Below are 144179 nucleotides of genomic sequence, written 5' to 3'. Positions count from 1 at the left end.
GAAGAAACAACCTGAGGATTAAAGGCTTAACAGAAAAAGTCCCTGACGCCGAACTGACTACAGTCGTTTCTCAGATCTTTTGTGAACTTCTAGGAAAAGAAGGCTCCTTTGATTTGGGTTTCCAGAGGATCCATAGAGTATACAGACCAAGAAACTCTGACAATGATACTCCAAGAGATATACTCTGCTGCCTTCTGGACTTCAAAATAAAGGAAGAGATTTTACAGAAAGCTAGAGCAAAAAAAATCGAATATGAAGATAAAGAGATTCGCATTTTCCAGGACATTTCTAGACAAACGTTAGAACTAAGATGTAATCTCCAACCTCTTACTATGGCACTAAGGGAAAGAGGGCTAAAATACAAGTGGCTTTTCCCAGTTTGGGCTCCTAATTACCCATAATGGAAAACCTTTGGTCATCAGAGAACCCAAAGACATACCCTTTGTCACCCAAAAACTAAACCTCCAGGAACTGTCTATCAAGGACTGGATTATAGGTGACACACAGGATACTGAACCACCTGTCCAAGAGATTCCCCAATGGACATTGGTAACAACACCAAAGACGAAGAAAACTAAAACCTCGGAGGGATTACCTGCGCCTAAAGCCCCTCAGAAGATGCAACGAACGCCAGCTGTGGACTGAAAGAAGTGACGACACTCCGTGGTAAAATGTACTCACACCACACTTCAACACATAGTCGTCATATGTGTATGGTCTTACTCATGTTAATCACATAAGTAACTTGCACACTACCAGAGTCGATAAAACCGAATTATTATTGATCTACTTGTTAACAACTTTTTCCTTTTTAGGTTGTTTTTTATGTTACACAAATTAAATGTTTTCATTGAGACTGAGGAGCGGTACAATTTCACCTGTGCTGCCCTCAAAACAAGGTGCCCTTCTGTTGAGGCCTGAATAGACCTTAACTGAAGAGTCACCTTCTTCACTAATCCCCCCCCCCACTTCCGCCCGCATTACCATCTACGGAGGAAGTCAATCCTAATAGATAGAACCCTGGGCACCATACTGACGTGGGTGCCATAACAGACAGGACTAATTGTTTTCTTTAGTACTCATATTCACGCTGGAATATGTACTACTTTTGTATTAGTAATGTATTATGTTTTATAGTTTCCCTAACCCACCCTCTGCTTCAATACCAGGGACTCAATATTAAGATAAGTCACAAATCTATTCTAAAATGTCATGGTCATGGCTGATTTAATCTGCGCATCATATAATGTGAATGGCCTAAACATTCCCAAGAAACGATCCAAAATTCTGATGTACTTAAAAAAAGAGAAAGTGAGCGTAGCATTTTTTCAGAAAACGCATTTTAAAAAAACATTCACACCCTTCTCTAAAACTTTCCATTACAATCAATGGCATAACTCTACCACTCCAACCCGCAAAAGAAAAGGTGTCTCCATAGTTTTTAGTAGAACTCTAGGTTTTCAGCATAAGAATACGCTGTCCGACCCCGAAGGTAGATACTTATTTGTTAAGGGATCTATATACGGTAAAATGTATACATTTGCCAACTTTTACGCTCCTAATGTACTACAACATAGATTTATGGAGACAATTATCACCAGGTTAGAGGGATTTGTGGAAGGGATGCTGATCCTAGGAGGAGACCTAAATACCCCTCTAGAACCTACTGTAGACACCACAAAAGGAAAGGCGAAATTAACTTACAACAACCTTAAAACCTTAAAAAAACTTCTACGCCAAAATAATCTAATAGACGCATGGAGAGTTTTAAACCCCACCTGCAGAGACTATTCTTTTTTTTCTTCTGCCCATGCAACATACTCCAGACTAGATTATTTCTTCGTACACCACAAAGATATCCAACTCTTGAAAAAAGCGGACTACAAATCCTTCCATCTTTCAGACCATGCCCCTTTATTGATGCATCTTTCCCTCAGAGACGACACAATTAAAAAATGTAAATGGTACGCTAAATGAAAGCTTATTGAAACACCCTGGCGATGTCACAGCTCTTGCAACTGATATAGATTCTTTTTTTTGAGAACATACAGGCAAGTAATTGTAATTCCTTGATTTGGGAAACGCATAAAGCCGTTATTAGAGGCAGACTGATCAGACTAGGAGCTTACAAAAAAACAAAGTGAAAAGCAGATATCAGATCTCCTGTCTGAAATTCACATCCTTGAGTCGGCCTATAAACTTTCACTAGAGAAAAAGATAATGAATGATCTTACCTCTTTGAGATCTAAACTACTTTGACCTGTTGGACCAGAAAAATCTGAAATATTTATACCTAGCGAAATTCAGCAAATACTTAGAAGATTATAGATGCAGTAAGAGAATGGCTAGACTCCTCAGAAAACAGAAAAATAAGTCATATATCACCAAAATTAGAGATCAAAAGAACTCCTTGAAACTTTCAACTCCGGATATTATGAAGGTATTTAGACAATACTATGAAGAACTATATAATCTCAGAAAAAGTTTACCTGCCCCAACAGACCTAAAACCCAAAATAAGAGATTTCTTAGGTTCACTTCCCCTCCCTAAAATATCAGTAGCCCAGCAGTCTAAACTAACCAGACCTTTCTCGCAGGAAGAAATAGGGTCCGTGATAAAATCTTTGCCAAACGGAAAGAGCCCAGGCCCAGATGGACTGACGGCTACATATTATAAAAAATTTCTGAAAAACCTTTTCCCACACTTAGCCACTTATTTTAATGGTATAGTGATTGGTGACTCATTTCGCGCAGAGTCCCTACTAGCTCATATCACAGTAATACCAAAAGAAGGTAAAGATAACTCCATTTGCTCCAATTATAGACCTATATCATTATTAAATGTCGACATAAAAATTTACGCAAAGCTTATAGCCATGAGACTTCAGCACATCCTCCCTGGTATACTACATCCGGATCAAGTTGGATTCACAGAAGGCAGAGAATCCAAAGACAATATCTATAGGGTTCTTCATGCCATACAATTTGCACAATCTAAAAATTTCCCTTTATCATTTGTCACAACTGATGCTGAAAAGGCATTTGACAGGATAAGCTGGAGTTACTTGGAGGAGGTGCTGAACAATTTTGGTTTCCCACAACCATTCATATCAAAAATACTTGCTATGTATACTATTCTGTCAGCTGCAGTAAGAGTAAATGATTCTGTCTCAGACACATTTTTAATTACTAATGGTACGAGACAAGGTTGTCCCCTTTCTCCCATCCTTTTTGTTTTGTCCCTAGAGCCCCTTCTAACTAAAATTAGGATCAACCCCTCAATACAAGGTATTTATACATCAAATACACATCAGAAAATTGCCGCTTACGCGGATGACACCCTTTTTATGATCACTAACCCAAGAAATGGAGTCCCTGCACTAATACGGGAATTAGAAGATTTTAGTGCTATATCTAACTTCAAAATAAATTGGCAAAAATCTGAAATATATAATGTATCCGTTCCTCAAAATATCTGGCAGGAGGTGATCTCGTCCTCCCCTTTAAAACCTGCTCCTATCTCCTTTAAGTATTTAGGCATTAACATTAGTAGAAGCATCACTGAACTATATCAACTGAATTTCCTACCCCTTTTATCTAAACTAGATGCAGACTTAAAGATTGGGAGAATCTTTTCATATCCTGGTTTGGGAGAATAAACGCAATAAAGATGATATCACTGCCTAAAAGTTTATACATCCTCCAAGCATTACCAATTGACATCCCTAAACAATTCTACACCACCCTCAAGAGAAAAATTATGAGCTTTATCTGGAGATCAAAACGCAGTAGAGTATCTTATGACACAATAATTAGGCCCAGGTCTAGAGGAGGCTTGGCAGTCCCAGACTTCCATAAATACCACGTCGGTACATATTACCAAACTATTAGAATGGACGGTTAAACCAAGCAGGAAATTATGGCATGAACTAGAGAAGGAAGCCCTTCATCCTAATCCACAAATACTTTTGTGGAAAACCAAAGAAACTGCCAGGCTCCCTCAACCCAAAACTAAAGATTTTCTAACCACAACATCCTTGAAAGTCTGGCATAGGTTAAATAAACAAATTTGCTTTCTACCTACATACTGCGCAACCACCCCAATAGGCACATTAATCCCGGCTAAATTGAAAATAGTTAAAGAAAAAGTCCTAAACACCTCAGAGCTATATAACGCCTCAATTATGAACCTTTTTAGTGGACATATATTTATCTCAAAGACGACCTAAACCTATACTTTCAGGACCTAAAGTTCACAAGTAAGGAATATACGCATTTAAAAAATGCATTTTAAGCTCTGAGGTCTATAACTCCCTCTCTCTACCTATGACGACCATCCAAAAGAGCATAAACATCGGCTCTCCAATCAAGAGACCAGTTTCAACCATATATAACATAATAAATAACTCTGACCTACCTCCTTCCTACCTCCCCAAATGGGCTTCTGAGTTAGGGATCACTTTCAATGAAACAGAAATGAGAGATATCATCGTGAATGCCAGATCAAAGTCAGCATCACCTAAAATACAAGAGATGCATTTTAAACTGGTATCAAGATGGTACAGAACTCCGGTTTTATTACAACGTATGTTCCCAAGTGCGTCCCCCTTGTGTTGGAGATGTGAGGAAGAACGCGGTACATTATCACATATATGGTTGACCTGTAAATGCATGAAGGTGTTTTGGAAAAATATTACTGCTATTCTGGGTCACATCTTCAATACATACACTGAAATTCCACCTAGGCTACTTTTCTTTAGCGTTTTTGATTACCGCTCCTCCAACATTAAACATCCTCTCACGTTACATATCCTCAATGCTGCTAAACTCCTAATTCCTAGATTATGGAAAGAGAAATCACCCCCCTCAATTCCAGAATGGCTGAATGAAATGCACTTACTGCACAATCTTGTGAAATCAAGACTACTGAGAGAAGACAAGTTACATCATTATCATACAACATGGGATATTTGGAACTCATTTATTAAAAATGACTTTATCTTAAAGTTTCTTAAAGTAAATCATTTCTTGACTTTAAACATAGGTTCAGATGAGTCAAGCTCACATACTGAGCCCTGATACCCCCCCCCCCTTGCCCTAAGTTTATTTCCTACCCTCCCCCCAGTTATCTTGGTTAGATAGAGTAAAAAGGCATACAACATATACATGTTTACTGCACTTATAAGGAATCCTATTTCACATACACCATGCATGAATATTAATGCTTTATATCCTGTGATTTAATCTCCAGACTATAAGTTTATTAATAAGGACTACGGTCCTTTCTAGATTGGAAACAAGACGAATCCTGAGGTTATATAATTATCATTGTTTGGATTATCCAATTTTGAATCCTGGGACTATCAATAAAGACTTCGGTCCTTAGAGATCCAGGAATAAAGAGTTTCTCAAGACAAAATATTCTTGTACACATTAACAGGAAAATTTGTATACATTGTCTTGTGCATGATTATGAATAATATGTACTCAATATTATGTTGATCATTGTATGTACTGTATACTTTGGAAATGAAGAATATATTGACATAAGCACTTATTATGCCTGATATATAAAAATTTTCAATAAAAACAAAATGTTACACATTTCCTTTAATATAATATCTCTGTTTAACCCCTTTCCGAACAGCACCATACATTTACAGTGCTGGCCAGGACTTTAAAGATGGTGCCAGCTTGTGAGCGGAGGCCGAGTGCCTGCCTTTCTTCCCTCCAAGTACAGAAAGATCATGGAATTACATAGTGTTGTTGACAGATCTTTACATCTAGAGATGTGGCAAAATATGATAGGTAAGAAAACAATAGGATTCTGTGTGGTGCGCAGAATATTATGCGGATGTAGCAGCCCTGGGTTGAATAACTGATGCTTTGCGGCAATAAAGTTTGTGTCTAGTCTCTATATTCCCGTGTCTGTGGGTTGGAGTGGGTGAGGCTAATACATTGTAGTCAAACTACACTTTTCAGTCTAGGCTTTAACATCTGTCTATCTTTGTGTTAAACAAGAATGTAATGTCTGTAGCAAATATAAATTTAAGAGGCTGAACTCACGCAGTCCCGGCTACCCCTCCTATAAAATATATTGTACAATAGCGGACGAGTACAGTTTACCATAGAAATGTTGATGTATTCCGTCAGAATAAAGGGAATTGAATTGGGTTTAAAACGATGATATTACATCAATCCAACATAAGCGGTTTGAAAAAAGAAACATAATTCCCTTTATGAGAGTGTCACTGTTAGGGAAATATGCTGAAATTCAGTTGTAAATCAGGACATGTCATGTACTGTAAATGGATTTGAACACAGAAAGCTCCAAGGAAATAATTCTCTGCATTTCAACTACCAACCTGGCTCTTGTGTTACTGAAGGCTGTTTGTTCACTGTATTATTTGTGACAATAGGGCAAAATACTGTATCCAAGCTCCGCCAAAGCCAGACATCAAGTAAGCTTCTTAGTACTCGACAAATCCAGATACTCAGTAACTGTCCAAATGTTTTCCTGTGAGGATTAGTGTAACACAGAAATTGCACTTCACATCGTTATTATTGCTTTGGTTCCCTCCAAGTACAGAAAGATCATGGAATTACATAGTGTTGTTGACAGAGCTTTACATCTAGAGGGTCTGATACATAAGAGTTGCAAAATATGATAGGTAAGAAAACAATAGGATTCTGTGTGGTGCGCAGAGTATTATGCGGATGTAGCAGTGCTGGGTTGAACAACTGATGCTTTGCGGCAATAAAGTTTGTGTCTAGTCTCTATATTCCCATTTCAGTGTAAAAGGTTATTCGTTACATGCTTTAAAGCTCTGTAATTTTCTCAATTTCATATCATTTTTAAGACCTCTGCTTACAGCCATTGAATGGAAAACTCGTTTTCAGAAAATGAAGTCGGACAGGTGCATGGCCGACATTTTCAATACCTGGGCCCTAAACAATCCAATATCTAAGGCTCTGTGAATTCTGTCCCACATCTCATATTCTCCATCTTGTCCCCATAGTATACATTTGATAAGCATCTGCAAGAGAGTGAATGCACAATATTAGCAGTCACATTAAGCCTATTTAGTAACTGCCGTGACTCTTACTGTAGGTGGAAGAAGCTAGTTAGAGCCCATTTCTGGACTTATTAGAGTGGTCCTGACTCCCAGGTCCAATGTACTGCCAAATAATTCTTATTACTGTAGTGAGCTAAGCACCTGTGTGTCCGCCACATGATCAGGACAGATCTCTGAAATCAAACAATGAAGATTCAATTTAATGACAACAAGCAGAAATCCTAAAAAGTTTGGAGTTAATACAGAAGTTATGGAAAATTTGATTTGGCAACTTCGCTGAAGTTAGTTAGGAAATTTGATTCATTCTGAATTAATTAATCTTGGATCACTTTAAATTAGGTATACCCAGGCCACTATGTCTTAGGGAACATCCACATGGAGCCGCAGTGCTGCAGGCAGGTTGCGGCCATACTGCCGTGAAGAAACCGCGCAGCCAAGTAGCCCACAGCTGCCTTTCATTTAATAATGAAGCCGCACTGTATAGTCCTTCATTGTTAATTGCTGTGTGGCACCTTTAAACAGGGGTTGTTGCTGGTAAGGGGTTTGGCTGGTTAGGTTGGGGGCACAATATGCATATTATTGCTGTGCTGTAGTGTTGAGCGAATATTCGAATATCAATTATTTTTTGCGAATATCGGCACTTCGCTAATTCGCAAATATTTAGAATATAGTGCCATAAATTCTATATTTCGAATATTCGTTTTTTTTGTTTTTTTTTATTGTTATATTTTTTTTCTTTCCCACTTCCCTAAAGTTGTTCTTACCTGTCCTTTGGATTCCTGGCTTCCTGGCTGCTCCAGTCAGTGCCCGTTGCCGCTTCTGCCGACTTCCATGCTCATGGAGCGTCCCCATCACCCTGGGAACGTCTCCATATACTAGAATGTACTGTTGGATTTGAGAATTACGTTGAAATCGCAATTCAATTATTTCAAGTTATAATAATCGAATTGCGATTTCAACTTAACACTGCTATATTCCATATTTGTTAATTCCAGCCTAATATGGAATATAGCAGTGCTAAGCTGAAAATCGCAATTCGATTAATTCAAGTTATAATAATCGAATTGCGATTTCAACTTGGACCTGGTTTACTATAGTTGGCTTCAATGGCTTGGTAGAATTAGCGGATATGACGAATGTATTCGACATATTCCACAAAACGAATATAACGAAGTATTTGTCATATTCCACAAAACGAAGATAACGAATGTATTCGTCATATTCCACAAAACGAAGATAACGAAGTATTCTGCATCTTCGTTTTAGCTACCTATTCACCAACTTCGCTAATTCTAGCAATCATATAGGAAAGTTTACTATAGAGACAGCTAAGTTTAATTCGCTACGCGATTATATTACTTTGCTTTTTTTTATAAATAGAATAATTATAATAATTATCAGGTATTATAATTATTCTATTTATTTTAAAAAAAAGCTAAGTAATATAATCGCATAGCGAATTAAACTTAGCTGTCTCTATAGTAAACTTTCCTATATGATTGCTAGAATTAGCGAAGTTGACGAATAGGTAGCTAAAACGAAGATGCAGAATACTTCGTTATCTTCGTTTTGTGGAATATAACGAATATATTCGTCATATTCGCTAATTCTACCAAGCCAACCATAGTAAACCAGGTCCAAGTTGAAATCGCAATGCGATTAATATAACTCGAAGTAATCGCATAGCGAATTAAACTTAGCTGTCTCTATAGTAAACTTTCCTATATGATTGCTAGAATTAGCGAAGTTGACGAATAGGTAGCTAAAACGAAGATGCAGAATACTTCGTTATCTTCGTTTTGTGGAATATGACGAATACATTTGTTATCTTCGTTTTGTGAAATATGACGAATACTTCGTTATATTCGTTTTGTGGAATATGACGAATACATTCGTCATATTCGCTAATTCTACCAAGCCAACCATAGTAAACTAGGTCCAAGTTGAAATCGCAATGCGATATAATATAACTCGAAGTAATCGCATGGCGATTTCAACTTAGCACTGCTATATTCCATATTAGGCTAGAATTAACGAATATGGAATATAGCATTACTAAGTTGAAATCGCCATGCGATTACTTCGAGTTATATTAATCGCATTGCGATTTCAACTTGGACCTGGTTTACTATGGTTGGCTTGGTAGAATTAGCGAATATGACGAATATATTCGTTATATTCCACAAAACGAAGATAACGAAGTATTCTGCATCTTCGTTTTAGCTACCTATTCGTCAACTTCGCTAATTCTAGCAATCATATAAGAAGTTTACTATAGAGACAGCTAAGTTTAATTCGCTATGCGATTATATTACTTAGCTTTTTTTAAAAAATAAATAGAATAATTATAATACCTGATAATTATTATAATTATTCTATTTATTAAAAAAAGCAAAGTAATATAATCGTGTAGCGAATTAAACTTAGCTGTCTCTATAGTAAACTTTCCTATATGATTGCTAGAATTAGCGAAGTTGGTGAATAGGTAGCTAAAACGAAGATGCAGAATACTTCGTTATCTTCGTTTTGTGGAATATGACGAATACATTCATTATCTTCGTTTTGTGGAATATGACGAATACTTAGTTATATTCGTTTTGTGGAATATGACGAATACATTCGTCATATTCGCTAATTCTACCAAGCCAACCATAGTAAACCAGGTCCAAGTTGAAATCGCTATTCGATTATTATAACTTGAATTAATCGAATTGCGATTTCAGCTTGGACCTGCTATATTCCATATTAGGCTGGAATTAACGAATATGGAATATAGCAGTGCTAAGTTGAAATCGAAAGTCGATTATTATAACTTGAATTAATCGCATTGCTATTTCAATAGGAGAGTAGCCTTTAAGTAAAAATCGCAATACGTGATTATTTAAATCGCATATTAATCGCGATAACGAGAATAATAACGAATATTCGATTTCGACGAATATAAAACGAATATTATATTGAATATTCACGAATTTCGTCGAAATCGAATATGGCACCTGCCGCTCATCACTACTGTGCTGCTGTCACGGCCTTTGGTTTGCGCTGTGACAATGTTGCCACGCATGCTGTTTCCAGTGGTAATGTGTGGCTGAGTTTGCTTGTGTGTGCACTTCCCCTTTAAGTGGCTTCCTTCCTCTGTCTGGTGTTGGAAGGGTTAACTCCCTTCCTAGTGTTTTGTGTTTGTGGGTGTGACTGCTTGGGCTATTTAGTCTCTGCTGGAAGCCTGTAGCTCAGGGTTCCTCCAGCCTTGGTGTATGCTGGTGGTTCTCTGTTCCTGGCTTTTACCATCTGTCCAGTGTGGGCCACCCTTGTGGTCATCAGTGTTATCCCGGTGTCTCCTTCCCTGCCTGTCCCTGTTTGTATGGAGTGGGTTATGTTTAGGGCTGCAGCTAACGATTATTTGAATAATCGATTAGTTGGCGATTAATTTCTACGATTAATCGATTAATCGGGAAAAACAACAAAATTACAAAACAAAGCAGTTTATATGATTTTACTTGAAAAATTATGTTCAACGGCCATATTAAAACAAATTGTGGATGGCACTGTTATGGGGGGATCTGTGGACGACACTATTATGGGGAGATCTGTGGATGGCACTGTTATGGGGAGGATCTGTGGGTGGCGCTGTTATGGAGAGGGGGATCTGTGGGTGGCGCTGTTATGGAGAGGGGGATCTGTGGGTGGCGCTGTTATGGAGAGGGGGATCTGTGGGTGGCGCAGTTATGGAGAGGGGGATCTGTGGGGGGCGCTGTTATGGAGAGGGGGATCTGTGGGGGGCGCTGTTATGGAGAGGGGGATCTGTGGGTGGGGCTGTTATGGAGAGGGGGATCTGTGGGTGGCGCTGTTATGGAGAGGGGGATCTGTGGGTGGCGCTGTTATGGAGAGGGGGATCTGTGGGTGGCGCTGTTATGGAGAGGGGGATCTGTGGGTGGCGCTGTTATGGAGAGGGGGATCTGTGGGTGGCGCTGTTATGGTGTTATGGAGAGGGGGATCTTTGGGTGGCGCTGTTATGGAGAGGGGGATCTGTGGGTGGCGCTGTTATGGAGAGGGGGATCTGTGGGTGGCGCTGTTATGGAGAGGGGAATCTGTGGGTGGCGCTGTTATGGAGAGGGGAATCTGTGGGTGGCGCTGTTATGGAGAGGGGAATCTGTGGGTGGCGCTGTTATGGAGAGGGAATCTGTGAGTGGCGCTGTTATGGAGAGGGGAATCTGTGGGTGGCGCAGTTATGGAGAGGGGAATCTGTGGGTGGCGCTGTTATGGAGAGGGGAATCTGTGGGTGGCGCTGTTATGGAGAGGGGGATATGTGCACTGTTATGGAGAAGGGGATATGTGCACTGTTATGGGCATAACGGTGCACAGATCCCTTTCCCCATAACAGTGCACAGATCCCTTTCCCCATAACAGTGCACAGATCCCTTTCCCCATAACAGTGAACAGATCCCTTTCCCCATAACAGTGAACAGATCCCTTTCCCCATAACAGTGAACAGATCCCTTTCCCCATAACAGTGAACAGATCCCTTTCCCCATAACAGTGCACAGTTCCCTTTCCCCATAACAGTGCACAGTTCCCTTTCCCCATAACAGTGCACAGATCCCTTTCGCCCATAACAGTGCACAGATCCCTTTCCCCATAACAGTGCACAGATCCCTTTCCCCATAACAGTGCACAGATCCCTTTCCCCATAACAGTGCACAGATCCCTTTCCCCATAACAGTGCACAGATCCCTTTCCCCATAACAGTGCACAGATCCCTTTCCCCATAACAGTGCACAGATCCCTTTCCCCATAACAGTGCACAGATCCCTTTCCCCATAACAATGCACAGATCCCTTTCCCCCTCCCCATAGAAGTGACATAGACCGATCCCCCTACCCATAACAGCCCCGGCCCTGCTGCTCACAGCAGACTAATCACTCACTGTATCTTTATTTTACCTTACAATCGTGACGCTCCAGTAACAACAGGCAGAGCGGAGGGCGGCGTAACGTCACTTACTCACGTGACACACCTGCTCCGCCCACTTTATGAATGAAGGAAGCGGAGCAGGTGCGTCACATGAGTAAGTGACGAAACGCCGCCCTCCGCTCTGCCTGTTAGTTGTTACTGGAGCGTCACGATTGTAAGGTAAAATAAAGATGCAGTAACTTAAGTAAACCGCCCGCCCGGCGCCCGCCCGCATAGCAACGAATCGGCGATTATTCGATAACTGGATTCGTCGACAACGAATCCAGTTATCGAATATTATCGATTACATCGATTAATCGTTGCAGCCCTAGTTATGTTCAGGGTGTTTGTGTGTCTAGTTTAGTGTTACATGTCTGGTGGTGTTTGGTGCCCAGCATGTTTACTAGACATTCCCCTGTCCCACGTTTATTGCATCTATGGGTGTCCTGGGTCCCTGTGTGGTTTGTGGTGTGTGCTTTTGTCCTCTAATGTTGGTGTGGACACCAGCACTTATGCACGGGTTCCAGTCTGTGTGTCTGTGGCAGGTAAGTGTGTTATGGGTTTTGCTTACCTGCCATCTCAATAGCTGTTTGTGTTCCCCTCTCCTTGCAGCCTGGCCTCAGATAGAGACTCCTGTTCCTTCATGACTTGGATGAACAGGGACGCTGTAGGAGGTGACCTGCTCCCTTATTACTCCTTTTGGCCAGGCTGTTCCCCTTTTACCCTTTGACACCACACGGTGGGGGGTTTCCCCCACTCCCCGCCGTGACACCTGCAATCTCCTGCAGGTTATCTGACAATAAACACAGAAGCTATGACATACTCACTTCTCCAACCCCAGAGCTCTCCTGCCCTACAAGTGGGAGCCCTTCTTCTGCCATCTGCTTTTCCTCCTTTTTCACATCATCTAATATCAATGAGAATATGTCATCAGGAACATCCAGCTCCTATTCGCTCTGCATCTTGCTGACTTCTCTAGGACATGGAGACTTTGAAGGATGATTTAAAAGAAGTAAAGCCAGCAAAAGATGAGGATAGTCATCATTAAGACCTGGCCCCCCCTAAGGGGTGCAGACGGTATTGTATTGGTTGGCACTAGAGATAAGTGAATCGAAATTGACGAAGTGGAATTCGATCCGAAGTTCAGGAAAAATTTGTTTTGCATCGAATCTGAATTTCCTGATGCTTCGTGGTAACGAATAACATTTTTTCCTAAATCGACTGCTGCATGTGTGAGGACATGGAACAAGGAACTCTGTGAAGGTGGGATCAGCCATAATGCCCTGTGATGTCACGGCCCTATAAATAGCCTCAGTTATCTTGGATTCCGCGATTTTCCAGTGTACTTAGTGCAGGGAGAGACGTCAGCAGGCGCTAGAGACAGTGCTAGAAAAAACATAATTGTGCTAAAAAAAAACATTTACAAGTGCAGGGAAAGATTATTCAAGGTGTAGGGTAAGGATAGGGAGGAATCATTCCACAGCATTTATGTAGAAAAAGGTTCAGTAGGGGAGGTTACAGCCTGGGTAATAGGAACAATACTATTACACCTTGCTGCACTGACTGTGGACCCAAATTGCCATTATACAGCTCTGTAATTCCAGCAAACCGTTCTTTTTATTTGGGTGTTACAGCCATTAACAGGGTTTATTACAAGGAAATATTTATATTCTTATTTGCCCTTGTGCGGTGCAGTTATATGTTCTAAATATTTTTTTTGCCTTGTATCAGTGGGAAAAAAGGGTTTATCAGTCGTTGTGTGATGAAGTGATAAAATTACAGCACTTTTTGTCGTGTATTAGTGGCAAAAGAAAAAAATATTTGCCGTTCAGTGGTGCAGTTATATGTTCTAAATCCTTTTGTGGAGTGTATTAGTGGAAAAAGAAAAATATATTTGCCATTCAGCAGTGCAGTTATATGTTCTAAAGCCCCTTTTGCCATGTATTAGTGTGAAAAAAAAGGCTTATTAGCCGTTGTGTGGTGAAGTGAGAAAATTACTGAATTTTTGGGGGTGTTTTAATTTACTTTTTATTTATTTGATCTAAAAGTATGTCAGACAGAGAAGTGCCATATCCTGCACAGGAGAGTGGCAGAGGCATAAATGTTTCTGGTGCAGGAAGAGGTTGCAGCAGAGTAAGGGGTCGTGGCAGCAGGGGTCAATTCAAGAGGCCTGAGCTTCCAGTGTCAGCTAGCGGTCATGTCTTGACCAGCAACCCAGCGGTTCTTGAATGGTTGACTCGATCTTCAACTTTGTCACAAGTGACATCAGATAGCCTCAGCCAAGAGTCAGTGGGTTCGTCAGACACAGCCCTTAGTTGGCATGGCCCGGGAGCAGGCCCTGTGCCCTCACCTGTCCTCAACCTGCCTCTGTCCTTTTCTGTTCCCTCAGCCAGAGAAGTATTATATGCTGTGGGCTCAGCCCCACTATACTCGGAGGACGAGTTACTAGAGGACAGTCAGCAGCTACTGGCCAGCCAAGATGTGGAGGAGACATCTGCTTCTTCCTGTGCTAGGCAGGCAAATAGTGATGAGGAGAGTGGCATGGGAGCTGGTGTTGCGAGTGGTGAGGCTCCTGACCCAGAGACGGTTGAGGAGGACATCAGTGACGTGCAGACAGTACTCGATGATGATGCAGCTGATCTCACTTGGGAGCCGGGTGAATTAGGGGCTTCATCATCATCGGGAGAAGGAGGGTGGCAGCTTGCCCATGAGGCAGCAGCGAAACCAGCAAGCTGCTAGCATGGCAGGGAGTCAGCGGGTGGCAGCAGTGGGAGGTCGGGAGCCAAACGTGCCCGAGGTAGACCAACCGCTTTGCAGGAGCCTATCTGCCCAGGTTCACGGAGGCAGCGGCAGTAGCAGTCAGTCAGTGGGTAGTGTTGGGGATAAAATCACCTACTCAGGGTGTGGCAGTTTTTTGTTAAGCCGCCGGAGGAGGTGAACATGGCCATATGTAGAATCTGTGGGCAGAAGGTGAAGCATTGCCAGGGTGTCAATGTTGGCACCACAGCCCTACGTCAACATATGCAGCGTCACCATAAAGTGACCTGGGAGAACCATGGCTCCGATGTGGTGGTCCAGTCTGCCGCAGCAACCGCTGCATCACCCAGTGACACACAGCCGATTTCAGGCAGGTAAGGCTCCACCACCTCAGCCAAAGGGAGATTTCTGTCCCTCCCATCATCTGCCGGTCCTAATGCTCCTGCTCCTCGCCCTCCTACTCCTCATCAGTCATTCAGTCAGCAATCAATCATCGAAGTGATTGCCAAGAGACAACAGTATGCGTGCACTCATCCAACGGCGCAGAAGCTAAACGTGCTCCTGTCCAAGTTGCTGGTGCTGCAGTCCCTCCCTTTCCAAGTGGTGGACTCTGGACTTTTCAGAGAACTGATGGCTTGTGCTGAGCCGAGGTGGAGAGTCCCAAGCCGTCATTGCTTTGCTAAAATGGCAGTACCAGCCCTGCACACACATGTAGAACAGAAGGTGGGACAGTCCTTGAGCCTGTCGGTGTCGGCACAAGTGCACGGCAGCGCTGACGTGTGGAGCTGTAACTACGGTCAGGGATAATACATGTCCTTTATGGCCCACTGGGTAAATGTGGCTCCTGCACAGCCACACCAGCAACTTGGCCAGGTGACGCCGCTTCCGCCTCCACGTTCTCACACCATTGATCCTGCAACAATGTCCACCTCTGTCTCCTCTTACTCCACCGTGTTCTCAGCCTCCACTGCAGGAACAATTCACAGTGCCCCTCCAGCATACCTCATGTGCAGGGCACGGCAGTGTCATGCTGCTCCGTGTCCTTCATCAAGAAATTGAATTCTGGCTTTCTCCACGACAACTCAAAATTGGAACCATGGTGACCGACAACGGGAAGAATATGGTGTCGGCGCTGCATCAAGGAGGTCTGAGCCATGCGCTCTGCATGGCACACGTGTTCAATCTGGTTAATAATCGGTTCCTGAAGTTTTCCACCCATCTGCAAGACGTCCTAAAAATGGCCTGAAAACTTTGCATGCACTTCAGCCACTCGTACACCACAAAGTACACCCTCCTTAATCTGCAGTGGCAGAACGGCATCCCCCAACATTGGCTGATATGCAACGTTTCCACCTGTTGAAATTCCACCCTCCATATGTTGGACTGACTATACGAACAGAGAAAGGCCATAAACAATTTCTTAATGATCCATGTGGACAGGAGTACTCCCCTGTGTAACTTCGATGTCAGCCAGTGGCAGCTCATGCGTGACACCTGCCGTTTGCTGAGGCCCTTTGAGGAGGCCACATTATTTGTCAGTCGCCAGGATTACAGGATGAACAATGTCATTCCACTTTTTCATGTCCTGGAACAGATGCTGGTAAATCTGGCTGGTCAGGGGACTGGAGACGTGGCGCCTAGATCTCACGGCCACATGAGCCCTGTGGGGGCTGAACTGGAGGAGGAGGAGGACATTGACGCACAAGCAATGTGTAGCGAAATTGGTGTTTTTTGCACACATGTGACAGGAGAGAAGGAGCAGCCAGAGAAGCTACAGGGCGATAAGGAAGAGGAGGCAGAGGACCCAGACACACCGTGGCAGTATGCGGTGGAGATGAAGGCAAGGTATACTGTCCTCATACACGTTAGCACGGTGTGTAATCTGATATGTAGCTAAACTTTCTCTGTCTTGATTAGTGTTGATCACTAGAGTTGAGCGAACACCTGGATGTTCGGGTTCGAGAAGTTCGGCCGAACATCCCGGAAATGTTCGGGTTCGGGATCCGAACCCGATCCGAACTTCGTCCCGAACCCGAACCCCATTGAAGTCAATGGGGACCCGAACTTTTCGGCACTAAAAAGGCTGTAAAACAGCCCAGGAAAGAGCTAGAGGGCTGCAAAAGGCAGCAACATGTAGGTAAATCCCCTGCAAACAAATGTGGATAGGGAAATGAATTAAAATAAAAATTAAATAAATAAAAATTAACCAAAATCAATTGGAGAGAGGTTCCATAGCAGAGAATCTGGCTTCCCGTCACCCACCACTGGAACAATTCTAGTAAGAAGCAGGGCGGCAATACCAGAGGGTTAGACGGATCGTTAGTGATAGGGATATGTGTCAAACAAGATTAGACGATATGACCAATAAATTTAGAGAGCGAGGCTACCCCCCTGATCTATTGAAAATACAGCGTAATAAAGCTGAGATTACACCACCAGATAGAACTAAGAAAGAAACAAGGATCCCCTTAGTGATTAAATACCATCCCTGGTCCCAGCGCCTTAGGACTATTGTTAATCAACATTGGCACATATTATCTAAGTCCTATCCACGGATAGGAGAGTTCCAGAGGCCACCCATGATATGCTATAAACGGGCAGAAAATATTAGGGATAAAATAGTCCGGGCGGATGTGGGAAGTAATAAAATAGAAAGAGGACAGAGTACTTTATCTACACCTAGACGGGGCACTTTTCCTTGTTTAAACTGTGTCAATTGTTCCAGCGTTATAAAGGGTTCATGTTTTCTCCCACCCTCACTCAGGTGAAAATATTCCAATAAGGGGCACGTTCACTTGTGATAGTAGATTTGTGGTTTACATTCTTAAATGTCCATGTGGATTACTATATGTGGGGGAAACCTCAATGAGAATGAAGGACAGACTAAGTAAACACAAATCTACTATCCGTAAACAGAATTTATTACTCCCAATACCCCTTCATTTTTATGATAAAAAACACAACATCTCGCAGTTGAGGTATCAGATTATTGAAGGTGTATCATTACCCCGTCGAGGGGGTGACAGAAATAAATTGTTATTGAAAAGGGAGGCTTACTGGATCCATCGTCTTCAGACAATGGAGCCCAGGGGCCTCAATCGTGAGTACAATGTGTCCTGCTTCCTATAAGGCATTCGGCCTTATGCAATCTGATAAATATATTTCTTTTTTTCTTCAGCGTGATTAATCACTGCAAGAATGGACTATGTGACTGAAAATCTTCGCCAGTATAGAGTGGATATGTTTTTTGCGAATTTTCAATTGCGAATTTTCAGTTGCGAATTTTCAGTTGCGAATTTTCAATTGCGAATTTTCAATTTTCAATTGCGAATTTTCAGTTGCGAATTTTCAATTGCGAATTTTTCAATGCGAATTTTTCATTGCGATTATTTGATATGCGAATTTTATTTAATGAGGGAGGCGGAGCTTCTTTGATGATGTCAGTTCCTTTGTGTTTCATTTATGTATAAATAGCTGGAGTGTAAGATGTTTTATGCAGTCTGATGAAAGCACATCTGTGCTGAAACGCGTCACTATGCCATTTTGAATATGTGACTGAATAAATCTACATTGTGATCTACATCAGCGAAGTGTCGGTCCTTTCCTTTGAAACCACCACTGGAACAGTCCATTCTCAGATATTTAGGCCCCGGCACCCAGGCAGAGGAGAGAGGTCCCGTAACAGAGAATCTGTCTTCATGTCAGCAGAGAATTAGTCTGCATGTCATAGCAGAGAATGAGGCTTCACGTCAGCCACCACTGCAACAGTCCATTGGCATATATTTAGGCCCAGCACCCAGGCAGAGGAGGGAGGTCCCGTAAGAGAGAATCTGTCTTCATGTCAGCAGAGAATTAGTCTGCATGTCATAGCAGAGAATGAGGCTTCACGTCAGCCACCACTGCAACAGTCCATTGGCATATATTTAGGCCCAGCACACACACAGGCAGAGGAGAGAGGTCCCGTAACAGAGAATCTGGCTTCATGTCAGCAGAGAATCAGTCTGCATGTCATAGCAGAGAATGAGGCTTCACGTCAGCCACCACTGCAACAGTCCATTGGCATATATTTAGGCCCAGCACACACACAGGCAGAGGAGAGAGGTCCCGTAACAGAGGATCTGGCTTCATGTCAGCAGAGAATCAGTCTGCATGTCATAGCAGAGAATCAGGCTTCACGTCAGCCACCACTGCAACAGTCCATTGTCATAAATTTAGGCCCAGCACCCAGGCAGAGGAGAGAGGTCCCGTAACAGACAATCTGGCTTCATGTCAGCAGAGAATTAGTCTGCATGTCATAGCAGAGAATGAGGCTTCACGTCAGCCACCACTGCAACAGTCCATTGGCATATATTTAGGCCCAGCACACACACAGGCAGAGGAGAGAGGTCCCGTAACAGAGAATCTGTCTTCATGTCAGCAGAGAATTAGTCTGCATGTCATAGCAGAGAATGAGGCTTCACGTCAGCCACCACTGCAACAGTCCATTGGCATATATTTAGGCCCAGCACCCAGGCAGAGGAGGGAGGTCCCGTAACAGAGAATCTGGCTTCATGTCAGCAGAGAATCAGTCTGCATGTCATAGCAGAGAATGAGGCTTCACGTCAGCCACCACTGCAACAGTCCATTGGCATATATTTAGGCCTAGCACACAGGCAGAGGAGAGAGGTCCCGTAACAGACAATCTGGCTTCATGTCAGCAGAGAATCAGTCTGCATGTCATAGCAGAGAATGAGGCTTCACGTCAGCCACCACTGCAACAGTCCATTGGCATATATTTAGGCCCAGCACACACACAGGCAGAGGAGAGAGGTCCCGTAACAGAGAATCTGGCTTCATGTCAGCAGAGAATCAGTCTGCATGTCATAGCAGAGAATGAGGCTTCACGTCAGCCACCACTGCAACAGTCCATTGGCATATATTTAGGCCTAGCACACAGGCAGAGCAGAGAGGTCCCGTAACAGACAATCTGGCTTCATGACAGCAGAGAATCAGTCTGCATGTCATAGCAGAGAATCAGGCTTCACGTCAGCCACCACTGCAACAGTCCATTGTCATAAATTTAGGCCCAGCACCCAGGCAGAGGAGAGAGGTCCCGTAACAGACAATCTGGCTTCATGTCAGCAGAGAATTAGTCTGCATGTCATAGCAGAGAATCAGGCTTCATGTCAGCCACCACTGCAACAGTCCATTGGCATATATTTAGGCCTAGCACACAGGCAGAGGAGAGGTTCATTCAACTTTGGGTAGCCTCGCAATATAATGGTAAAATGAAAATAAAAATAGGATTGAATGAGGAAGTGCCCTGGAGTCCAATAATATATGGTTATGGGGAGGTAGTTAATGTCTAATCTGGACAAGGGACGGACAGGTCCTGTGGGATCCATGCCTGGTTCATTTTTATGAACGTCAGCTTGTCCACATTGGCTGTAGACAGGCGGCTGCGTTTGTCTGTAATGACGCCCCCTGCCGTGCTGAATACACGTTCAGACAAAACGCTGGCTGCCGGGCAGGCCAGCACCTCCAAGGCATAAAAGGCTAGCTCTGGCCACGTGGACAATTTAGAGACCCAGAAGTTGAATGGGGCCGAACCATCAGTCAGTACGTGGAGGGGTGTGCACACGTACTGTTCCACCATGTTAGTGAAATGTTGCCTCCTGCTAACACGTTGCGTATCAGGTGGTGGTGCAGTTAGCTGTGGCGTGTTGACAAAAGTTTTCCACATCTCTGCCATGCTAACCCTGCCCTCAGAGGAGCTGGCCGTGACACAGCTGCCTTGGCGACCTCTTGCTCCTCCTCTGCCTTGGCCTTGGGCTTCCACTTGTTCCCCTGTGACATTTGGGAATGCTCTCAGTAGCGCGTCTACCAACGTGCGCTTGTACTCGCGCATCTTCCTATCACGCTCCAGTGCAGGAAGTAAGGTGGGCACATTGTCTTTGTAGCGTGGATCCAGCAGGGTGGCAACCCAGTAGTCCGCACAGGTTAAAATGTGGGCAACTCTGCTGTCGTTGCGCAGGCACTGCAGCATGTAGTCGCTCATGTGTGCCAGGCTGCCCAGGGGTAAGGACAAGCTGTCCTCTGTGGGAGGCGTATCGTCATCGTCCTGCCTTTCCCCCCAGCCACGCACCAGTGATGGACCCGAGCTGCGTTGGGTGCCACCCCGCTGTGACCATGCTTCATCCTCATCCTCCTCCACCTCCTCCTCATCCTCGTCCTCCTCGTCCTCCAGTAGTGGGCCCTGGCTGGCCACATTTGTACCTGGCCTCTGCTGTTGCCAAAAACCTCCCTCTGAGTCACTTCGAAGAGACTGGCCTGAAAGTGCTAAAAATGACCCCTCTTCCTCCTCCTCCTCCTCCTGGGCCACCTCCTCTTCCATCATCGCCCTAAGTGTTTTCTCAAGGAGACATAGAAGTGGTATTGTAACGCTGATAACGGTGTCATCGCCACTGGCCATGTTGGTGGAGTACTCGAAACAGCGCAACAGGGCACACAGGTCTCGCATGGAGGCCCAGTCATTGGTGGTGAAGTGGTGCTGTTCTGTAGTGCGACTGACCCGTGCGTGCTGCAGCTGAAACTCCACTATGGCCTGCTGCTGCTCGCACAGTCTGTCCAGCATGTGCAAGGTGGAGTTCCACCTGGTGGGCACGTCGCATATGAGGCGGTGAGCGGGAAGGCCGAAGTTACGCTGTAGCGCAGACAGGCGAGCAGCAGCAGGATGTGAACTCCGGAAGCGCGAACAGACGGCCCGCACTTTATGCAGCAGCTCTGACATGTCGGGGTAGTTGTGAATGAACTTCTGCACCACCAAATTCAGCACATGCGCCAAGCATGGGATGTGCGTCAAATTGGCTAGTCCCAGAGCTGCAACGAGATTTCGCCCATTATCACACACCACCAGGCCGGGCTTGAGGCTCACCGGCAGCAACCACTCGTCGGTCTGTTGTTCAATACCCCGCCACAACTCCTGTGCGGTGTGGGGCCTGTCCCCCAAACATATGAGTTTCAGAATGGCCTGCTGACGTTTACCCCGGGCTGTGCTGAAGTTGGTGGTGAAGGTGTGTGGCTGACTGGATGAGCAGGTGGAAGAAGAGGAGGAGGAAGCCGAGAAGGAGGAGGTGGCAACAGGAGGCAAAGAATGTTGCCCTGCGATCCTTGGCGGCGGAAGGACGTGCGCCAAACAGCTCTCCGCCTGGGGCCCAGCTGCCACTACATTTACCCAGTGTGCAGTTAGGGAGATATAGCGTCCCTGGCCGTGCTTACTGGTCCACGTATCTGTGGTTAGGTGGACCTTGCTACAGATGGCGTTGCGCAGTGCACACTTGATTTTATGGGATACTTGGTTGTGCAGGGAAGGCACGGCTCTCTTGGAGAAGTAGTGCCGGCTGGGAACAACATACTGTGGGACAGCAAGCGACATGAGCTGTTTGAAGCTGTCTGTGTCCACCAGCCTAAATGACAGCATTTCATAGGCCAGTAGTTTAGAAATGCTGGCATTCAGGGCCAGGGATCGAGGGTGGCTAGGTGGGAATTTACGCTTTCTATCAAATGTTTGTGAGATGGAGAGCTGAACGCTGGCGTGTGACATGGTTGAGACGCTTGGTGACGGAGGTGGTGGTGGTGGTGTTGGTGGTACATCCCCTGTTTGCTGGGCGGCAGGTGCCAACGTTCCTCCAGAGGCGGAGGAAGAGGCCGAGGCGGCAGCAGCAGAATAGGCCGAGGCGGCAGCAGCAGAAGAGGTAGCAGGGGGAGCCTGAGTGACTTCCTTGGTTTTAAGGTGTTTACTCCACTGCAGTTCATGCTTTGCATGCAGGTGCCTGGTCATGCAGGTTGTACTAAGGTTCAGAACGTTAATGCCTCGCTTCAGGCTCTGATGGCACAGCGTGCAAACCACTCGGGTCTTGTCGTCAGCACATTGTTTGAAGAAGTGCCATGCCAGGGAACTCCTTGAAGCTGCCTTTGGGGTGCTCGGTCCCAGATGGCGGCGGTCAGTAGCAGGCGGAGTCTCTTGGCGGCGGGTGTTCTGCTTTTGCCCACTGCTCCCTCTTTTGCTACGCTGTTGGCTCGGTCTCACCACTGCCTCTTCCTCCGAACTGTGAAAGTCAGTGGCACGACCTTCATTCCATGTGGGGTCTAGGACCTCATCGTCCCCTGCATCGTCTTCCACCCAGTCTTGATCCCTGACCTCCTGTTCAGTCTGCACACTGCAGAAAGACGCAGCAGTTGGCACCTGTGTTTCGTCATCATCAGAGACATGCTGAGGTGGTATTCCCATGTCCTCATCATCAGGAAACATAAGTGGTTGTGCGTCAGTGCATTCTATGTCTTTCACCGCTGGGGAAGGGCTAGGTGGATGCCCTTGGGAAACCCTGCCAGCGGAGTCTTCAAACAGCATAAGAGACTGCTGCATAACTTGAGGCTGAGACAGTTTCCCTGGTATGCATGGGGGTGATGTGACAGACTGATGGGGTTGGTTTTCAGGCGCCATCTGTGCGCTTTCTGCAGAAGACTGGGTGGGAGATAATGTGAACGTGCTGGATCCACTGTCGGCCACCCAATTGACTAATGCCTGTACCTGCTCAGGCCTTACCATCCTTAGAACGGCATTGGGCCCCACCATATATCGCTGTAAATTCTGGCGGCTACTGGGACCTGAGGTAGTTGGTACACTAGGACGTGTGGATGTGGCAGAACGGCCACGTCCTCTCCCAGCACCAGAGGGTCCACTAACACCACCACGACCATGTCCACGTCCGCGTCCCTTACTAGATGTTTTTCTCATTGTTATGGTTCACCACAACAACAAATATATTATTTGGCCCAATGTATTGTATTCAAATTCAGCGGGATATAAATTTGAGGCCTAGTATTTAGGCGCTGGGTGACCGGTATGGATTTAGTGACAGAATTAGACTTGGAAATGCACAGAAGCGTGTGTGTGTGAAGTTATTCTGAATGACCCAATGTGCACCTTGAATATTATATACCCTTTTAGGGATAGATTTCAAATAGCTCTGATATAGCAGAAACCACTAAATTATGAAATTGCTAAATTGGGAATTGTATTTCAACCCAGAACAAGAAATGTGCTTGAACGGACACTAAATAACTCGCCCAGCTACAGCACTAACGAGAGATTTAGCAGGATATAAATTTGAGGCCTAGTATTTAGGCGCTGGGTGACAGGTATGGGTTTAGTGACAGAATTAGACTTGGAAATACACAGTAGCGGGGGTGTGTGAAGTTATTCTGAATGACCCAATGTGCACCTTGAATATTATATACCCTTTTAGGGATAGATTTCAAATAGCTCTGATATAGCAGAAACCACTAAATTATGAAATTGCTAAATTGGGAATTGTATTTCAACCCAGAACAAGAAATGTGCTTGAACGGACACTAAATAACTCGCCCAGCTACAGCACTAACGAGAGATTTAGCAGGATATAAATTTGAGGCCTAGTATTTAGGCGCTGGGTGACAGGTATGGGTTTAGTGACAGAATTAGACTTGGAAATACACAGTAGCGGGTGTGTGTGAAGTTATTCTGAATGACCCAATGTGCACCTTGAATATTATATACCCTTTTAGGGATAGATTTCAAATAGCTCTGATATAGCAGAAACCACTAAATTATGAAATTGCTAAATTGGGAATTGTATTTCAACCCAGAACAAGAAATGTGCTTGAACGGACACTAAATAACTCGCCCAGCTACAGCACTAACGAGAGATTTAGCAGGATATAAATTTGAGGCCTAGTATTTAGGCGCTGGGTGACAGGTATGGGTTTAGTGACAGAATTAGACTTGGAAATACACAGTAGCGGGTGTGTGTGAAGTTATTCTGAATGACCCAATGTGCACCTTGAATATTATATACCCTTTTAGGGATAGATTTCAAATAGCTCTGATATAGCAGAAACCACTAAATTATGAAATTGCTAAATTGGGAATTGTATTTCAACCCAGAACAAGAAATGTGCTTGAACGGACACTAAATAACTCGCCCAGCTACAGCACTAACGAGAGATTTAGCAGGATATAAATTTGAGGCCTAGTATTTAGGCGCTGGGTGACAGGTATGGGTTTAGTGACAGAATTAGACTTGGAAATGCACAGTAGCGGGTGTGTGTGAAGTTATTCTGAATGTCCCTATGTGCACCTTCAATATGATCTACCCTTTTAGGGATAGATTTCAAATAGCTCTGATATAGCAGAAATCACTAAATTATGAAATTGCTAAATTGGGAATTGTATTTCAACCCAGAACAAGAAATGTGCTTGAACGGACACTAAATAACTCGCCCAGCTACAGCACTAAGGACAGATTTAGCTGGATATAAATTTGAGGCCTAGTATTTAGGCGCTGGGTGACAGGTATGGGTTTAGTGACAGAATTAGACTTGGAAATGCACAGTAGCGGGTGTGTGAAGTTATTCTGAATGACCCTATGTGCACCTTGAATATTATATACCCTTTTAGGGATAGATTTCAAATAGCTCTGATACAGCAGAAACCACTAAATTTTTAAATTGCTAAATTGGGAATTGTATTTCAACCCAGAACAAAAAATGTGCTTTGACGGACACTAAATAACTTTCCCAGCCACAACAGGACAGCGGTAACGAGAGATTTAGCGGGATATAAATTTGAGGCCTAGTATTTAGGCGCTGGGTGACCGGTATGGATTTAGTGACAGAATTAGACTGGGATATGGCCAAAAAATAACCACACTATTGCTGGTTAAATGCACTTGGTGATGGGCGCAGCTTGCCCCTGATGTAGTATATGGCCAAAAAATGAACAGACTATTGCTGGTTAAATGCACTTGGTGTCACAGCTTGACCAACCACACTACTGAGGGTTAAATGCACTTGGTGACGGGCGCAGCTTGCCCCTGATTTAGTATATGGCCAAAAAATGAACAGACTATTGCTGGTTAAATGCACTTGGTGTGATAGCTTGACCAACCACACTACTGAGGGTTAAATGCACTTGGTGTGACAGCTTCACCCTGATGTAGGCTTTAGCCAAAAAACAACCACACCATTGAGGGTTAAATGCACTTGGTCGCAGCTTGTGCTGGCGCACCACAAGACACAAAATGGCCGCCGATCACCCCAGAAAAATGTGACTGACAAACGGTCTGGGCAGCCTAAAAACAGTGAGCAATTGAGGATCAGCAGCTCAATGATCCACAGCTGCAGATCGATCAGTTAATCAAGTCCTTTGGAGGAGTTAATCTGCCTAATCTCGCCCTACTGTCGCAGCCGCAACCTCTCCCTACGCTAATCAGAGCAGAGTGACGGGCGGCGCTATGTGACTCCAGCTTAAATAGAGGCTGGGTCACATGGTGCTCTGGCCAATCACAGCCATGCCAATAGTAGGCATGGCTGTGATGGCCTCTTGGGGCAAGTAGTATGACGCTTGTTGATTGGCTGCTTAGCAGCCTTTCAAAAAGCGCCAAGAAAGCGTCACAAAAGCGCGAAGAAAGCGACGAACACCGAACCCGAACCCGGACTTTTACGAAAATGTCCGGGTTCGGGTCCGTGTCACGGACACCCCAAAATTCGGTACGAACCCGAACTATACAGTTCGAGTTCGCTCATCCCTATTGATCACGAATATTCGAATTTCGAATTTTTATCGCGAATATAGGTACTTTGAAAATTCGCGAATATTTCGAATATAGTTATATATTCGTAATTTCGAATATTCGATTTTCTTCCGTTTTTTTTTTTTTTTTAAATCAGTACACATGATCCCTTCCTGCTACTAGCTTGTGTGCCAATAAGAAGGCTGCAATATACTTGACTTTAGGAGTAGTAGTGTTTGCAAATTTTGCTCTATATTTGTTTTTTCGAATATTCGCTATATTGCTATATATTCTTGTTTTAGAATATTACAAATATTCGAAAAAACAAAGTTATAGCAATATAGCGAATATTCGAAAAAACGAATATAGAGCAATTTAGCTAATATAGTGCTATAATCTTCTTTCTCTAATAGTTGCAATTTTTTTCTCATCGGAAGTTCAGATTGGAAAAAAATTACAACTATAAAAAAAAATAAGCGTATAGCACTATATTAGCTAAATTGCTCTATATTCTTTTTTTTCGAATATTCGCTATATTGCTATATAGTCTTGTTTTAGAATATAACAAATATTCGAAAAAACTAATAGCAAGATAGCGAATATTCGAAAAAAATCGAATATAGAGCAATTTAGCTAATATAGTGCTATAAAAATTCGAATCCGAAAATTCGAATTATGAAAATTTGCATATTATGCAATCATTACCTTGCCGAGAAACAAAAATTTGCGAATTTTCGAATATTCAACGAATATTCTAAAAAATATTTGCGAAATATCGCGAATTCGAATATGACCCCTGCCGCTCATCACTAGTCTTGATAAGAAGAGAAAACTGTACTGCTTTAACTTTCTCTTTATTGATAGTAGATTGACAGGTAAGGTGAAACTACAGAATAAAACAGTAGTATTTTAGAACATAAATATCCATGGTACATGGCATAAGACACAGAATAATCTGCTATACATTCAGTACATGAGATAATACAATGATAGTGAGTTATCAATACAAGAAACATACTGTATTTTGAAGTGGAGTTAATGTCACAAGATAGTGTCCTTACCGACTATGCTAGAAAACAGGCTGAATAACAGATGATGGGGCAGGAAACCAGTGAGAGAGTATGGCTCCTGAGACACAAGATGGTTGCTGCTTTTCATAAAGCACAAGACTACAAAGAACCAGGAACTACCCACAATGCCCTGGGACTCCCATAATGCTTAGGAAAATGCTGTTACCATACAATATAATGCAAATGAATTACACCACAGTTAAATGCAATGTCAAACTGATAAACACACAGAAACAACTGTATCTGCATCTGGGGACAGAACACAAGGAGGCCCATCTACCAGTCGACAAGGTAGCTTCTAATCAGATGGGTCCTACTCTAACATGCCTCTCCTGGGCTTACAGCCTACAATCTGGGCAAAGTAGTACCAAGCTGTATCCTACGCATGCCTCTCCCAGGCTGTGAGCCTGCAGTATGGGCTGAGTAGAATACAACTGTACAAGCTATCTAATTAAAAGCACATGGTAAATGGGCTGGTGGTGCATGGTTCAATCTCACCACCAGGGGGAGCCACCCCCCTAGTGGCAGTGACAATGGGGAAGAAAAATAAACGAACCAGCACCTCAATAATAAGTGAATATGAGAACGCAGGTGCACGCTACCTTGGCTGAAACACAATTGGATTAGTAAAACTACAGGTAACAGCACTCTGCTAGTCAATTGCACAAAGATATAAGCAAACACTGAAAGAATAAATACTTGGTGGTCATACTTACTGCAAATGCAGCTAGAAGCTCTTTGCGAATATAATTGATCAAAAATATTTCGGGCCCATCTACCAGTCGACAAGGTAGCTTCTAATCAGATGGGTCCTACTCTAACATGCCGCTCCTGGGCTTACAGCCTACAATCTGGGCAAAGTAGTGCAGGCTCACAGCCTGGGAGAGGCATGCATAGGATACAGCTTGGTACTACTTTGCCCAGATTGTAGGCTGCAAGCCCAGGAGAGGCATGTTAGAGTAGGACCCATCTGATTAGAAGCTACCTTGTCGACTGGTAGATGGGCCCGAAATATTTTTGATCAATTATATTCGCAAAGAGCTTCTAGCTGCATTTGCAGTAAGTATGACCACCAAGTATTTATTCTTTCAGTGTTTGCTTATATCTTTGTGCAATTGACTAGCAGAATGCTGTTACCTGTAGTTTTACTAATCCAATTGTGTTTCAGCCAAGGTAGCGTGCACCTGCGTTCTCATATTCACTTATTATGGAATTGCTGGTTCATTTATTTTTCTTCCCTATTTGGCATAGAGATGACTTCTGGCTCTCCATCTTTTTGGACCCTCGCTGGCTCTCCTGATGCTGATGCCACCTCCACACTATGGAATTAGTAGAACTACAGGTAACAGCACACTGCTAGTCAATTGCACAAAGATAAAAGCAAATGCTGAATAAAAAATAACTGCTTGGTGGCCATACTTACTGCAAGTGCAGTTAGAAGCTCTTTGCACATATAATTGATCAAACATATGTCGAGCCCATCTATCAGACGTCAAGGTGGCTTCTAATCAGATGGGTCCTACTCTAACATGCCTCTCCTGGGCTACACATGCCTCTCCCAGGCTGTGAGCCTGCAGTATGGGCAAAGTAGAATACAGCTGTACAAGCTATCTAATTAAAAGCACATGGTAAATGGGCGGTGGTGCACGGTTAAAACTCACCACCAGGGGGCGCCCCAGTGGCAGTGACAATAGGGAAGAAAAACAAACAAACCAGCACCTCGATAATAAGTAAATTTGAGAACGCAGGTGAACGCTACCTTGGCTGAAACATAATGGAATAAGTAAAACTACAGGTAACAGCACACTGCTAGTCAATTGCACAAAGATATAAGCAAATACTGAATAAAAAATAACTGCTTGGTGGCCATACTTACTGCAAGGGCAGTTAGAAGCTCTTGCGCATATATTTGATCAAACATATGTCAGGCCCATCTACCAGACGACAAGGTGGCTTCTAATCCGGGGGGGCCTACTCGAACATGCCTCTTCTTCCCTATTGCCACTTCCACACTGTCATTGGGCCACTCTATGGTCTTCTCATGTTGCTTCCACCTCAACACTATGTCATAGGGACACTCTGTGGACTTCTCATGCTGTTCCCACCATCTCCACTTCATGACTGGGCACTATTTTGCCTTTCGGCCTGGCTGACATCATTATTTATTTGACCCTTCTTTTGATCTGTTAGAAGGGAAATAAAATGAGACAGGCAACGGAACCTGTGTATCAGCTGTAAGGCCTGTATGGTCCCATCAGAACTGGCTTTTAATTTGGTAGCCAAAATCAGGAATGGTTACAAAACACAGAAGACATGCAAATATTCCATTCATGTGTCATCTCTGTTTTGGATCCAGTCCTGTTTTTTTGGCATTAGCAATACTGATGGATTACTGACCAAATGCTGACCAAGTGAAGGTGGATGCTCAACAGATAGGATCCGTTTTTTGGGGGTTATTGTTCTGACGGATCAGAGGAAGGGCAAAATAATCTGTGACGTCAACACAAATTTACTGCTGACACCCTCTCCACTCTGTTGGGGGGATCTGCTTGTATAAGCGTTTAATAGAGCAGGTTCTGTAGACATCTATGTGGAATCAGCGGACGATGATGTAAAAGGAGTGCGCTTTTTCTTGGAGCTAACATCGACCTGTAAGGCTGAGTTCATACTTCAGTTATTTGATCAGTTTTGGCCCCGTGACTGCCCAAATAAGTGAAGTGTGCAGTGATTCTAAGAGCGACGCCTGTCATATGGACTCACAGTATTATTTCTCTAACACAGCTGACTCCCTATGCGTGTTACTGCAAGGCACAGTGTTCTACACCACTATAAAGGCTCTCTGCAGCCAGGAAATCGCAATTTGTTCCTCAATTTTTCCGCAAATAAATTCGGATCTAACCAAATTTTTTCTGAAAATTCGGCGAACCGGCCAAATCGTTTTTTTTTTCAAATTCGCTCATCTCTAGTTGGCACACTGTCAGCAGTTGTCACCGGCAGTCCTGTGAGAAGGTCTGGCAGACATTCTTCTCTACCTCTTGTATGATGTTCTTTGTTTTGGTTTCACTTTCTCATCTCCTTTCCTTCTGCCAGGTGCCACTTATTTAGACTAATCCTTTCCCTTTATATTCCCTCCCATACTTTGCGGTTTATACTACTTCCTGGATGAAGTGTTCATTGCTGGAGGCTGCGTCTGCTGTTTGCTAAGATAAGTACTTTTCTTTATTGTGTTTCCTTGCTGGCTTGATTCTAGGTGATCGTGACTCCATCCGTATTAAGTGCAGGGAGCCAGTGGTCGTGTCCCCTCACTATTATACGGTTTTCAGGTGTCACACAGACTTAGGTACGTGGGCATGCAATCGTCTACCATACAGACCCTTGTATGTGTATTGCAGTCAGGGAGAGCTCTTAGGGTTTTATAGGGCTCACCTATATGCTCCTTAGTTTGGGATCAAGCCAGTCGCTCGTTTATTTATAAGTTCCAGCTTTCTGCAGCACCATCCGTGACAGCAGTATAATAAAGTTTTCCATCTTATTGAATTACATATCTTGATTTATGGCTGATGTAGAAATATGTAAATGTAAGAATAAATACATAAATCTGACAGAGTAAGTCTCCCTTCACTCTCCCTTCTCTAATTTTCTTCTTTAAATTGTTTTCCGCAACTCTGTCCCTAGTGCACTGAGCGCTTTTCACATCTCTCCCCATGTTCAGCTCACAGGGCAATGGTGGAGACCATGCAGGATGAGGGTTTTATAGGGTTGTGACATTGCAAGGACTGGCTATCTGTGGATAGGCTGGCTGCACGTCATTATTGGCTATCTCACATTCAAGCGCTTCTTACTTTCACTTTGTAACATGTGCAGCCACCGTTTTAGGAAAAACTGCACAAGGGAAGCGTAAGAAAATTCGAATTGGTTGCGAATCGAAGTTTTTGTAAACTTCAGACCGAATTATTACTCTGCTTTGCCCAACACTACAGGTCCTTCAAAAAAATTAGCATATTGTGATAAAGTTCATTATTTTCTGTAGTGTACTGATAAACATTAGACTTTCATATATTTTAGATTCATTACACACAACTGAATTAGTTCAAGCCTTTTATTGTTTTAATATTGATGATTTTGGCATACAGCTCATGAAAACCCAAAATTCCTATCTAAAAAAATAGCATATCATGAAAAGGTTCTCTAAACGAGCTATTAACCACTTCAACCCCGCTAGCTAAAACCCCCTTAAAGGGACACTGACAGGCAAATTCAGCATATTGTGTTATATATCTGACATTACAGGTCTTATACAGTCTATTAAAAGCATGTAAGTATCCCCCCTGTCCACCTTCTAAATACCGAAATATAAAGTTTTATAACTTGCCTGTCTCCTCACCAATCTGCCCAAGGGGCGGCGTTTCATCTGAAAATGCGCCCAGCCAGCTGCTCCCAACTGCCGTTCTGTAGCCCCGCCCAGCTCATCAATATTCACTTAGCTGGGCGGGGCTACAACTCTCCCCAGTCACGATCCTGCGTATGGTTGATAGAATCCTCTTGGCAGCGTCCGTCTAATCCTCTGCGCCTGCGCCCCGCCGTGGTTAGATCGCGCCTGCTGTACACACCCTGCCTGCGTTCCCAGAGGCAGCTGCAGCCTCTGCCTCATGCGCATGCCCCAGGCACTGTTCAAAGCAGCGCTTCAGAGCGCTGCTCACTCACATCTCCAAAGGGGTTAATGATAGTGCGGAGAGTTGTAGCCCCGCCCAGCGAAGTGAATATTGATGAGCTGGGCGGGGCTACAGAACGGCAGTTGGGAGCAGCTGGCTGGGCGCATTTTCAGATGAAACGCCGCCCCTTTGGTGGGCAAAGGGACCCACACATTCCCCAACTTCTCCTGAGTACGGCGATACCAGATGTGTGACACTTTTTTGCAGCCAAGGTGGGCAAAGGGGCACATATTCCAAAGAGCACCTTTCGGATTTCGCAGGCCATTTTTTACACATTTTGATTGCAAAGTTCTTCTCACACATTTGGGCCCCTAAATTGCCAGGGCAGTATAACTACCCCACAAGTGACCCCATTTTGGAAAGAAGACACCCCAAGGTATTCCGTGAGGGGCATGGCGAGTTCCTAGAATTTTTAATTTTTTGTCACAAGTTAGCGGAAAATGATGATTTTTTTATTTATTTTTTTTCCTTACAAAGTCTCATATTCCACTAACTTGCGACAAAAATAAAAAATTCTAGGAACTCGCCATGCCCCTCACGGAATACCTTGGGGTGTCTTCTTTCCAAAATGGGGTCACTTGTGGCGTAGTTATACTGCCCTGGCAATTTAGGGGCCCATATGTGTGAGAAGTAGTTTGCAATCGAAATCTGTAAAAAATGACCGGTGAAATCCGAAAGGTGCACTTTGGAATGTGGGTCCCTTTGCCCACCTAGGCTGCAAAAAAGTGTCACACATCTGGTATCGCCGTACTCAGGAGAAGTTGTGGAATGTGTTTTGGGGTGTCATTTTACATATACCCATGCTGGGTGAGAGAAATATCTTGGCAAAAGACAACTTTTCCCATTTTTTTATACAAAGTTATTTATCTCACCCAGCATGGGTATATGTAAAATGACACCCCAAAACACATTCCCCAGCTTCTCCTGAGTACGGCGATACCACATGTGTGACACTTTTGCGCATCTAGGCAGCAAAAGTGCCCAAATTCCTTTTAGGAGGGCATTTTTAGACATTTGGATCCCAGACTTCTTCTCACGCTTTAGGGCCCCTAAAAAGCCAGGGCAGTATAAATACCCCACATGTTACCCCACTTTGGAAAGAAGACACCCCAAGGTATTCAATGAGGGGCATGGCGAGTTCATAGAAATGAATTTTTTTGGCATAAGTTAGCGGAAATTGATTTTTTTTGTTTTTTTTCTCACAAAGTCTCACTTTCTGCTAACTTAGGACAAAAATTTAAATCTTTCATGGACTCAATATGCCCCTCAGCGAATACCTTGGGGTGTCTTCTTTCCAAAATGGGGTCATTTGTGGGGTGTTTGTACTGCCCTGGCATTTGAGGGTCTCCACAATTATTACATGTATGGCCAGCCGTTTTAGGAAAAACTGCACAAGGGAAGCGTAAGAAAATTCGAATTGGTTGCGAATCGAAGTTTTTGTAAACTTCAGACCGAATTATTACTCTGCTTTGCCCAACACTACAGGTCCTTCAAAAAAATTAGCATATTGTGATAAAGTTCATTATTTTCTGTAGTGTACTGATAAACATTAGACTTTCATATATTTTAGATTCATTACACACAACTGAATTAGTTCAAGCCTTTTATTGTTTTAATATTGATGATTTTGGCATACAGCTCATGAAAACCCAAAATTCCTATCTAAAAAAAATAGCATATCATGAAAAGGTTCTCTAAACGAGCTATTAACCACTTCAACCCCGCTAGCTAAAACCCCCTTAAAGGGACACTGACAGGCAAATTCAGCATATTGTGTTATATATCTGACATTACAGGTCTTATACAGTCTATTAAAAGCATGTAAGTATCCCCCCTGTCCACCTTCTAAATACCGAAATATAAAGTTTTATAACTTGCCTGTCTCCTCACCAATCTGCCCAAGGGGCGGCGTTTCATCTGAAAATGCGCCCAGCCAGCTGCTCCCAACTGCCGTTCTGTAGCCCCGCCCAGCTCATCAATATTCACTTAGCTGGGCGGGGCTACAACTCTCCCCAGTCACGATCCTGCGTATGGTTGATAGAATCCTCTTGGCAGCGTCCGTCTAATCCTCTGCGCCTGCGCCCCGCCGTGGTTAGATCGCGCCTGCTGTACACACCCTGCCTGCGTTCCCAGAGGCAGCTGCAGCCTCTGCCTCATGCGCATGCCCCAGGCACTGTTCAAAGCAGCGCTTCAGAGCGCTGCTCACTCACATCTCCAAAGGGGTTAATGATAGTGCGGAGAGTTGTAGCCCCGCCCAGCGAAGTGAATATTGATGAGCTGGGCGGGGCTACAGAACGGCAGTTGGGAGCAGCTGGCTGGGCGCATTTTCAGATGAAACGCCGCCCCTTGGGCAGATTGGTGAGGAGACAGGCAAGTTATAAAACTTTATATTTCGGTATTTAGAAGGTGGACAGGGGGGATACTTACATGCTTTTAATAGACTGTATAAGACCTGTAATGTCAGATATATAACACAATATGCTGAATTTGCCTGTCAGTGTCCCTTTAATGACCAGGACACTTTTTACACTTCTGCACTACACTACTTTCACCGTTTATCGCTCGGTCATGCAACTTACCACCCAAATGAATTTTACCTCCTTTTCTTCTCACTAATAGAGCTTTCATTTGGTGGTATTTTATTGCTGCTGACATTTTTACTTTTTTTGTTATTAATCAAAATGTAACGATTTTTTTGCAAAAAAATGAAATTTTTCACTTTCAGCTGTAAAATTTTGCAAAAAAAAACGACATCCATATATATACATTTTTCGCCAAATAATTTGTTCTACATGTCTTTGATAAAAAAAAAATGTTTGGGCAAAAAAAAAATGGTTTGGGTAAAAGTTATAGCGTTTACACACTATGGTACAAAAATTTGAATTTCCGCTTTTTGAAGCAGCTCTGACTTTCTGAGCACCTGTCATGTTTCCTGAGGTTCTACAATGCCCAAACAGTAGAAAAACCCCACAAATGACCCCATTTCGGAAAGTAGACACCCTAAGGTATTCGCTGATGGGCATAGCGGGTTCCTAGAATTTTTAATTTTTTGTCACAAGTTAGCGGAAAATGATGATTTTTTTATTTATTTTTTTTCCTTACTAAGTCTCATATTCCACTAACTTGCGACAAAAAATTTTAAATTCTAGGAACTTGCCATGCCCCTCACGGAATACCTTGGGGTGTCTTCTTCCAAAATGGGGTCACTTGTGGCGTAGTTATACTGCCCTGGCAATTTAGGGGCCCATATGTGTGAGAGGTACTTTGCAATCAAAATCTGTAAAAAATGGCCGGTGAAATCCGAAAGGTGCACTTTGGAATGTGGGTCCCTTTGCCCACCTAGGCTGCAAAAAAGTGTCACACATCTGGTATCGCCGTACTCAGGAGAAGTTGGGAAATGTGTTTTGGGGTGTCATTTTACATATAACCATGCTGGGTGAGAGAAATATCTTGGCAAAAGACAACTTTTCCATTTTTTTTATACAAAGTTGGCAATTGACCAAGATATTTTTCTCACCCAGCATGGGTATATGTAAAATGACACCCCAAAACACATTCCCCAACTTCTCCTGAGTACGGCGATACCAGATGTGTGACACTTTTTTGCAGCCAAGGTGGGCAAAGGGGCACATATTCCAAAGAGCACCTTTCGGATTTCGCAGGCCATTTTTTACACATTTTGATTGCAAAGTTCTTCTCACACATTTGGGCCCCTAAATTGCCAAGGCAGTATAACTACCCCACAAGTGACCCCATTTTGGAAAGAAGACACCCCAAGGTATTCCGTGAGGGGCATGGCGAGTTCCTAGAATTTTTTATTTTTTGTCACAAGTTAGCGGAAAATGATGATTTTTTTATTTATTTTTTTTCCTTACAAAGTCTCTCAGGAGTACTCAGGAGAAGTTGTGGAATGTGTTTTGGGGTGTCATTTTACATATACCCATGCTGGGTGAGAGAAATATCTTGGCAAAAGACAACTTTTCCCATTTTTTTATACAAAGTTATTTATCTCACCCAGCATGGGTATATGTAAAATGACACCCCAAAACACATTCCCCAGCTTCTCCTGAGTACGGCGATACCACATGTGTGACACTTTTGCGCATCTAGGCAGCAAAAGTGCCCAAATTCCTTTTAGGAGGGCATTTTTAGACATTTGGATCCCAGACTTCTTCTCACGCTTTAGGGCCCCTAAAAAGCCAGGGCAGTATAAATACCCCACATGTTACCCCACTTTGGAAAGAAGACACCCCAAGGTATTCAATGAGGGGCATGGCGAGTTCATAGAAATGAATTTTTTTGGCATAAGTTAGCGGAAATTGATTTTTTTTGTTTTTTTTCTCACAAAGTCTCACTTTCTGCTAACTTAGGACAAAAATTTAAATCTTTCATGGACTCAATATGCCCCTCAGCGAATACCTTGGGGTGTCTTCTTTCCAAAATGGGGTCATTTGTGGGGTGTTTGTACTGCCCTGGCATTTGAGGGTCTCCACAATTATTACATGTATGGCCAGCATTAGGAGTTTCTGCTATTCTCCTTATATTGAGCATACAGGTAATGAAATATTTTTTTTCCGTTCAGCCTCTGGGCTGAAAGAAAAAAATGAACGGCACAGATTTCTTCATTCGCATCGATCAATGTGGATGAAAAAATCTCTGCCAAAAAAAAAAAAAGGAGGGGAAAGGCGTCTGCCAGGACATAGGAGCTCCGCCCAACATCCATACCCACTTAGCTCGTATGCCCTGGCAAACCAGATTTATCCATTCACATCAATCGCTGTGGATGAATAAATCATTGCCGGGATTTTTTTATTAATTTTTTTACATACAAAGTGTTTGCCAAAGCATAGGAACGCCGCCTCCTCCTCAGCTCGTATGCCTTGGCAAACGTATCTGTTACTGCAGAGTAGAAATCTCGTCTTGCAGCGCCGCATACACCGACTTGCGTGTAATCTGACAGCAGCGCAATGCTTCTGTCAGAATGCACATCAGTGCTGCAGCTAGTCGATCGGTTGGTCCACCTGGAAGGTAAAAAAAAACAAAATAAAAACAGGCCGCAACGCAATAATTTTATTAACTTTGGAACAGAACATATAAACTTTAACTTTTTGAACTAAACATTAACCTTTTTGCTTACTGGTGTTTTTTTTTTTTTGCCTTTATAGAACAAACCTCTCCTTCCCCATGGGTCAATGTGCAAAGCGCAAATCGCCCAAAGATGTGGCGAAGTGCGTTATGCACTTTGTCCCAGGTGAAAGGAGAGGTTTGCAGCAGCTGTATGTGAATGGGCCCTAATAGCTCTGTGTGCCTGTCCTGGTGAGATGATCCCTATGCTAGGTGTACCTGTGTGTGGTACTTCCGGAAACACTCTCCGAAGCATAGGGCAGGGTGGTCAGGACAGTCAGGACAGAAATAGCGGGTGTCACGCCTTATTCCACTCCTGCTACAGACACGACATTTTTTTCGGGGTGACGGTCGGTTTGAGGTACCAGCAACGACACTGGGGAAATGTCGCTCGTGTAGACGGCTAACTACACTGGTGGATGGGGCCACGGAACCTCCTGGGTACAGGAGGTTCGCGATGATCTCTTCCTGAAATTTGAGGAAGGATCCAGTTCTCCCAGCCTTACTGTAGAGAACAAAACTATTATACAGAGCCAATTGAATTAAATATACAGACACCTTCTTATACCAGCGTCTGGTTCTGCGGGACACTAAATACGGAGCCAACATCTGGTCATTGAAGTCCACCCCTCCCATGTGAAGGTTATAGTCGTGGACTGAGAGGGACTTTTCAATGACACAGGTTGCTGGCTCAATTTGGATTGTCGTGTCTGCGTGAATGGAGGAGAGCATGTAAACGTCACGCTTGTCTCTCCATTTCACCGCGAGCAGTTCTTCGTTACACAGTGCGGCCCTCTGCCCCCTTGCAAGACGGGTGGTAATGAGCCGTTGGGGGAAGCCCGCGCGACTAGTTCGCGCGGTGCCACAGGCGCCAATCCGTTCTAGAAACAAATGCCTAAAGAGGGCCACACTTGTGTAAAAATTGTCCACATAAAGATGGTACCCCTTGCCGAATAAGGGTGACACCAAGTCCCAGACTGTCTTCCCACTGCTCCCCAGGTAGTCAGGGCAACCGACCGGCTCCAGGGTTTGATCTTTTCCCTCATAGATCCGAAATTTGTGGGTATAGCCTGTGGCCCTTTCACAGAGCTTATACAATTTGACCCCATACCGGGCGCGCTTGCTTGGGATGTATTGTTTGAAGCCAAGGCGCCCGGTAAAATGTATCAGGGACTCGTCTACGCAGATGTTTTGCTCAGGGGTATACAAATCTGCAAATTTCAGGTTGAAATGGTCTATGAGGGGCCGAATTTTGTGGAGCCGGTCAAAAGCAGGGTGGCCTCTGGGACGGGAGGTGCTGTTATCACTAAAGTGCAGGAAACGCAGGATGGTCTCAAATCGTGTCCTGGACATAGCAGCAGAGAACATGGGCATGTGATGAATTGGGTTCGTGGACCAATATGACCGCAATTCATGCTTTTTAGTTAGACCCATGTTGAGGAGAAGGCCCAGAAAAGTTTTAATTTCGGAAACTTGGACTGGTTTCCACCGGAAAGACTGGGCATAAGAGCTTCCCGGGTTGGCGGATATAAATTGTGTGGCATACCGATTTGTTTCGGCCACGACTAAGTCCAAGAGCTCCGCAGTCAAGAACAGCTCAAAAAATCCCAGGGCTGAACCGATCTGAGCTGTCTCAACCCGAACTCCAGACTGGGCAGTGAAAGGGAAAACTACAGGTGCGGCTGAAGTTGGGGACTGCCAATCAGGGTTTGCCAGCACCTCAGGGATTCTAGGGGCTCTACGGGCACGTCTTTGCGGTGGCTGCTGGTGTATGCCTCACCACGTAATCCGACAGCACCAGCCCCACTCTGCTGCTCTTGAAGCGGATCTGCGCAACCTGCGGTCTAGCGACACGGGGCCGGGTACGCCTGGTGCTATCAGGGACCTCAGCCTCCTCGTCCGAACTTTGGGTCAGAGAGCCACTGCTTTCTACAGGTTTGTATTCTGACCCGCTAGATTCATCAGATGAGGGTTCCCATTCCTCATCCGACTGGGTCAGAAGCCTGTAGGCCTCTTCAGAAGAATACCCCCTGTTTGACATTTGGGCAACTAAATTTAGGGGTATTCCCTGAGACTACCCAAGAAAAAAAAGCAAGCCTGTCTTACAAATGGGAGGCTAGCGAAGTACCGGAGGCCGCTGCGGTTGATAAAAAATATCAAAACTGATTTTTTTATCGCCGCAGCGCGTGTAAAGTGATTGTGCAGTGATCAAAAAAATAAAAAATTTTGGTCACAGCGGTGGGGCGGGCGTGGGTGAACGCACGTGTGGGCGACCGATCAGGCCTGATCGGGCAAACACTGCGTTTTGGGTGGAGGGCGAACTAAGGTGACACTAATACTATTATAGATCTGACCGTGATCAGTTTTGATCACTTCCAAATACTATAAAAGTACAAATGCGATACGCTAATCAGCGAATAAGGGACTGCGGTGCGGTGGGCTGGGCGCTAACTGATCGCTAAACTACCTAACCAAGGGACCTAAACTATACTAAAACCTAACGGTCAATACCAGTGAAAAAAGAAAAAGTGACAGTTTGCACTGATCACTTTTTTCCTTTTCACTAGTGATTGACAGGGGCAAGAAGGGGTGATCAAAGGGTTAATTGGGGTGCTGGGAGGTGATCTGGGGGCTAAGTGTGGTGTTGGTGGGTACTCACAGTGATGTGTGCTCCTCTGCTCCTCTGCTGGAACCAACCGACCAAAAGAAGGAGCAGAGGAGCACAGCAGCCATATAACCACATCATATTTACTAATATGATGGGTTATCTGGCTGCTGATTCGTTTTTTTGAAAATCAGCAACCTGCCAGCCACGATCATTGGCTGGCAGGTTGAAGACGAAATTGTCTTTTGAATTTTGCCGGCCCGCGATGCGCATGCGCGGGCCGGCTTTCCCCGAAATCTCGCGTCTCGCGAGAGGACGCACCGGCGCGTCCACCCAGAAGAACAGGACCACCGCAAAGACGCAATCCTGCATACGGCGGTCCTGAGCAGGTTAACCTAATCATCTGAATCAACTAATTAACTCTAAACACCTACAAAAGATTCCTGAGGCTTTTAAAAACTCCCAGCCTGGTTCATTACTCAAAACCGCAATCATGGGTAAGACTGCCGACCTGACTGCTGTCCAGAAGGCCATCATTGACACCCTCAAGCAAGAGGCTAAGACACAGAAAGAAATTTCTGAACGAATAGGCTGTTCCCAGAGTGCTGTATCAAGGCACCTCAGTGGGAAGTCTGTGGGAAGGAAAAAGTGTGGCAGAAAACGCTGCACAACGAGAAGAGGTGACCGGACCCTGAGGAAGATTGTAAAGAAGGACCGATTCCAGACCTTGGGGGACCTGCGGAAGCAGTGGACTGAGTCTGCAGTAGAAATATCCAGAGCCACCGTGTACAGGCGTGTGCAGGAAATGGGCTACAGGTGCCGCATTCCCCAGGTCAAGCCACTTTTGAACCAGAAACAGCGGCAGAAGCGCCTGACCTGGGCTACAGAGAAGCAGCACTGGACTGTTGCTCAGTGGTTCAAAGTACTTTTTTCGGATGAAAGCAAATTTTGCATGTCATTCGGAAATCAAGGTGACAGAGTCTGGAGGAAGACTGGGGAGAGGGAAATGCCAAAATGCCTGAAGTCCAGTGTCAAGTACCCACAGTCAGTGATGGTCTGGGGTGCCATGTCAGCTGCTGGTGTTGGTCCACTGTGTTTTATCAAGGGCAGGGTCAATGCAGCTAGCTATCAGGAGATTTTGGAGCACTTCATGCTTCCATCTGCTGAAAAGCTTTATGGAGATGAAGATTTCATTTTTCAGCATGACCTGGCACCTGCTCACAGTGCCAAAACCACTGGTAAATGGTTTACTGACCATGGTATTACTGGGCTCAATTGGCCTGCCAACTCTCCTGACCTGAACCCCATAGAGAATCTGTGGGATATTGGGAAGAGAAGGTTGAGAGACGCAAGACGCAACACTCTGGATGAGCTTAAGGCCGTTATCGAAGCATCCTGGGCCTCCATAACACCTCAGCAGTGCCACGGGCTGATTGCCTCCATGCCACGCCGCATTGAAGCAGTCATTTCTGCAAAAGGATTCCCGACCAAGTATTGAGTGCATAACTGAACATAATTATTTGAAGGTTGACTTTTTTTGTATTAAAAACACTTTTCTTTTATTGGTCGGATGAAATATGCTAATTTTTTTAGATGGGAATTTTGGGTTTTCATGAGCTGTATGCCAAAATCATCAATATTAAAACAATAAAAGGCTTGAACTACTTCAGTTTTTTTGTAATTAGAGTTGAGCGAACACCTGGATGTTCGGGTTCGAGAAGTTCGGCCGAACTTCCCGGAAATGTTCGGGTTCGGGATCCGAACCCGATCCGAACTTCGTCCCGAACCCGAACCCCATTGAAGTCAATGGGGACCGGAACTTTTCGGCACTAAAACGGCTGTAAAACAGCCCAGGAAAGGGCTAGAGGGCTGCAAAAGACAGCAACATGTAGGTAAATCCCCTGCAAACAAATGTGGATAGGGAAATGAATAAAAATAAAAATTTAATAAATAAAAATTAACCAAAATCAATTGGAGAGAGGTCCCATAGCAGAGAATCTGGCTTCCCGTCACCCACCACTGGAACAGTCCATTCTCAGATATTTAGGCCCCGGCACCCAGGCAGAGGAGAGAGGTCCCGTAACAGAGAATCTGGCTTCATGTCAGCAGAGAATCAGTCTTCATATCATAGCAGAGAATCAGGCTTCACGTCAGCCATCAGTGCAACAGTCCATTGGCATATATTTAGGCCCAGCACACAGGCAGAGGAGAGAGGTCCCGTAACAGACAATCTGGCTTCATGTCAGCAGAGAATTAGTCTGCATGTCATAGCAGAGAATGAGGCTTCACGTCAGCCACCACTGCAACAGTCCATTGGCATATATTTAGGCCCAGCACCCAGGCAGAGGAGGGAGGTCTCGTAACAGAGAATCTGGCTTCATGTCAGCAGAGAATCAGTCTGCATGTCATAGCAGAGAATGAGGCTTCACGTCAGCCACCACTGCAACAGTCCATTGGCATATATTTAGGCCCAGCACACAGGCAGAGGAGAGAGGTCCCGTAACAGACAATCTGGCTTCATGTCAGCAGAGAATCATTCTGCATGTCATAGCAGAGAATCAGGCTTCACGTCACCCAACATTGGAACAGTCCATTGGCATATATTTAGGCCCCGGCACCCAGACACAGGAGAGGTTCATTCAACTTTGGGTAGCCTCGCAATATAATGGTAAAATGAAAATAAAAATAGGATTGAATGAGGAAGTGCCCTGGAGTCCAATAATATATGGTTAAGGGGAGGTAGTTAATGTCTAATCTGGACAAGGGACGGACAGGTCCTGTGGGATGTATGCCTGGTTCATTTTTATGAACGTCAGCTTGTCCACATTGGCTGTAGACAGGCGGCTGCGTTTGTCTGTAATGACGCCCCCTGCCGTGCTGAATACACGTTCAGACAAAATGCTGGCCGCCGGGCAGGCCAGCACCTCCAAGGCATAAAAGGCTAGCTCTGGCCACGTGGACAATTTAGAGACCCAGAAGTTGAATGGGGCCGAACCATCAGTCAGTACGTGGAGGGGTGTGCACACGTACTGTTCCACCATGTTAGTGAAATGTTGCCTCCTGCTAACACGTTGCGTATCAGGTGGTGGTGCAGTTAGCTGTGGCGTGTTGACAAAAGTTTTCCACATCTCTGCCATGCTAACCCTGCCCTCAGAGGAGCTGGCCGTGACACAGCTGCCTTGGCGACCTCTTGCTCCTCCTCTGCCTTGGCCTTGGGCTTCCACTTGTTCCCCTGTGACATTTGGGAATGCTCTCAGTAGCGCGTCTACCAACGTGCGCTTGTACTCGCGCATCTTCCTATCACGCTCCAGTGCAGGAAGTAAGGTGGGCACATTGTCTTTGTAGCGTGGATCCAGCAGGGTGGCAACCCAGTAGTCCGCACAGGTTAAAATGTGGGCAACTCTGCTGTCATTGCGCAGGCACTGCAGCATGTAGTCTCTCATGTGTGCCAGGCTGCCCAGGGGTAAGGACAAGCTGTCCTCTGTGGGAGGCGTATCGTCATTGTCCTGCCTTTCCCCCCAGCCACGCACCAGTGATGGACCCGAGCTGCGTTGGGTGCCACCCCGCTGTGACCATGCTTCATCCTCATCCTCCTCCACCTCCTCCTCATCCTCGTCCTCCTCGTCCTCCAGTAGTGGGCCCTGGCTGGCCACATTTGTACCTGGCCTCTGCTGTTGCAAAAAACCTCCCTCTGAGTCACTTCGAAGAGACTGGCCTGAAAGTGCTAAAAATGACCCCTCTTCCTCCTCCTCCTACTCCTGGGCCACCTCCTCTTCCATCATCGCCCTAAGTGTTTTCTCAAGGAGACATAGAAGTGGTATTGTAACGCTGATAACGGCGTCATCGCCACTGGCCATGTTGGTGGAGTACTCGAAACAGCGCAACAGGGCACACAGGTCTCGCATGGAGGCCCAGTCATTGGTGGTGAAGTGGTGCTGTTCTGTAGTGCGACTGACCCGTGCGTGCTGCAGCTGAAACTCCACTATGGCCTGCTGCTGCTCGCACAGTCTGTCCAGCATGTGCAAGGTGGAGTTCCACCTGGTGGGCACGTCGCATATGAGGCAGTGAGCGGGAAGGCCGAAGTTACGCTGTAGCGCAGACAGGCGAGCAGCAGCAGGATGTGAAAGCTGGAAGCGCGAACAGACGGCCCGCACTTTATGCAGCAGCTCTGACATGTCGGGGTAGTTGTGAATGAACTTCTGCACCACCAAATTCAGCACATGCGCCAAGCAAGGGATGTGCGTCAAATTGGCTAGTCCCAGAGCTGCAACGAGATTTCGCCCATTATCACACACCACCAGGCCGGGCTTGAGGCTCACCGGCAGCAACCACTCGTCGGTCTGTTGTTCTATACCCCGCCACAACTCCTGTGCGGTGTGGGTCCTGTCCCCCAAACATATGAGTTTCAGAATGGCCTGCTGACGTTTACCCCGGGCTGTGCTGAAGTTGGTGGTGAAGGTGTGTGGCTGACTGGATGAGCAGGTGGAAGAAGAGGAGGAGGAAGCCGAAAAGGTGGAGGTGGCAACAGGAGGCAAAGAATGTTGCCCTGCGGTCCTTGGCGGCGGAAGGACGTGCGCTAAACAGCTCTCCGCCTGGGGCCCAGCTGCCACTACATTTACCCAGTGTGCAGTTAGGGAGATATAGCGTCCCTGGCCGTGCTTACTGGTCCACGTATCTGTGGTTAGGTGGACCTTGCTACAGATGGCGTTGCGCAGTGCACACTTGATTTTATCGGATACTTGGTTGTGCAGGGAAGGCACGGCTCTCTTGGAGAAGTAGTGGCGGCTGGGAACAACATACTGTGGGACAGCAAGCGACATGAGCTGTTTGAAGCTGTCTGTGTCCACCAGCCTAAATGACAGCATTTCATAGGCCAGTAGTTTAGAAATGCTGGCATTCAGGGCCAGGGATCGAGGGTGGCTAGGTGGGAATTTACGCTTTCTCTCAAATGTTTGTGAGATGGAGAGCTGAACGCTGCCGTGTGACATGGTTGAGACACTTGGTGACAGAGGTGGTGGTGGTGGTACATCCCCTGTTTGCTGGGCGGCAGGTGCCAACGTTCCTCCAGAAGCAGAGGAAGAGGACGAGGCGGCAGCAGCAGAAGAGGTAGCAGGGGGAGCCTGAGTGACTTCCTTGGTTTTAAGGTGTTTACTCCACTGCAGTTCATGCTTTGCATGCAGGTGCCTGGTCATGCAGGTTGTGCTAAGGTTCAGAACGTTAATGCCTCGCTTCAGGCTCTGATGGCACAGCGTGCAAACCACTCGGGTCTTGTCGTCAGCACATTGTTTGAAGAAGTGCCATGCCAGGGAACTCCTTGAAGCTGCCTTTGGGGTGCTCGGTCCCAGATGGCGGCGGTCAGTAGCAGGCGGAGTCTCTTGGCGGCGGGTGTTCTGCTTTTGCCCACTGCTCCCTCTTTTGCTACACTGTTGGCTCGGTCTCACCACTGCCTCTTCCTCCGAACTGTGAAAGTCAGTGGCACGACCTTCATTCCATGTGGGGTCTAGGACCTCATCGTCCCCTGCATCGTCTTCCACCCAGTCTTGATCCCTGACCTCCTGTTCAGTCTGCACACTGCAGAAAGACGCAGCAGTTGGCACTTGTGTTTCGTCATCATCAGAGACATGCTGAGGTGGTATTCCCATGTCCTCATCATCAGGAAACATAAGTGGTTGTGCGTCAGTGCAGTCTATGTCTTCCACCGCTTGGGAAGGGCTAGGTGGATGCCCTTGGGAAACCCTGCCAGCGGAGTCTTTAAACAGCATAAGAGACTGCTGCATAACTTGAGGCTGAGACAGTTTCCCTGGTATGCATGGGGGTGATGTGACAGACTGATGGGGTTGGTTTTCAGGCGCCATCTGTGCGCTTTCTGCAGAAGACTGGGTGGGAGATAATGTGAACGTGCTGGATACACTGTCGGCCACCCAATTGACTAATGCCTGTACCTGCTCAGGCCTTACCATCCTTAGAACGGCATTGGGCCCCACCATATATCGCTGTAAATTCTGGCGGCTACTGGGACCTGAGGTAGTTGGTACACTAGGACGTGTGGATGTGGCAGAACGGCCACGTCCTCTCCCAGCACCAGAGGGTCCACTAACACCACCACGACCATGTCCACGTCCGCGTCCCTTACTAGATGTTTTCCTCATTGTTATGGTTCACCACAACAACAAAAATATTATTTGGCCCAATGTATTGTATTCAAATTCAGCGGGATACAAATTTGAGGCCTAGTATTTAGGCGCTGGGTGACCGGTATGGATATACTAACAGAATTAGACTTGGAAATGCGCAGTAGCGTGTGTGTGAAGTTATTCTGAATGACCCTATGTGCACCTTGAATATTATATACCCTTTTAGGGATAGATTTCAAATAGCTCTGATATAGCAGAAACCACTAAATTATGAAATTGCTAAATTGGGAATTGTATTTCAACCCAGAACAAAAAATGTGCTTTGACGGACACTAAATAACTTTCCCAGCTCAAACAGTACAGCGGTAACGAGAGATTTAGCGGGATATAAATTTGAGGCCTAGTATTTAGGCGCTGGGTGACCGGTATGGATTTAGTGACAGAATTAGACTTGGAAATGCACAGTAGCGTGTGTGTGAAGTTATTCTGAATGACCCTATGTGCACCTTGAATATTATATACCCTTTTAGGGATAGATTTCAAATAGCTCTGATATAGCAGAAACCACTAAATTATGAAATTGCTAAATTGGGAATTGTATTTCAACCCAGAACACAAAATATGCTTTGGCGGACACTAAATAACTTGCCCATCCACAACAGGACAGCGGTAACGACAGATTTAGCGGGATATAAATTTGAGGCCTACTATTTAGGCGCTGGGTGACCGGTATGGATTTAGTGACAGAATTAGACTTGGAAATGCACAGTAGCGTGTGTGTGAAGTTATTCTGAATGACCCTATGTGCACCTTGAATATTATATACCCTTTTAGGGATAGATTTCAAATAGCTCTGATATAGCAGAAACCACTAAATTATGAAATTGCTAAATTGGGAATTGTATTTCAACCCAGAACAAAAAATGTGCTTTGACGGACACTAAATAACTTTCCCAGCCACAACAGTACAGCGGTAACGAGAGATTTAGCGGGATATAAATTTGAGGCCTAGTATTTAGGCGCTGGGTGACCGGTATGGATTTAGTGACAGAATTAGACTTGGAAATGCACAGTAGCGTGTGTGTGAAGTTATTCTGAATGACCCTATGTGCACCTTGAATATTATATACCCTTTTAGGGATAGATTTCAAATAGCTCTGATATAGCAGAAACCACTAAATTATGAAATTGCTAAATTGGGAATTGTATTTCAACCCAGAACAAAAAATGTGCTTTGGCGGACACTAAATAACTTGCCCATCCACAACAGGACAGCGGTAACGACAGATTTAGCGGGATATAAATTTGAGGCCTACTATTTAGGCGCTGGGTGACCGGTATGGATTTAGTGACAGAATTAGACTTGGAAATGCACAGTAGCGTGTGTGTGAAGTTATTCTGAATGACCCTATGTGCACCTTGAATATTATATACCCTTTTAGGGATAGATTTCAAATAGCTCTGATATAGCAGAAACCACTAAATTATGAAATTGCTAAATTGGGAATTGTATTTCAACCCAGAACAAAAAATGTGCTTTGACGGACACTAAATAACTTTCCCAGCCACAACAGTACAGCGGTAACGAGAGATTTAGCGGGATATAAATTTGAGGCCTAGTATTTAGGCGCTGGGTGACCGGTATGGATTTACTAACAGAATTAGACTTGGAAATGCACAGTAGCGTGTGTGTGAAGTTATTCTGAATGACCCTATGTGCACCTTGAATATTATATACCCTTTTAGGGATAGATTTCAAATAGCTCTGATATAGCAGAAACCACTAAATTATGAAATTGCTAAATTGGGAATTGTATTTCAACCCAGAACAAAAAATGTGCTTTGACGGACACTAAATAACTTTTCCAGCCACAACAGTACAGCGGTAACGACAGATTTAGCGGGATATAAATTTGAGGCCTAGTATTTAGGCGCTGGGTGACCGGTATGGATTTAGTGACAGAATTAGACTGGGATATGGCCAAAAAATAACCACACTATTGCTGGTTAAATGCACTTGGTGACGGGCGCAGCTTGCCCCTGATGTAGTATATGGCCAAAAAATGAACAGACTATTGCTGGTTAAATGCACTTGGTGTCACAGCTTGACCAACCACACTACTGAGGGTTAAATGCACTTGGTGACGGGCACAGCTTGCCCCTGATGTAGTATATGGCCAAAAAATGAACAGACTATTGCTGGTTAAATGCACTTGGTGACGGGCGCAGCTTGCCCCTGATTTAGTATATGGCCAAAAAATGAACAGACTATTGCTGGTTAAATGCACTTGGTGTGATAGCTTGACCAACCACACTACTGAGGGTTAAATGCACTTGGTGACGGGCGCAGCTTGCCCCTGATGTAGTATATGGCCAAAAAATGAACAGACTATTGCTGGTTAAATGCACTTGGTGTCACAGCTTGACCAACCACACTACTGAGGGTTAAATGCACTTGGTGACGGGCGCAGCTTGCCCCTGATGTAGTATATGGCCAAAAAATGAACAGACTATTGCTGGTTAAATGCACTTGGTGACGGGCGCAGCTTGCCCCTGATTTAGTATATGGCCAAAAAATGAACAGACTATTGCTGGTTAAATGCACTTGGTGTGACAGCTTCACCCTGATGTAGGCTTTAGCCAAAAAACAACCACACCATTGAGGGTTAAATGCACTTGGTGACAGGCGCAGCTTGCCCCTGATGTAGTATATGGCCAAAAAATAAACAGACTATTGCTGGTTAAATGCACTTGGTGTGACAGCTTCACCCTGATGTAGGCTTTAGCCAAAAAACAACCACACCATTGAGGGTTAAATGCACTTGGTCGCAGCTTGTGCTGGCGCACCATAAGACACAAAATGGCCGCCGATCACCCCAGAAAAATGTGACTGACAAACGGTCTGGGCAGCCTAAAAACAGTGAGCAATTGAGTATCAGCAGCTCAATGACCCACAGCTGCAGATCGATCAATAATCAAGTCCTTTGGAGGAGTTAATCTGCCTAATCTCGCCCTACTGTCGCAGCCGCAACCTCTCCCTACGCTAATCAGAGCAGAGTGACGGGCGGCGCTATGTGACTCCAGCTTAAATAGAGGCTGGGTCACATGGTGCTCTGGCCAATCACAGCCATGCCAATAGTAGGCATGGCTGTGATGGCCTCTTGGGGCAAGTAGTATGACGCTTGTTGATTGGCTGCTTTGCAGCCTTTCAAAAAGCGCCAAGAAAGCGTCACAAAAGCGCCAAGAAAGCGACGAACACCGAACCCGAACCCGGACTTTTACGAAAATGTCCGGGTTCGGGTCCGTGTCACGGACACCCCAAAATTCGGTACGAACCTGAACTATACAGTTCGAGTTCGCTCATCCCTATTTGTAATGAATCTAAAATATATAAAAAGTCTAATGTTTATCAGTACATTACAGAAAATAATGAACTTTATCACAATATGCTAATTTTTTTAGAAGGACCTGTATTTATAACACAATAAATATTCATTATTTTCTGAAACCAGAATCCTAGGTTGGTCCCTTGACTCCCTTCCCTTTTGCTCCTGGTTGCCAAGTACTTGTGCAGGACTTGGCTCTAACAAGGAATTCCTTGGTTAGCAAAAAAAGTGGTGGCAAGTTTGTCCAAGGATTATTGAGGAGGAAATATATACCAAGCAATTATTTTCTGGTCTTATATGTGATGCCCGTTTTTTGCCATATATAACTCAGAAGTCACCACAAAAAGAAAGAACATTTCTGCACGTGGGTGGGCATCCATAAGGCCATTTAACATGTGATCAGGACTGGGACAATTATCAGGGATGAGCAGTTGTATGAACATTTGTTCTTGATAATTGCCCGGTGAAATGGTACATTCACATGACGAGTACACTGTCAGTTTTATCTGGCCATTTTACATCCTTGTGAGCATCTATATTCTAGCAATCTGTGAACTTTTAATGGCCATTTTGCATCCGTTTAAATGCCCGTTGACTGATGATTTATTTTTTACACCCCAACCCCTGTAGTGCCCACAGTATACAAAATTCTGCCAATAGTGCCCCATGGACATCCAATGACTCCCATAGTTTCCTCAGTATCTTTAATGGCCCCCATTGTGTCCCCAGAATAAATATTGTCCCCAATAGTGCCCCACAGTATAAATATTGTTCCCCTTAGTGCCCCCAGTATACATAATGCCCCCATATTGCCCTCAGTATAAATAATAGCCCCTATAGTGTCCCCCTTTTATAATTAATGCCTCCTTTAGTGCCTCTCATTCTGCTGCTGACCTCACCACTTGCACATGCAGGATCCCTCACTCTACACTGGAGGCAGCAGGAAATGATGCTCCCATCATGGTCATGTGATGGCACCATGCAGGGAGTAGCAGGTCCTGCTGCCACCAGTACAGACAAAATGTATGCAAGTGGTGAGGTGAGTATTTTTTTCAAGTCCTGAATGGTCATTTTTTCCATAGTATACCTGTATTTAACAGCTGTTAGATGGAAGTACAGTACATCTGTCTAAACAGCTGTTAAGATTGGGCCCGTTGAATTCAATAAAATCCATCTGGCCGTGAAAATAACCAAAAATAGGACACAACCTTTTTTGTTCCCTGCTATCCACTGGCTGTTAAAATGGCCATGTGAGTATCCCCATAGACTTTAATTGGTTCTAAAAATGACCATGTGACAGCTGCTACAAAAACGGCCATGACGCGACTGTCCGCAAACTTCTGATTGCATATGCTATGCGGCACATACATTTTTTTCTTTGAGGCAGCTTGTGCAAATAGTGATGAGAAGATGATTCCAGCTATTACTAGGGATGAGAGAACCCAAACCCGTTATGCTCCCATAGACTTCTATTGTGACGGAATGTAAAATAAAATGCCTCTAAAGGTGCCCCTTTTGCATTCCATCTTAAGTATTATGTTATTTTCCGATATACCGTAACCATGTTATAACCGAAAATAAAGTGAAGTTCGGGTCTCCATTAACTTCAAAGGGGTTCGGGTTCAAGTTCGGGTCCCAAACCCGAACTTTGACATGAGGTTTGTCCGAACCCGGCAAACCTGAACTTCCACGGTTTGTTCATCACTAGCTATCACCCATCACCTCCATTCATGATCAGGCTATTATTGGGGACATTGATTCCTAATAATTCCCTGTGCATCTGCCCATGTTTAAGGGTCTTTAGACTTTGGATCCCTTAGAAGCTGCCACGGCTCTAGATACATCCTCTAAGAACAGAGCTCAGGATCAAACAATGCCCACATTTTATGAGGAAATAAAAGGAATTTCCACATAACCAGCAAGATTTTCCCTGATAGTTGAAAGTCACTGAGCTATTAAATAACACACATATACAGAATGTGATTAATCGTATTTTGCTAAACTGTGTTTTCCCTCTGTAATTCTCCATAGCTCATTTCATGGCTTTCAAATAGATTATAATGGGTTTCTACTTTCTAGCTCAAATTCTCCAATGTACAATAAGTTTCCATTTCAATAAGTCTGTGCAGTTAATTTCTAAAATTCTAATGTTCTGTACCTTTTGTCTTAGAATCCTGCACTTTCCCTGAATGAGTTCCTTTCCATTGCTCCTTTGGATTAAGCAATGACTTTTTCATCTCAGTGGTTTACTATTGAAATAGTGGATTCATCATGGGCTTAAAGGAAAACCCCATTGTCATTCTTAAGTTATAAAATCAGATGGTCCTGTCAGTGTAGATATACAGAAAAATGTACAAATCTAGTACCTTATCGTGTAGATGGTTTCCTAAAGTTAGGATAGCGGCATTGGCATTATTGGGATGGGGATAAATAGCCACTGTCAGCAATGGCAGATCTATTGACTTCACCCAGAGGGGTGTGAAAATCCTCACGGATCCATGCCTCATTTATTTTCACATACCTGATATTTTCTACTCTTGGGGTGCATAATTCTTTCCATTTGTGTTTGATGATGCCACCATCAGGACTGAATACCCTCTCTGACAGTACACTCTTTCAGACGGGTGTTGCGGGAAAATGTGCTGGTGCGTTGCGGGAACACTTGAGATTTTTCCCGCGCGAGTGCAAAACATTGTAATGTTCGGGCTTGGGATCGATGTTCTGTAGATTGTATTATTTTCCCTTATAACATGGTTATAAGGGAAAATAATAGCATTCTGAATACAGAATGCATAGTAAAGTAGCGCTGGAGGGGTTAAAAAAAATTAAAAGAAAAAATTAACTCACCTGAATCCACTTGATCGCGTAGCCGGCATCTCTTCTGTCTGTCTTCTGTGCTGTGTGCAGCAACAGGACCTGTGGTGACGTCACTCCAGTCATCACATGATCCATCACCATGGTAAAAGATCATGTGATGGATCATGTGATGACCGTAGTGACGTCACCACAGGTCCTGTTGCTGCACACAGCACAGAAGACAGACAGAAGAGATGCCGGCTACACAATCAAGTGGATTCAGGTGAGTTCAATTTTTTTTTATTTGTTTTTAACCCCTCCAGCGCTATTTTACTATGCATTCTGTATTCAGAATGCTATTATTTTCCCTTATAACCATGTTATAAGGGAAAATAATAATGATCGGGTCTCATCCCGATCATCTCCTAGCAACCGTGCGTGAAAATCGCACCGCATCCGCACGCAACCCCATTCATTTATATGGAGCCTGCGTTACATGAAAAATGCACAATATAGAGCATGCTGCGATTTTCACGCAACGCATAAGTGATGCGTGAAAATCAGCGCTCATGTGCATAGCCCCATAGAAATGAATGGGTTGGGAATCAGTGCGGGTGCAATGCGTTCACCTCACTCATTGCACCCGCGCGGAAAACTCGCACGTGTGAAAGGGGCCTTAGTGCTGCTATGTTTCCCAAAAAAAAAAAAATAATACCTGCCAAATTAAGCAATAACCCACAAAAGTGTGTGGTTGTGGGGGCCTGGCTTTACATGGGGTATTATTTGACACCAATGGTTGAGCTTTTGAAAATAAAACATTTTTTTTTCTGTTTAAAAAGGGAATCTGTCACTCCGATTAGGAGTCCAGATCACTCTATTTATTTTCCTACTGCCGCCCATGCCCCGCAGTCAGCTCTCAAAGCTGCTCTGAAATACATTGATAGGACTGCTTTGCTAACATAGTGGAGAGGACTCGTGTGCGCATAAACAGCAGTCTTGACAATGTATTTTAGTGCAGCTCTGGGTGCTGACAGTGGGGGAATGGGGGCAGTCGGAAAATAAAGTATAGTGATCTGGTCTCTGCAGGACTATGCATTACTGTAGTTAATAGTCCAAAATCAAGGTGACAGATTACTTTTAAAGGGATTGAGCAGTGGTTTAATAATGATGACCTATGCTCAGGATAGATAATCAATATCAGATCAGCAGGCGTCCAATTCCCTATCAGCTGTATGAAAGGGTAGCGTCGCCTGTGTGCAGGGCCGGCTCCAGGTTCATGTGGGCCCTTGGGCGATAAATCTCAGTGGGACCCCTTGTGGCATTTTTCAAATGTCATCACGGCATCTGAGAGTGTTAAAAAACGGAAGAGCTGGCTTCCTGCTCCGACGTGCCTTCCCCTAGCAGAGATCAGGGAAAGCACCATGTTCTAAAAATGAGCCGCAGCCTGTATTAGACTTTCAGGCTCATTGTTAGTATAGCCCCGTTCAGGCCACTAGTTGGTAGCACTAAACTGTAATATAGTGTTTTCTAAAGAGAATAATGGAGCAATGTCACCCATACTATTAAAATATTTTAAAAAGTTAGCCTAAAATAAAAAAAAAGGCTGATTTGTAGTTTTTTTTATCACTTTATATCCCAAGAAAATCAAATAAAAAGTGACCAATCATACAAATGGTATTGTAAAAAAAGACAGATTTCTCTCAAATGAGCTCCCACACATCTCTGTAGACATAACTATAAAAAAGTTATGGGGGTAGAGTTGAGCGAACACCTGGATGTTCGGGTTCGAGAAGTTCGGCCGAACATCCCGGAAATGTTCGGGTTCGGGATCCGAACCCGATCCGAACTTCGTCCCGAACCCGAACCCCATTGAAGTCAATGGGGACCCGAACTTTTCGGCACTAAAAAGGCTGTAAAACAGCCCAGGAAAGAGCTAGAGGGCTGCAAAAGGCAGCAACATGTAGGTAAATCCCCTGCAAACAAATGTGGATAGGGAAATGAATTAAAATAAAAATTAAATAAATAAAAATTAACCAAAATAAATTGGAGAGAGGTTCCATAGCAGAGAATCTGGCTTCCCGTCACCCACCACTGGAACAGTCCATTCTCAGATATTTAGGCCCCGGCACCCAGGCAGAGGAGAGAGGTCCCGTAACAGAGAATCTGTCTTCATGTCAGCAGAGAATTAGTCTGCATGTCATAGCAGAGAATGAGGCTTCACGTCAGCCACCACTGCAACAGTCCATTGGCATATATTTAGGCCCAGCACCCAGGCAGAGGAGGGAGGTCCCGTAACAGAGAATCTGTCTTCATGTCAGCAGAGAATTAGTCTGCATGTCATAGCAGAGAATGAGGCTTCACGTCAGCCACCACTGCAACAGTCCATTGGCATATATTTAGGCCCAGCACACACACAGGCAGAGGAGAGAGGTCCCGTAACAGAGAATCTGGCTTCATGTCAGCAGAGAATCAGTCTGCATGTCATAGCAGAGAATGAGGCTTCACGTCAGCCACCACTGCAACAGTCCATTGTCATAAATTTAGGCCCAGCACCCAGGCAGAGGAGAGAGGTCCCGTAACAGACAATCTGGCTTCATGTCAGCAGAGAATTAGTCTGCATGTCATAGCAGAGAATGAGGCTTCACGTCAGCCACCACTGCAACAGTCCATTGGCATATATTTAGGCCTAGCACACAGGCAGAGGAAAGAGGTCCCGTAACAGACAATCTGGCTTCATGTCAGCAGAGAATCAGTCTGCATGTCATAGCAGAGAATGAGGCTTCACGTCACCCACCACTGCAACAGTCCATTGGCATATATTTAGGCCTAGCACACAGGCAGAGCAGAGAGGTCCCGTAACAGACAATCTGGCTTCATGACAGCAGAGAATCAGTCTGCATGTCATAGCAGAGAATGAGGCTTCACGTCACCCACCACTGCAACAGTCCATTGGCATATATTTAGGCCTAGCACACAGGCAGAGCAGAGAGGTCCCGTAACAGACGATCTGGCTTCATGTCAGCAGAGAATCAGTCTGCATGTCATAGCAGAGAATGAGGCTTCACGTCAGCCACCACTGCAACAGTCCATTGGCATATATTTAGGCCTAGCACACAGGCAGAGGAGAGAGGTCCCGTAACAGACAATCTGGCTTCATGTCAGCAGAGAATCAGTCTGCATGTCATAGCAGAGAATGAGGCTTCACGTCACCCACTACTGCAACAGTCCATTGGCATATATTTAGGCCTAGCACACAGGCAGAGCAGAGAGGTCCCGTAACAGACAATCTGGCTTCATGACAGCAGAGAATCAGTCTGCATGTCATAGCAGAGAATGAGGCTTCACGTCACCCACCACTGCAACAGTCCATTGGCATATATTTAGGCCTAGCACACAGGCAGAGCAGAGAGGTCCCGTAACAGACGATCTGGCTTCATGTCAGCAGAGAATCAGTCTGCATGTCATAGCAGAGAATGAGGCTTCACGTCACCCACCACTGCAACAGTCCATTGGCATATATTTAGGCCTAGCACACAGGCAGAGCAGAGAGGTCCCGTAACAGACAATCTGGCTTCATGTCAGCAGAGAATCAGTCTGCATGTCATAGCAGAGAATCAGGCTTCACGTCAGCCACCACTGCAACAGTCCATTGTCATAAATTTAGGCCCAGCACCCAGGCAGAGGAGAGAGGTCCCGTAACAGACAATCTGGCTTCATGTCAGCAGAGAATTAGTCTGCATGTCATAGCAGAGAATCAGGCTTCATGTCAGCCACCACTGCAACAGTCCATTGGCATATATTTAGGCCTAGCACACAGGCAGAGGAGAGGTTCATTCAACTTTGGGTAGCCTCGCAATATAATGGTAAAATGAAAATAAAAATAGGATTGAATGAGGAAGTGCCCTGGAGTCCAATAATATATGGTTATGGGGAGGTAGTTAATGTCTAATCTGGACAAGGGACGGACAGGTCCTGTGGGATCCATGCCTGGTTCATTTTTATGAACGTCAGCTTGTCCACATTGGCTGTAGACAGGCGGCTGCGTTTGTCTGTAATGACGCCCCCTGCCGTGCTGAATACACGTTCAGACAAAACGCTGGCTGCCGGGCAGGCCAGCACCTCCAAGGCATAAAAGGCTAGCTCTGGCCACGTGGACAATTTAGAGACCCAGAAGTTGAATGGGGCCGAACCATCAGTCAGTACGTGGAGGGGTGTGCACACGTACTGTTCCACCATGTTAGTGAAATGTTGCCTCCTGCTAACACGTTGCGTATCAGGTGGTGGTGCAGTTAGCTGTGGCGTGTTGACAAAAGTTTTCCACATCTCTGCCATGCTAACCCTGCCCTCAGAGGAGCTGGCCGTGACACAGCTGCCTTGGCGACCTCTTGCTCCTCCTCTGCCTTGGCCTTGGGCTTCCACTTGTTCCCCTGTGACATTTGGGAATGCTCTCAGTAGCGCGTCTACCAACGTGCGCTTGTACTCGCGCATCTTCCTATCACGCTCCAGTGCAGGAAGTAAGGTGGGCACATTGTCTTTGTAGCGTGGATCCAGCAGGGTGGCAACCCAGTAGTCCGCACAGGTTAAAATGTGGGCAACTCTGCTGTCGTTGCGCAGGCACTGCAGCATGTAGTCGCTCATGTGTGCCAGGCTGCCCAGGGGTAAGGACAAGCTGTCCTCTGTGGGAGGCGTATCGTCATCGTCCTGCCTTTCCCCCCAGCCACGCACCAGTGATGGACCCGAGCTGCGTTGGGTGCCACCCCGCTGTGACCATGCTTCATCCTTATCCTCCTCCACCTCCTCCTCATCCTCGTCCTCCTCGTCCTCCAGTAGTGGGCCCTGGCTGGCCACATTTGTACCTGGCCTCTGCTGTTGCCAAAAACCTCCCTCTGAGTCACTTCGAAGAGACTGGCCTGAAAGTGCTAAAAATGACCCCTCTTCCTCCTCCTCCTCCTCCTCCTGGGCCACCTCCTCTTCCATCATCGCCCTAAGTGTTTTCTCAAGGAGACATAGAAGTGGTATTGTAACGCTGATAACGGTGTCATCGCCACTGGCCATGTTGGTGGAGTACTCGAAACAGCGCAACAGGGCACACAGGTCTCGCATGGAGGCCCAGTCATTGGTGGTGAAGTGGTGCTGTTCTGTAGTGCGACTGACCCGTGCGTGCTGCAGCTGAAACTCCACTATGGCCTGCTGCTGCTCGCACAGTCTGTCCAGCATGTGCAAGGTGGAGTTCCACCTGGTGGGCACGTCGCATATGAGGCGGTGAGCGGGAAGGCCGAAGTTACGCTGTAGCGCAGACAGGCGAGCAGCAGCAGGATGTGAACGCCGGAAGCGCGAACAGACGGCCCGCACTTTATGCAGCAGCTCTGACATGTCGGGGTAGTTGTGAATGAACTTCTGCACCACCAAATTCAGCACATGCGCCAAGCAAGGGATGTGCGTCAAATTGGCTAGTCCCAGAGCTGCAACGAGATTTCGCCCATTATCACACACCACCAGGCCGGGCTTGAGGCTCACCGGCAGCAACCACTCGTCGGTCTGTTGTTCAATACCCCGCCACAACTCCTGTGCGGTGTGGGGCCTGTCCCCCAAACATATGAGTTTCAGAATGGCCTGCTGACGTTTACCCCGGGCTGTGCTGAAGTTGGTGGTGAAGGTGTGTGGCTGACTGGATGAGCAGGTGGAAGAAGAGGAGGAGGAAGCCGAGAAGGAGGAGGTGGCAACAGGAGGCAAAGAATGTTGCCCTGCGATCCTTGGCGGCGGAAGGACGTGCGCCAAACAGCTCTCCGCCTGGGGCCCAGCTGCCACTACATTTACCCAGTGTGCAGTTAGGGAGATATAGCGTCCCTGGCCGTGCTTACTGGTCCACGTATCTGTGGTTAGGTGGACCTTGCTACAGATGGCGTTGCGCAGTGCACACTTGATTTTATGGGATACTTGGTTGTGCAGGGAAGGCACGGCTCTCTTGGAGAAGTAGTGCCGGCTGGGAACAACATACTGTGGGACAGCAAGCGACATGAGCTGTTTGAAGCTGTCTGTGTCCACCAGCCTAAATGACAGCATTTCATAGGCCAGTAGTTTAGAAATGCTGGCATTCAGGGCCAGGGATCGAGGGTGGCTAGGTGGGAATTTACGCTTTCTATCAAATGTTTGTGAGATGGAGAGCTGAACGCTGGCGTGTGACATGGTTGAGACGCTTGGTGACGGAGGTGGTGGTGGTGGTGTTGGTGGTACATCCCCTGTTTGCTGGGCGGCAGGTGCCAACGTTCCTCCAGAGGCGGAGGAAGAGGCCGAGGCGGCAGCAGCAGAATAGGCCGAGGCGGCAGCAGCAGAAGAGGTAGCAGGGGGAGCCTGAGTGACTTCCTTGGTTTTAAGGTGTTTACTCCACTGCAGTTCATGCTTTGCATGCAGGTGCCTGGTCATGCAGGTTGTGCTCAGGTTCAGAACGTTAATGCCTCGCTTCAGGCTCTGATGGCACAGCGTGCAAACCACTCGGGTCTTGTCGTCAGCACATTGTTTGAAGAAGTGCCATGCCAGGGAACTCCTTGAAGCTGCCTTTGGGGTGCTCGGTCCCAGATGGCGGCGGTCAGTAGCAGGCGGAGTCTCTTGGCGGCGGGTGTTCTGCTTTTGCCCACTGCTCCCTCTTTTGCTACGCTGTTGGCTCGGTCTCACCACTGCCTCTTCCTCCGAACTGTGAAAGTCAGTGGCACGACCTTCATTCCATGTGGGGTCTGGGACCTCATCGTCCCCTGCATCGTCTTCCACCCAGTCTTGATCCCTGACCTCCTGTTCAGTCTGCACACTGCAGAAAGACGCAGCAGTTGGCACCTGTGTTTCGTCATCATCAGAGACATGCTGAGGTGGTATTCCCATGTCCTCATCATCAGGAAACATAAGTGGTTGTGCGTCAGTGCATTCTATGTCTTTCACCGCTGGGGAAGGGCTAGGTGGATGCCCTTGGGAAACCCTGCCAGCGGAGTCTTCAAACAGCATAAGAGACTGCTGCATAACTTGAGGCTGAGACAGTTTCCCTGGTATGCATGGGGGTGATGTGACAGACTGATGGGGTTGGTTTTCAGGCGCCATCTGTGCGCTTTCTGCAGAAGACTGGGTGGGAGATAATGTGAACGTGCTGGATCCACTGTCGGCCACCCAATTGACTAATGCCTGTACCTGCTCAGGCCTTACCATCCTTAGAACGGCATTGGGCCCCACCATATATCGCTGTAAATTCTGGCGGCTACTGGGACCTGAGGTAGTTGGTACACTAGGACGTGTGGATGTGGCAGAACGGCCACGTCCTCTCCCAGCACCAGAGGGTCCACTAACACCACCACGACCATGTCCACGTCCGCGTCCCTTACTAGATGTTTTTCTCATTGTTATGGTTCACCACAACAACAAATATATTATTTGGCCCAATGTATTGTATTCAAATTCAGCGGGATATAAATTTGAGGCCTAGTATTTAGGCGCTGGGTGACCGGTATGGATTTAGTGACAGAATTAGACTTGGAAATGCACAGAAGCGTGTGTGTGTGAAGTTATTCTGAATGACCCAATGTGCACCTTGAATATTATATACCCTTTTAGGGATAGATTTCAAATAGCTCTGATATAGCAGAAACCACTAAATTATGAAATTGCTAAATTGGGAATTGTATTTCAACCCAGAACAAAAAATGTGCTTTGACGGACACTAAATAACTTTCCCAGCCACAACAGGACAGCGTTAACGAGAGATTTAGCAGGATATAAATTTGAGGCCTAGTATTTAGGCGCTGGGTGACAGGTATGGGTTTAGTGACAGAATTAGACTTAGAAATACACAGTAGCGGGTGTGTGTGAAGTTATTCTGAATGACCCAATGTGCACCTTGAATATTATATACCCTTTTAGGGATAGATTTCAAATAGCTCTGATATAGCAGAAACCACTAAATTATGAAATTGCTAAATTGGGAATTGTATTTCAACCCAGAACAAAAAATGTGCTTTGACGGACACTAAATAACTTTCCCAGCCACAACAGGACAGCGTTAACGAGAGATTTAGCAGGATATAAATTTGAGGCCTAGTATTTAGGCGCTGGGTGACAGGTATGGGTTTAGTGACAGAATTAGACTTGGAAATACACAGTAGCGGGTGTGTGTGAAGTTATTCTGAATGACCCAATGTGCACCTTGAATATTATATACCCTTTTAGGGATAGATTTCAAATAGCTCTGATATAGCAGAAACCACTAAATTATGAAATTGCTAAATTGGGAATTGTATTTCAACCCAGAACAAAAAATGTGCTTTGACGGACACTAAATAACTTTCCCAGCCACAACAGGACAGCGTTAACGAGAGATTTAGCAGGATATAAATTTGAGGCCTAGTATTTAGGCGCTGGGTGACAGGTATGGGTTTAGTGACAGAATTAGACTTGGAAATACACAGTAGCGGGTGTGTGTGAAGTTATTCTGAATGACCCAATGTGCACCTTGAATATTATATACCCTTTTAGGGATAGATTTCAAATAGCTCTGATATAGCAGAAACCACTAAATTATGAAATTGCTAAATTGGGAATTGTATTTCAACCCAGAACAAGAAATGTGCTTGAACGGACACTAAATAACTCGCCCAGCTACAGCACTAAGGACAGATTTAGCTGGATATGAATTTGAGGCCTAGTATTTAGGCGCTGGGTGACAGGTATGGGTTTAGTGACAGAATTAGACTTGGAAATACACAGTAGCGGGTGTGTGTGAAGTTATTCTGAATGACCCAATGTGCACCTTGAATATTATATACCCTTTTAGGGATAGATTTCAAATAGCTCTGATATAGCAGAAACCACTAAATTATGAAATTGCTAAATTGGGAATTGTATTTCAACCCAGAACAAAAAATGTGCTTTGACGGACACTAAATAACTTTCCCAGCCACAACAGGACAGCGTTAACGAGAGATTTAGCAGGATATAAATTTGAGGCCTAGTATTTAGGCGCTGGGTGACAGGTATGGGTTTAGTGACAGAATTAGACTTAGAAATACACAGTAGCGGGTGTGTGTGAAGTTATTCTGAATGACCCAATGTGCACCTTGAATATTATATACCCTTTTAGGGATAGATTTCAAATAGCTCTGATATAGCAGAAACCACTAAATTATGAAATTGCTAAATTGGGAATTGTATTTCAACCCAGAACAAAAAATGTGCTTTGACGGACACTAAATAACTTTCCCAGCCACAACAGGACAGCGTTAACGAGAGATTTAGCAGGATATAAATTTGAGGCCTAGTATTTAGGCGCTGGGTGACAGGTATGGGTTTAGTGACAGAATTAGACTTGGAAATACACAGTAGCGGGTGTGTGTGAAGTTATTCTGAATGACCCAATGTGCACCTTGAATATTATATACCCTTTTAGGGATAGATTTCAAATAGCTCTGATATAGCAGAAACCACTAAATTATGAAATTGCTAAATTGGGAATTGTATTTCAACCCAGAACAAGAAATGTGCTTGAACGGACACTAAATAACTCGCCCAGCTACAGCACTAAGGACAGATTTAGCTGGATATAAATTTGAGGCCTAGTATTTAGGCGCTGGGTGACAGGTATGGGTTTAGTGACAGAATTAGACTTGGAAATGCACAGTAGCGGGTGTGTGAAGTTATTCTGAATGTCCCTATGTGCACCTTCAATATGATCTACCCTTTTAGGGATAGATTTCAAATAGCTCTGATATAGCAGAAACCACTAATTTATGAAATTGCTAAATTGGGAATTGTATTTCAACCCAGAACAAGAAATGTGCTTGAACGGACACTAAATAACTCGCCCAGCTACAGCACTAAGGACAGATTTAGCTGGATATAAATTTGAGGCCTAGTATTTAGGCGCTGGGTGACAGGTATGGGTTTAGTGACAGAATTAGACTTGGAAATACACAGTAGCGGGTGTGTGTGAAGTTATTCTGAATGACCCAATGTGCACCTTGAATATTATATACCCTTTTAGGGATAGATTTCAAATAGCTCTGATATAGCAGAAACCACTAAATTATGAAATTGCTAAATTGGGAATTGTATTTCAACCCAGAACAAGAAATGTGCTTGAACGGACACTAAATAACTCGCCCAGCTACAGCACTAAGGACAGATTTAGCTGGATATAAATTTGAGGCCTAGTATTTAGGCGCTGGGTGACAGGTATGGGTTTAGTGACAGAATTAGACTTGGAAATGCACAGTAGCGGGTGTGTGAAGTTATTCTGAATGTCCCTATGTGCACCTTCAATATGATCTACCCTTTTAGGGATAGATTTCAAATAGCTCTGATATAGCAGAAACCACTAAATTATGAAATTGCTAAATTGGGAATTGTATTTCAACCCAGAACAAGAAATGTGCTTGAACGGACACTAAATAACTCGCCCAGCTACAGCACTAAGGACAGATTTAGCTGGATATGAATTTGAGGCCTAGTATTTAGGCGCTGGGTGACAGGTATGGGTTTAGTGACAGAATTAGACTTGGAAATACACAGTAGCGGGTGTGTGTGAAGTTATTCTGAATGACCCAATGTGCACCTTGAATATTATATACCCTTTTAGGGATAGATTTCAAATAGCTCTGATATAGCAGAAACCACTAAATTATGAAATTGCTAAATTGGGAATTGTATTTCAACCCAGAACAAGAAATGTGCTTGAACGGACACTAAATAACTCGCCCAGCTACAGCACTAAGGACAGATTTAGCTGGATATAAATTTGAGGCCTAGTATTTAGGCGCTGGGTGACAGGTATGGGTTTAGTGACAGAATTAGACTTGGAAATGCACAGTAGCGGGTGTGTGAAGTTATTCTGAATGTCCCTATGTGCACCTTCAATATGATCTACCCTTTTAGGGATAGATTTCAAATAGCTCTGATATAGCAGAAACCACTAAATTATGAAATTGCTAAATTGGGAATTGTATTTCAACCCAGAACAAGAAATGTGCTTGAACGGACACTAAATAACTCGCCCAGCTACAGCACTAACGACAGATTTAGCTGGATATGAATTTGAGGCCTAGTATTTAGGCGCTGGGTGACAGGTATGGGTTTAGTGACAGAATTAGACTTGGAAATGCACAGTAGCGGGTGTGTGAAGTTATTCTGAATGACCCTATGTGCACCTTGAATATTATATACCCTTTTAGGGATAGATTTCAAATAGCTCTGATACAGCAGAAACCACTAAATTTTTAAATTGCTAAATTGGGAATTGTATTTCAACCCAGAACAAAAAATGTGCTTTGACGGACACTAAATAACTTTCCCAGCCACAACAGGACAGCGGTAACGAGAGATTTAGCGGGATATAAATTTGAGGCCTAGTATTTAGGCGCTGGGTGACCGGTATGGATTTAGTGACAGAATTAGACTGGGATATGGCCAAAAAATAACCACACTATTGCTGGTTAAATGCACTTGGTGATGGGCGCAGCTTGCCCCTGATGTAGTATATGGCCAAAAAATGAACAGACTATTGCTGGTTAAATGCACTTGGTGTCACAGCTTGACCAACCACACTACTGAGGGTTAAATGCACTTGGTGACGGGCGCAGCTTGCCCCTGATTTAGTATATGGCCAAAAAATGAACAGACTATTGCTGGTTAAATGCACTTGGTGTGATAGCTTGACCAACCACACTACTGAGGGTTAAATGCACTTGGTGACGGGCGCAGCTTGCCCCTGATGTAGTATATGGCCAAAAAATAAACAGACTATTGCTGGTTAAATGCACTTGGTGTGACAGCTTCACCCTGATGTAGGCTTTAGCCAAAAAACAAACGCACCATTGAGGGTTAAATGCACTTGGTGACAGGCGCAGCTTGCCCCTGATGTAGTATATGGCCAAAAAATAAACAGACTATTGCTGGTTAAATGCACTTGGTGTGACAGCTTCACCCTGATGTAGGCTTTAGCCAAAAAACAACCACACCATTGAGGGTTAAATGCACTTGGTCGCAGCTTGTGCTGGCGCACCACAAGACACAAAATGGCCGCCGATCACCCCAGAAAAATGTGACTGACAAACGGTCTGGGCAGCCTAAAAACAGTGAGCAATTGAGGATCAGCAGCTCAATGATCCACAGCTGCAGATCGATCAGTTAATCAAGTCCTTTGGAGGAGTTAATCTGCCTAATCTCGCCCTACTGTCGCAGCCGCAACCTCTCCCTACGCTAATCAGAGCAGAGTGACGGGCGGCGCTATGTGACTCCAGCTTAAATAGAGGCTGGGTCACATGGTGCTCTGGCCAATCACAGCCATGCCAATAGTAGGCATGGCTGTGATGGCCTCTTGGGGCAAGTAGTATGACGCTTGTTGATTGGCTGCTTTGCAGCCTTTCAAAAAGCGCCAAGAAAGCGTCACAAAAGCGCGAAGAAAGCGACGAACACCGAACCCGGACTTTTACGAAAATGTCCGGGTTCGGGTCCGTGTCACGGACACCCCAAAATTCGGTACGAACCCGAACTATACAGTTCGAGTTCGCTCATCCCTATATGGGGGTCACCGGGGAGCAGAGGTTCTGTTAGGGTTGCCACCTTCCCCAACAAAAAATAATAGTTACACAAATTAAAAAGGTTGGTGTGCCTATTTAAGTTTTATTTAGCCTCTATTTTGAAATAATTATGCTGGGATTCAAACTCACAGCTAGTGATAGCCTTGAGGTTTGCTCGGCTGTCGTTTCGCGGCGAACGTTGCTCGTTCCCGATTCGCCGAACTTTGACCCATGACACATTCATCAGGTGGGACCGGACAGCCAATTGAGTTGTTTCAACACATGGACACACCCCCTACCCTATAAATAAACCTAATCTGGCAGCCATTTTACATTCTGTTTTTTGCCAGTGTAGGGAGAGGTTGCTGTGTGGAGCAGGGACAGACTGTTAGGGACACAAAACACTAGTTAATAGGGCCATAAAAGTCATTTTAAGGACTGGTATAGGTGTGCTATCAATAGGTGTGACATACAGAGGGGTGTGATATACTTATAATATACTTTCTAACAGATTAAGGGGTGCTATATACCTGCTTCCACAAAATACTGATTGGGGGGTGTGATACCCCGGCTTCCATAAAATATTGATTGAGGGGTGTGATACACCGACTTCCACCAAATATAGATTGAGGCCTGCGATAAACCAACTTCCACCAAAAATTGATTAAGGGTTTTGATTTACCAGCAAATACTCATTCTTGGGCTCTATAAACCTGCTTCCACATAATATTAATACAGGATATTGATATACCGGCTTCCACCAAAAATTGATTGAGGCCTGCGATACACCAGCTTCCACCAAATATCGATTAAGGAGTTTGATTTACCAGCTTTTAGCAAATACTCATTATTGGGTTCTATATACCTGTTTCCACAAAATACTGATAGAGGGGATTGATATACCGGCTTCCACCAAATATTCATTGAGGCCTGTGATACACCAGCTTCCACCAAATATCAATTAAGGGGTTTGATTTGTCGGCTTCCAGTAAATACTCATTATTGGTTTATATATACCTGTTTCCACAAAATACTGATAGAGGGGATTGATATATCGGCTTCCACAAAATATTGATTGAGGCCTGCAATATACCTGCTTCCACATATACTGCTCTTCTATAGGGACTTTATCACAGGATAATTTTGAAATTGACAGGCAGAGGAAGAGGCAGGCCATTCTGCAGGGGTGGTAGGGGTAGGGCAGGTGGACCAGGCCGGAGCCTAAGTGGGAAGTTGGAGAAGGTGCGTGCGATTACGTCAAAGGACGCACAAGAGTTGGTTGAGTGTCACGACCATGGTTATGATCGTGACTCCTGGAACCGCATGCAGTTGTCTGCGGTTTTGTTTTGTTGTCAATCACAGGTGAAGGCTGTAGTATGTTACCTCACCTGTGGTTGCCGCTGGCAACATCATGTATGCGGTTGCAACAGGCAACCTGTCTTGGTAGTTGTGCCTTTTATATGTTTCGTGTGCACGAGGTTTGGGTGTGTGCACTGTGACATTTTCCCTTCACTTGTGGCTGCCCGAGGCAATGTGTTGTATTGTGTGCATGTGGTGGCAGTGTCTCCGCCTTCTGGCTGACTCCCAGGACACGGTTGCCACGCATGTCGTTGCCTGCGGTAACAGCTGCAGTGTGATAAGTGTTTGTACACTTCCCCTTTATGTGGCTGTTTTCCCTTGCCTGGTGTAGGAAGGGTAAACTCCCTTCTGTGTGTGTGAACACTGGGTGTGTCTGTGTGGGGGTGTGGCTACATGAGCTATAAAGCCTCAGTTATGATCAGTAGTCTGAGGGGTACTTCAGCCATGGCTAGCTGGAGTCATCCTCCTGTGTTATACCATCTGCCAGTGGGGGCCACCCTTGTGGTCATAGGTTTATGTTACATGATGTTATGAAGATGTTTGTTTGGTCTTTATTAGTGATGAGCGGCAGGTGCCATATTCGATTTCGACGAAATTCGCGAATATTCGATAGAATATTCGTTTTATATTCGTCGAAATCGAATATTCGTCATTATTCTAGTTATCGCGAATAATATGCGATTTTTTTAAATTATTTTTATTTTATTTTTTTAAACTTAAAGGCTACTCTCCTATTGAAATCGCAAATGCGATTAATATAACACGAAATAATCGCATTTGCGATTTCAACGTAATTCTCAAATCCGACAGTACATTATAGTATATGGAGACGTTACCATGGTGATGGGGACGCTCCATGAGCATGGAATATAGCAGGGATCAGCAACCTTCGGCACTCCAGCTGTGGTGCAACTACAACTCCCAGCATGCATACCTCCATGGCTGTTCTCAGGACTCCCAAAGAAGTGAATGGAGCATGCTGGGAGTCGTAGTTTGACAACAGCTGGAGTGCCGGAGGTTGCTGATCCCTGGAATATAGCATTACTAAGGTGAAATCGCAAATGCGATTATTTCGTGTTATATTAATCGCATTTGCGATTATCTATTTTTTATTTTATTTTTTACTATGGTTGGCTTCAATGGTAGAATTAGCGAATATGACGAATATATTCGTTATATTCCACAAAACGAATATGGCGAATATATTCGTTATATTCCACAAAACGAAGATAACGAAGTATTCTGCGTCTCAGTTATATCTACCTATTCATCAACTTCGCTAATTCTAGCAATCATATAGGAAAGTTGACTATAGAGACAGCTAAGTATAATTCGCTATGCGATTATATGACTGCTTTTTTTTTTATATAAATAGAATAATTATAATACCTGATAATTATTATAATCTATTTATATAAAAAAGCAGTAATATAATCGCATAGCGAATTATACTTAGCTGTCTCTATAGTAAACTGTCCTATATGATTGCTAGAATTAGCGAAGTTGATGAATAGGTAGATATAACTGAGATGCAGAATACTTCGTTATCTTCGTTTTGTGGAATATGACGAATACATTCGTATATTCGTTTTGTGGAATATAACGAATATATTCGTCATATTCGCTAATTCTACCATTGAAGCCAACCATAGTAAAAAAAAAAAAAAAAAAAAAACTATATTCCATGCTCATGGGAACGTCTCCATATACTAGAATGTACTGTCGGATTTGAGAATTACGTTGAAATCGCAAATGCGATTATTTCGTGTTATATTAATCGCAATTGCGATTTCAACGTAATTCTCAAATCCGACAGTACATTCTAGTATATGGAGACGTTCCCATGGAGATGGGGACGCTCCATGAGCACGGAAGGCGGCAGAAGCGGCAACGGGCACTGACTGGAGCAGCCAGGAAGCCAGGAATCCAAAGGACAGGTAAGAACAACTTTAGGGAAGTGGGAAAGGAAAAAATATAACAATTAAAAAAAAAAAAAAAAAAAAAAAACCAATATTCGAAATATCGAATTTATAGCACTATATTCGAAATATTCGCGAATTAGCGAAGTGCCGATATTCGCGAAAAAAATTCGCTATTCGAATATTCGCGCTCAACACTAGTCTTTATTCTTTGCAGCTTATGGTCCTCGGTTCTTGTGTGATGTGTGGTGTGTGCTGTGTCCGTTTGTGTTGTTGTGGACAGCAGCACTTGCACATGGGCTCCAGGCTTTGTGTCTGTGGCAGGTAGGTGTTGTACTTGTTACATTTACCTGCCATTGCCATAAGTTGTTCATGTCTCCCTTTTCTATGTAGCTTGGCCACTTTAGACTCCTGTTTCTCTGCCTCCAGGAGGAACAGGTTGTCTACCCAGCTCCTAGTCCAGGGCCACCCTGAGGGTTAGCAGGGACTATTAGGTTCTGGTGTATGAGCCTTCCTACCATCAGGGTTGGCTCATACGGTTAGGCGTCAGGGTCAGATTAGGGACGCAATAGGAGGTGACCTGCTCCCTAAATTCTGCTGTTCTGGCCGAGCACCCATTAACATCTTTTGGCACAGCACGGCTGAGGGTTTTCCCCATCCTCAGCCGTGACAGTGAGTGGCTCACTCAGCCTTCTGCTTCTGCACCGTCCTCATCCTCTGTATCTGCACCCTCCTCACTCTCTTCTGTGTGCACCCCCAAAGACACCACCATCACCACAGCCCCCCCCACTCGAGTCAGAGGAATTATTTTCACATCCATTCCGAGGCCTTACCGATGCACAGCCATTCTTGGCATTGGATGAGACAGAGGAGGTAGCAATGGCTGCCACCCAGCGGTCTGACAACAATACCAAGATCAGCCCAAGGAGGGTAGTCCCCGCTGTTATTGCCTTTTCCGAGATCTCTAATGTCAGTGGCGGTGAAGGTGACGATGATGACTTTTTGATGGACGTCACGTGAATGCCCACAAGAGAGGAAGAGGAGGGGAGTTTAGAGGGAGAGATGGAGCAGCAGATAGGGAGGAGAAGGAGGAGAAGCAGGTAGAACTCGCAGTGCACAGGAGGCAAAAAGCAGACTGCAAATGTATCTGTAGCAAGCCATCCACCATGCACGGTCACATCTGACGCTCCCAGGATGCCGGCACATAGTTTCGCAGTGTTGGCTTTTTTTTTATGTGTCAGCTGCTGACGATAGTGTTGCCATCTGCAGCATGTGCTGTCAATGCATAAGTCGCGGTAAGCCCAACACACAGCGTGTGTGACAGTTTATTTTCAAGTTAGTTAAATATCGTATTCAGGGCCCCTTCACAGCAGCAGCCGCTAATGTTATCTAATCTTACTGTCTGCTAAAGTCTCCTGGTGTGTCTGGGATTCAAACCCACAACCTCCAAAGTATCAGTGGCAAAGCATTAACCCTCACAGCCATAAAGGCTGCATTACAACTGATTGAAAAAATATGAGACTTCTACTGTTATAGCTGGCTAAGTGTACATCTATACATATGACAGCTGCCCCCAACACACCCAGCACTGCTATATCTCTATATGACAGCTGCCCCAGCAAACCCAGCTCTACTACATCTATACACATGACAGCTGCCCAAACACACCCAGCTCAGCTACATCTATACACATGACAGCTGCACCAGCACACTCAGCTCTACTATATCTCTATATATGACAGCTGCCCTAGCAAACCCAGCTCTACTACATCTATACACATGACAGCTGCCGAAACACAGCCAGCTCTGCTACATCAATAGACACGTCAGCTGCCCCCAACACACCCAGCACTGCTATATCTCTATATGACAGCTGTCCCAGCACACTCAGCTCTGCTATATCTCTATATATGACAGCTGCCCCAGCAAACCCAGCTCTACTACATCTATACACATGACAGCTGCCCAAACACACCCAGCTCTGCTACATCTATACACATGACAGCTGCACCTGCACACTTAGCTCTACTATATCTCTATATATGACAGCTTCCCCAGCAAACCCAGCTCTACTACATCTATACACATGACAGCTGCCGAAACACAGCCAGGCCTGCTACATCTATACATATGACAGCTGCCACAGCACACTCAGCACTGCTATATCTCTATATATCTATCTACTGTATAGCAATACTTAGAGATATATAGATGTAGCAGAGCTGGGTGTGCTGGAGCAGCTATCATATATAGAGATATAGCAGAGCTGAGTGTGCTGGGACAGCTGTCCTATAGAGATATAGCAGTGCTGGGTGTGTTTGGGCAGCTGTCATGTGTATAGATGTAGCAGAGCTGGGTTTGCTGGGGAAGCTGTCATATATAGAGATATAGCAGAGCTGAGTGTGCTGGGACAGCTGTCATATAGAGATATAGCATTGCTGGGTGTGTTTGGGCAGCTGTCATATGCATAGATTTAGCAGAGCTGGGTTGGCTGGGACAGCTATCATATATAGAGATATAGCAGAGCTGAGTGTGCTGGAACAGCTGTCATATAGAGATATATCTTCTATATCTGAGATACTGCTATATCTGTATATGACAGCTGTCTCAGCACACTCAGCTCTGCTATATCTCTATATATGAGCAGCTGTCATGTGTATAGATGTACACTTAGCCAGCTATAACAGTAGAAGTCTCATATTTTTTCAGTCAGCAGCAAGGCAGCTGGTATGGTCTTGTGGTTAGCTGCTCTGCCTCTGAAGTAGAAGGTCATAAGGCAGAGGAATTTTCACCCACAGAGAAACAGTTGCGGGTACCAATCCTACAACGCATGCAAGAAGAGGGCGGTTTGAAGATGTGTTGGTCACTATGTATATGAGATCATTCTTGCAGCCAACCCATCGACAGCAGCCCACCAGATCCAGCCTTAGGGAATGCCTAGACCGACAGGTGTCCATCTACATCGGGTTAATGGCCGATGTGGAGTCTCTGAGACCCCTTTACTACTCGATGTGGAGGCTTGACCTGTGGCCAGAGCTGGCACAATTTGCCATGGAACTCTTGGATTGCCCCCCGTCGAGTGTCCTGTCCAAAAAGACGCTCAGCGCAGCAGGGAGGATTGTGACCAATAAGCGCAGTCACCTAGCTCACAACAGTGTGGACTACCTTACATTTCAAAAAATGAATAAGGCATGGATCTCGGAGGAATTCAACACCTATGATGACCACGTTTAATTGAATTTCCTCATGCCAGCCCACACATATCAGCCACCACTCAGAACAAAAAATGGTCCCTGTCTTATGTTAATACAGCGGCATAAAAGGCCTTTTCTGTCCAGTGAATGCCTAATTTTTGGGGCCACAGAGGAATTCAACACCTGTGACGACCACGTGTTATCAAATTTCAACTATTATCATTTGGGCTTTTTCAAGAGGGGGGATTTTGTTAGCCATGTTTTTAATCCAATTTTATATTTTTAGTTCTTTTAAACATAATGTATGTATTTGACATGTATTTGTACTGGCCTGCAGTAAAATTGATATCCAATGACCGTCTAATATACCTCCAGCCACATAATCACTTGATCTTTTATGTATGGTGAATGCATAATTTTTGGGGCCTGTAATCTAACTGGCCAACAGTAAAAATGTTATACGGTGACCGCCTAATGTACCTCCATCTACTTAATCACTTGATGTTTTCTGTCCGGTGAATGAATAATTTTTGGGACCCTGATGCTTTTTTGCACAAATTAAAAATCGCAACAAAGAATGGAATGATAACATCCTGCAAGTGGTGAGTGCCGCTGATTTTCTTACTTCTTCGTATGTGGATCTGCAGTAAAATTGATATCCATTGACCGTCTAATATACCTTCAGCCACATAATCACTTGATCTTTTCTGTACGGTGAATGCATAATGTTTGGGGCCTGTACTCCACTGGCCTTAATTAAAATTAATATCCATTGACTGTCTAATATACATCCAGCCACATAATCACTTGATGTTTTCTGTCCGGTGAATAAATATTTTTGGGGGGCCTGTAGTCCACTGGCCTGCATTAAAATTTATATCCAATGACCGTCTAATATACCTCCAGCCACATAATCACTTGATGTTTTCTGTCCGGTGAATGAATAATTTTTGGGGCCTGTAGTCCACTGGCCTGCAGTAAAAATGATATCCATTGACCATCTAATATACCTTCAGCCACATAATCACTTGATGTTTTCTGTCCGGTGAATTAATACATTTTGGGGCCTGTAGTCCAGTGGCCTGCATTAAAATTTATATCCATTTGCTGTCAAATATACCTCCAGCCAAATAATAACTTGATCTTTTCTGCATGGTGAATGCGTAATTTTTGGGGCCTGCAATCTAACTGGTCAACAGTAAAATTGTTATACGGTGACCGCGTAATGTACCTTCAGCCACATTATCAATTGTTCTTTTCTGTACGGTGAATGAATATTTTTTGGGGGCCTGTCGTCCACTAGCCTGCAGTAAAATTGATATCTATTGACCGTCTAATATACCTCCAGCCACATAATCACTTGATCTTTTCTGTACGGTGAATGCATAATGTTTGGGGCCTGTACTCCACTGGCCTGCAGTAAAATTTATATCCAATGGCTGGTGGCACTGACTGATGGCTGAGACTGCTGGCACTGACTGGCACTGGTGTGAGCAGTAAAGTTGCAAGTGGAACACCGTGTGTTAATTGGTAAGCGTGCCGTGCATGCGCAGTTCAGTTATCGGCACACACGCACGGACACTCAGCCCTGAGCACACACACAGGGCTTTTATTACAAAGGATACTAATATCTAGTGGTATATTATCGTGTTATACTGACATCAGACACCTTTATGAATACTTGTCAGGTTGTTTTTGTCGTGCTGTAGCACCAGTGACGTGCCTAGGGTGTTTTCCACCAGGGGCGGGTCCTTTCTTTGGCACCCCCCTACTTTAAAAAAATTGTACCCCCTCACAGTAGTGCCCCTACTACTGTAGTACTGGTAAAGTAGTACTGGTAAAGTCCTCTGTGCCACCTCCATTACTGATAAAGTCCTCTGTGCCCCCTCCATACTGATAAAGTCCTCTGTGCCCCTTCTGTATAATAAAAAAAAAACACACCTCCCGTTCCTGTTGCTCACATACCTTTCTTCCCTGTAGACACAGATCGCTCAGCAGCCCTGTGTCGGGGCAGAGCTTATTCAGATATCCCTGCTGCAGGCTCCGCCCACACACTTGCTGGCAGCGCGATCCGTGCCTGCATGCTGAATGGTGGAGCGGGAAGAAGTCTTCCTGCTTCACCATTCAGAGCGCCACAGGATTGAAGGAGGAGAGAAGCGCGGGGAGCTGAGCAGTGAGTGACGGGACATCAGCTCCCTGCCACTGTGTGGCTCGGTTCCCTGCCTTTTGGTGTGGGTGCTGCGGGTGGTGTGTGGTGCGCCGTGTGTTGAGATTGGCCTGTGTGCCGCGCATGCGCACTTCAATAATCAGCACACGCACGAACACCAGCCCTGAGCACGGACACAGGGCTTTTATTAGCGTAGATATACACCTGTTAAAATGTCAGGTTTCTGTGATGTAAAAAAATGAGAAAAAGATAAATCATTTCAGAACTTTTTCCACCGTTAATGTGACCTATAAACTGTACCACTCAATTGAAAAGCAAACTAAAATCTAGAAAAAAACATAAAAATAAAATAATATGGTTGCATAAGTGTGCACACCCTTAAACTAATACTTTGTTGAAGCTTTTGATTTTATTACAGCACTCAGTGTTTTTGGGTATGAGTCTATCAACATGGCACATTTTGACTTGGCAAGATTTGCCCACTCTTATTTGCAAAAACACTCCAAATCTGTCAGATTGCGAGGGCATCCCCTGTGCACAGCCATCTTCAGATCACCCCACAGACTTTCAATCAGATTCAGGTCTGGGCTCTGGCTGGACCATTCCAAAGCTTTAATCTTCTTCTGGAGAAGCCATTCCTTTGTTGATTTGGATGTATGCATTGGGTAGTTGTCATGCTGAAAGATTAAGTTCCTCATCATGATCAGCTTTCTAGCAGAAGCCTGAAGGTTTTGTGCCAATATTGACTAGTATTTGGAACTGTTCATAATTCCCTCTAGCTTAACTAAGGCTCCAGTTCCAGCTGAAGAAAAACAGCCCCTAAAGCATGATACTGCCACCACCATGCTTCACTGTGGGTATGGTGCTCTTTTGTTGATGTGCAGTGTTGCTTTTGCACCAAACATATCTTTTGGAATTATGGCCAAAAAGTTCAACCTTGGTTTCATCAGACCATAACCTTTTCCCACATACTTTTGGGAGACTTCAGATGTGTCTTTGCAAAATGTAGAATGGCTTGGATGTTTTTCTTCGTAACAAAAGGCTTTTGTCTTGTCACTCTACCCCATAGCCCAGACATATGAAGAATACGGGAGATTGTTGTCATATGTACCACACAGCCAGTACTTGCCAGATATTCCTGCAGCTCCTGTAATGTTGCTGTAGGCCTCTGGGTAGCCTCCCAGACCAGTTTTTTTCTCGTCTTTTCATCAATTTTGGAGGGACGTCCAGTTCTTGGTAATGTCACTGTTGTTCCATATTTTCTCCACTTGATGATGACTGTCTTCACTGTGTTCCATGGTATATCTAATGCTTGGAAATTCTTTTGTACCCTTCTCCTGGCTGATACCTTTTAACAATGAGATCCCTCTGATACTTTGGAAGCTCTCTGTGGACTTTTGCTGTGGGATCTGACTAAGAAAATTCCACGAAACACCAACTAGAGTAGCAGAACTTTATTTGGGGTTAATCAGAGGCACTCTACATGATGGCAGGTGTATGCTGACTTCTATTTAACATGATGTTGAATGTGATTGCTTAATTCTGAACACAGCTACTTCCCCAGTTTTAAGAGGGTGTGCACACTTATGCAACCATATTATTTTAGTTTTTTGTTTTTGTTTTCTTCCCTCCACCTAAAAGATTTCAGTTTGTTTTTCAATTGAGTGGTACAGTTTATAGGTCACATTAAAGATGGAAAAAGTCACAGAGTGCCCTCACGCTGTGCGCAGCCTTCACAGCCGACAGCTGAGGACCAGGAAGCGGTGAGTACAGAGCCTTCACCACTTCCCATTACTCTGGTACTAATAAGCGGTTCCATAATGGAAGCGCTCATTAGTATTCACCCCATAAGACGCAGGGACATTTTCCCCCCACTTTGGGGGGGGGGGGAAACTGCGTCTTATGGGGTGAAAAACACGATCTCATACCTCACATATCAGTTCACTGCTGTATATACATACTAGAAATCTTAATACACTGCAAATGCATCTGTCATACCCTGTACCTCACATGTCAGTACACTGTTGTATTTAACCCACTGGTCAAACCAGAGATAGTATGGATTCTCTGTGTCAACCAAGTGATGCCACCCCCCTAGGGTGTTATTCAGAACTCTCACAGGAGACAGGAGAGAAAACAGCAAGAGAGAAACTGAACCACTACCTACAGGATTAGCTAATATGATTGACGGCTGACTCAAAGAGTCCGACAATAGGTAACGCTCCAATAGCTTAAGTTGCAGTAATAACCGCAGTTAGTGTGAACTGAGTCCAATAGCAGACACGTTGTGAGAAGTAGTATTGCAAGGAAGACTGGAGTAAAGGCAGCAGCTGATGATGATGATTGCCAGAGGTCAGAAGCTGAAGCGTGGCGTACCGTCAAGATAGGCAGACCACGCACTGGCTATGGGGCCCGTGAGGTTAGGGGGCCCGGCCAGGCGGCATGGCTCTGCCCCCTTTCTGACCTGAATACACGCTGCATTAGTTAACAGTAGAGAGATTAATACCGGCAATGGGGCGTTTGGGTCGGCAGCCCTGGGCCCAGTGTCAATGAGGGGCACATTGCCACCTCAAACGCCCAAGTGCCATTACATATTTACATTTTCATTTGGCATTATGCGCAGTGCTAGTGCTGCGCTGACAACAGCAGGCTGGGCCCCGAGTGAGCAGCCACTTCCTCCAATCAGGTAGCAGCTCACTGCCTGATGTGCCCGCCCTCTGTGATGTCTTTGGTGGAAGTTTGCTCCCACAGCTACCAGCCCTGCATTTACTTTTATCAGCAGTGATGTCCCACATGCTGACCCTCCTCTGGGTCTTCCTGCCCTTCTCTTTGCTTGTTAACCCCAGCACTGCCTTCACTATTCCTAGGCTGTGTGAGAGGGCAGAAGAAAGCAGCAGCAGAAGCGCTCTGCATGATGGAGCAGAGCTGAGGAGAGAGGAGATGACAGCAGGGTGACTGTACTTAGAGCTGTTAGGGTCAGGGTCAGACAGGAACCTCAGCTCTGCTCACTGTAGTGCATATATATTCTTTCATATGGGACCTGAGGCATGTGCTGGCTGCTCCAGATAGACTACCTCTAAGGTAAAAGGATGGGACATGACTAAAAAGGCTCAGCTCTGCAGAAGATCTGTCCTAGGGGTCACATTGACCAGTGTGGACAGTCCTGCTGCAGTAATTAACCCTATAGGCTCTCCTCTGATTTACACCTATCATAAAATAAATAAAACTTAAAGCATAAGGCCGAGTTCATATCTCGTTTTTGCCATCCGTTTCATGTGAACATTCAGTGGCATCCTTCATCATAGAGTTTGAAAGAAAAATGTATATGTTAACGTATATGTTTTTTCTACTGGACTCTGCAGGATAGGAAAGCAATGGGTGCTGCACTTTTTTATCCCTCCCCCCCCAACATATACGTAAAAATTAATTGCAAAACGTGATGTGAACACAGCCTAACCTTTTATTTAGCTCCTAATGTACCCCACACCCTCACTAATCAGCTTTAATAATTGTACTTTTTATTGGGGGGGGGCCCAATTCTGAGTTTTGCTATGGGGCCCCATAATTTCTATATATGCCCCTTGAAGCCGGTATCAGTTAGTAGCGTGGTACAGAGGATCAGACAGGTCCAGTAGTCAATGCAGATCAGAACAGAACACCTTTGCTATTAATTCTAAAAACCCAATGCATGGAATATAGCACGGAGGCAGCATAGCCGAAGGACACGTCTAGCAGGCACATGCCTGCCCAATCTGGTGGAGACAGCAGCGGGCAGCGAGGCAGGAGATACTGGCGATATGACAGGTGAGACAGGGGGAATATGGCAGAAGGCCCAGGCCTGATTGATTGATAGATAGATAGATAGATAGATAGATAGATAGATAGATAATATATAGAGCAGTGTACTGATGTGAGAAGTACAAGTATAATAGTAACATAGTACATAACATAGTACATAAGGCCGAAAAAAGACATTTGTCCATCCAGTTCGGCCTGTCATCCTGCAAGTTGATCCAGAGGAAGGCAAAAAAAAACCTGTGAGGTAGAAGCCAATTTTCCCCACTTTAGGGGAATAAAAAATTCCTTCCCGACTCCAATCAGGCAATCAGAATAACTCCCTGGCTCAACGACCCCTCTCTAGTAGCTATAACCTGTAATATTATTACACTCCAGAAATACCTCCAGGCCCCTCTTGAATTCCTTTATTGTACTCACCATCACCTCCTCCTCAGGCAGAGAGCTCCATAGTCTCACTGCTCTTACCGTAAAGAATCCTCTTCTATGTTTGTGTAAAAAACCTTCTTTCCTCCAGACGCAGAGGATGTCCCCTCGTCATAGTCACAGTCCTGGGGATAAACAGATGATGGGAGAGATCTCTGTACTGACCCATGATATATTTATACATAGTAATTAGATCTCCCCTTTTTTCTAAAGTGAATAACCTAATTTTGATAATCTTTCAGGGTACTGTAGTTGCCCCATTCCAGTTATTACTTTAGTTGCCCTCCTCTGGACCCTCTCCAGCTCTGCTATGTCTGCCTTGTTCACTGGAGCCCAGAACTGTACACAGTACTCCATGTGTGGTCTGACTAATGAGTGTGGTGTGTACAAATATGTGGTCAGTTATACTATATATTATGGTTATTGTGTGAAGTACATGAGGTAATAGTGTTTTTTACTGTCTGCAGTGCTATATATTATTATCCCTTATAACATGGATATAAGTGAAAATAATAGCATTCTGAATACAGAATGCTTAGTAGGTGGTCAATTGAGGGTTAAAAAAAAAAAAAAAATTACTCACCTTCTTCTCTTGATCGCGTAGTTCCCGGTCTCTTCTTTACTTCTTTAATGATAAACCACCGGCTAAAGGACCTGTGGTGACGTCAGATCACATGCTCCAATCACATGGTCCATCACCATATATATAGCAAACCAAAAATACATAGCAGCACTAGTCCAATGGTACGGGTGCAAAATCCTCCCAGCCGCAGGCTCAACAGCTAATAGTTAGATATACGTTCAAAAGATGAGGCAGCACTCCAGACGTAAAGTGAATAAATGATGGATCCTTTATTCCCCTCTGCAACATTTCAACCGCGGTTTAAATGTTGTATAGAGGAATAAATGATCCATATTTTTTTCACTTTACGTCTGGAGTGCTGCCTCATCTTTTGAACGTATATATATATATATTTGTGGTTTGAGCTGAGATGAGCGTGAGACGGAAGAGGCACGCCTACAACACTGCCCTGACCTATCTGGCTGGAGTGTGCCCAGAGCCAGGTACGAGGTAAGGCCTAAATATGTGGGCCATCCAAGGAGAGACATATGAGAAAAGGGGGATGGGAGGGTGGGGCACAGAACGACCGCCCTCTGACTCCCGGCCGCTGGGTAAAAGTAGTGGAGGCAGCCCCTCCCACAACTACAGGCTGTAAACAGCCTTCACTATTGGTGGTATGAGATGAGATGAGTGTGAGACGGAAGAGGCACGCCTACAACACTGCCCTGACCTATCTGGCTGGAGTGTGCCCGGAGCCAGGTACGAGGTAAGGCCTAAATATGTGGGCAAAATAATGACGGCCGCCACTGTGGAAGGTTCAAGAGTTTAATTGAGCAAAACAAGACTTACAAAGCTAAAGAACAAAAGTCTCTAGATATTTCAACCTGTGGATTAGGTATATATCTTGCGTAACATGACGACCTCCAGCGACCCATCTTACGGATCACATGAGCCGGAACCTGATGCCTAGAAGCCGCTGAAGCAGCTCCTATACAGAAAGAGTGCCCGAAAAATTGAGCTAGGATTGTATCCTAACCCTGCCGCTAGTATGCGTATGTTTGTGATGAATAGGGCAGAAGAAAGGGGCCTGCCATCTAACGGGAGCAACGGGTCGTCTAAGGCAGCTGACTGAGGTAAGGCTGTAAGTTCCTTGAGAACTTTGACAGGACACCAGCTATTGGATGTGGGGAAAAACTTGACTTCGGTGGGAGGACCTGCCTGGTTGGTTTTGGTGGATGGTATGTACAGTGTGCAGTGCTTGTCATGCCAGATGAGATGCCGCTTGAGGAGCATGGTAAGGCTGAATGAGCTGCAGGTGAATTCCCCGGGTCTAAGGAAACCATAGAACCCGAGGTACATGGCCGCTTTGATGGTGATGCTGGCCGAGTGCCCAAAAGGAAGACCGTCCAGGGCTAATGACAACTTGCGAAACAGCTCGCTTGAGACCGGTTGCCTGCGAACCTGAACCTCGTGCTATTCTTTTGAATACCCCTAAGAGTAGCTTTGATAGCCTGATTTGCCATGATGGACTTGCCAGTGAGTGGAGTCACTTAGCATCCGATGGTAATGTATTCCCGCTAGATACAGCTTGATAGTATTAAAAGATAGGTGGCGGTGGGAATGACAATAAGCTATAAATGCCATGAGGAAAGTGACTTCATCCAAGTCGCCTTGTGGATGGGTGTCTACAAACTATTGAAAGACCTTAAATGCTGCTCTGTAGTTCCTGGCACTATTGGCTGCTAACGAACGTTGAACTAAGATCTTTGCAGAGGCTGGGACCCTAGTCCATCAGGAGGGAGCTGAATGGTGGAGCTGGAGTAGCGACAGGGTCTGCATCTGGTAGTTCCTGGAAAAAGATGGTGTAATTAAAGCGGGACAATGCATCAGCCGCGGCATTTTTCGCCCCTTGAATGTGAAATGCGAAAAAATGAAAGTTAAACTTTAAGGACAGCCAAACTAACTTACGCAAGAGGGACATAATTTTCTGGGACTCGGCCCCACCTTTCGTGATTACATCCACTAACACCTGGCTGTCTGTCATGAAAATAACCGATTTATTGGCGCAGAGTGAGTCCCAGACTTGGGCGGCTGCCACTATCGGGTACAGCTCTAACAATGGGGATGACCTCAGAGAACCAGCGTCGGAGATGAATTCCACCAGCCAACTGCCAACGAACCAGTGGGGATGGAATATGGCAGCGAACCCGCGAGAGGCTGCTGCGTCGGAAAAGACTGTGGGTGTAGCGGAATTCGGGGAAGGCACGAACAGAGATATGCCATTTCCACCTTGAAAGAAATGATTGCCACATTCGTAAATCAGCCACAACCTGATTGTCCAGTTGGACGGTGGAATCCTGATCCGGAGCTAAAGGGAGGAGACTGAGGAGCCTAGACGTGAATGATCTGCCTTGGGGCATGATCCTGAAAGCAAAGTTTAGGGAGCCTAACAGGGCCTGGAGCTCCCGTTTGGATAGGACCCTGGACAAAGCCGCAGAGGAGACTGCGGCCCGGATCTTAAAAAGCTTTGCTATTGAGACTGGCCTCCATGCGGACAGAATCGAGGATGATGCCCAAGAAGGTAACCCTGGTGCCTTGCCCCTCAGTCTTTGCTGTAGCTACGGGAACTTCTAACTTGGTTCACCATGTGGGCTCTCAATGATCAAAAAATCATCGAGGTAATGGATAACCATGTCCAACCCCCTATGGTGAACCAGAATCCAATGTAGAGCGCAGGCGAATCGATCAAACAGCCATGGGCGAAATAATACCTATGTGCCCAATGCAAGCCATAATACTTCCATAACTGGGGAAGAATACGGAGCAATTTAAATGCATCCGCTATGTCAGCCTTAGCCAACCATGCCCCTTCCCCTGCTAGCAAGATATACCTAATGGCCTCATCGATGGACGAGTAACTCATGGCGAATTCTTCGGATGGGATTAAAGAATTCAAACTGGGAATGGATGACATGTGAGGAGCAGACAAGTCGTAAATTAAGCGCTTTTTATTGGAGGACTGCTTGGTTACAAGGCCAATCGGGTTTAACCTCCGAGTCGCGAAGAAGATCGACTGGAAAGAACCCAACAGGAAACCTTTCTGGACCTCCGACTGCAACAGAGTATCTACTGAAGCCGGCTCCTGAGTAGCCGACAGCAAGTTCCTTCCCTCCCAGGAAGCTTGAGGGAGGGCAATAAAACCCGTGTGAAAACCCCTCTCGAATCCAGAGAGAAGGAACTGAGTCAACTGGAGATCAGGATGTTCCTGCAACAGAATACCTAAAAGCTCAATATTGATGTCGGCTAGTCATAGCGTTTTGTGCTGTTTTTTCGGGCAGCTAGAACGAGGATGGGCCCTAAAACAGAGGGAGCAGATATGCAAGGCTCTGCAACTGTTGAACCCGCATCCCCCTAAATTGAAGTTAATACATATTTGGCTCTGTCCCAGATAAGTGATAGGTCTACCCAGCTTATCTGTCGAGGCCTGATACCTCTGGGCGCTAGAGAGACCTGGAAGGAAACCCTCCCGAACTGGGGTTCGCAGGTTGGGGCACCAGTCTGCAGTATGCAGGATCGACTGGCAAGCTGCGCAAGTAGGAGCTCTTAGACCAGCGAAATGCCGACAGAAGAGTTCCATGTCAAGGTTCGCCCAGTCAGTAATAAACTGGAACTGGGCGAGGGCTGCGGCTGACTTGGCCGAAAATGACCTATGATAATCATAAAAATTTGTGTCACCGTACTTATAACCTAAGTCAGTAATGCAGTACAAATAAGAATCTAATTCCTCTCGCTTGTGGGGTTGCACTGAGCAAATGGTGTCTCTGTACAGGCTGAACGCTAGTACAAATTCAGGAATCAAAAGCTTCCGATTCAAGTGAGCGTCCTTGGCTCTGAGCACGACCAACACCTCCCCACAATTGATGATCTTGTTCTCAGAAACGTCCTGGGACGCAATGAGAATGGATGCTAGATTAACATCCTTCCCTGCTAGGATATATTTTTTTAAGTTTTCCGGGATGAAATGCGACGGAGCAATCTGGGGACTGGCACAGACCAAACCTGAAGCCGCATCCTGAGAAGTGGAAGGGATGGGTGGCGGAGCCCGTGACTGTGACGCCACCGGAGACCGAGATTCCAACTCCCCCATTCTGGATTGGATATCTGCCACCGATCCGACAAGGCTGCCGATAGTGGACTGCAGATGCAGCAGGGACAGCTGAATAGAAGAGAGAGAGGGCTGTTCGCTTGAACCCCCTGACTCCATCATCAGTAGATGGTAGAGTTCTGCCTTCCCCGCTAATGTGGGATGATGAATTCCTCTCTTATTGAGCTCCGAGATAAGCTTAGGTATGGTCCAGCTCCGAAGGGACTGGTTACTGGCGCGTCCTGACACTGAAGACCCGGGCAATGACATGTTATCATTCACATCTGACGCTTAAGACATCTTTAGCCTGCATGGGAAACAGGTAAGCATATATATTTTAATTATTATTTTCTTAAAGCCGAATTGCAATAGAATGACCGGGCGAGAGCGGTGAGAAACTGGAAAAAACGTGGTATAGAAATGAATCACAAACCTACCCGAACCAACCGTCAACCCTGACTAATTTCTCTGACGGGACTGGAGACCTAGAAATGAAAGCTCGCAATGAATAAGGAAAAACCTTAAGCAGCGGTGTGACCGCATGTCGCAACCTAGCTTTAACTTACCTGGAACCTGGCACTGTGGAATGACCGGCAACGGAGCAGCACTGCGAATCGTATGAAGCTGGACCGGGAATTCAGGTGGCTTGTGGTCCTGATTAAATGAAAAATTAGCTTGCGTTGACACGAGACCTGGAGAGGAGTGTACAGGAAAAGCAGAAATGACCGAAGGAAGACAACCAAATGAGCCTAAGATTCGGATGAACCAATAGCCAGCACTGTGTGACATGGTTGACCCGAAAGACAAGGCAGATTGAAGACCAGGACGTGACCTGGGTGATACAGGTAACTAACAAATGACACATGACCTGAACGAATCAGGGACCAATGCCGCGCCGCATGAAGAATGACCCGAGTGATTCGGGTAATTATACATGCAGGATCCATGACCTGGCCTAATCATACGGCATACATATTAGGACATCGTCAGACATTATCCACAACTCCATCCTCCGTCAGGCAAAACTCCCTCCTACCTCAGACTTTAGACAAAACTCTATTCTCCCTCATCCAAAACTCCATCAGACCTCTTCCAAAACTCCGTACTCCCTCATCCAAAACTCCGACCTCCCTCAAACATCAGCCAAAACTCCGTCCTCCCTCATCCAAAACTCCTTCAGACCTCAGACATCAGCCAAAATTCCGTCCTCCCTCATCCAAAACTCCATCAGACCTCAGACATCAGCAAAAATTCCATCCTCCCTCATCCAAAATTCCCTCCTCCCTCAGACATCAGCCAAAACTCCGTCCTCCCTCATCCAAAACTCCGTCCTCCCTCAGACATCAGCCAAAACTCCGTCCTCCCTCAGACATCAGCCAAAACTCCGTCCTCCCTAACTCAAAATATGCCCTACTACACACACTCTTCACCTGACGGAGCTGCTAGCTGCTGGAGAGGCAAAAGACCTGTGATGACGTCATGACCATGTGACGAGTCACGTGTGTGGGAGGGGTCAGATGTGCACAGCAGCTAGTATAGTGTACAGAACTGTAGCCATCAAATAGAGCTGTGTACTAGAGATGTGTGTGTAACCTGTATGTAGAAGTGCTGTGTACTGTGTAGCAGACCTGTATGTGTAAGCTGCATGTAGCAGAGCTGTGTACTGTGTAGGAGAGCTGAATGTGTAACCTGCATGTAGCAGAGCTGTGTACTGTGTAGCAGAGCTGTATGTGTAACCTGCATGTAGCAGAGCTGTGTACTGTGTAGCAGTCCGTATGTGTAACCTGCATGTAGCACTGCTGTGTACTGTGTAGCAGAGCTGTATGTGTAAGCTGCATGTAGCAGAGCTGTGTACTGTGTAGGAGAGTTGTATGTGTAAGCTGCATGTAGCAGAGCTGTGTACTGTGTAGCAGAGCTGTATGTGTAACCTGCATGTAGCAGAGCTGTGTACTGTGTAGCAGAGCTGTATGTGTAACCTGCACGTAGCAGAGCTGTGTAGTGTGTAGGAGAGCTGTATGTTTAACCTGCTTGTAGCAGAGCTGTGTACTGTGTAGCAGAGCTGTATGTGTAACCTGCATGTAGCAGAGCTGTGTACTGTGTAGCAGAGCTGTATGTGTAACCTGCATGTATCAGAGCTGTGTACTGTGTAGCAGAGCTGTATGTGTAACCTGCATGTAGCAGAGCTGTGTACTGTGTTACAGAGATGTGTACTGTGTTACAGAGATGTGTGTGTAACCTGCATGTAGCTGAGCTGTGTACTGTGTATATAGAGCAGTATGTGTAACCGCATTTAGCAGAGCTGTGTACTGTGTTACAGAGATGTGTGTGTAACCTGGGAACTATAAAAAAAGTGTTAAAAAAACCAATAAAAATTCAGATCACCCCCTTTTCCCAAAATGAAAATAAAAGAACTAAAAAATACACATCGTGGATGTTGCAATGTGTGAAAACAGCAAAACAGAAAAAAATATCCGATTCGCCGTTTTTGGTCGCTTCATTTGCTACAAAAATGTAAATAAAAACAAATCATGAATACAAATGATCATAAAGTCTTAAACACCCCAGAACGGTATCAGTGAATAGTTCAGATTGCCCTGCAAAAAATGAGCCCCCGCCCGGCTCCGTACACATAATTACAAAAAGTTAAAGGGGTTAAAATTTGGCGACCCAAAAATAAATCTGATTTTTATTTTATTTTTATCACTATTAAAACGCAAGAAAAACTATACATATAAGGTATCACCGGATTCGATCTGACCTGTAGAATAAATGTAACCAGTCAGTTTTATCGCACATCGAATGTCGTAAATAAAAATCCCGTAAAACTGTGGTGGAATTGCTTTTTTTTTTTCAACAGGAAGAATGGGCAGTTTTACCATCTGAGAAAATAAAGAGCCTCATCCACAACTACCACAAAATACTTCAAGCTGTCATTGATGTTAAAGGGGGCAATACATGGTATTAAGAACTGGGGTGTGTAAACTTCTGATCAGGGTCATTTGGGGAGTTTGTGTTGTGATTATGATTTATAAAGAGTAAACACCGTTGTTTGACATAAATGGCTTCAGCCGACCACTAACCATGAGCGAGAGAAAAGTGTCCGTGTTATCATTCATATTCTCTGAACAATGGTTAAAGGGGTATTCTCATCTTAATGATCACTGTTAAATCTGTTAATTATTTGACAGTGATCATTTTTCTAGATACATTTAATTACCCAATTCCCACCCTTTTTTAGAAAATAAGTCCCCTCTTACCTGATGTTGTCTTTGGTCTCCCCTGGTTACGGCCACCTCTCCTGTTAAATCCCGCCAGGCCACGCTTGCGCAGAGGACTGAAGATTCTCTCCCGGCCGGGCTGCGCAATGTCCTGAACGCGCATGCCGCCGCGCATGTGCCATGATAACTTCTTCCTGGCCAGTATAGTACAGAGCTGCGAACTTGCACGCCGACTGTGTACTATACAGGCCAGGAATAAGTCACCATGGCACATGCGCGGCGGCGTGCATGTTCAGGACATTGCCCGGCTAGGAGAAAATCTTTAGTCTTCTGTGCAAGCGCGGCCCGGCCGGGAGAAGAATCCAGGAAGTGAACGTCGCGCTGAAGGAAGGTAAGTATGAAAAGGGAAGATGAGAATGCCCCTTTAAGAAATCATAAATTGTTTTAACGCTTGAGACGTAAAGACCGACCTACTATCTGAATCTTCTACCGTGAGGAAATGCTGAACATTGTCCAAAACCTGATTTAACGTGGTTGTAGGGAGTCTGAGGTTAGTGCGACAAAAAGCTATGAGGCCATAATATACAAGATGCTGTCTATGCCCTCCCATGAGTGAGGGAATGCAATTGCAATGAAGCTACCGGCGAAAATGAATTCCTGGTCGTGCTAAAAAGGCACAGACAACCATTGGTCGGACCCCTGAAGCCATGGGGCCGAAGCAACCACCAGGGGCCCATGGGGCCGGGTAGCCGCCGGGGTGCGAACCTTAGAATTGAGGACGGCTGGGGAAAAGATTGGGGCTTAACCCGACGGGTTTAGTAATCAACCGGGACTCGATAACCTAGAAAGACAATGACATGGGGTAAAGCTTCTTAATGAAATGAGGCTGAAATGAACACAAGTACTAATCTGTAAAATATAAATGAACAAAAGAAAACTTCTGAAAGGTGTGCCATGGAAAATAGTATCAGATGGCCGTATGACCTACCAATGTCGATGACAATTGTGAAATCCTCTAATCCAAGAGCCACTCCAGCGAGTCCCTTATGGCGGGAGCCATGCGTGCGAGTCCCTTATGGCGGGAGCCATGCGTGCGAGTCCCTTATGGCGGGAGCCATGCGTGCGAGTCCCTTATGGCGGGAGCCATGCGTGCGAGTCCCTTATGGCGGGAGCCATGCGTGCGAGTCCCTTATGGCGGGAGCCATGCGTGCGAGTCCCTTATGGCGGGAGCCATGCGTGCGAGTCCCTTATGGCGGGAGCCATGCGTGCGAGTGCCTTATGGCGGGAGCCATGCGTGCGAGACTCTTATGGCGGGAGCCATCCGTCCGAGTCTCATATGGCAGAAGCCGTGCGTGCGAGACTCTTTTGGCGGAAAAAAGTATCAGGTGGCCGTGCGAACTACAAGTGTCGGTGCCAATCGTGAGGTCCTATAAGCGAACAGCCACTCGGGGGAGCCTCTTATGTTTGTTTTTGTTTTGTTTTTTTGTTTTTTAAACCACTTATGCAGCACCAGAATGCCTTGCGGACTCGCATAGCCATGACCCCCTCCAACAGCAAACCTGGGACACTAAACAGCCTACAACCATGTCGTACCCCCCGGAGCCATGAGGTCGGATCAATCATAGGGCCCCCGACCAGAGGCCCCCGAAGCCAGAGGGATGACGTTGCGGTGACGATAAGTAATTCAAACGTAAGCTGGACCTGATAGGATATGCAGAGACTTGAATGATTGGATTGGCTAGAAGGTGGCCTAAGGAACATAACTGCCAACAGGCGTTGAAAATATAGACATTAGTAATCCGAAGCACGTGCATACATAAAACATTAACCACCGCGAACCATAAAACGTAAACATGAAATTGAAACAGAGATGGGAGAAAAACAAGAGCCTGAGGCATTGCAAGTTCGCTAAGAGAAGGCTCTTATCGTGACAAACAAATGAACAGCTTGTGAAAACATAGCAGGAAACAAACTCCTATTGGCCGACTCACCTCCGCTGAGGAGCTGTTTGGTGAACTGGGGCAGGAGACCAATCTAAGTGAATATGAACCAGAAGTAAAAGGAGACTAGTCTGAGTGAATATGAACCAGGATTAAACAGAATGTAGGCCTATGGAATGTGACAGACCACCGAGGAAGGGAACGTAAGCCTGAAAAGAACGCAGTTATGTTTGTCGGGAGAGAGGTACCAGAGCGGTGGGTGCAGACTGCCCCGGTGAGATTGAGTAAAACCATGACGTAGAAATGAACAGGAGAATGCAGCTTTGAGTGGAAGCAGAGTACAACACATGATGTAACAACAAATGGGTGAATAGAGCTTTGGATGTGAGTGGTACCTAAAAAACATGGTATGGGCGCAGCTCTGTGTATGGGTAGCGCATGAAAAGCATGGTATAAAGCAGACGTATGAATGCAATTCGAAAGTGAGCAGAGTATTGACGTGATGCGAAAGCAGACACGTGAGCAGAGTATTGACGTGATGCGAAAGCAGACACGTGAACGCAGCTCTAGTAGTGAATGGAGTATAGGACAAGATGTAAAAGCAGACATGCGGACGCAGCTTTGGATGTGAACGGAATATTAACTTGATGTGGCATCAGACATGGAAAGCGGCTTTGGTGAGTGGGGTATACGACCTGGTGTAGCAGTATAAGTGTGAACACAACTCTGGGTATAAGCAGAGCATGAAATTGGGTATAACAGCAGCTCTGGTTGTGAACAGAGCATAACATAGATGTAACAGCGACATGAATGCAGTTCTTGAAATGGGCCTGGAAAGAACCTGTAGTAGTATAGGATGTGTGAACGCAGCTCTGGGTGCGAGTAGAGTAAACCCGATATACCGATGGAGTGGGGTATGGCAGAGACTTATTCTAACAAGAAAACATGACATATAGTGTAGTATCAGTGGCGGCTGAACCTGACGGTCCAATTGTCACCCAACATTAACTTGTCCTGGGCGATCCAGGTAACAAGACAAATGACATAGCATGGTATCTGCAGTAGCTGAACCTGGGCGATCCAGGTGACACAACATTTAACTTGGCCTGGGCGATCCAGGTGACATACAACATTTAAAGTGGCCTGGGCGATCCAGGTGACATACAACATTTAACGTGGCCTGGGCCATCCAGGTGACATGCAACATTTAAATCGGCCTGGGTGATCCAGGTGACATGTGACATACAACATTTAATGTGGCCTGGACGATCCAGGTGACATACAACATTTAACGTGGCCTGGGCGATGCAGGTGACATACAACATTTAACGTGGCCTGGGCGATCCAGGTGACATACAACATTTAACGTGGCCTGGGCGATCCAGGTGACATACAACATTTAACTTGGCCTGGGTGATCCAGGTGACAAGACAAATGACATAGCCGTGATCTGCAGTGGCTGAACCTGGACGATCCTGGTGACATACAACATTTTATTTGGCCTGGGCGATCCAGGAGGCATACAACATTTAACTTGGCCTGGGCGATCCAGGGAACACATAACATGTAACTCGGCCTGGGCGATCCAGTTAACAAGACAAATGACATAGCCGTGATCTGCAGTGGCTGAACCTGGACGATCCTGGTGACTTACAACATTTAACTTGGCCTGGGCGATCCAGGAGGCATACAACATTTAACTTGGCCTGGGCGATCCAGGTAACACATAACATGTAACTCTGCCTGGGAGATCCAGGTAACACATAACTAGAGTTGAGCGAACACCTGGATGTTCGGGTTCGAGAAGTACGGCCGAACTTCCCGGAAATGTTCGGGTTCGGGATCCGAACCCGACCCGAACTTCGTCCCGAACCCTAACCCCATTGAAGTCAATGGGGACCAGAACTTTTCAGCACTAAAAAGGCTGTAAAACAGCCCAGGAAAGGGCTAGAGGGCTGCAAAAGGCAGCAACATGTAGGTAAATCCCCTGCAAACAAATGTGGATAGGGAAATTAATAAAAATAAAAATAAAATAAATAAAAATTAACCAATATCAATTGGAGAGAGGTCCCATAGCAGAGAATCTGGCTAAACGTCACCCACCACTGTAACAGTCCATTGTCAGATATTTAGGCCCCGGCACCCAGGCAGAGGAGAGAGGTCCCGTAACAGAGAATCTGGCTTCATGTCAGCAGAGAATCAGTCTTCATATCATAGCAGAGAATCATGCTTCACGTCACCCAACACTGGAACAGTCCATTGTCAGATATTTAGGCCCAGGCACCCAGGCAGAGGAGAGAGGTCCCGTAACAGAGAATCTGGCTTCATGTCACCAGAGAATCAGTCTTCATATCATAGCAGAGAATCATGCTTCACGTCACCCACCACTGTAACAGTCCATTGTCAAAAATTTAGGCCCCGGCACCCAGGCAGAGGAGAGGGGTCCCGTAACAGAGAATCTGGCTTCATGTCAGCAGAGAATCAGTCTTCATATCATAGCAGAGAATCATGCTTCACGTCACCCACCACTGGAACAGTCCATTGTCATACATTTAGGCCCCGGCAACCAGGCAGAGGAGAGAGGTCCCGTAACAGAGAATCTGGCTTCATGTCAGCAGAGAATCAGTCTTCATATCATAGCAGAGAATCATGCTTGACGTCACCTAACACTGGAACAGTCCATTGTCAGATATTTAGGCCCAGGCACCCAGGCAGAGGAGAGAGGTCCCGTAACAGAGAATCTGGCTTCATGTCAGCAGAGAATCAGTCTGCATGTCATAGCAGAGAATCATGCTTCACGTCACCCAACACTGGAACAGTCCATTGTCATAAATTTAGGCCCCGGCACCCAGGCAGAAGAGAGAGGTCCCATAACAGAGAATCTGGCTTCATGTCACCAGAGAATCAGTCTTCATGTCATAGCATAGAATCAGGCTTCACGTCACCCACCACTGTAACAGTCCATTGTCATAAATTTAGGCCCCGGCACCCAGGCAGAAGAGAGAGGTCCCGTAACAGAGAGTCTGGCTTCATGTCACCAGAGAATCAGTCTTCATGTCATAGCAGAGAATCATGCTTGAAGTCACCCAACACTGGAACAATCCATTGTCAGATATTTAGGCCCCGGCACCCAGGCAGAGGAGAGAGGTCCCGTAACAGAGAATCTGGCTTCATGTCAGCAGAGAATAAGTCTGCATGTCATAGCAGAGAATCATGCTTCACGTCACCCACCACTGTAACAGTCCATTGTCATTAATTTAGGCCCCGGCACCCAGGCAGAGGAGAGGTTAATTCAACTTTGGGTTGCCCCGCAATATAATGGTAAAATGAAAATAAAAATAGGATTGAATGAGGAAGTGCCCTGGAGTACAATAATATATGGTTAAAGGGAGGTAGTTAATGTCTAATCTGCACAAGGGTTGGACAGGTCCTGTGGGATCCATGCCTGGTTCATTTTTATGAACGTCAGCTTGTCCACATTGGCTGTAGACAGGAGGCTGTGTTTGTCTGTAATGACGCCCCCTACCATGCTGAATACACGTTCAGACAAAACGCTGGCCGCCGGGCAGGCCAGCACCTCCAAGGCATAAAAGGCTAGCTCTGGCCACGTGGACAATTTAGAGACCCAGAAGTTGAATGGGGCCGAACCATCAGTCAGTACGTGGAGGGGTGTACACACATACTGTTCCACCATGTTAGTGAAATGTTGCCTCCTGCTAACACGTTGCGTATCAGGTGGTGGTGCAGTTAGCTGTGGCGTGTTGACAAAACTTTTCCACATCTCTGCCATGCTAACCCTGCCCTCAGAGGAGTTGGCCGTGACACACCTGCCTTGGCGACCTCTTGCTCCTCCTCTGCCTTGCCCTTGGGCTTTCACTTGTTCCCCTGTGACATTTGGGAATGCTCTCAGTAGCGCGTCTACCAAAGTGCGCTTGTACTCGCGCATCTTCCTATCACGCTCCAGTGCAGGAAGAAAGGTGGGCACATTGTCTTTGTACCGTGGATCCAGCAGGGTGGCAACCCAGTAGTCCGCACACGTTAAAATGTGGGCAACTCTGCTGTCGTTGCGCAGGAACTGCAGCATGTAGTCGCTCATGTGTGCCAGGCTGCCCAGAGGTAAGGACAAGCTGTCCTCTGTGGGAGGCGTATCGTCATCGTCCTGCGTTTCCCCCCAGCCACGCACCAGTGATGGGCCCGAGCTGCGTTGGGTGCCACCCCGCTGTGACCATGCTTCATCCTCATCCTCCTCCACCTCCTCCTCATCCTCGTCCTCCTCGTCCTCCAGTAGTGGGTTCTGGCTGGCCACATTTGTACCTGGCCTCTGCTGTTGCAAAAAACCTCCCTCTGAGTCACTTCTAAGAGACTTGCCTGAAAGTGCTAAAAATGACCCCTCTTCCTCCTCCTCCTCCTGGGCCACCTCCTCTTCCATCATCGCCCTAAGTGTTTTCTCAAGGAGACATAGAAGTGGTATTTTAACGCTGATAACGGCGTCATCGCCACCGGCCATGTTGGTGGAGTACTCGAAACAGCGCAACAGGGCACACAGGTCTCGCATGGAGGCCCAGTCATTGGTGGTGAAGTGGTGCTGTTCCGCAGTGCGACTGACCCGTGCGTGCTGCAGCTGAAACTCCACTATGGCCTGCTGCTGCTCGCACAGTCTGTCCAGCATGTGCAAGGTGGAGTTCCACCTGGTGGGCACGTCGCATATGAGGCGGTGAGCGGGAAGGCTGAAGTTACGCTGTAGCGCAGACAGGCGAGCAGCAGCAGGATGTGAACGCCGGAAGCGCGAACAGACGGCCCGCACTTTATGCAGCAGCTCTGACATGTCGGGGTAGTTGTGAATGAACTTCTGCACCACCAAATTCAGCACATGCGCCAAGCAAGGGATGTGCGTCAAACCGGCTAGTCCCAGAGCTGCAACGAGATTTCGCCCATTATCGCACACCACCAGGCCGGGCTTGAGGCTCACCGGCAGCAACCACTCGTCGGTCTGTTGTTCTATACCCCGCCACAACTCCTGTGCGGTGTGGGGCCTGTCCCCCAAACATATGAGTTTCAGAATGGCCTGCTGACGTTTACCCCGGGCTGTGCTGAAGTTGGTGGTGAAGGTGTGTGGCTGACTGGATGAGCAGGTGGAAGAAGAGGAGGAGGAAGCTGAGTAGGAGGAGGTGGCAACAGGAGGCAAAGAATGTTGCCCTGCGATCCTTGGCGGCGGAAGGACGTGTGCCAAACAGCTCTCCGCCTGGGGCCCAGCCGCCACTACATTTACCCAGTGTGCAGTATGGGAGATATAGCGTCCCTGGCCGTGCTTACTGGTCCACGTATCTGTGGTTAGGTGGACCTTGCTACAGATGGCGTTGCGCAGTGCACACTTGATTTTATCGGATACTTGGTTGTGCAGGGAAGGCACGGCTCTCTTGGAGAAGTAGTGGCGGCTGGGAACAACATACTGTGGGACAGCAAGCGACATGAGCTGTTTGAAGTTTTCTGTGTCCACCAGCCTAAATGACAGCATTTCATAGGCCAGTAGTTTAGAAATGCTGGCATTCAGGGCCAGGGATCGAGGGTGGCTAGGTGGGAATTTACGCTTTCTCTCAAATGTTTGTGAGATGGAGAGCTGAACGCTGCCGTGTGACATGGTTGAGATGCTTGGTGACTGAGGTGGTGGTGTTGGTGGTACATCCCCTGTTTGCTGGACGGCAAGTGCCAACGTTCCTCCAGAGGCGGAGGAAGAGGCCGAGGCGGCAGCAGCAGAAGAGGCCGAGGCGGCAGCAGCAGAAGAGGTAGCAGGGGGAGCCTGAGTGACTTCCTTGTTTTTAAGGTGTTTACTCCACTGCAGTTCATGCTTTGCATGCAGGTGCCTGGTCATGCAGGTTGTGCTAAGGTTCAGAACGTTAATGCCTCGCTTCAGGCTCTGATGGCACAGCGTGCAAACCACTCGGGTCTTGACGTCAGCACATTGTTTGAAGAAGTGCCATGCCAGGGAACTCCTTGAAGCTGCCTTTGGGGTGCTCGGTCCCAGATGGCGGCGGTCAGTAGCAGGCGGAGTCTCTTGGCGGCGGGTGTTCTGCTTTTGCCCACTGCTCCCTCTTTTGCTACGCTGTTGGCTCGGTCTCACCACTGCCTCTTCCTCCGAACTGTGAAAGTCAGTGGCACGACCTTCATTCCATGTGGGGTCTAGGAGCTCATCGTCCCCTGCATCGTCTTCCACCCAGTCTTGATCCCTGACCTCCTGTTCAGTCTGCAGAAAGACGCAGCAGTTGGCACCTGTGTTTCGTCATCATCAGAGACGTGCTGAGGTGGTATTCCCATGTCCTCATCATCAGGAAACATAAGTGGTTGTGCGTCAGTGCATTCTATGTCTTCCACCGCTGGGGAAGGGCTAGGTGGATGCCCTTGGGAAACCCTGCCAGCGGAGTCTTCAAACAGCATAAGAGACTGCTGCATAACTTGAGGCTCAGACAGTTTCCCTGGTATGCATGGGGGTGATGTGACAGACTGATGGGCTTGGTTTTCAGGCGCCATCTGTGCTTTTTCTGCAGAAGACTGGGTGGGAGATAATATGAACGTGCTGGATTCACTGTCGGCCACCCAATTGACTAATGCCTGTACCTGCTCAGGCCTTACCATCCTTAGAACGGCATTGGGCCCTACCAAATATCACTGTAAATTATGGCGGCTACTGGGACCTGAGGTAGTTGGTACACTAGGACGTGTGGCTGTGGCAGAACGGCCACATCCTCTCCCAGCACCAGAGGGTCCACTAACACCACCACGACCATGTCCGCGTCCTTTACTAGATGTTTTCCTCATTGTTATCGTTCACCACAACAACAAAAATATTATTTGGCCCAATGTATTGAATTCAAATTCAGGCCTTTTTTTACAGACACATAACACTATCTGGCTATCTATTTAGGTACCGTATTACACTAATACAGGCACAGCAGTAACCATAGATTTAGCTGAACATAAATTTGAGGCCTATTATTTAGGCGCTGGATGAAAGGTATACGTTTACAGACAGAATTAGACTGGTATATGCACAGTAGCGTGTGTGTGAAGTTATTGAGAATGACCCTATCAGCACCTTGAATCTAATATACCCTTTTAGGGATAAATTTAAAGTAGGCCTGATACAGCAGAAACCACTAATTTAGAGAATTGCTAAATTGGGAATTGTATTTCAACCCAGAACAAAAACTGTGCTTTGACGGACACTAAATAACTTGCCCAGCCACAGCAATAACCACAGATTTAGCTGACTATAAATTTGAGGCCTATTATTTAGGCGCTGGGTGACAGGTATAGGTTTACAGACAGAATTAGACTGGGATATGGCCAAAAAATAACCACACTATTGATGGTTAAATGCACTTGGTGTGACAGCTTGACCAACCACACTATTGAGGGTTAAATGCACTTGGTGACAGGCTCAGCTTGCCCCTGATGTAGTATATGGCCAAAAAATAACCACACTATTGATGGTTAAATGCACTTGGTGTGACAGCTTCACCCTGATGTAGGATATAGCAAAAAAACAACCACACTATTGAGGGTTAAATGCACTTGGTGACAGCTTGCCCCTGATGTAGTATATGGCCAAAAAATAACCACACTATTGATGGTTAAATGCACTTGGTGTGACAGCTTGACCGATGTAGGATATAGCCAAAAAACAACCACACTATTGAGGGTTAAATGCACTTGGTGACAGCTTGCCCCTGATGTAGTATATGGCCAAAAAATAACCACACTATTGATGGTTAAATGCACTTGGTGTGACAGCTTCACCCTGATGTAGGATATAGCCAAAGAACCACCACACTATTGAGGGTTAAATGCACTTGTTGACAGCTTGCCCCTGATGTAGTATATGGCCAAAAAATAACCACACTATTGATGGTTAAATGCACTTGGTGTGACAGCTTGACCGATGTAGGATATAGCCAAAAAACAACCACACTATTGAGGGTTAAATGCACTTGGCGACAGCTTGCCCCTGATGTAGTATATGGCCAAAAAATAACCACAGTATTGATGGTTAAATTCACTTGGTGTGACAGCTTCACCCTGATGTAGGATATAGCCAAAGAACAACCACACTATTGAGGGTTAAATGCACTTGGTGACAGCTTGCCCCTGATGTAGTATATGGCAAAAAAATAACCACACTATTGATGGTTAAATGCACTTGGTGTGACAGCTTCACCCTGATGTAGGATATAGCCAAAAAACAACCACACTATTGAGGGTTAAATGCACTTGGTGACAGCTTGCCCCTGATGTAGTATATGGCCAAAAAATAGCCACACTATTGATGGTTAAATGCACTTGGTGTGACAGCTTGACCGGTGTAGGATATAGCCAAAAAACAACCACACTATTGAGGGTTAAATGCACTTGGTGACAGCTTGCCCCTGATGTAGTATATGGCCAAAAAATAACCACACTATTGATGGTTAAATGCACTTGGTGTGACAGCTTCACCCTGATGTAGGATATAGCCAAAAAATAACCACACTATTGAGGGTTAAATGTATTTGGTGGCAGCTTGTGCTGGCGCACCACAAGTGACAAAATGGCCGCCGATCACCCCAGAAAAAAGTGAATGAAAAATGCCCTGGGCAGCCTAAAAACAGTGAGCAATTGAATAGCAGCAGTTCAATGATCCACAGCGGGAGGGAGGAGAAGGGAAAAGAAAAAGAACTGTAATCATTATGCTTAGTGTTAGAGTAACGTGTTCTCAGTTTTTTTATGGATCTGTTCTTTATGTGAAATTCAAATAAAAAAAAAAAATGATCCACAGCTGCAGATCGATCACTGAATGAAGTCTTTTGGAGGAGTTAATCACTGCCTAATCTCGCCCTAACGTCGCAGCTGCAACCTCTCCCTACACTGATCAGAGCAGAGTGACGTGCGGCACTACGTGACTCCAGCTTAAATAGAGGCTGGGTCACATGCTGCACTGGCCAATCACAGCCATGCCAATACTAGGCATGGCTGTGACGGCCTCTTGGGGCAAGTAGTATGACGCTTGTTGATTGGCTGCTTTGCAGCCTTTCAAAAAGCGCCAAGAAAGCGACGAACATCGAACCCGGACTTTTACTAAAATGTTCGGGTTCGGGTCCGTGTCACAGACACCCCAAAATTCGGTACGAACCCGAACTATACAGTTCGGGTTCGCTCATCTCTACACATAACATGTAACTCGGCCTGGGCGATCCAGGTAACAAGACAAATGACATAGCCGGTATCTGTAGTGGCTGACGCTGGGCGATCCAGGTGACATACAACATTTAACTCGGCCTGAGCAATCCAGGTGACAAGACAAAAACATATAGTATCAGCCGTGGCTGAACCTGGACGGACAAGGTAACATGCGGCCTGTGCACCTGAGAACACACGCCTGTGAGTGAGGCTGTGGCTTGTATATGAAGAGCCTCCGCCCCTCCCACAAATGCAGGCTGACTAATCAGCCTTACCAACATATCATTTAAAAAAAAAAAAATTGTAATTAAACATTTATTTTGTGCCATACATTTTTTACAATTACTAAAAAATATATAAAATATATATAAATTTAATTTCTGTTTCTGCCAGGATTTGAACTCCTAAGCTTGTATAGTAGAGGTAAGGACATTAACCACTACACTATACAGCTACATGCTAACCTGCACAGAAATATAAAATAAGTCTTCTGCTGAATAGGAATACTCACTAAATCAGAAACTACTATGAGGTTTTTCTGATACAGTCTAGCATTCAGAGCAGGGACTCCTAAGCTGAACTCCCGACACCCTACCCTCTTCAGAGCAGGGGGTGCATGGGGTTCTCCCATTGACTTCAATTGTGCTCGGGTGCTCTCTACTCGGTACATCTCTACTCGAGCACAAAAGCACTTTGGTGCTCGCTCAACACTACTGTCAGGCAGTACATAGGTGTAGGCGTCTCAATGATGTGATCACGCCTCTGCTGGGTCTAAGGCAACACAATGACATCATTGTGTGAGCCAGGAAACAGGCGGCGCAATGACATCATTGCACCTGCCTACATTGGAATGCAGGCCACTCAGACCTGTGGCCTGTATTGCAGACAGTAGTGTGGAGCAGAAGTAAACTAGTACTGGGTCACTGGAGAGCCAATATAAATACTGGTGCCACAACAAGGCGGCATATAAAACTACTGGGACACTGCTGGGGGTGGCATTATATGTGATAGGGAGCTACGAGGGGGCATATTATAACTACTGGGACAGTACGAGGTGCATTTTATAACTACAGGGGCACAAAACAACTGGAGCACTACTGTGTGCATATTTTAACTACTGAGGGCACTACTGAGTAAAAGTACTAAGGGAACTACTAGGTGCATATCATAACTACTGGAGACACAGAACTACTGGCAGCACTAGAGGGAGACAATGTAACTACTGGGGCACTATAGGAGACCTTATAAATATTATTATTAATACTATACATCCTGTCTGCTGTTTAGGCTCTATCTATTTATCCTGGCTTTGACCCTCTTTGAACCCTGGTCTTTCTGGTTGGTCTACTTCTGGCAAACTCACGCCAATTTTCTTCCACCGTAATCCGCAGACGTAGCCTGGGTCCCTAGCAGCCAAGTCCATCCAGCTTTGCTGCAGACTCTGGTGAGGAACCTAGTGGTAGCCTTAGCTTCTTACTACCCGGAGTGGTGTAGCAAGACTGGTAGTAGATTCTGACTTTGCTGGTTATGGTTCCTGACAGTGAACATTGTATTTCCTTAAAAAGAAATGATTAGAAGTCCCCTGACTGCGATCAAAACATACAGTATACTGCTGTTGGCCCATTAGAATATGCTTATTGCAATGCTCACTAATAAACTGTACAAACTTTGCAACAGGTTTTTGAACAGAAATGCTGGCTACTGCACTTAAAAAAGAGTACTGTCTCTTTAAAAGCTGATGTATTGTGCAGTGCAACACAAAGTTATGTCTGTGAAGGTTCTCATTTATCCAGGTCTTGGTATATCTGTAAAGAATAAATCAAGGCAACTGGACTTACTGTAGATTTCTTGAAAACGTTTTACTCGTTCTTCCAACGAGCTTTCTCAATTCTGAGTGACTGTACAAGAATTCTCTGGGAATAAATATGTAACTGAATCAACATCTGGTAATTATACCCAGCATGGAGTCAGAGGTCATTATACCCAGCATGGGGTCAAAGGTGTTGATTCCATTATCCAAATTGGAGTCAGTAGGTGATAATGACCTCCCAGAAAAAGGTGTCAAGACAGCATTGTATGTGGCAGACAATAGATGTCTAACCCTCCCGCCTCTATTCAAGCTTGGCTTCTCCATTTTTACGTAGATGGTCTCCTTCACACCGGCCCCCTTATCTAAAACAATCACTTGACTGTCTTCAAGGTGTGACCTGTTTCTTTTAGATGTAAGTACATGGCTGAATCTTGACCAGAGGTTTTGGTTCTTCTACATCAGCGTATGGCTCAGCATAGAAGAGCTAAAATCTCTGGTCAAGATTCATTGTAGGTTTTCTAAGCCAGACAATCCCATTAAGTGTCATTGAAATACCTATAAATGATTTACAAGTGGTTCTAGCAGAAAATAAATATTTCAGTTGAATTTTTAAATGTGCCTAGTTATGCAGCACTATAAAAGTGATTAATTTGTCTCAACTAGTCAAGATTCTGGGAAGCTGGGTGACAACCACCTGTAAAGCAGATCTTTGTTGACCTTACATTGACTGATGGTTTATTGAAGTAAAATGCTACGTAATAATTTTTTCCAGAATACTCCAGACAACAATATTTAATCATTATTTCTGTGATGCCATTTAGAAAAATTCGGCCTTTTTTGGATTTATTTAAATTTTAGAAATATCAAACTAGGGCTTACAAGTAGCCTATCACTGTTAATCTTCTCAGAAGTGTTATTTCTGTATATTAAAGTGATTTGAAGTGATTTGGAGTTGTTTAGCCTTGTCAATAATGCCATGTTAATGTAATGTATATTGCTCATTCCGCTCACTAAACTAAATGGGATTTTAATAGGATTAATTAAATGGGAATAATGTTAGCTCAGTCTTTTTAGTTTTACAGAGAATTAGACTGTAGGATGTCAATGAAAAATATGTTGATAGACAGAGGAGAAACTGAATAGGGAGCTTTTTATAGTAACTATGTAAAGCTGGCTCTACATATTATGCTGAAGTTAGGCTTACTTTAAGAATGTTAAGTAGTAAATACTAAGCAGGTGGCTCACTCTGGTTTATCACGATCGGTGCACAGGTTCAAAAGAAACACCCCTAGTTCTAATTGGTATATGAATGTGGAATAGAACCGGCACTCAGAACTATGGGAATTCACGTGGGACCGAGATGTATGGTTAAAATTTTTTTTTTTTTTTTTTTATTTAAACAATAGACCCTGTGTACACTGGGTTCGGGATACTTATAAAATGTCACAATCAAAAGATCACAATAAAACAATAAAAAACATCTAATTAAACATACTGCCCATATATTTTTCTATGCCAGGGAAAGCTGCATCCGTATCTTCCCCAATGGGTCCGACTCGTTGGATCGCAGCTGTCTGTGGCAAAGCAAGTCAGGGCTGCTTATATCCCAATGCGGTATACAAATAGCAATTTGTCTGTGCATGCAAATCGAATGTGAACTGTAAAATATAAATGAATACACTGTCTGAAGGATAACGCAATGCCAACGCAAATACTGGCTTGTTCTAGTATTCTTTCTTTCTAGTGTCGAGATTATCCATCCACTATGATTGTCTCAAATTGACGGGTGTGCTGGATGTTGTTACAATTGTCCAGTAGGTCTGTGTAGCACACTTATTTATATCGTTTTTGCTGTGCAACAATGTGGTGCAACTCCACTTGTATCAGGATTTTTTTGTACTCACTGTGGTCTCAATGAAGCCATTCCGCGGGAGGGTTACTGTCGTGGCGTCCCACGCTTCCACCTTTCTCCGCTATAGCTGTGATGTTTCCAGTTCTGTCCAAGTCTCGTCTCTGCTCTTGCGACGGACCTGTCTCAGCAGATTGATTTACGTGAGTCCTGCACCAATCCTTGTGGTGTATGTGGCAAAGGCACGTCTTTGTAATAGATGAATAGTTCTTCTTTCAGTACATGGCCATGCACCGCCGGGATGTATATCTCACAGGTATTACGCCCAGACGCGTTTCGAGATGTCTAATCTCTTCTTCAGAATCTCTTACTTTAAGAATGTAGCACCGACTTTGTTGGCTATATAGTCAGCAAATATAAACTACAGTACAATAGATTTATTATATGCATGTTATTTATCTTTTTTTGCCTGTTTTATGTATATTTTAGAGATGAGTGAACCTTTTGAGATTCAGTTTGTTTCAGGTTCGCCACATTTTTCTAAAAAGTTCGGTTTGGACCCAAATTCATTCTATCGAAACCAAAGTTGCTCCAATTGTCATGAAAATTGGTACATCACCCTCTGGTCTTCAGGAAAAGATGTTATTTCTTTCAGTTAAGTTTTTATGAATTTTTGCTTTTTCTCTCCCCCTATCTAAGCGCTTGACAATGACAGCAATAACAAATAATGTCAGACCGTACAGGAAAATTTCCCAGTAGGCTGATGTCCAGGGCCTGTCTACTTCGGTTGTCCCTGCCTACTTGTTGTGGCCCATCTTCTGTCAGTTTGAACCCACCTACAACATGGGGCCATTTTTAGTATTTTTTCCAGGGCCACCTTAAGTTCCTAATCTGCCCCTGTTTAAGAGTGACACTGAAAAACACAGCTATGACTGCGTTAAACACACTGCACCGTTGCATGTGTTATGCTTTTTCATATTCCAAAGCTTCCAAAAATTGTCCCTTATTGGAAGCAGAGGGTGTTTAAACACACGTGGTGTCATGGGAAAGAAAACACTTGCTTGTTTCAAGACCAAACGTCCAAATATTATGACCTCATAGGGACAGAATTCCTGCCCATATAAAACACACAAGTGTTACTTGTTGGAAGAAAGAGAGGTTTGTTCTGACCAAGCCTCTAAAAAGAAAGAAATATATGTATGGCCCTTGCTCATAACAGCTGGTCCTGGCATAGAACTACGCCACCATTACCACAACTAGCCAGCAACTCTACTGCTAGCAACTTGGCCAGGTGGGGTTCATCTTGTAGACAGGCTAATTGCTGGTAGATAAAAGTTTTCTCTTGGTCACACATTGCATTATGGATGTCTCACGATGGAGCAGAGTGCAGAGGAGTCTGAGCAGGAGAGAAAGAAGCTGATGATGAGAAGGACACTGTATTGAATGGGGAGTAGGGCTGACTGCCACAAATAAGGGGGATGGTGGCTTACTACCACAAAGGCCAGGAGAAGGAGGACAAACTTGTTCTGATTGGAAATGTTGGCCAGTTCTATTTTCCCAAAAGGACCAGTGATGCCGCGTCATGTGCTGAAATAGAGCCCTGGTACCTATGTTTGTGTTTGAATGCCCACAACTTATTTTAATCCTGCAGATATTGCACACTATGTTCTGGCCGTGTGGAGAAAAAAATTCCATATGGGAGTAGAGTGCTAGCGGCAGCCAAGCTTGGTCAAAGTCTGGCATATATAGTATCAGTGACATCACCAAATCCAGAGTTGACCACAATATAATCAGATCTGGCCCTGGCAGTTCTTTAGGAGGTCTTAGCTGTACATGGCCTCCACTATTTATTGCCACTGCGCCCACCACCCTTCTGCTCAGATGTATTTTCCTTCTCCTCAGCACCCCTATTTGGCTCCTAAGTCATATTCAACACATAATCATCACCCTACAGGCCACTTTTAGCATACTGTGATGCTTTTTCTCCCTGCTGATTCTCTACACTGCCAATGCCATTACCGCCACCACCTGGCTACAAGTGCAACACCTACTACTACTGCCCAGATGGCTAGGGCTGCTAATAAACCCTCTCGGATGAAAAGGCATGGGCATTTTTGTTGTGCTCATCCGTTTTCCGGATATTTTATTATGATGCTTAATGAATACTCACGATTTTCCAAAATGAAAAATAATGGGTTTGGTCACACACAGTATGAAACGGTTATAGCAAAATTGCTAGAGTGTCTGTAATTGAAAGACAGAGGCACAATTAAATTTCCTTTCTCTTCTAGAAACACAGTGAATACTGCTATTGACAATTTACTTTGGGAATAATGCAGTATTTGTGCCAGTAAGATTTCTGCCTATTGCGTTATGTGCATTTAAATACGCAGATTGAAAAAAGATCTTTCTAGCATAAAAAACATGTTGTATACCTAGTATGAGATTATTTCCCCCACAACATCAATATAACAATGCAGTAAAGGTAAAAGTAATGATATTTCTGTCCACAATGTAATTTGGGTGTAATTTCACTGGTATAAAAATAGTGCTATTGGCATAAAACACTTTTATAATGCAACACATTTAATAACATCAGACAGATGTAATGTGCTGAAAATAAAAGTGCAATTGCTCAGCAGCTAAACTTTATTGGGGTGCTATGTTGGCAATAAGCCTATGTATAAATTTGAGATTTAAAAAAACAAACAAACATCTGTCTCTCTGTTCAAATGAGAATTTTATTTTTTTTTATCTTGCAGGTTACTGTTTTTTGAGGTTCTACAGCAGCTGAATGCCAGTCCCTTTATGTATCACTGTGTATGTATGGTATCTAGTGATGAGCTAGCATGCTCGACCGAATACCTGTTCAGCTCGAGCATTGCTATGCTTGGCAGAACCGAGTGCTCGGCCGAATAATTTGGGTGCTTGAATGCAATTTAATACAATGGAAATCAATGGGAGACAAACAGGCACCCGCTGCTCGGAAGAGAAGAGAGTGTCTGGTTCATATAAAAAGGTTAAAAATGTATGGAAACCCCATCAAAATGGTTTGGTAACAGCATTAAGAGGTTAGACTCCTATTATGTACAACATACACTAGACAATCACACAAAGGCTATATGCTAAAAGACAGGTATGTACAAGCCATCCATCTATCTATCTATCCAGCCATGAGACAGATAACAGCCAGCATAACTTACAATGGCATCCTTTTGCACTATGAGATATTCCAAACCAGCTCTCATCTGACTGAGAACCAGTAAACCTCAAAGTTATTTAGCATCTGTTGGATAGCTTGGGTAGACCTGCACACCTAGATCAATATCATTAGGGCGACAACAAGTTTTCTGATTGTATATTGGAAAGACATGCAAATGAGCAGAATCTGCCTTGTTTTTCAGCTGTCATAAGACTATGAAATCCAATAGAGGGCGCTATTGAGTTATTAACAGCGCCCTCTATTGGTTTCACAGTCTTATGACGAGACAAATATTCTTGTCAGAAGACTATGAAAATAATAGAGGGCGCTGTTAATAACTCAATCGTGCACTCTATTGGTTTCATAGTCTTCTGACAAGAATATTAGACTGATTCTTATGACAAGCTTATTAGTGTAGCCTTTTGTATGGAAAATTTGCAATTAGAATATTCGCGATCTACACTAGGATGATATCTGACACTGGGAAAGCTGGGTAATAACTCAGTGATAAAATCTGAGAACTGGGAAAGCTGGGTAATAACTCAGTGATAAAATCTGACACTGGGATAGCTGGGTACTAACTTGCAATCTACACTGAGTTATTACCCAGCTTTTCCACTGTCAGATATTATCACTGATAATATCTGACACTGGAAAAGCTGGGTAATAACTCAGTGTAGATTGCGAGTTATTACTCAGCTTTTCTCACCATCACAAGGCCTCTCAACTAGAAACAAGAAAGAGATGGCGTTCGGCTATCGCCGCAATTCCCATAGAAATTAATAGAGCTGCTGCATGCATGCCCGACCAGTCACTCCGTTCATTTCAAGAAACTGCAGAGGGTACAGAGCCCCTGTTATTGTGATCGGTGGTAGTCCCAGTAGTAAGGCCCTAACCAGGGGCGTAACTACCATAGCTGCAGACCATGCGACTGCTATGGGCCCAGAGCAAGAAGGGGCCCAGTCTTAGTTGGGATTATCTCCTTTCCTACTAGAGGTGAAAACTTGGTCAGGACTCTACCCTCTAAAGGAACAACTTTTAGCAAATGAGGCAGTGGGAAATTGGCTCAAGGGTCTTTGAAAAGGGTTTAGGCAGAAACCCTTCTGTCCTGTGTGGCCTGGTTTTATCCTTGCTATGGGGCTGTTACTTCTCTACGTATGACACTGGCCCTCACCAATCTAATAGTTATTCCTCTATCCCTTTAATCATGTATTGCCGCTGTTTTTCTGCACGAAAAGGAGGAAGTGATGTGTATGTGATTCACGTGAACTTGCAGCAAACCTTTAGGCCCCTTTCACACTAGCGAGTCCCATGCATCAGACTAAGGGCTTGTTCGCACGACTGTTGCCCCTACATGCCCATGCTGTGGAACGCAAATTGCGGTCTGCAATGCATGGGCAGTGGCCGCGGGGCTGCCGCATGTAGATCGCGAACCCATTCACTTGAATGAGGTCCCTGATCTGTCCGTTCCTCAAAAAGATAGAGCAAGTTCTATCTTTTTGCGGCGCGTAGGCACGGAACAGAACTTCCGTGAGATTCCATTCCGTGCTTCCGTTCCGGTGCCCAGTGTATTGTGGACCCGCCATATGGCAACAGAGGGGCAACGGTCGTGTGAACAAGCCCTAACAGCGTGTGTCAGGGAGAGCACCAGTCCTGACCTCCCAGCACTGACGGGGTCGCAAAGCTTTTTTATTGATTTATGATGCTATGTAACCCTTAAAGTTCTGGGATGTCACTCATGACTACGATTGCGTTCAGTTTTTTCCACGCACGTGAGAAAAAACTGAATGTAGTACCCAGACCCGAACCCGTGCTTCTTCACTGAAGTTCGGGTTTGGGTTAGGTGTTTTATTCATTTTATTATTTTCCCTTATAACATTGTTATAAAGGAAAATAATAGCATTCTTAATACAGAATGCTTACTAAAATGTGGATTGAGGGGTTAAACATTTTAAGAAAATTAACTCACCTCATCCAATTGATCGCGCAGCCGGCATCGTCTTCTTTCTTCTTCTTTCAGGACCTGCAAAAGGACCTTTGATGACGTAATCGCTACATGGTGAGCGCGGTGACGTCAGCGCAGGTCCTACTCAATGAAGATAGAAATCTTCTATCTTCATTCAGCAAGTGAAAACCCAGCTGTATAGTTCAAAATATAAATCTTTAGAAATGTAAATCTTTATAAATGTTAATATTATAATCATAATATATTACCTAGTACATATAAATATGAGCCTTTAGAATGAATAACTTGCTGCAGAGCTTTTCATATAGGAACACAGGGAGAGCGATCATGGTAATGAATTGTGACAGGGAATTAGACATTTCTAAATGTCATCCTGCATTCAGCAGCACAGGGATTCGCAGGCTGTTTTACTTGATTTGTATTTATTACAGATAAAACACCATTTGTGGTATCTGTCAATTGTACAATATGGACAAAATATCCAAGTGACTACTGTGTTACGTGTCTAGCTAAGAAACTGTGTTCCAAAAACAGCATCTGAACCTCTGCTAATGTCCAGACTCATTGAGACGGTCATTTAGTTCCTCAGTTAAAATAACCTGCAAACATCTAATCAATCATTTACACAAACCTTTCATTGAGACTTCACTGCACTGGACGCATCACAATAAATAAGGTTAATATATAATGTATAAAAACCAGCAAAAAAGAATCCAGAAAAAAGTTGCATTTTTGTTATTGAACTCTTCCATGGCAGTATTAACATTATTCGACTGCAGTTGTGGTTTCTCTCTCGATGAACTGGCATAAAGGGGAAAGGATGATGGAATTGCATGGGGAGATATTTGTTTTGCACAGAGCACACGGCCCCCAATCTCGCTTCACACCCAACTACCCACTCAGCAGAAAGAAAATTTGCATTAACAGAAATAGTAGAAAAAAAGAAGACTGAAAATGTGTACATTGAACACAATATGTCTGGATGCACTACATCTACTATACCTCTACTTGAGCCGCAAAAAAAATAAAAAACACGAATGATCCATGTTGAATCCGTTTTGGACAAGAATAGGTTCTGTTCAAATTTTTTGCGGCATTATTATTATATTTGATTTATTTTATTTTCATTTTTTGTCATATCATTTGAAGCCAAGTAGGCCTGAAAAAAAAAAAAAAAAGTATAATCAATGATTATACTTTTTTTTTTTTTTTCCAGGCCTACTTGGCTTCAAATGATATGACAAAAAATGAAAATAAATCAAATATAATAATAATAATCATACGGAAACGGAATGCACACAGACTCATTTCTGGTTTGTAATGAACCGGGACCATTAAAGTGAATGGTTCCACATACAGGCTGCAAAAAAAAACGACACGAAAATAAATTACATTCAAGTTCATGAGCCCTAAGGGTACTTTCACACTTGCGGCAGTGTGATCGGGCGGGCAGTTCCGTCATCGGTACTGCCCGCCGGATCCGCCGATCTGCCGCTGACTGAAAGCATTTGTGAGACGGATCCGGATGCGGATCTGTCTCACAAATGCATTGCAAAGACGGATCCGTCTCTCCGCTTGTCATGCGGACCGACGGATCCGTCTTGTACATTTTTTCAAATTTTTACTGATCTGCGCATGCACATGCCGGAACGACGGATCCGGCATTCCGGTATTCTGAATGCCGGATCCGGCACTAATACATTTACTATGGTAAAAAATGCCGGATCCGGCGTTCAGGCAAGTCTTCAGTTTTTTTCGCCGGAGAGAAAACCGTAGCATGCTGTGGTTTTCTCTGTTGCCTGATCAGTCAAAACGACTGAACTGAAGACATCCTGATGCATCCTGAACGGATTACTCTCCATTCAGAATGCATGGGGATAAAACTGATCAGTTATTTTCCGGTATAGAGCCCCTGTGACGGAACTCAGCGCCGGAAAAGAAAAACGCAAGTGTGAAAGTACAGAGGAACGCACAGAGATCATAGGACCACATAGCAAATCCACCCCACAATCCTGAGAATTATGTTACATATTTCAGATATAGAGCTCCAAATCCCCTGCTTCTATTCGTACAATCATCACTAAATGATAACATTCTGGCAACCTGCCACCTCCATTAGGGGAGCTAACTGCATATGGATTTATAAAGCTATAGACCCCAGAATGACAACTGCAGGGTTCATTACTATTAACAAACTTAATGCAATGTTTCTTGAGTTATATGTTGTGATTTGTTATATACATGCAATTAATGGCACAGTATGAGCAAAAAATGGTTAACAGCTTGGCATTTCCACAGTTTCTGGGAGGGGGCAGTCTCCAATGGTGAAGCACCGCACACTTAAAGTGATTAAAAGGGAACCTGCCACCATAAAAATGCAATGCGATCTGAAGACACCATGTTAAAGAGCAGGAGGAGCTGAGCAGATTGATATACAGTGATGAGCGGCAGGGGCAATATTCAAATTCGTCATATTTTGCAAATATTTGGGCGAATAGTCGTCATATATTTGCAAATTCGAGAATTCATGATCTCCAGTCATTATTTTCTTGATGGCGAAAATCGGCAATTGGAAAATTTGTGATAAAAATTTGCGATACGAAAATTCGCGATCAGCACTACTCCTAAAGTCAAAGATATTGCAGCCTTCTCATTGGCCCACAAGCAAGAAGCAGTGAGGGATCATGGGTACTGATTAAAATAAATCTAGAATATTTGCGATTACGAAGATCTAGCACTATATTCTAGATATTCGTGAATTCTCAAAGTGCCAATATTCATGATAAAAAATTAGCGAAAAATTCATCTCAACACTATTGATATATAGTTTTATGGGGTCCTAGGTTCAAATCTGACTAAGAGCAACATCTGCATGAAATTTGTATGTTCTCCCATTGTTTGCGTTGGTTTCCTCCAGGTACTCCGATTTCCTCCCACACTCGAAAGACATACTGATAGGGACCTTAGATTGTGAGCTCCATTGGAGATAGAGAGTAATGATAATGTCTGTAAAGCATTGCAGAGTATGTCAACACTACATAAGTGAGTAAAAAAATTAAATTATATAATTGTAATTATATAAAAATAAAAACAAACTAAAATTAAATACATATTTATAACAACAAATCATTCTTTACATTTCCTATTATTTACGAATTAATACACTACAATGTAACTATTCAAATCAGAAATAACAACAAAACCAAAGAAACTGATATAATATTTTTTTTTATTATTTACTAGCACAAGGACCCGGCTTTGCATGAGTATATGTCATCTATTTCATTTAATCTTTATGTGTGTTGTTAAAAGATATCGACAGTATCCCCCATAACAGTGACATCTACAGTACTCCACCCCCTTAACAGTGATCTCCACAGCCCCCCACCCCTTAACACTTGGACCCCGCCTCCTTAAAATGGGACCTCCACAGCAGCCCACCCCCTTAACTTTGACCTTCACAGCAGCCTGCCCCTTTAACAGTGAGTTCCACAGCACCCCACCCCCTTGACAGTGACCTCCACAGGATCTCGCCCCTTAACAGTGACCTGTACAGCACCCGCTCCTTAACACTGACCATAGGTTACAGTCCCCTTAACTGCGACCTCCACCATTCCTGGCCCCCTTAACAGAGACCTCCACAGCGACTGCCCTTTTAACAGTGACTGCCACAGTAACTCCACTGTACCCCGCTCCCTTAACAGTGAATTTTTTTTTCCATAGGAATGTATTAATGCCAGGATTCGGCATTCAAAATACCAGAATACTTAACATTTACCTCCACTGAGCTCTGTTGCCTTAAAATGTAACCTCCACAACACCCTGTCCCCTTAACAGTAACCTCTACAGCACCCCACCCCTTAACACTGACCTCCATGGCGGAACGTCCCCTTAACTGTGACCTCCACAGTGCCCATCCTTTTAACAGTGACCTCTACAGTGTCCTGCCCCCTTAACAGTAACATCTACAGAGGTCCGCCCCTTTATTATTGACCTCCATAGTGCCCCGTCTCCTTAATAGTGACCTCCACATCAGCTGCCCCTTTAATAGTCACCTCCACAGTCACCCACCCCCTTAACAGTAACCTCCACAGTGCCCGCCACTTTAACGGTGACCTCCAAAGCATCCAGTCCTTTATTTGTGACATCCACAGTACCCTGTCTCGTTAACAGTGATTTTAACAATAACACACCCCCTTAACTGTGACCTCCACAGAGCTCCGTTCCATTAAAATGTGACCTCTACAACACCCTGCCCCCTTAACAGTGACCTCTACAGCACCCTGCCCCTTAACACTGACCTCCATAGCGGACCACCTTAACTGTGACCTCCACCGTTCCCTGCCTTCTTAACAGAGACCTCCACAACGCCCGCCTCTTTAACATTGACTGCCACACTACCTCACTGCCTTAAAAGTGACCCCCACAGTGGCTGCTCCTTTATTAGTGACCTCTACAGTCTCCTGCCTCCTTAAGAGTAACCTCCACAGTGCCCGCCCCTTTAACAGTGAACTCCATAGCATCCCGCCCCTTAACAGTGACCTCCACAGTGACACGCCCCCTTAACAGTGACCTCTATGGCAATCTTCCCCTTAACATGGACCTCCATAGCGGGCTGTCCCTTTAACTGTGACCTTTACAGCAGCCTGCATCCTTAAAGGGGTTGTCCCAATTTGCTTTTTTAATCTTACCAGCAGTAGATGTCCTGATAACTTCCTGGTTCGGCTCCTGTAGTAGAGTGAAGGCTGGCCACGCCTCCTCATGACTCACCCTGAGAGCTCAGTCCTTGCGTGCTCGTTCATGTGGATGAGTCATCCACATGGAGCCGTATGTGAGGTCCCGCCCCCCCCCCCAGTATAATAAACATTGAGTGCGGCCCCCCCCAGTATAATATACATTTAGTGCGCCCCCCCCCCCAGTATAATATACATTGAGTGCGCCCCCCCAGTATAATATACATTGAGTGCGGCCACCCCCCCCCAGTATAATATACATTGAGTGCGGCCCCCTCCCAGTATAATAAACATTGGTGGCGCAGTGGGAAGTGCCAATGAGGGTTAAAAAAATAAATAAAAAATTAACTCACCTCCACCTATTGATCGCGCAGCTGCCGGTCTCCTGTTCTTGCTTCAGGACCTGTGGTGACGTCACTGAGCTAATCACATGGTCCATTACCATGGTGATGGATCATATGATGTACCATGTGATGACCACAGTGATGTCACCACAGGTCCTTTCACAGGTCCTAAAGAAAGAACAGGAGACCGGCATCTACGCGATCAATTGGAGGAGGTGAGTTAACTTTTTATTATTTTTTTTAACCCTCATTGGCACTTCCCACTGCGCCACCAATGTTTATTATACTGGGAGGGGGCCGCACTCAATGTATATTATACTGGGGGGGGGGGTGGCCGCACTCGAAGTATATTATACTGGGGGGAGGGTGGCCGCACTCAATGTATATTATACTGGGGGGGGGCGCACTGCGCCACCAATGTTAATACAAATGCAGGAGGTGGGTGCCGGAGTGAAATAGCCGGCACCCGACCTCTATGATAGGGGGCTGCGATCAGCGGCAGTTAACCCCTAAGGTCCCGCTCCCTGTCATAGAGGTCGGGTGCCTGCTATTTGATTCCGGCACCCGCCTGCTGTATTTGCGCATGCGCGGATGTGCGCGTACTTGTAGGAATGGAGAGGCGGCCCGAGTACTTGTTCAGCTGTTGTGCGCAGGCGCGGCACAGCGATGCGGCCGGACGAAAGAGGCCGTATCCATGGGATACAGAAAACAACAAAGGAATCGCTTTACATGATTTTTTGAATGAAAGGTAGCTTTTGGATAATAACATGGATAGGAAGATATGTTGTGTGGGGGTAAATAGATTAGATAAAACCTATTTTATGAAGTGGGACAACCCCTTTAACTGTGACCTACAGAAGTGAAGAAAAATGGCTGGGTTGTTATGGAAACCTGGTGTAAAACTGTGTGCATGTCGAGTCTAAGAGCCTGCAAGCTTCTAATGGCTGATAAGGGTCATATGACCATGTGTATAGCAGTTGGGATATAAGTGAAAAACCTGCAGGCTTCTTTTGGCTAATGTAGGTCATGTGATGGTGCCATATTTGCATTTTATTTATTTTTTTATTTCTAAGGAACTAGAGAGCTAAGACCAGACCTAAAACCTTCCTGGACACCGGATGTACCTGTGTGCCAAATTTCGTGATTGTAAATGTAGGTGCAGATTCCTTTAGCGGACATACATACAGACATACACTCAGCTTTATATATTAGCTTTATAAAAAAAATAAAAATGATGTAATTGTAATTTATTCACTTGAACCTGTGTTCATTCGTGCTTAGAAGTCATGGAGGTGGTCCTGATCAGTGATGGACAGCTAATTCTGCATGACTAACACATGACTCCTAAACAAGAGAAGATGTTCAAATGAATACATTGCAAGTTTCACCCAATCTACTCCCATAAAACTATATCTGCTCAGCTCCTCCTGCCCTTTAACATGCTGCAGGAAGATTATGCTGCTTTTTGATGGTAGAAAGTTCCCTTTAATTCATGAGCAGAGAAATGCGAGTCTGCGGTACTTCACCATTGGAGATCTTCCAGGAATAGTAGAGATACAACATATGCTGTCTTCAGATTGCACAGCGTTTTCATAGTGACAAGTTTCCTTCAATAATAATAACAAAACTCCAAGAATAAAAGAAATAGCAATAAAGAGAAAAGGATGAAACTTCGAGCTTTGCATCAAGGCTCTGTCTACACGACTCGAGCTTTGCCATCCTGGCTGTCTCCAGCACTCAGTGAATAATCATGGCCATCACAACTTCTTTGCTGTGAAATGACATACTGTACAGCAATTGTGGTTTGGATTACTGTTATTCTAATGACTGTATATACTATTCATAAAAAAAACCTTCTCAACTTTGAAGATGTGAGCAGGCACTCAGTGCTGGAGCAGCACAGGTCCTTAATGTATTTTGGATTCATTTAAAGAAGACAAACTAATTCAATGAGATTTTTGGTGCCCTCCAGAAAAAAAACAATACCAAATTCACAATAATTTTACATTCTTAAACTCTGTGGTTTGTAGTGGTAAGATCTTTGTATTTTTATACTAAGTTCCAATAGTTTAATGGTTGTTAAAATTTCACACTACTTTGCATAAATCAATAGTATTATTAATTTCCAATGATAATTTGTTTTCCCTTAGTCCTAACAGCAGCACAGATGGGGTTAACTACCCCACGTGGACTGGTAGGCCCAGCGGAATTTGAATGAGCCCAAGAACCAATAATAAAGATTTACACCCCTACAAAAGGAGGAGACACCCCACAGCCCATTGTGTCTATAGCAAGAATAACCTTACTAGGGTGGGATATTTGTGTGCTGCTGCTAGGACTAAGGGAAAACAAATTATCGTTAGAAATTAACAATTCCCTTATGTCCTTCCAGCAGCACAGATGGAGAGATAGCAAGAAGAACCCCTAGGGAGGGCCTTCATGCCTGGCAGAGCTAAGAATAGTCTGCCCAAAGGCTGAAAACTCAGCTACCCTGGCGTCTAGTCTGTAGTGGGAGATGAAAGTGGATTCAGATGTCCAGGAGGCAGCTTTACAAATCATCTCCAGAGGAAGGAGGCTTCTTTCAGCGAAAGAAGTGGAGATGGCCCTAGTGGAATGGGCCTTCACAAACTCTGGAGGATCTAAAGCCTGGAAGACAAAAGATTTTCTAATGGCCTCCTTAATCCAGCGACCAATCGACGCCTTGGATGCCTTGCAGCCCCTAGACTTACCGGCAAACAGAATAAAGAGATTCTCATCTATCCTGAACTTATTGGATCTATCCACATAGATCTGAAGGCATCTCGAGATATTCAACGGATGCTTGACAGAATCCCTGGAGGAGGTAGAAGGAGAAAGTAAAACTGGTAAAGTAATCACCTGACTGATGTTGTGAAATGAAGGGACCTTAGGCCTGAAATATGGAAGGAATCTCAGGAAAACCCGGTCTTGAAGAAAGATAGTATAGGGTTCTGAGGCCGAGAAGGCTTGAAGTTCTGAGATTCTCTTAGCTGAAGTTACTGCCATTAGGAAGACTAACTTCAGAGTCATGAACTTGAAATCCACCTCCTCCAAAGGCTCGAAGGCGGGAGATGCTAGACCCCTGAGCACGACTGGTAAGTCCCACTGAGGTATGGGCTTCAGTAATGTAGGCTTCATCCTTTCGTCTCCTTTCAGGAAGCGTTTGATGAGTGGGTCACGAGAATAGGGTCTGTTGAGACAGGCTGAGATGGCAGAAATCTGGACCCTCAGCGTAGATAGAGCAAGGCCTCTGTCTAGGCCGTCCTGTAGAAATTGAAGAATCACAGAGAGGGGCGGATCTGCAGATGCCACCTGGTTAAAAGCACACCATGACGAAAAAATCTTCAAAATTCTGGAGTAGGCTTTCTTAGTAGATTCTGCTCTTGAATGTGATAACGTTCTCAGGACCGACTCTGAAAGCCCTTCTATTCTGGGAAGGGACTGGTCAACCTCCAGGCTGTCAGGTTGAACTTGTGCAGATCTGGACAGAGGCGAGTGTCCCATGACACCAGGGTCTGTCGTGGGGGCATCCGCCAATAATGTCCCCGACTCATGTGAATGAGCTGGGTAAACCAGGATCTCTTGGGCCAAAATGGTATGATGGCAATAACCGAGGCCTGATCCTGACGGATTTTCATCAATACCCTCGGTATCAGGAATGATGAAAAAAGCATATACTCGGCGAGAGACGAGAACCGGAAGTGACGCCGGGAAGGGGCCGACGTCACTTCCGGTGATGGAGGCGCCCATCGGAGACTAGTGTTAAGCGCGAATATTCAAATTGCAATTTTTTTTCTCAAATATCGCAATTTCGAGATTTCGCTAATATTTAGAATATCGTTCTATATATTCGCGAAATCGAATATTCTTTTTTTTTTTTTTAATTGTTATAATTTTTTTCTTTCCCACTTCCCTAAAGTTTTTCTTACCTGTCCTTTGGATTCCTGGCTTCCTGGCTGCTCCAGTCAGTGGAATATAGCAGTGCTAAGTTGAAATCGCCATGCGATTACTTCGAGTTATATTAATCGCATCGCAATTTCAACTTTTTACGTATATTCTTAATATTGCTCTAACTTTGTCTTTTAGAATATTATGATACGAATATTTTAAAAGACGAAGTTAGCGCAATATTACGAATATACTAAAAGACGAAGTTAGAGCAATATTACGAATAATCTAAAAGACGAAGTTAGAGCAATATTACGAAATTTCGTAAAATACCCATATAGATTGTAATTTAGCTAATATACTGCTATAGTAATTTTTTTAATAGTGTACATATTTTACAAAACTTAAGTTCAGAAGAGGCCAAAAAAGAAATAGGGAAAAAAAAAGGATTATAGCACTATATTAGCTAAATTACAATCTATATGTGTATTTTACGAAATTTTGCAATATTGCTCTAACTTCGTCTTTTAGAATATTCGTAATATTCTAAAAGACGAAGTTAGAGCAATATTACGAAATTTCGTAAAATACACATATTAGCCTAGCCATAGTCAATTAGTCATAGGAACGTTGCCTTATACTATCAAAGGAAAAATCCGCAATACGTGATTAATTAAATCACATTTTATTTGCGATAATTGGAATAATTACGAATATTCGATTTCGACGAATATAACACGAATATTCAATCGAATATTTGCTAAATATCGCAAAATCGAATATGGCACCTCCCGCTCATCACTATCGGAGACGCGGTGAAAATGCAGCGCCGGGCGACAGCAAGAGGAGAGGGGAGGTAAGCAGGACAAAACAACCCCCGCAAAAGGGGTAAAATAAAAATACAGCAGAAATAGGCGGTGGATTTAGGGAAAAAAAACGCCAGCACAAAGATAAATACTTCCCCTAAAATGGAGGGGAACCGCCAGTGCACCTGTGCGGAGGACAGAAAAGAACACAATGGGCTGGGGGGTGTCCTTTTGTAGGGGTGTAAATCTTTATTATTGGTTCTTGGGCTCATTAAAATTCTGCCGGTCCTACCAGTCCACGGGGGGTAGTTAACCTCATCTATGCTGCTGGTAGGACGTAAGGATGTAATCTTATTGCAGAAAATGCTTTGGTCTCAGTTATCAGTTATCCCTCCCACCTCCTCCCCATCTCTCAAACTAACATCCTCTGTAAATTTTGTGATTAGGGATGAGCGAACTCGAACTGTATAGTTCGGGTTCGTACCGAATTTTGGGGTGTCCGTGACACGGACCCGAACCCGGACATTTTCGTAAAAGTCCGGGTTCGGGTTCGGTGTTCGTCGCTTTCTTCGCGCTTTTGTGACGCTTTCTTGGCGCTTTTTGAAAGGCTGCAAAGCAGCCAATCAACAAGCGTCATACTACTTGCCCCAAGAGGCCATCACAGCCATGCCTACTATTGGCATGGCTGTGATTGGCCAGAGCACCATGTGACCCAGCCTCTATTTAAGCTGGAGTCACATAGCGCCGCCCGTCACTCTGCTCTGATTAGCGTAGGGAGAGGTTGCGGCTGCGACAGTAGGGCGAGATTAGGCAGATTAACTCCTCCAAAGGACTTGATTAACTGATCGATCTGCAGCTGTGGATCATTGAGCTGCTGATCCTCAATTGCTCACTGTTTTTAGGCTGCACAGACCGTTTGTCAGTCACATTTTTCTGGGGTGATCGGCGGCCATTTTGTGTCTTGTGGTGCGCCAGCACAAGCTGCGACCAAGTGCATTTAACCCTCAATGGTGTGGTTGTTTTTTGGCTAAAGCCTACATCAGGGTGAAGCTGTCACACCAAGTGCATTTAACCAGCAATAGTCTGTTTATTTTTTGGCCATATCCCAGTCTAATTCTGTCACTAAATCCATACCGGTCACCCAGCGCCTAAATACTAGGCCTCAAATTTATATCCAGCTAAATCTGTCCCTAGTGCTGTAGCTGGGCGAGTTATTTAGTGTCCGTTCAAGCACATTTCTTGTTCTGGGTTGAAATACAATTCCCAATTTAGCAATTTCATAATTTAGTGGTTTCTGCTATATCAGAGCTATTTGAAATCTATCCCTAAAAGGGTATATAATATTCAAGGTGCACATTGGGTCATTCAGAATAACTTCACACACACCCGCTACTGTGTATTTCCAAGTCTAATTCTGGCACTAAACCCATACCTGTCACCCAGCGCCTAAATACTAGGCCTCAAATTTATATCCCGCTAAATCTGTCCTTAGTGCTGTAGCTGGGCGAGTTATTTAGTGTCCGTTCAAGCACATTTCTTGTTCTGGGTTGAAATACAATTCCCAATTTAGCAATTTCATAATTTAGTGGTTTCTGCTATATCAGAGCTATTTGAAATCTATCCCTAAAAGGGTATATAATATTCAAGGTGCACATTGGGTCATTCAGAATAACTTCACACACACCCGCTACTGTGTATTTCCAAGTCTAATTCTGGCACTAAACCCATACCTGTCACCCAGCGCCTAAATACTAGGCCTCAAATTTATATCCCGCTAAATCTGTCCTTAGTGCTGTAGCTGGGCGAGTTATTTAGTGTCCGTTCAAGCACATTTCTTGTTCTGGGTTGAAATACAATTCCCAATTTAGCAATTTCATAATTTAGTGGTTTCTGCTATATCAGAGCTATTTGAAATCTATCCCTAAAAGGGTATATAATATTCAAGGTGCACATTGGGTCATTCAGAATAACTTCACACACACCCGCTACTGTGTATTTCCAAGTCTAATTCTGGCACTAAACCCATACCTGTCACCCAGCGCCTAAATACTAGGCCTCAAATTTATATCCCGCTAAATCTGTCCTTAGTGCTGTAGCTGGGCGAGTTATTTAGTGTCCGTTCAAGCACATTTCTTGTTCTGGGTTGAAATACAATTCCCAATTTAGCAATTTCATAATTTAGTGGTTTCTGCTATATCAGAGCTATTTGAAATCTATCCCTAAAAGGGTATATAATATTCAAGGTGCACATTGGGTCATTCAGAATAACTTCACACACACCCGCTACTGTGTATTTCCAAGTCTAATTCTGGCACTAAACCCATACCTGTCACCCAGCGCCTAAATACTAGGCCTCAAATTTATATCCCGCTAAATCTGTCCTTAGTGCTGTAGCTGGGCGAGTTATTTAGTGTCCGTTCAAGCACATTTCTTGTTCTGGGTTGAAATACAATTCCCAATTTAGCAATTTCATAATTTAGTGGTTTCTGCTATATCAGAGCTATTTGAAATCTATCCCTAAAAGGGTATATAATATTCAAGGTGCACATTGGGTCATTCAGAATAACTTCACACACACCCGCTACTGTGTATTTCCAAGTCTAATTCTGGCACTAAACCCATACCTGTCACCCAGCGCCTAAATACTAGGCCTCAAATTTATATCCCGCTAAATCTGTCCTTAGTGCTGTAGCTGGGCGAGTTATTTAGTGTCCGTTCAAGCACATTTCTTGTTCTGGGTTGAAATACAATTCCCAATTTAGCAATTTCATAATTTAGTGGTTTCTGCTATATCAGAGCTATTTGAAATCTATCCCTAAAAGGGTATATAATATTCAAGGTGCACATTGGGTCATTCAGAATAACTTCACACACACCCGCTACTGTGTATTTCCAAGTCTAATTCTGGCACTAAACCCATACCTGTCACCCAGCGCCTAAATACTAGGCCTCAAATTTATATCCCGCTAAATCTGTCCTTAGTGCTGTAGCTGGGCGAGTTATTTAGTGTCCGTTCAAGCACATTTCTTGTTCTGGGTTGAAATACAATTCCCAATTTAGCAATTTCATAATTTAGTGGTTTCTGCTATATCAGAGCTATTTGAAATCTATCCCTAAAAGGGTATATAATATTCAAGGTGCACATTGGGTCATTCAGAATAACTTCACACACACCCGCTACTGTGTATTTCCAAGTCTAATTCTGGCACTAAACCCATACCTGTCACCCAGCGCCTAAATACTAGGCCTCAAATTTATATCCCGCTAAATCTGTCCCTTAGTGCTGTAGCTGGGCGAGTTATTTAGTGTCCGTTCAAGCACATTTCTTGTTCTGGGTTGAAATACAATTCCCAATTTAGCAATTTCATAATTTAGTGGTTTCTGCTATATCAGAGCTATTTGAAATCTATCCCTAAAAGGGTATATAATATTCAAGGTGCACATTGGGTCATTCAGAATAACTTCACACACACCCGCTACTGTGTATTTCCAAGTCTAATTCTGGCACTAAACCCATACCTGTCACCCAGCGCCTAAATACTAGGCCTCAAATTTATATCCCGCTAAATCTGTCCTTAGTGCTGTAGCTGGGCGAGTTATTTAGTGTCCGTTCAAGCACATTTCTTGTTCTGGGTTGAAATACAATTCCCAATTTAGCAATTTCATAATTTAGTGGTTTCTGCTATATCAGAGCTATTTGAAATCTATCCCTAAAAGGGTATATAATATTCAAGGTGCACATTGGGTCATTCAGAATAACTTCACACACACCCGCTACTGTGTATTTCCAAGTCTAATTCTGGCACTAAACCCATACCTGTCACCCAGCGCCTAAATACTAGGCCTCAAATTTATATCCCGCTAAATCTGTCCTTAGTGCTGTAGCTGGGCGAGTTATTTAGTGTCCGTTCAAGCACATTTCTTGTTCTGGGTTGAAATACAATTCCCAATTTAGCAATTTCATAATTTAGTGGTTTCTGCTATATCAGAGCTATTTGAAATCTATCCCTAAAAGGGTATATAATATTCAAGGTGCACATTGGGTCATTCAGAATAACTTCACACACACCCGCTACTGTGTATTTCCAAGTCTAATTCTGGCACTAAACCCATACCTGTCACCCAGCGCCTAAATACTAGGCCTCAAATTTATATCCCGCTAAATCTGTCCTTAGTGCTGTAGCTGGGCGAGTTATTTAGTGTCCGTTCAAGCACATTTCTTGTTCTGGGTTGAAATACAATTCCCAATTTAGCAATTTCATAATTTAGTGGTTTCTGCTATATCAGAGCTATTTGAAATCTATCCCTAAAAGGGTATATAATATTCAAGGTGCACATTGGGTCATTCAGAATAACTTCACACACACCCGCTACTGTGTATTTCCAAGTCTAATTCTGGCACTAAACCCATACCTGTCACCCAGCGCCTAAATACTAGGCCTCAAATTTATATCCCGCTAAATCTGTCCTTAGTGCTGTAGCTGGGCGAGTTATTTAGTGTCCGTTCAAGCACATTTCTTGTTCTGGGTTGAAATACAATTCCCAATTTAGCAATTTCATAATTTAGTGGTTTCTGCTATATCAGAGCTATTTGAAATCTATCCCTAAAAGGGTATATAATATTCAAGGTGCACATTGGGTCATTCAGAATAACTTCACACACACCCGCTACTGTGTATTTCCAAGTCTAATTCTGGCACTAAACCCATACCTGTCACCCAGCGCCTAAATACTAGGCCTCAAATTTATATCCCGCTAAATCTGTCCTTAGTGCTGTAGCTGGGCGAGTTATTTAGTGTCCGTTCAAGCACATTTCTTGTTCTGGGTTGAAATACAATTCCCAATTTAGCAATTTCATAATTTAGTGGTTTCTGCTATATCAGAGCTATTTGAAATCTATCCCTAAAAGGGTATATAATATTCAAGGTGCACATTGGGTCATTCAGAATAACTTCACACACACCCGCTACTGTGTATTTCCAAGTCTAATTCTGGCACTAAACCCATACCTGTCACCCAGCGCCTAAATACTAGGCCTCAAATTTATATCCCGCTAAATCTGTCCTTAGTGCTGTAGCTGGGCGAGTTATTTAGTGTCCGTTCAAGCACATTTCTTGTTCTGGGTTGAAATACAATTCCCAATTTAGCAATTTCATAATTTAGTGGTTTCTGCTATATCAGAGCTATTTGAAATCTATCCCTAAAAGGGTATATAATATTCAAGGTGCACATTGGGTCATTCAGAATAACTTCACACACACCCGCTACTGTGTATTTCCAAGTCTAATTCTGGCACTAAACCCATACCTGTCACCCAGCGCCTAAATACTAGGCCTCAAATTTATATCCCGCTAAATCTGTCCTTAGTGCTGTAGCTGGGCGAGTTATTTAGTGTCCGTTCAAGCACATTTCTTGTTCTGGGTTGAAATACAATTCCCAATTTAGCAATTTCATAATTTAGTGGTTTCTGCTATATCAGAGCTATTTGAAATCTATCCCTAAAAGGGTATATAATATTCAAGGTGCACATAGGGTCATTCAGAATAACTTCACACACACCCGCTACTGTGCATTTCCAAATCTAATTCTGTCACTAAACCCATACCTGTCACCCAGCGCCTAAATACTAGGCCTCAAATTTATATCCCGCTAAATCTCTCGTTACCGCTGTCCTGTTGTGGCTGGGAAAGTTATTTAGTGTCCGTCAAAGCACATTTTTTGTTCTGGGTTGAAATACAATTCCCAATTTAGCAATTTCATAATTTAGTCGTTTCTGCTATATCAGAGCTATTTGAAATCTATCCCTAAAAGGGTAGATCATATTGAAGGTGCACATAGGGTCATTCAGAATAACTTCACACACACGCTTCTGTGCATTTCCAAGTCTAATTCTGTCACTAAATCCATACCGGTCACCCAGCGCCTAAATACTAGGCCTCAAATTTATATCCCGCTGAATTTGAATACAATACATTGGGCCAAATAATATATTTGTTGTTGTGGTGAACCATAACAATGAGAAAAACATCTAGTAAGGGACGCGGACGTGGACATGGTCGTGGTGGTGTTAGTGGACCCTCTGGTGCTGGGAGAGGACGTGGCCGTTCTGCCACATCCACACGTCCTAGTGTACCAACTACCTCAGGTCCCAGTAGCCGCCAGAATTTACAGCGATATATGGTGGGGCCCAATGCCGTTCTAAGGATGGTAAGGCCTGAGCAGGTACAGGCATTAGTCAATTGGGTGGCCGACAGTGGATCCAGCACGTTCACATTATCTCCCACCCAGTCTTCTGCAGAAAGCGCACAGATGGCGCCTGAAAACCAACCCCATCAGTCTGTCACATCACCCCCATGCATACCAGGGAAACTGTCTCAGCCTCAAGTTATGCAGCAGTCTCTTATGCTGTTTGAAGACTCCGCTGGCAGGGTTTCCCAAGGGCATCCACCTAGCCCTTCCCCAGCGGTGAAAGACATAGAATGCACTGACGCACAACCACTTATGTTTCCTGATGATGAGGACATGGGAATACCACCTCAGCATGTCTCTGATGATGACGAAACACAGGTGCCAACTGCTGCGTCTTTCTGCAGTGTGCAGACTGAACAGGAGGTCAGGGATCAAGACTGGGTGGAAGACGATGCAGGGGACGATGAGGTCCTAGACCCCACATGGAATGAAGGTCGTGCCACTGACTTTCACAGTTCGGAGGAAGAGGCAGTGGTGAGACCGAGCCAACAGCGTAGCAAAAGAGGGAGCAGTGGGCAAAAGCAGAACACCCGCCGCCAAGAGACTCCGCCTGCTACTGACCGCCGCCATCTGGGACCGAGCACCCCAAAGGCAGCTTCAAGGAGTTCCCTGGCATGGCACTTCTTCAAACAATGTGCTGACGACAAGACCCGAGTGGTTTGCACGCTGTGCCATCAGAGCCTGAAGCGAGGCATTAACGTTCTGAACCTGAGCACAACCTGCATGACCAGGCACCTGCATGCAAAGCATGAACTGCAGTGGAGTAAACACCTTAAAACCAAGGAAGTCACTCAGGCTCCCCCTGCTACCTCTTCTGCTGCTGCCGCCTCGGCCTATTCTGCTGCTGCCGCCTCGGCCTCTTCCTCCGCCTCTGGAGGAACGTTGGCACCTGCCGCCCAGCAAACAGGGGATGTACCACCAACACCACCACCACCACCTCCGTCACCAAGCGTCTCAACCATGTCACACGCCAGCGTTCAGCTCTCCATCTCACAAACATTTGATAGAAAGCGTAAATTCCCACCTAGCCACCCTCGATCCCTGGCCCTGAATGCCAGCATTTCTAAACTACTGGCCTATGAAATGCTGTCATTTAGGCTGGTGGACACAGACAGCTTCAAACAGCTCATGTCGCTTGCTGTCCCACAGTATGTTGTTCCCAGCCGGCACTACTTCTCCAAGAGAGCCGTGCCTTCCCTGCACAACCAAGTATCCGATAAAATCAAGTGTGCACTGCGCAACGCCATCTGTGGCAAGGTCCACCTAACCACAGATACGTGGACCAGTAAGCACGGCCAGGGACGCTATATCTCCCTAACTGCACACTGGGTAAATGTAGTGGCAGCTGGGCCCCAGGCGGAGAGCTGTTTGGCGCACGTCCTTCCGCCGCCAAGGATCGCAGGGCAACATTCTTTGCCTCCTGTTGCCACCTCCTCCTTCTCGGCTTCCTCCTCCTCTTCTTCCACCTGCTCATCCAGTCAGCCACACACCTTCACCACCAACTTCAGCACAGCCCGGGGTAAACGTCAGCAGGCCATTCTGAAACTCATATGTTTGGGGGACAGGCCCCACACCGCACAGGAGTTGTGGCGGGGTATAGAACAACAGACCGACGAGTGGTTGCTGCCGGTGAGCCTCAAGCCCGGCCTGGTGGTGTGTGATAATGGGCGAAATCTCGTTGCAGCTCTGGGACTAGCCAATTTGACGCACATCCCTTGCTTGGCGCATGTGCTGAATTTGGTGGTGCAGAAGTTCATTCACAACTACCCCGACATGTCAGAGCTGCTGCATAAAGTGCGGGCCGTCTGTTCGCGCTTCCGGCGTTCACATCCTGCTGCTGCTCGCCTGTCTGCGCTACAGCGTAACTTCGGCCTTCCCGCTCACCGCCTCATATGCGACGTGCCCACCAGGTGGAACTCCACCTTGCACATGCTGGACAGACTGTGCGAGCAGCAGCAGGCCATAGTGGAGTTTCAGCTGCAGCACGCACGGGTCAGTCGCACTACAGAACAGCACCACTTCACCACCAATGACTGGGCCTCCATGCGAGACCTGTGTGCCCTGTTGCGCTGTTTCGAGTACTCCACCAACATGGCCAGTGGCGATGACACCGTTATCAGCGTTACAATACCACTTCTATGTCTCCTTGAGAAAACACTTAGGGCGATGATGGAAGAGGAGGTGGCCCAGGAGGAGGAGGAGGAGGAGGAGGAAGAGGGGTCATTTTTAGCACTTTCAGGCCAGTCTCTTCGAAGTGACTCAGAGGGAGGTTTTTGGCAACAGCAGAGGCCAGGTACAAATGTGGCCAGCCAGGGCCCACTACTGGAGGACGAGGAGGACGAGGATGAGGAGGAGGTGGAGGAGGATGAGGATGAAGCATGGTCACAGCGGGGTGGCACCCAACGCAGCTCGGGTCCATCACTGGTGCGTGGCTGGGGGGAAAGGCAGGACGATGACGATACGCCTCCCACAGAGGACAGCTTGTCCTTATCCCTGGGCAGCCTGGCACACATGAGCGACTACATGCTGCAGTGCCTGCGCAACGACAGCAGAGTTGCCCACATTTTAACCTGTGCGGACTACTGGGTTGCCACCCTGCTGGATCCACGCTACAAAGACAATGTGCCCACCTTACTTCCTGCACTGGAGCGTGATAGGAAGATGCGCGAGTACAAGCGCACGTTGGTAGACGCGCTACTGAGAGCATTCCCAAATGTCACAGGGGAACAAGTGGAAGCCCAAGGCCAAGGCAGAGGAGGAGCAAGAGGTCGCCAAGGCAGCTGTGTCACGGCCAGCTCCTCTGAGGGCAGGGTTAGCATGGCAGAGATGTGGAAAACTTTTGTCAACACGCCACAGCTAACTGCACCACCACCTGATACGCAACGTGTTAGCAGGAGGCAACATTTCACTAACATGGTGGAACAGTACGTGTGCACACCCCTCCACGTACTGACTGATGGTTCGGCCCCATTCAACTTCTGGGTCTCTAAATTGTCCACGTGGCCAGAGCTAGCCTTTTATGCCTTGGAGGTGCTGGCCTGCCCGGCAGCCAGCGTTTTGTCTGAACGTGTATTCAGCACGGCAGGGGGCGTCATTACAGACAAACGCAGCCGCCTGTCTACAGCCAATGTGGACAAGCTGACGTTCATAAAAATGAACCAGGCATGGATCCCACAGGACCTGTCCGTCCCTTGTCCAGATTAGACATTAACTACCTCCCCATAACCATATATTATTGGACTCCAGGGCACTTCCTCATTCAATCCTATTTTTATTTTCATTTTACCATTATATTGCGAGGCTACCCAAAGTTGAATGAACCTCTCCTCTGCCTGTGTGCTAGGCCTAAATATATGCCAATGGACTGTTGCAGTGGTGGCTGACATGAAGCCTGATTCTCTGCTATGACATGCAGACTAATTCTCTGCTGACATGAAGCCAGATTGTCTGTTACGGGACCTCTCTCCTCTGCCTGGGTGCTGGGCCTAAATTTATGACAATGGACTGTTGCAGTGGTGGCTGACGTGAAGCCTGATTCTCTGCTATGACATGCAGACTGATTCTCTGCTGACATGAAGCCAGATTGTCTGTTACGGGACCTCTCTGCCTCTGCCTGTGTGCTAGGCCTAAATATATGCCAATGGACTGTTGCAGTGGTGGCTGACGTGAAGCCTGATTCTCTGCTATGACATGCAGACTGATTCTCTGCTGACATGAAGCCAGATTCGTCTGTTACGGGACCTCTCTCCTCTGCCTGTGTGTGCTAGGCCTAAATATATGCCAATGGACTGTTGCAGTGGTGGGTGACGTGAAGCCTGCATTCTCTGCTATGACATGCAGACTGATTCTCTGCTGACATGAAGCCAGATTGTCTGTTACGGGACCTCTCTCCTCTGCCTGGGTGCTGGGCCTAAATATATGACAATGGACTGTTGCAGTGGTGGGTGACGTGAAGCCTGATTCTCTGCTATGACATGCAGACTGATTCTCTGCTGACATGAAGCCAGATTGTCTGTTACGGGACCTCTCTCCTCTGCCTGTGTGCTAGGCCTAAATATATGCCAATGGACTGTTGCAGTGGTGGCTGACGTGAAGCCTGATTCTCTGCTATGACATGCAGACTGATTCTCTGCTGTCATGAAGCCAGATTGTCTGTTACGGGACCTCTCTGCTCTGCCTGTGTGCTAGGCCTAAATATATGCCAATGGACTGTTGCAGTGGTGGGTGACGTGAAGCCTCATTCTCTGCTATGACATGCAGACTGATTCTCTGCTGACATGAAGCCAGATTGTCTGTTACGGGACCTCTCTCCTCTGCCTGGGTGCTGGGCCTAAATTTATGAAAATGGACTGTTGCAGTGGTGGGTGACGTGAAGCCTGATTCTCTGCTATGATATGCAGACTGATTCTCTGCTGACATGAAGCCAGATTGTCTGTTACGGGACCTCTCTCCTCTGCCTGGGTGCTGGGCCTAAATTTATGACAATGGACTGTTACAGTGGTGGGTGACGTGAAGCCTGATTCTCTGCTATGATATGAAGACTGATTCTCTGCTGACATGAAGCCAGATTCTCTGTTACGGGACCTCTCTCCTCTGCCTGGGTGCTGGGCCTAAATTTATGACAATGGACTGTTGCAGTGGTGGCTGACGTGAAGCCTGATTCTCTGCTATGACATGCAGACTGATTCTCTGCTGACATGAAGCCAGATCCTCTGTTACGGGACCTCTCTCCTCTGCCTGTGTGTGCTGGGCCTAAATATATGCCAATGGACTGTTGCAGTGGTGGCTGACGTGAAGCCTCATTCTCTGCTATGACATGCAGACTAATTCTCTGCTGACATGAAGACAGATTCTCTGTTACGGGACCTCCTCCTCTGCCTGGGTGCTGGGCCTAAATATATGCCAATGGACTGTTGCAGTGGTGGGTGACGTGAAGCCTGATTCTCTGCTATGACATGCAGACTAATTCTCTGCTGACATGAAGACAGATTCTCTGTTACGGGACCTCTCTCCTCTGCCTGTGTGTGTGCTGGGCCTAAATATATGCCAATGGACTGTTGCAGTGGTGGGTGACGTGAAGCCTCATTCTCTGCTATGACATGCAGACTAATTCTCTGCTGACATGAAGCCAGATTGTCTGTTACGGGACCTCTCTCCTCTGCCTGTGTGTGTGCTGGGCCTAAATATATGCCAATGGACTGTTGCAGTGGTGGCTGACGTGAAGCCTCATTCTCTGCTATGACATGCAGACTAATTCTCTGCTGACATGAAGACAGATTCTCTGTTACGGGACCTCTCTCCTCTGCCTGTGTGTGTGCTGGGCCTAAATATATGCCAATGGACTGTTGCAGTGGTGGCTGACGTGAAGCCTCATTCTCTGCTATGACATGCAGACTAATTCTCTGCTGACATGAAGACAGATTCTCTGTTACGGGACCTCCCTCCTCTGCCTGGGTGCTGGGCCTAAATATATGCCAATGGACTGTTGCAGTGGTGGGTGACGTGAAGCCTGATTCTCTGCTATGACATGCAGACTAATTCTCTGCTGACATGAAGACAGATTCTCTGTTACGGGACCTCTCTCCTCTGCCTGTGTGTGTGCTGGGCCTAAATATATGCCAATGGACTGTTGCAGTGGTGGCTGACGTGAAGCCTCATTCTCTGCTATGACATGCAGACTAATTCTCTGCTGACATGAAGACAGATTCTCTGTTACGGGACCTCTCTCCTCTGCCTGGGTGCTGGGCCTAAATATATGCCAATGGACTGTTGCAGTGGTGGCTGACGTGAAGCCTCATTCTCTGCTATGACATGCAGACTGATTCTCTGCTGACATGAAGCCAGATCGTCTGTTACGGGACCTCTCTGCTCTGCCTGTGTGCTAGGCCTAAATATATGCCAATGGACTGTTGCAGTGGTGGGTGACGTGAAGCCTCATTCTCTGCTATGACATGCAGACTGATTCTCTGCTGTCATTAAGCCAGATTGTCTGTTACGGGACCTCTCTGCTCTGCCTGTGTGCTAGGCCTAAATATATGCCAATGGACTGTTGCAGTGGTGGGTGACGTGAAGCCTCATTCTCTGCTATGACATGCAGACTGATTCTCTGCTGACATGAAGCCAGATTGTCTGTTACGGGACCTCTCTCCTCTGCCTGTGTGTGTGCTGGGCCTAAATATATGCCAATGGACTGTTGCAGTGGTGGCTGACGTGAAGCCTCATTCTCTGCTATGACATGCAGACTGATTCTCTGCTGACATGAAGCCAGATTGTCTGTTACGGGACCTCTCTCCTCTGCCTGTGTGTGTGCTGGGCCTAAATATATGCCAATGGACTGTTGCAGTGGTGGCTGACGTGAAGCCTCATTCTCTGCTATGACATGCAGACTAATTCTCTGCTGACATGAAGACAGATTCTCTGTTACGGGACCTCTCTCCTCTGCCTGTGTGTGCTGGGCCTAAATATATGCCAATGGACTGTTGCAGTGGTGGCTGACGTGAAGCCTCATTCTCTGCTATGACATGCAGACTAATTCTCTGCTGACATGAAGCCAGATTGTCTGTTACGGGACCTCTCTCCTCTGCCTGTGTGTGTGCTGGGCCTAAATATATGCCAATGGACTGTTGCAGTGGTGGCTGACGTGAAGCCTCATTCTCTGCTATGACATGCAGACTAATTCTCTGCTGACATGAAGACAGATTCTCTGTTACGGGACCTCTCTCCTCTGCCTGTGTGTGTGCTGGGCCTAAATATATGCCAATGGACTGTTGCAGTGGTGGCTGACGTGAAGCCTCATTCTCTGCTATGACATGCAGACTAATTCTCTGCTGACATGAAGACAGATTCTCTGTTACGGGACCTCTCTCCTCTGCCTGTGTGTGCTGGGCCTAAATATATGCCAATGGACTGTTGCAGTGGTGGCTGACGTGAAGCCTCATTCTCTGCTATGACATGCAGACTAATTCTCTGCTGACATGAAGACAGATTCTCTGTTACGGGACCTCCCTCCTCTGCCTGGGTGCTGGGCCTAAATATATGCCAATGGACTGTTGCAGTGGTGGGTGACGTGAAGCCTGATTCTCTGCTATGACATGCAGACTAATTCTCTGCTGACATGAAGCCAGATTCTCTGTTACGGGACCTCTCTCCTCTGCCTGTGTGTGTGCTGGGCCTAAATATATGCCAATGGACTGTTGCAGTGGTGGCTGACGTGAAGCCTCATTCTCTGCTATGACATGCAGACTAATTCTCTGCTGACATGAAGACAGATTCTCTGTTACGGGACCTCCCTCCTCTGCCTGGGTGCTGGGCCTAAATATATGCCAATGGACTGTTGCAGTGGTGGCTGACGTGAAGCCTCATTCTCTGCTATGACATGCAGACTAATTCTCTGCTGACATGAAGACAGATTCTCTGTTACGGGACCTCTCTCCTCTGCCTGGGTGCCGGGGCCTAAATATCTGAGAATGGACTGTTCCAGTGGTGGGTGACGTGAAGCCAGATTCTCTGCTATGGGACCTCTCTCCAATTGATTTTGGTTAATTTTTATTTATTTAATTTTTATTTTAATTCATTTCCCTATCCACATTTGTTTGCAGGGGATTTACCTACATGTTGCTGCCTTTTGCAGCCCTCTAGCTCTTTCCTGGGCTGTTTTACAGCCTTTTTAGTGCCGAAAAGTTCGGGTCCCCATTGACTTCAATGGGGTTCGGGTTCGGGACGAAGTTCGGATCGGGTTCGGATCCCGAACCCGAACATTTCCGGGATGTTCGGCCGAACTTCTCGAACCCGAACATCCAGGTGTTCGCTCAACTCTATTTGTGATAAATCTGTCTTGAGAAGAAAAGACAGGCTGCCTGCTCACTGGAGGATGATATTATATCATCCCATAGAAGTCTTTAGAGAGTGATAAAGAGTGGAGGAGGAGAAGGAAGGAAATGCAACCTCTCCCTACAGTGGCAAAACAGAATGTAAATTGGCTGCCAGATCGGGTTCTGTTATAGGGTGGGGGTCCATGTGCTGAAATGTCTTAATTGGCTGTCCTGTCCCACCTGATGTGTGTGTCATGGATCAAAGTTCGGCGCAATGCAAAAAAATATGCCACCGGCGGACATCTTGATATGTTCGCATGTTCGGCGAATCGCGAGCGTGCAAAGTTTGCCGCGTACCGCAAGGCCATCTCTACTCCTAAATACCAAATAGTGGTGACTGCAGGTAGCCAGAATGATTTAACTCTATGTCTATGCAGAGAACTTCGAGCTTTGTATCATAAAACTATGCAAAGTATCGTAAAAAAATCAATTAGCGCAGAAACCTGTAACATTTTTGAATAATAAAACAAAGTGGCGGACATTCAGGTGGACAGTCGTTTTAAAGAGTAACATACCATTATCTTATTCTATGTTTATTTCTATGGCTGTAGATTTTCAAGATAAAACAATAAATGGTAAGACAGCTGCTCTAAACAGATGTGTTAGCACTATCTCTACTCCTCACACTTGCTGTATAGTAAGCATAAGTACCCTGCTAGGTAGTGAATGGATAATTAATAAGCAGTCACACTCACTACGTACTTGTATGTTATTTTGGAACGCGCTTAGAGTCATTGATAGGTAACACTTGGTACTCCTAATACACGTCACAGATTCACAGATCTGCCAGGTGCTATTTGTGCATGCAATATATCTGACAAATGGGCAAAGATAGTATTAGCACCATGAGATGTGACTAGCACGTTATTTCTAAGTGCTAATCACAAATTCTGCAATTTGAATGCCAACAACTTAAATTCGGAATTTCACTTGACAGAAGTACGACTAATTTTGAAATTCATTCTGTTCAGTTCTATTATTATAGATCAAGAAACTTTTTAATTGGATGTTTACATCACCGGACCCATGCTTGTCACTTTATACTTATTGCCATTATTCAGTCACTTTATAATGTCTTTCCATCTCCATTTAGTCATTTGATACTCTGTGTCACTTTTGCATTTTAATTTACTTAAAATGTTAATGACATTTGAAATTTACAGTATCTACTAGTGTTGAGCGTGTAAGCCGTGTACCTGGGTGGGCTCCCCAGGATACAGAGAAGTTACGAACAAAGAAAGCAACTCTGACACCAGCTCTTGCAAAACAAACTTTACTTTACTGAAGAGTGATATCAAACATAACCCCACATGCAAAGAGTAGAAAGTACATTTTCATACAGCACTGCGCCCCCTAATGTTTGCTGGGGAACACAATATAATTTTGCCTATGGTGGGCACAAATACCACTGCCTTGCCGTACCTGTTTTTACCCTAAAGGCGGTAACCATCTTGTGGGATGCAAGGTACGTGTTAGCCCGCGGTGCAGCACAATAGCTTACAAACCTACTGAACTATAATTCCTTAACCCTTCCACAACTGGTTCTGTGGCACGTGCTGGTACTACTTCCGATCAACACTGAACTGCATGAAATTTACGATGAAGTTGGTTTGTGATCTACGGTGTCTTTTAATTAGTAAATCCTTATGGCGAATAGTCCACAATCCTGGCGGCCAGCCTTACACAATAACCCTAACTAACTAACTAGCTACAGGCTCAATCACAGTCCTTAATCTTCCAGGCGCCAATACTAGACCAAGCTGCGTACACTGTCTGTCTTACCGACCCGGGTTTGCTTTATTTCCGTTGATGACTGCGAACTGAACAATGTCCTTTCCACACAAGTGCAGCACAATGGCGTCGCTGCTCCGGTCCTCAGTTCCCACTAGCGATATCTGTAGCAGAAATCTTCTTTCAATACAGGATCCGAGTGTTGGATGAGATCTGCTTCCCTTGACTGCAGTTCCAGTAGCCAAAGAGGGCTCTCACACTGGGATGTGGATAGATTCACTTTCCTCTGTCTCCTTGTCTGCTCTCAAAATGGCGACGACTTCCTGCTTCCCTGCAGCTTGTTTACCACGCCTCTCATGCATATCGTAATCCGAGCAGTCAGTGAGTTGTGACTGGGAAACGGAAACATCTTGTGGCTAAACAACTAAATAACAGTCTTGAACTTAAATTACACAGTGTTCATGCAATGAGAGCTGCATCTCAATCTCTCAAGCAAATCAAACTCCACAATATGATCAGAATTTCAGGGAAAATTTAATTTGCCAAGAAGCCAAATTTACTTGTGCTTTGTGGTAGCGAATCGATTTTCCCTGAATGGCGGTAAAAAAAAAAAAAAAAAAATCATACTTACCGGTACCTCCATTTGAATGGCAAGAGCTAGCTGCCACCATCTTAATTGAAGATCTCACACAAAATCCCTTGTGCGGTGATAAATGACGTCGGCCGACGTAATGACGTCATCAAGGGCCACGTAATATTTCGCACTAGATCTTCAATCAAAATGGCAGCGGCCGGCTCTCTGCAATCAAATGGATGAGGTAAGTACGATTGTATTAATGTTTTTATTTTATTTTACACTTTATTATTGCTGTCCGATGCTGCGATAACCTATATTTAACACCACAACTTGCAAGTGTACAATGCAAGTGTAATTCGACTGTTTTATTTTATTAAAAATTAAGTGGTGTGCCAGCGACGCAAAATATGATTTGTGCCATATATTTGTATTAGACATTGGGATTCCCACTGGGGTCCAAAGGAAGTTTTAAATTGCCAGAGCAAATGTAGTCCAATTAACATCAATATATGTATACATTACAATTTATGAATTAGAAGATAGATAGATTTAAGTCCAAGATAGCAGTACTGTACTTATAAGATATACTTAACCCCTTCCCAACATCCTCCATACATGTAAGGCATAAGTCAGTAGAGATGAGCGAGCATGCTCGGCCGAATGCTTGTTCGGCTCAAGCATCGCTATGCTCGGCACATGGCGGTACTCGGGTGGGTAATTCATGTGAACGAGTGCCATGCTCGAGTCTCCTCCCTGCACGTTTTGCGGCTGCTAAGCAGCCAATAAACGTGCAGGTTAGTACTGCCATCAATGTAATGCCAGTAGCCATGTTGGCTGCTGGCATTACAGTGATTGGCTGGCCGAAACGCGTCATCGGGTACTATATAGCACCCGATGACGTGGGTTCAGCTCATTGCGAGTTAGGGAGAGCTGCGCTTAGGAAGGGACAGATAGTGTAGGGAGATTGTGATCACAATTTATTCAATTTTAAAAGTTTCAAAGACCCAAAAGTCCTTTTGTGCAAAGTTGTACTCAATTATTTATTTTTTTATACTTTGCAAAATAGCGATTATCTTGCTATATAGAAGGTGTCTGCAGTGACTTGTAAAATCTGTGCAGCAATACCTTCTGCGTGTCATGGACTGGGATAGGAAGAATATTAGTGAAAACAATAATATTTTTCCCATAATCCACATTTTTGCTGTCAACGGTGCAATCCGTGAAATGTGTGATCTGCGCTTCAATACCTTGTGTGGTTGCCAGGCCCAGATATAGGGAAAAAATTATAATACAGAAAACACAATTTTTTTCCCCATAATCTATCCACATTTTTGCTGTTAACGGTGCGATCCGTGAATTGTGTGATCTCGCTTCAATACATTGTGTGGTTGTCAGGCCCAGATATAGTGAAAAATATACATATAAATATAAACTACATCAGAAAACAGTGTCTGTATCGCAGATTCCAATAATCTGGGCCTAAAATAGTGTCCATATTTTGTGGTGTTCTGTGACATATACAGTACGCCATCTGAAAACTGTTTCTTTAGCGTAAATTTAAATAATCAGGAGCCAGTCCTCATCTACTGTGTCTGTAGTGTGTGCGTGTAATACACATCCGTGACATATACAGTACTCCATCCGAAAACTGTTTCTTTAGCGTAAATTTAAATAATCTGGCCCTAATCAAGTGTCCATAGTGTGTGGCTTTCTGTGACATATACAGTACGCCATCCGAAAACTGTTTCTTCAGAGCAAATTCCAATAATCTGGGCCTAATCTAGTGTCCATATTCTGTGTGTTTCTGTGACATATACTGTCCTACATCCAAAAACAGTTTCTTTAGGGCAAATTCCAAAAATCTAGGCCTAATCTAGTGTCCATATTCTGTGTGTTTCTGTGACATATACTGTCCTGTATCCTAAAACTGTTTCTTTAGGGCAAATTTCAAAAATCTGGGCCTACAGTAATCTAGTGTCCATATTCCGTGTGTTCCTGTAACATATACTGTCCTGCATCCAAAAACAGTTTCTTAAGGGCAAATTCCAATAATCTGGGCCTAATCTAGCATCCATATTCTGTGTGTTTATGTGACATACACTGTCCTGCATACAAAAACTGAGTTTGTATTGTAATTTCCAAAAATCTGGGCCTAATCTAGTGTACATATTCTGTGTGCTTCTGTGACATATACTGTCCTGCATCTGAAAACTGAGTTTGTATTGCAAATTCCATAAATCTGGGCCTAATGTAGTGTCCATATTCTGTGTGTTTCTGTGACATATACTGTACGCCATCCAAAAACTGTTTCTTTAGGGCAAATTCCAATAATCTGGGCCTAATCTAGCGTCCATATTCTGTGTGTTTCTGTGACATATACTGTCCTGCATCAGAAAACTGTTTTCTTTAGCAGACTGTAAAACAATCTGCGCCACATCCAGTGACAAAACTATTAATATGAAGAAGGCGAGCACTAAGGGACGGGGAAGTGGGTGTGATGCTGATTGTGCACGCAGAGGCCGTGGCCCTTGGTGCAATGAAACTGTGCCTGCTGCCAGTGCACCAGAAAAAAAAAACATTCAACTTAGCTGTGCGGCGCAGGGCAACACTGTTCAAGTCGGACCAGTGAGAACAGTTGGTTGGTTGGATTGCTGAAGATAATGCTTCTAGTTGGTTAAGCACCACCCTCTCTTCCACCAAGTCCAGTCTCTGTAGCCAAAAGTCTGGTCAACCAAATCCTCTCTCTGATCATCCTTCCTCCCACCATGGAGAGGCCTGCCAAACGAGTGAACCCACACTCGGATATTCCAAGGAGCTCTATCCAGCGCCACTATAACATTTGGTCCTCGCGCCCAGCACGCTTAAAGAGGGACATGAGATATTGTGCCCTGATTTCCAACCTCTTGAGCCTTTACAGTCTCAAGAAGATGACGGTGGGGAATGGCAATTATTTGTTCACTAGGTGGATGATGATGAGACACAGCTACCAATCACTGAGGTTGTGGTTAGGGCAATTCAGGAGGATGAGCAGAGTCAGGAAGTGGAAGAGGAGGTGATTGACGATGAGATCACTGACCCAACATGGGAAGGTAAAAAGCTGAGCGAGGACAGCAGTACAGAGGGGGAGGGATCCGCAGCACCGAAACAGGCTGGAAGAGGCAGTGGGGTAGCAAAAGGGAGAAGTCGGCGTACACCAAACAGGCCTGCAACCGTTAAACCGAGCACCCCCATGCGTAAATCTACCTTGCCAAGGGGTAGGTGTTCCGCAGTATGAAGTGCAGACGACAAAAGAGTGGTAGTTTGCAATCTCTGCCGTACCAAAATGAGCCGGGGTGGGAACACTAGCAACCTCACCACCACCAGCATGATCCGCCACATGGCATCCAAGCACCTTAACAAGTGGGCCGAACGCCTGGGTCCACAATCTGGGTTTGCGGGTCACACCACTGCCTCCTCTTCCCCTGTGTTACACACTGCTGGCCAATCCTCTGTCGAAGGCGCAGGCCTGGATGCCCCTCGCCCTGCACCTGGACCTTTGCTTCAACCTTCAGCAACTACATCCACTTCCCTGTCCCAGCGCAGCGTCCAAATGTCCATAACACAGTCATTTGAACGCAAGCGCAAATACCCATCCGACCACCCACCCACAGGCCATAGCACTAAATGCGCAACTTTCGAAATTACTGGCCCTTGAAATGTTGCCATTTAGGCTTGTGGACACAGAGGCCTTCCACAGCCTGATGTCGGTGACTGTCCCTCGGTATGCAGTCCCCAGCCGCCACTATTTTTCACGGTGTGCCGTGCCCACCTTACACCAGCATGTGTCCCAGAACATCACCCGTGCCCTGACCAACGCAATTACTGGGAAGGTCCACTTAACCACAGACACATGGACAGGTGATGGTGGCCAGGGACGCTACATTTCCCTGACTGCACACTGGGTAAATGTTGTGGAGGCCGGGAGTGAGTCGTACCCTGGGATGGAACAGGTGCTACCCACGCCCAGGATTGCGGGCCCTACGTCCATCAGGGTCTCCACCAGCAGCTATGTTACTGGCTCCATCCCCCTCTCCTCCTCTGCTGCTTCCTCCTCCACTTCTACCTCCAGCAGCAGTCAGCCATCAGTCCTTAGCTGGAAGCAGTGTAGCATTGCTGTGGGTAGGCGTTAACAGGCTCGTCTGTTTAGGGGACAAACAGCACACCGCCTCAGAGCTGTGGCAGGGTATAAGGGACCAAATTGAGCTGTGGATCTCGCCACTCAGCCTACAACCAGGCATGGTTGTTCCTGACAATGGCCGTAATTTGGTGGTGGCTTTGGAGCTCGGAAACCTGACACACATCCCATGCCTAGCCCACGTCTTAAACTTAGTGGTTCAGCGGTTTATCAAAACCTACTCCAATTTGCCAGAGCTACTAGTGAGGGCGTGCCGCGTGTGTGCTCATTTCTGCAAGTAGTCCACAGCTTCAGCCGCTCTGTCAATGCTGCAGCAGCGCTTGTGGCTTCCAGCTCACCGACTGTTGTGGAACGTGAGCACGCGCTGGAACTCTATGTTCCACATGTTGGCCAGGCTTAGTGAGCAGCAGAGGGCAGTTGTGGAATACCAGCTGCAACATGGTCGTCGCCTTTCGAGTCAACTGCCACTATTCACAAGTGAGGAGTGGGAATTGATGTCTGACCTATGTGAGAGTTTAAAAAACTTTGATGAATCCACACAGATGGTTAGTGGCGATAATGTTATTATCAGCATAACCATCCTACTGCTGTGTCTAATCAAACGATCTCTGCTCACATTTAAGGACAACGCTCTGAAAGTGGCAGACGAGGAAGTGGGAAGGACATTACACAGGGTGATAGCCAGCCCACCCTCAGTTTGTCTTCTCAACGCGAAATGGACCATGAATAGGAGGAGGAGGAGCTGGAGACAGTTGCCTCTGCTACAGAGGGTAGTACCCATGGAACTTAAATTTCATCTGTTCAGCGTGGAGGGCAGAAGAGGAGGAGGATGAGGAGATGGAGAGTCATCCTGATGTCGACATCAACTTCTTGCCTGTTAGTACTCTGGCACACATGGCTGACTTCGTGTTAGGCTGCCTTTCCAGTAAACCTCGCGTTATATGCATTTTAGATAACAAGGATTACTGGGTGTTCATCCTTCTCGACCCCCGCTACAAAAATAACTTCTCATCTCTCATTTCTCTGGTGTAGAGGACAAGCAAAATGGTGCAATACCATAAGATCCTTGATGGAAAATTGCTCCAAAATTTGGAGGGTCAGTTCAGCAGCAGGCCCTCGCCACTAATGATTTAGAGGGTCAGTTTAGCAGCGGGCCCTCGCCCCTAATGTTTTAGAGCATCAGCTCAGCAGCAGGCCCTCGCCCCTAATGTTTTAGAGGGTCAGCTTAGCAGCAGGCCCTCGCCCCTAATGTTTTAGAGAGTCAGCTCAGCAGCAGGCCCTCGCATATAATGTTTTAGAGGGTCTGCTTAGCAGAAGTCCCTCGCCCATAATGTTTTAGAGGGTCAGCTTAGCAGCGCAGCAGGCCCTCGCATATAATGTTTTAGAGCATCAGCTCACCAGCATGCCCTTGCAAATAATGTTTTAGAGAGCCAGCTCACCAGCAGGCACTCGCATATAATGTTTTAGAGCATCAGCTCAGCAGAAGGCCCTCACCCATAATGTTTTAGAGGGTCAGTTCAGCAGCAGGCCCTTGCCCCTAATGTTTTAGAGGGTCAGCTCAGCAGCAGGCCATCGCATATAATGTTTTACAGGGTCAGCTCACCAGCAGGCCAACGCCCCTAATGTTTTAGAGGGTCAGTTCAGCAGCAGGCCCTCAAATATAATGTTTTACAGGGTCAGCTCACCAGCAGGCCCGCACCGAAAATCTTTTACAGGGTGAGCTCAACTGCAGGCCCAAACCTAAAATCTTTTACAGGGTGAGCTCACCTGCAGGCCAAAACCTAAAATCTTTTACAGGGTCAGCTCACCTGCAGGCCCACAACTCAATGTGAATGAGGCCCTTCTTTATGTGATATACAGGTTGTATCGGAATGCCTCTTCATTGTAATTTTTGGCAGGACTTGCAATTTATATACAAGTAAATATATAGGAAAGAATGTTTTCAATCAGTTTTTCCTATAAAATCAATTTTTTTTACTTTGGTTTTGTGTGTAAAACCTTAATTAGATTGTAGGCCTGGTAATCACTTTAAGCCCTTTTAAGCTGCATCAGCAGCAGCATGGTGATAAAAAATGAGGGACAAGGTGACATGGTGTGGAGATGGCAGCATGAGGAGGCCACATAGTGGCACAATGACAGAGTCTGGATAAAAGACTAAGGCCACAGATTGTTTAGAAAGATGCAGATGGAAATAATCTGTGGAGCTGTATAACGGTCACCTGCAAAATAATGCAGCTATCAAAATCAAGTTGGGTTTGTCAGTTCCACCTCAGCTCACCAGCAGGCCCGCACCTAAAATCTTTTACTGGGTCAGCTCATCTGCAGGCCTGCAACTCAAATCTTTTACTGGGTCAGCTCAAATGCAGGCCCGCGACTTAAATCTTTTACAGGGTCAGCTCACATGCAGGCCCTCGCACAGAACTTTTTAGAGGGTCAGCTCAGCTGCAAGCCATTGCATAAAATGTTTAACATGGTCAGCTCACCCGCAGGCAGTAGCTTATAATGTTTTACAGGATCAGCTCACCAGCAGGCCTGAACCTAAAATCTTTTACAGGGTCAGCTCACCTTCAGGCCCGCAACTCAAATCCTTTACAGGGTCAGCTCACCTGCAGGCTCGCAAATCATGCTTCCTTGCTTTGAAGTAGTAGCTGTAGCCGTTTATCAGGCTCCCTCTCCAAAATAGAACAATGATTCCTAGTTACCGGTGGTCACCATGTTAGGCACATAAAAGAACATCGAAAGTTGATGGGGAAGATATCCAAATGGATCGAGGACGTCACGTGGAGCAGAAGTTATCTAGAGTCAACAAAGCAGCAGCAGGGCCTGTATAATGTTTCCACAAAATACCTCAGTGACATTCCCTGTAATTTTTTATTACTCATTCCAATAACAGGGCATCTTAAGAGTCCTGTATTGTTATTTATCGTCACTACCTCCCCAAATCGGGAGTGGGTAATTGCTACAAGCCTGCTGCCTTCCTTGGATGTTTCTTGTCACCACCAGACATCTGAGAAGCTCTGACAGATGCCTTTCAGAACCGCCTCCTTGAGCTTCCTTTGTTTTGCTTTCAGTTCCTCATCTCGTTAGGCTCTCTCAGCTGTCATGTAGTTGTACTGATTGCATCCCTTTAAATTCCTCCCCATAGTGCATTAGTGTTTATAGTTCTTCCTGGAGTGTGTGTGCATGCTGAACCTACTTCCCAGTCTTCTACAAGATAAGTGTTGTGTATTCATTTGTGATTTTCTGTTTGCAGGATCCCAGGTGACCCTGACTCCCTCCGTATCTAGTGTAGGGAGCCGGTGGTCGTGTCCCCTCACTATTATAGGGTGTTCAGGTGTTATACAGCCGAGGTACGAGGATATGCGATCATCTACCATTGGGATTTTCGCATAGGCTGAGCAGTCAGGGAGAGTGCCAGGTCTGATGCAGGGGTCTCCCTTTTTGTTCCTTCGTTTTTGATCCAGTGAGTCATATATTCATTTTGTGTTGTCTTGTTTCCTGTACACCTTCCGTGACATTATAAACCGCCACTGTCACCACCAGACATCTGAGAAGCTCTGACAGATGCATTTGCCTTTCATGAGAGGCCTACTTCCTTGGACTCTGCTATGTCTCGGGCCGTTCGTATTGACAGGCGTCTTAGAGAGAGAGGAGAGATCACTCCTTCCTGTCATACTCAATCCCAGGACAGTGCAGCGGTCTCTTTCTGTGCGCAGGGGTCTCAGTCGCTGTCAACCCCTTCTGAGCAGGAGCCCATGCAGCTGGGGTTGATTGCCTCTGACAATAGAAGATTCAGCCCGCATGGGAAGGTTTGTTTTTGTTGTGGAGGTATAAGTCATTTGCCAAATGTTTGTCCCTCTAGGAGATTCAGGCAGTTTTTTGGGAGTAATAAAGAAACAAAAAGGAAAAAATCCTTTAAAAATGTTCCATCTGTTACCATTGGCAGGGTTGAGGCGGAAATTTAAGGTTTTCCGTTTGCTTGTAGTTCCCGTTTTGTCCTGCCTGCCAGGGTGGCACTAGAGAGCAAGAACATTTTTTGTGAGATTTTTGTAGATAGTGGAGCAGCTGTCAATCTCATTGATAATCAATTTGCGATAACTCATGGTTTCCAGGTATGCACTTTGGGAAAGGATATTCCTGTTTTTGCTATTGATTCCGCTCCACTTTCTCAGAAATCATTAAAGGGCATAGTTCACAATATCCCTTTAATTGTGAGTGATGCTCATGTTGAGGATGTGTCATGTTTCGTCCTTAGCGGATTGCCTACTCCTCTAGTGTTGGGGCTACCCTGGCTCACTAAACATAACCCCACCATTAATTGGCAAGCGAGGCAAATAAATGGTTGGAGTGACTTTTGCAGAGAGAATTGCCTCACGACATCTGTTTCTGAGGTTTCTACTAAGACTGTACCATCCTTTCTCTCTGAATTTTCGGATGTCTTCTCTGAGAGTGGAGTTCAGGATTTGCCCCCGCACAGGGAGTACGATTGCCCTATTAATCTCATCCCAGGCGCCAAGCTGCCTAAATCTCGTTTATACAATCTCTCCCAGCCTGAAAGGGTCGCTATGCGTGCTTATATCTCTGAGAGTCTGAGAAAAGGACACATACAACACTCGAAGTCACCTGTTGCCACTGGTTTTTTCTTTGTTAAGAAAAAAGATGGTTCTTTAAGACCTTGTCTGGATTTCAGGGAGCTGAACAGTATCACAATTCGTGACCCTTATCCGCTTCCTCTGATCCCGGACCTGTTTAACCAGATTGTTGGGGCTAAAGTTTTTTCCAAATTAGATCTAAGAGGGGCATACAACCTGGTCAGGGTCAGAGAAGGAGACAAATGGAAGACGGCCTTCAATACCCCTAAGGGCCATTTTGAGAATTTGGTTATGCCTTTTGGTTTGATGAATGCTCCAGCCGTTTTTCAGCATTTTGTGAACAGCATTTTTTATCATTTGATGGGGAAATTTGTATTAGTGCATTTGGATGACATTTTGATTTTTTCTCCCGATTTCAAAACTCATAAGGAACACTTACGTCAGGTCTTGCTCATCCTGCGGGAGAATAAATTGTTCGTGAAACTGGAAAAATGTGTGTTTGCGGTTCCAGAAATTCAATTTCTGGGGTTTCTTCTCTCCGCTTCTGGTTTTCGCATGGACCCCGAGAAGGTCCGCGCTGTGCTTGAGTGGGAGCTTCCTGAGAATCAGAAGGCGCTGATGCGTTTTTTGGGCTTTGCCAATTATTACAGGAAGTTTATTTTGAATTATTCCTCTGTTGTTAAACCACTCACTGATATGACCAGAAAGGGGGTAGATTTTTCTTCCTGGTCGGTAGAGGCGCGTAAGGCCTTTTCTAATATCAAGGAGAGTTTTGCTTCCGCTCCCATCTTGGTACAACCTGATATTTCTCTACCCTTCATAGTTGAGGTTGATGCTTCTGAGGTGGGTGTCGGTGCGGTATTGTCTCAGGGTTCCTCTCCTGCCAAATGGCGACCGTGTGCCTTTTTCTCAAAAAAAATCTCCTCCGCAGAGAGAAATTACGATGTGGGAGATAGGGAGTTGTTGGCCATCAAGTTGGCTTTTGAGGAATGGCGCCATTGGTTAGAGGGAGCCAGACACCCTATTACCGTGTTTACTGACCATAAAAATCTGACCTACTTGGAGTCAGCCAAGCGTCTGTACCCGAGACAGGCCAGATGGTCTTTGTTCTTTTCAAGGTTTAATTTTGTTGTCAGTTCCGCCCTGGGGTTAAGAATGTGAAGGCAGATGCCCTGTCACGTTGTTTTCCGGGAGGTGGGAATTTTGAAGACCCGGGTCCCATTTTGGCTGAAGGTGTGGTGGTCTCTGCTCTTTATCCTGAATTGGAGGCAGAGGTGCAGGTAGCCCAGTCAGAGGCTCCTGATCTTTGTCCTCCTGGGAGGTTGTTTGTGCCTCTCGCTTTAAGACACAAGATTTTTAAGGAACACCACGATACGGTCCTTGCTGGGCACCCGGGGGCAAGAGCCACAGTGGATCTCATCACTCGGAGATTCTGGTGGCCTGCGCTTCGTAAGTCGGTTGAGGGTTTTGTGGCAGCCTGCCAGACTTGCGCTCGTGCCAAAGTCCCTCATTCACGGCCATCAGGTCCTCTCCTTCCCTTACCAATTCCTTCCCGTCCTTGGACACATCTGTCCATGGACTTCATAACGGACCTGCCTCGTTCCTCGGGGAAGACTGTTATTCTGGTGGTGGTGGACCGTTTTAGCAAAATGGTGCATTTCATCCCTTTTCCTGGCTTGCCCAATGCTAAGACGCTGGCGCAGGCATTTATTGATCACATTGTCAAATTGCATGGTATTCCTTCAGACATAGTCTCTGATAGGGGCACGCAGTTTGCTTCCAGATTCTGGAAGGCTTTCTGTTCTCGCTTCGGGGTTCGGTTGTCACTCTCTTCTGCTTTCCACCCGCAGTCGAATGACCAGACAGAGCGCGTCAATCAGAATCTGGAGACATATCTGCGCTATTTTGTGGCGGAGAATCAGGAGGATTGGTGTTCTTTTTTGTCCCTTGCTGAGTTTGCTTTAAATAACCGTCGTCAGGAGTCCTCTGATAAGTCACCATTTTTTGGTGCATATGGGTTTCATCCGCAGTTTGGGACATTCTCGGGAGAGGGGTCTTCTGGTTTACCTGATGAGGACAGATTCTCCTCGTCTTTGTCATCTATTTGGCAAAAGATTCAGGATAATCTAAAGAGCATGAGTGAGAGATATAAGCGTGTGGCGGATAAGAGACGTGTGCCTGGTCCGGACCTGAATGTTGGTGATCTGGTGTGGTTGTCTACTAAGAATATCAAATTGAAGGTTCCCTCCTGGAAGTTGGGTCCTAAGTTTATTGGGCCTTAAAAAATCTTGTCTGTCATCAATCCTGTTGCCTACCGTCTTGATCTTCCCCAGACTTGGAAGATCCATAATGTTTTTCATAAGTCCTTATTAAAACCTTATGTCCAACCCATTGTACCCTCGTCTTTGCCTCCTCCTCCGATTATGGTTGATGGTAATCTTGAATTTCAGGTCTCTAGGATTGTGGATTCTCGTGTTGTCCGCGGTTCTCTCCAGTACCTCGTTCATTGGGAGGGTTATGGTCCTGAGGAGAGGATGTGGGTCCCAGTGACGGACATTAAGGCCACTTGTCTCATCAGGGCTTTCCATAGGTCTCATCCTGAGAAGGTGGGCTCTGAGTGTCCGGAGTCCACTCGTAGAAGGAGGGGTACTGTCACCACCAGACATCTGAGAAGCTCTGACAGATGCCTTTCAGAACCTCCTCCTTGAGCTTCCTTTGTTTTGCTTTTAGTTCCTCATCTCGTTAGCCTCTCTCAGCTGTCATGTAGTTGTACTGATTGCATCCCTTTAAATTCCTCCCCATAGTGCATTAGTGTGCGGTTTATAGTTCTTCCTGGAGTGTGTGTGCATGCTGATCCTACTTCCCAGTCTTCTACAAGATAAGTGTTGTGTATTCATTTGCGATTTTCTGTTTGCTGGATCCCAGGTGACCCTGACTCCCTCCGTATCTAGTGTAGGGAGCCGGTGGTCGTGTCCCCTCACTATTATAGGGTGTTCAGGTGTTATACAGCCGAGGTACGAGGATATGCGATCATCTACCATTGGGATTTTCGCATAGGCTGAGCAGTCAGGGAGAGTGCCAGATCTGATGCAGGGGTCTCCCTTTTTGTTCCTTAGTTTTGGATCCAGTGAGTCGTATATTCATTTTGTGTTGTCTTGTTTCCTGTACACCTTCCGTGACATTTCTGCTTTAATAACTTGACCCATCCTCTCCACCCAATCTGATTTCAGCCATTGACCTTCCTTGGATGTGGTATCTCATTCTCAAGCTCCCTCTCCGGCATCGAAACCTGATTCCCCGTTACCCGTGATCACCATGGTAGGCGCAGAAAAGAACATTGAAAACTGATAGGGGAGACATCCAAATGGATCGTCGCCGTCACGGGGACGTGCAATCTCCCAGAGATTATCTAGAGTCACCAATGCGGCAGCAGGCCCTCGCTCTAAATGTTTTTGAGGGTCACCAGCAGGCCATCAATCAGAATTTTTCAAGGATGTGTATAATGCCCTCTTTTATGTGTAACAAAGGGTGTTTTGGAGTGCCAGTTCCTTGTAATTTTTGGCAGCCTTTTCACTTAGTGCATAGGCTTTATGAGTGTAGGAGTCCCACTACCTGAACAATTATACTACAATGTGAATGAGGCCCTCCTTTATGTGATATATAGGCTGTTTCGGAGTACCTCTTGCT

Source organism: Bufo gargarizans, chromosome 2 (genome assembly GCF_014858855.1).
Source record: "Bufo gargarizans isolate SCDJY-AF-19 chromosome 2, ASM1485885v1, whole genome shotgun sequence".
Taxonomy (NCBI): domain Eukaryota; kingdom Metazoa; phylum Chordata; class Amphibia; order Anura; family Bufonidae; genus Bufo; species Bufo gargarizans.
Note: the sequence above shows the minus strand (reverse complement) of the source record.